The 144,179-nt window shown below is 41.0% G+C and overlaps 5 protein-coding genes across 5 annotated transcripts; all 5 read left to right on the top strand.

Annotated features, from left to right (window-relative positions):
• Positions 1-56,679: 56,679 nt before the first annotated feature.
• LOC138365698 (uncharacterized) lies at positions 56,680-66,286 on the top strand. Its single transcript, XM_069326193.1, has 11 exons — positions 56,680-56,910; positions 58,276-58,506; positions 58,850-59,260; positions 59,694-60,161; positions 60,415-60,555; positions 61,543-61,743; positions 62,811-63,011; positions 63,355-63,585; positions 64,199-64,666; positions 64,920-65,060; positions 66,014-66,286. The coding sequence occupies exons 1-11, from the start codon at positions 56,680-56,682 to the stop codon at positions 66,284-66,286; spliced, it is 2,997 nt and encodes a 998-aa protein (XP_069182294.1).
• A 1,745-nt stretch (positions 66,287-68,031) lies between these two features.
• Positions 68,032-68,388, top strand: LOC138365691 (uncharacterized). The gene has a single exon (XM_069326186.1). The coding sequence runs from the start codon at positions 68,032-68,034 to the stop codon at positions 68,386-68,388; it is 357 nt and encodes a 118-aa protein (XP_069182287.1).
• A 358-nt stretch (positions 68,389-68,746) lies between these two features.
• On the top strand, positions 68,747-96,079 carry LOC138365683 (uncharacterized). Its single transcript, XM_069326177.1, has 21 exons — positions 68,747-68,836; positions 69,778-70,308; positions 70,652-71,092; positions 72,308-72,808; positions 73,152-73,592; positions 75,137-75,425; positions 75,935-76,179; positions 77,375-77,494; positions 78,760-79,020; positions 80,932-81,042; positions 81,622-81,792; positions 81,986-82,216; positions 84,639-85,109; positions 85,389-85,649; positions 87,501-87,611; positions 88,615-89,025; positions 89,187-89,420; positions 89,794-89,861; positions 92,712-92,910; positions 93,220-93,480; positions 95,690-96,079. The coding sequence occupies exons 1-21, from the start codon at positions 68,747-68,749 to the stop codon at positions 96,077-96,079; spliced, it is 5,838 nt and encodes a 1,945-aa protein (XP_069182278.1).
• Positions 96,080-96,489: 410 nt separating this feature from the next.
• Positions 96,490-97,214, top strand: LOC138365672 (uncharacterized). The gene is made up of 3 exons (XM_069326167.1): positions 96,490-96,579; positions 96,742-96,852; positions 96,984-97,214. Exons 1-3 carry the CDS (start codon positions 96,490-96,492, stop codon positions 97,212-97,214), a joined length of 432 nt encoding a protein of 143 aa, XP_069182268.1.
• A 127-nt stretch (positions 97,215-97,341) lies between these two features.
• Positions 97,342-110,012, top strand: LOC138365664 (uncharacterized). The gene is made up of 15 exons (XM_069326157.1): positions 97,342-97,542; positions 97,796-98,206; positions 98,368-98,601; positions 99,035-99,042; positions 101,893-102,192; positions 102,492-102,791; positions 103,091-103,390; positions 104,472-104,760; positions 105,010-105,270; positions 106,156-106,506; positions 107,090-107,560; positions 107,810-107,980; positions 108,174-108,404; positions 109,411-109,478; positions 109,925-110,012. Exons 1-15 carry the CDS (start codon positions 97,342-97,344, stop codon positions 110,010-110,012), a joined length of 3,684 nt encoding a protein of 1,227 aa, XP_069182258.1.
• Positions 110,013-144,179: the final 34,167 nt, after the last annotated feature.

The raw sequence follows: 144,179 nt of genomic DNA, 5'->3' as shown, positions 1-144,179 counted from the left end.
CTTCCGAGCAGGTTTTTATATACATACTATATCGATATCACGTCTGTGACGGGAAAAAACATACTTTTTTGGAAAAACTGTGTTTTTCATGTGTTTTTCATGTGAGGGAAATCTTCGAAAGATCTTTACCGATTGCTTTAAAATTTTGATACAACGTTGCATTGGAGTAGGCGAGCGTTTTTTGTATACCTTCTATATACATGCCTCGCCTGTGACAGGAAAAAATATGTTTTTTTTTCAAACTGCCATCTGTTGGACGTAGGAGCAACACATGCTTTAATCTCCAAAAGTTCTTCACCAATAGGTTTGAAATATTGACACAACGTTCCATTTGAATACATGCGTGTTTTTATATACCTACTATTTAGATGCCACACCTGTGGCAGGTAAAAACATGCTTTAAAAAAAAAAAAAAAAACAGCGCCCTCTGTTGCACGTACAACCAACACAAGCTATACAAAATATGCTACGATTCCATTTCAATGTTTCTGATTGCATTGATAAATTTAATTTTCTAGGATTTTGATTTGTTTTCATTTTGATTTAAATTTTTTGTATGATATTGCGTTGGAATTGAGCTGTGTTGTTTACCATACCTTTCATTTCGTGGGTATAATTATTTGTTTCCTTTTTCATTGTTTTTTTTCGTTTTTTTTACTGTTCTCATTATTTTTTAGTGCAATTGGTGGCGAAATTGAGCTGTGTCAATTGATCTACGTTTGAACTATTGATATATTTCGTTAATATTTTTTTGTTTTTGTTTTGAAAACATGAAGATGGACAACACGTTTATTTCACAGCTGCAAATGTGCAACAAACAGCTATGAATCCACCGGCTACAACGTTAACTGCTTTTTTCACGTTATGTCAAAATGACGTGTTTGTGAAAACAATGCTGTATTCAGAAGTACCTACGTATTACACATGGAATGCCAGTAGAAAATAATTTGAACGACGCAAACGAGGAGAGCGAGTCGACGGACATCTTGACATATTCAAATAAACTACGATAGGCAGACTATACACCTTGCATCCTAATCAGGATGAATGTTTCTTTCTTCGCATGCTGTTGGTAAATGTGCTCGGTCCAACGTCTTTCCAGCCATTGAGATTTGTCAACGGCATAACACATGCCACTTCCCGTAGTGCATGTCAAGCTCGGAATTTATTGGAGAACGATCGGCACTCTGATGTATGCATTAATGACGCATCCAACACGTCACATCCAAATCAAATTCGTGCAATGTTTGCAATCATATTGACCACCGGCTCACCGTTATCTCCAATAGAGTTATGGGATAAGAATTCCGTATTGCGTATTGCATATTCGACGGATAAATCACACATGGCTGAAGATATTATCCGTCGAATACGCAAAGAAGATTCATATATGAACATGGATTTTACAGCAAAAATCTTCAACGATGCGTTGATAATGATTGAAGACTTGCGCTTCGAAATCGCGAACAAAGTTCTCAATCAGTTAGAAATGCCATCATGAAATCCATCTGCTGCTGCTTCGTTCGACGTAGAATTGCGTCGTGAACAAAATTACAACACGGGTGATCTGTTGTCGTATGTTTAATCAAATATTCCTTGGCTAATGCTTGAGCGAAAAGGCCTTAACGATCAAATAATTCAAACTGTCAATAACGGGCTTGGAGAAATCTTCTTAGATGCGCGAGGAGGAACTGGTAAAACCTTTCCTAATTAGATTGATTCTGGCAGCAATTCAGAAGAGGGCAAGCTGTATGGAGGGCCGGGAGCCAGGAACAAGGCCAACTGTGTGGAGTGCCGGGAGCCAGGAACAGGTCCAACTGTGTGGAGTGCCGGGAGCCAGGAACAGGTCCAACTGTGTGGAGTGCCGGGAGCCAGGAACAGGGCCAGCCGTGTGGAGGGCCGGAAGCCAAGAACAGGGCCAGCTGTGTAGAGGGCCGGGAGCCAGGAACAGGGCCAGCTGAGTGGACGGCCGGGAGGCAGGAACAGGGCCAGGTGTGTGTAGGGCCGGGAACCAGGAACAGAGCCAGCTGTGAGGAGTGCCGGGAGCGGTACTAAACACAAACGCTTTGAAAGTTTTCTATGAAAGCGAGAAACATTTAAGTACCACTTTCACTTGAGAAATATCAGGATAAGGAATGTGTAAACCCCACCTTGGTACAGGTTCTCTGCTCAATGGCTGAGAATTACCAACGTCAACTGGGAAACACGAAGCGAGTAGCCTAACAAATGGACAATGATACAGTAACGTTATTTTTTATATCGTCCAAATGTAATATATTTTTTTTTTAATTTTTGGAAAAGTTGAGAATTCCAAGATAGATTCATTGTCGCACCGTATGTTTTCTCTGAATATATAGAAAAGGGAAAGCTTTGGCAATTCTGTTCACTGTCCATCAAACATCTCCACATATTTATTTATTTAACCCAACACACCTAGCCTTGTAATTTGCTCTAATCTCTCTGAATGCAGTATACATTAGTGCATTTAACAAAGATACACTGTATTTTCTGTTAGGTAGGTATAGTTTTACATCTTTATTCTCAAACACCCATTCACTTCTTTTCCTTTTCCAACCGCTTCAAGTCCATTTGCAACATCCACTCTCCACGCGAAACGGTTAATCTCAATACTCTATATATCTATTGGTTATGTCTTAAGTAATAGTTTTACCCAACCTTTCACTTATATTTATCGAAACACTTCCTTAGCCAATGTCACTTAATATTTTTGTTAGAAAGCTACGCATATAAACTTAAGTAAGTAAATTAGATAAAAGTTATTGGAATATGTGTGACTTACTGACTGGTTGTCTGCCTTTGAAGGTGGGTGTCTGAATGTATTAGTTATCTATGATATATTGTTTCTATAGTATGCTGAAATAAATGCTATAAAACAATATTTACTATTAAGGAGTATTTGGAAATATGCAGCCACGATATATGTGTTTTCACGTGAATCTGCTTGGGAATACATTTGAATGGTTGACAATTAGAGATGACTTACGGTAGGAATGGTTGACAATTAGAGATGACTTACGGTAGGAATGGTTGACAGTTAGAGATGACTTACGGTAGGAATGGTTGACAATTAGAGATGACTTACAGTAGGAATGGTTGACAATTAGAGATGACTTACGGTTGGAGTGGTTAACCATTAGAGATGATTTACAGTTGGAATGGTTGACAATTAGAGATGACTTACGGTTGGAGTGGTTAACCATTAGAGGTGATTTACAGTTGGAATGGTTGACAATTAGAGATGACTTACGGTTGGAATGGTTGACAATTAGAGATGACTTACGGTTGGAATGGTTGACAATTAGAGATGACTTACGGTTGGAATGGTTGACAATTAGATATACGGTTGGAAGTAATATATTACGAATTACGATTGGAAGTAAAATATTGCTTGCACGATGGGAAGTTAGGTGGAGTATTAGCCTGTAACTGCAAGTGAGGTGAAGGGAATATCAGCGGTAAGTTAGTACGAATATCAGCGGTGTATAGTAAGGCAAAGTATTAGCTGTTTAACAATACAAGAAACATTGTTCCACGGGTAAGTTAGGATAAACTGTAAAGACTTGTTTGTACATGTAATCAGTAGAATTTGACAAGTTTATGCTTACCTGGCTTGTAGTCTATGGTATGTGACCCCAAGCTCTCCTCCTAGCCCGTCCTACTAAGGTTTCACCAACGTCAATAAACTGTCGTACTAAAGTGCCCTTATCCTAGCCTACCAAAGGATCCAAAACAGAAAACGGGACAGTATGTCAATATCGCAAGTCGCTTGCATTTTCTATTATGACGATTTTTGGCCTTAGGTAGACTATACGTCAAAATGTGACGTACGGTTAGGAGAATGAGTTGCTCCTCCTCCACTTGTGTGGCATATTTCGTTGTACAGAGGTACCTTCTCCATGGCGCTAATCGTAAGAGGACGTATGTCCATTGGATAGCACTGTTGCAGGTGCAATCATTTCCATTTCAATTTACTGTATCAAGCATTGTTTGACAGACCGTTAGTGGGTGACTTTTTTTTCCGAGTCCTTGCCGATGATGGACAGTTTGGCGTGAGTAACATTTCAACTCGCCGCTCGTTTTATGAGGTAGTTAATTCACCATATATGGAGTAAATGCAACTCTGGTATGCCAACAATTAGGGTTTATATTGTGAACTTATTAATTCGTAACTAATAAGAATATTATCAATAGATTCTTAGGGACAATTTTTTTAGACACTGAATTAGAATAACGAATTTGAGCCGGTAAACTCTAGTAATATTTTAAAGTTTAGAATGCGAAAATTTGGAATGTTTTAGTATTTCTCAAAAATATATATTATATTTACGATATGAATCTACGCCCGACAGACCACTGGAACATTATCTAACACAGTGCACAGTTACAAACCCATTAAGATTTCAACTTAGATTCAACAGAGCAGAAGAAGTTGTTAAACACATATGGCAAAATCTTACTGAAGCGACCATACAAGTCATAAATACTCATACTCCGCCCAAGTAAAACAGAAACAAGCAAAACTTAGTGGGCCAGCCAGAGGGTTAGGGCCCACACAGGAATATCCCTGCAAAAAAAAAAAAAATATATGCATCTACGACCCCTTTAAGTTGAACATTATTCGCAAAATATTGAGATGGTTAATCTATATAAATAAAAATGGAAATGTTCGTTTGTTCAAAATCGCTAAACTCCGAAAATTCTCCACCTATTGCTTTGAAGTTTTTGCAATGGTCCATTCGCTTCCGAGCGGGTTTTTATATACATACTATATCGATATCACCTCTGTGACGGGAAAAAACATACTTTTTTTGAAAAACTGTGTTTTTCATGTGAGGGAAATCTTCGAAACCTCTTTACCGATTGCTTTAAAATTTTGACACAACGTTGCATTGGAGTAGGCGAGCGTTTTTATATACCTTCTATATACATGCCTCACCTGTGACAGGAAAAAACATTTTTTTTTTTTAATCAGTGCCATCTGTTGGACGTAGGAGCAACAAATGCTTTAATCTCCAAAAGTTCTTCACCAATTGCTTTGAAATTTTGACACAACGTTTCATTTTAATACATGCGTGTTTTTATATACCTACTATTTAGATGCCACACCTGTGGCAGGTAAAAAACATGTTTAAAAAAAAAAAAAAAAAAAACAGCGCCCTCTGTTGCACGTAAAACCAACACAAGATATACAAAATATATTACGATTCTATTTCAATGTTTCCGATTGCACTGATAAATTTAATTTTCAAGGATTTTGATTTGTTTTCATTTTGATTTATTATTTTCTGTGATATTGCGTTGGAATTGAGCTGTGTTGTTTACCATACCTTTCATTTCGTGGGTATAATTATTTGTTTCCTTTTTCATTGTTTTTTTTCGTTTTTTTACTGTTCTCATTATTTTTCGTTGCAATTGGTGGCGAAATTGAGCTGTGTCAATTGATCTACGTTTGAATTATTGAAATATTTCGTTAGTATTTTTTGTTTTTGTTTTGAAAACATGAAGATGGACAACACGTTTATTTCACAGCTGCAAATGTGCAACAAACAGCTATGAATCCACCGGCTACAACGTTAACTGCTTTTTTCACGTTATGTCAAAATGACGTGTTTGTGAAAACAATGCTGTATTCAGAAGTACCTACGTATTACACATGGAATGCCAGTAGAAAATCATTTGAACGACGCAAACGAGGAGAGCGAGTCGACGGACATCTTGGCATATTCAAATAAACTACGATAGGCAGACTATACACCTTGCATCCTAATCAGGATGAATGTTTCTTTCTTCGCATGCTGTTGGTAAATGTGCTCGGTCCAACGTCTTTCCAGCCATTGAGATTTGTCAACGGCATAACACATGCCACTTCCCGTAGTGCATGTCAAGCTCGGAATTTATTGGAGAACGATCGGCACTCTGATGTATGCATTAATGACGCATCCAACACGTCACATCCAAATCAAATTCGTGCAATGTTTGCAATCATATTGACCACCGGCTCACCGTTATCTCCAATAGAGTTATGGGATAAGGATTCCGTATTGCGTATTGCATATTCGACGGATAAATCACACATGGCTGAAGATATTATCCGTCGAATACGCAAAGAAGATTCATATATGAACATGGATTTTACAGCAAAAATCTTCAACGATGCGTTGATAATGATTGAAGACTTGCGCTTCGAAATCGCGAACAAAGTTCTCAATCAGATGGAAATGCCATCATGAAATCCATCTGCTGCTGCTTCGTTCGACGTAGAATTGCATCGTGAACAAAATTACAACACGGGTGATCTGTTGTCGTATGTTTAATCAAATATGCCTTGGTTAATGCTTGAGCGAAAAGGCCTTAACGATCAAATAATTCAAACTGTCAATAACGGGCTTGGAGAAATCTTCTTAGATGCGCGAGGAGGAACTGGTAAAACCTTCCTAATTAAATTGATTCTGGCTGCATTTCGATCCCAAAATGGCATAACCTTAGCTCTTGCGTCCTACGGAATTGCTGCGACATTGTTACCAGGTGGAAGAACTGCTACTTCGACTTTGAAATCGCCATTGAACATGCAATTCAGTGAAACTCCGACGTGCAACATTTCCAATGTATCCGGCATGGGAAAAGTATTGCAGAAATGCTTATAAGAAACTTATTGTTTGGGATTAATGCAAAATGCCCCACAAAAATCGTTCGAGGCTCTTGATCGATCATTGCAAGATTTGCGTGGAAACATCAGTCCATTTGGGAAAGCATTAATATTGCTTGCAGGAGATTTCAGACAAACATTACCTGTAATTCCTCGATCGACACCAGCGGACGAAATAAATGCTTGCCTGAAATACTCTACTCTGTGGCGCCACGTAAAGACATTTAAATTAAACTACAACTATGCGTGTAGTTATGTAGCTACTGCAAAACGATCCATCAGCTGAGATATTCTCACATCAATTTCTAGAAATTGGGAACGTAAACGGGCCGGTTGATTTGATCTCAGGACGAATTTCATTGCCTCATAACTTCTGCAATTTAGTGACGCAAAATAAGAATTGGTTGAAAAAGTATTTACCAATATTGAAACCAATAACAAGAATCACGTTGGCTGGGTGAACGAGCTATTCTTGTGGCCAAGAACAAAACGTCTACAACTTTAACAATATTATTCAGTCTAACATCCAAAGCGAGGCAGTCACATACAAGTCCGTCCACACATACAGTGAGGGGTGAGACCTCAGATTGGCGTGAAGTCACCAGTGGAGTCCCACAGGGCTCTGTACTCAGTTCTATCCTGTTTCTGATATACGTGAACGAAGTCCCGGAGGGTATAGACTCATTCCTCTCAATGTTTGCTGACGATACCAAAATTATGAGAAGGATTAAGACAGAGGAGGACTGTTTGAGGCTTCAAGAAGATCTAGACAAACTAAAGGAATGGTCGAACAAATGGTTGTTAGAGTTTAACCCAAGAAAATGTAATGTAATGAAGATAGGTGTAGGGAGCAGGAGGCCAGTTACAAGGTATTATTTGGGAGATGAAATTCTACATGAGTCAGAGAGAGAGAGAGAAAGACATGGGGGTTGATATCACGCCAGACCTGTCCCCTGAAGCCCATATCAAGAGGATAACATCAGCAGCATATGCCAGGTTGGCTAACATAAGAACGGCATTTAGACACTTGTGCAAGGAATCATTCAGACTTTGTATACTACCTATGTCAGACCAATCCTGGAGTATTCAGCCCCAGCATGGAGTCCATATCTAGTCAAGCATAAGGCCAAACTGGAAAAAGTTCAAAGGTTGGCCACCAGACTAGTACCCGGGCTGAGAGGTATGAGCTACGAAGAGAGACTACGGGAATTAAACCTCACGTCGCTAGAAGACAGAAGAGTTAGGGGGGATGTGATCACCACGTATAATATTCTCAGAGGCATTGACAGGGCAGATAAAGACGGGCTATTTAACACAAGGGGCACACACTAGGGAACACAGATGGAAACTGAGTGCCCAAATGAGTCACAGTGATATTAGAGAGAATTTTTTTAATGTCAGAGTGGTTGACAAATGGAATGCATTAGGCAGTGATGTGGTGGAGGCTGACTCCATACACAGATCCAAGTGTAGATATGAAAGAGCCCAATAGGCTCAGGAACTTGTACACCAGTTGATTGACAGTTGATAGGCGGAATCAAAAAGCCAGAGCTCAACCCCCGCAAGCACAAATAGGTGAGTACACTGTTGAGGAAGCAGATGAAGCAGTTAATTATCCAACAGAATTTTTTAATTCACTCGATCTGCCAGGGATACCATTACACGTACGGCAATTGGAAATAGGCTTGCCAATTATCATGTTGCGAAATATCAACCAGCCAAAACTTTGCAACGCCACGCGACTTGCAGTAAAAAAATAATCAGCGACGTCGTAGAAGCAACCATCTGACAGGACCTTTCAAAGGGGAAGATGTCCTCATTCCTCGCATTACTATGATTCCAACAGATATGCCATTTCAATTGAAGAGATTGTAATTTCCAATTTGATTGGCGTTTGCAATCACCATCAACAAAGCTGAGGGCCACTCTTTTGAATTGTGCAGTTATATCTAGACACGAATTGCTTCTCACATGGACAATTATATGTTGCGTGTTCTAGAGTCGGCAAACCAGACAATCTCTATATCTCCACAGACAATGGAACAACAAAAAATATTGTATACCCACAAGCATTGTGAAATTAAACATATTAGAAGCGTGCGCTTTCTCTTTTCTTTCTTTCCCATTTAACTAAACTGAGCCACAGCAACGCATGGCGGGTATTGCTAGTCTATGTAAATAAAAATGTAAATGTTCGTTTGTTCAAAATCGCTAATCTCCGAAAGTTCTTCACCGATTTCTTTGATATTTTTAAACACTATTCCATTACAAACTGCGCGTGTTTATATATACTTGCTATATAGATGCCACACCTGTGACAGGTAAAAGTATACTTTTTAGGGGAGGGTTACCCCTTCACGCAAACTGCACCTATTCTCAAGAAGAAGAAGTATACTTTTTTATGAAAAGCGCCATCTGTTGCATGTAAAAGCAACCCACCCTATACTAAATATGTTACGATTACATTTTAATGTTTCCGATTGCATTGATAAATTGAATTTTCATAGATTTTAATTAATTTTCGTTTTGATTAAATTATTTTGTGTGACACTGCATTGGGTTTAATCTGTGTTGTTTACCATACTGGGCATTCGTGAATATAGTTATTTTTTTTTCATTTCGTTTTTTTAAACTGTTCTTCTCATTTTTCAGTGATGGGAACATCAGATGATTTGATGTACCCATTTCTGATAGGAAAATCATATCATTTGAGAACGCATCGTATGAGGGAGTGGAGAATGGTGTGGAGGACTAGGTGAACAGGTAGGGGTTAATGCTGGGGAGGACGAAAGGACGGGGGTAGGCGGTTAATGGTGGGGAGGACGAGGGGATGGGGGAGTGGGAGATAGTGGGGAGGACGAGCGGACTGGGGAGGGGGGAATGGTAGGAAGGACGAAGTGACAGAGGAGGGTTGATGCTGAGGCACAGCAATGCTTGGTCGGGTACAGCTAACACGTAAATATATTTAAATTAATTATGTAAAGAAATATCACGAAAATTATCGCAGAGCAGACAACACCGCCGTATCACAACCACACCACCCCCCTTTACAGAACTACACCTCCCAACACTCCGTGTTCTGATATTGGGATAGAAAAAGATATTGTGAGGAGACATTCACATATGGGACTAATAGAACAAGAACCCGGCAATGTGATGTTATAGTGGCCAGAATACGCCTGGGATATAGACGTATCTGGCAGCTTTCTCAAAACCCAAATGTCGAGTACACAATGTGTCAACTTTGTGAAAGAGAAAAAATGCACTCTCTTGAACATTATATTGTAGAAAGTCCCATATTGACTGACTTTCGCCCTCCTCGGCTGAGGTATGCTGAACTGTGTAGTTACTATATGAGTATTGGAACACTTGATGATATATTGGACTTGTACCCAAGATTAACCATGTAATGTATCATTTATACAATGTATGTATGTGATGTAATTATATAACCTGAGCTTGTAAAAGCACCTTCATCACCTTCAGTGATTAAGTGCTTAATTGCACACTAGTTTCTCTATCAGCTATCTCACCCCGTCAGAGTAAAAGAGACAAATGTATGTGAATGCATGTGTGTGTGTGTATATATGTATGTATACATGTATGTATATATATGTATATGTACGTGTATGTGTGTGTGTATGTATATGTATGTGTATAAAGTATATATGGAAGCTGATCAGAATTACATTTCACCTTTGTAAATGCACATTAATGACACATCGAACACTTTATGTAGGGCATACGTAAATCTGTGTATCTATGTATTTACGTATGTAGGTTAGCTTAGCATTTTAAAAGCACCGAATCACCTTCTGTGGTTGAGTGTTCAATAAACCCTTGAACTATATGTTTAACACATCTCTAACCCTGTCCATGGAGGACAGAAGAAAATGTATATATGCTGATTAGCATTGTAAATGTGTGGCCACGTCTGTGGTAGAAAAAAAAACTCCCCTCTCTCTACACCACAGCTGCATAGCACTGCATAGCCAAATCAGGAGAAAAACAACAGTGAAGGAACAAGTAATGAAACTGAGGATAGGGGCAAACAGATTCACTACAAACGACAAGGAAGTGTGTGAGGAACTAAAATTCCAGGAAGTCTTCACATTAGAGCAAGGAGAAGTTTCAGAGAAAAGAGAAGAGTTAACCAGGCACCACTAGAGGAGTTTGAGATTACCAGTTGGGAAGTAAGGAATCTTTTGCTAGAGTTGAATGTGACACAGACTATATGGATGGCTATAGGCCCGGAAGGAATATCGTCTTGGATACCTGAGGAAGGAGCAGAAGCACTGTGTCTGCCACTCTCCATGGTGTTTAACAAATCACTGGTAGCAGGTAAACTGCCAAAAATTTAAAAAATGGCAAACGTAGTCCCGACATACAGGAAGGAATTAAAAGACATACAGGCAGGAGGCACTGAACTACAGGGCAGTGTCCCTAACTTGCATACCATGCAAGTTAATGGAGAAAATTGCTCGAAAAATCTAGTAAAACATCTGAAGAGAAAAAACTTTGTGACACAAAACAAACATGGCAAATTAAGGATGGCAAATCATGCCTCACGGGATTAATTGAATCCTACGATCAGGCAACAAAAATCAGGCAAAAACAGAGGGGTGGGCAGACAGCATATTTTAGGAGTCTCAGAAAGCCTTTGACACAGTACCACACCAGAGACTAGTGCGAAAGCTGGAGATGCAGGAATACGTGAAAGGGAAGGTTCTCCGTTGGATAAGGGAGTTCCTAATTAAAAGAAGACAGCGAGTCACTGAGTGGGGTGAGGCCTCAGATTGGCGAGGCGTCACCAGTGCAGTCCCGCAGCGGTCAGTACTTGGACCTATACTGTTTCTGATATATGTGAATGATCTGCCAGTGGATATAGAATCATGCTTCTCATTGTTTGCTGAGGATGCAAAAATTATGAGGAGTATAAAGACAGAGGAAGATAGTATGAGGCTACAGGATGACTTAGACAGAATAAATTAATGCTCCAACAAATGGCTACAAAAGTTCAACCCGAGGAAATGTAAGGAAATGAAACTGTGCAGTGAAAACAGGAGGCCAGACACCGGATACCGAATGGGAGATGAAATTCATGAAACTGACAGAAAAAGATCTAGGAGTTGATATCACACAAAACCTGTCTCCTGAAGCTCACATCAAAACCTTGAGGAAAAAAACATATCGATCACTACCTGCAAAATTCTCAGAGGAATTGACAGGGTAGATAAGGATATACTGTTTAACATGGATGGCACGCGAAAAAGGGAAAACATGTGGAAACTGGGCACCCATATGAGCCACAGGGATGTAACAAAGAACATTTTTAATGTCAGAGTAGTTAACTGGTGGAATGCATTAGGCAGTGATGTGGCGGAGGCTGACTTCATACACAGTTTCAAATGTACATATGATAGAGGCCATTAGGCTCAGGAATCTGTACATCAGTTGATTGATAGTTGAGAGGCAGTACCAAAGAGCCAGAGCTCAACCCTCGCCAGCACAATTAGGTGAGTACAACTAGGTGAGTACCACACCTCCCAACACGCCCTCTCACCACCACACTACCCAAAACCCCCTCTCACTTTCATACCACCCAACAAAACCTTTCACCACCACACCACTTAACACCCCTGTCATCACCACACCCCCAACACCTCCCTCTCACCACCACACCACCTAACACCCCCTTTCACCACCAAACAAACCAACACCCCTTCTCACCACAACACCACCCAACACCCCCCTCTCACCACCACACCACTCAACACCCCCCTCTCACCACCTCAACACCCCTTCTCACCACCACACCACACAACACCTCTCACCACCACACCGTCCAAAACCCTTCTCTCAACACCACACCACCCAACACCCCCTCTAACTACCACACCACCCCACACCCGATCTCACCATCACTCCACCCAACACCGTCTCTCACCACCACACCACCTAACACCCCCTTTCACCACCAAACAAACCAACACACCTTCTCACCACAACACCATCCAACACACCCCTCTCACCACAACACCACCTAACATCCTCCCTCACCACAACACCTCCTAACACCCCCTCTCACCACAACACCTCCTAACATCCTCCCTCACCACAACACCTCCTAACACCCCCTCTCACCACAACACCTCCTAACACCCCCTCTCACCACAACACCTCCTAACACCCCCTCTCACCACAACACCTCCTAACACCCCCTCTCACCACAACACCTCCTAACACCCCCTCTCACCACAACACCTCCTAACACCCCCTCTCACCACAACACCTCCTAACACCCCTTCTCACCACAACACCACCTAACACCACCCCTCACAATACCACACCACCCAACACCTCTTCTCAACACCACACCACCCAACACCTCCTCTCACCACCACACCACCCAAGAACCCCTCTCACCACCACACCACCTCCCAACACCCCCTCTCACCACCACACCACCCAACACCCCTTCTCAACACCACTCCATACAACACCCGCTCTCACCACCACACCACCCAACACCCTCTCTCACAACCACACCATCCAACACCCTCTCTCAACACCACACCACCCAACACCCCCTCCCACCACCACACAACCTAACACCCCCTCTCACCACCACACCACGCAACACCCCTCTCAACACCACACCACCCAACACCCCCTCTCACACCACACCACCCAACACCTCCTCTCACCACCACACCACCCAAGAACCCCTCTCACCACCACACCACCTAACACCCCCTCTCACCCCAACACCACCTAACACCCCCTCTCACCACAACACCAACCACCACCCCCTCTAAACACCACACCTCCCGAACACCCCCTCTCACCACCACACCAGCCAAGAACCACTCTCACCACAACACCACCTAACACCCCCTCTCACCACAACACCATCTAACACCCCCTCTCACCACCTCACCTCCCAACACCCCTTCTCAACACCACACCACTTAACACCCCTTCTCAACACCACACCATCCAACATCCACCTCTGAACATTACACCACCCAACACCCCCTCTCACCACAACACCGCCTAACACCCCCCCTCACAATACCACACCACCCAACACCCTCTCTCACCATAACAACACCCAACACCCCCTCTCACCACCACACCACCCAACACCCCTTCTGACCACCACACCACCCAACACCCCCTCTCACCACCACACCACCCAACACCCCCTCTCATCATCACACCAACCATCACCCCCTCTCACCACCACACCACCCAACACCCCCCTCTCCACAGCACTCCACCCATCACCCCCTTTCACCACCAAAACACCACCTAACATCCCCTCTCACCACCACACCACCTCCCAACACCCCCTCTCACCACCACACCACCTCCCAACACCCCCTCTCACCACCACACCACCCAACACCCCCTCTCACCACCACACCACCTCCCAACACACCCTCTCACCAAAACACCACCTAACACCCCCTCTCCCCACCACACCACCCAACACCTCCTCTCACCACAACAACACCCAAGAACCCCTCCCACCACCAAACCACCTAACACCCGTTCCCACCACCCCTTCACGCAACACCCTCTCTCAACACCACATCACCCTACACCCCCTCTCACCACCACACCACCCAACACCCCCTCTCATCATCACACCAACCACCACCCCCCCTCTCACCACCACACCACCCAACACCCCCTCTCACCACCACACCAACCACCACCCCCTCTAAACACCACTCCTCCCAACACCCCCTCTCACCACAACACCACCCAACACCCCCCTCTCAACACCACACAACCCAACACCCCCTCTCACCACCACACCACCCAACACCCCCCTCTCACCACCACACCACCTAACACCCCCTCTCACCACCACACCACCAAACTACCCTCTCAACACCACACCATCCAACACCCCTCTCACCACCACACCTCCCAACACCCCCTCTCACCACCACACCAGCCAAGAACCACTTTCACCACCACACTACCTCCCAACACCCCCTCTCCACAGCACACCACCCATCACCCCCTCTCATCACAACACCTCCCAACACCCCCCTCTCACCACCACACCAGCCAAGAACCACTCTCACCACAACACCGTCCAACACTCCCCTATTAACACCACACTACCCAACACCCCCCTCTCAACACCACACAACCCAACACCCCTTCTCAACACCACACCGCCCAACACTCCCCTCTCATCACCATACCACCCAACACCCCCCTCTCCACCACACTACGCAACACCCTCTCTCAACACCACACCAACCAACACCCTCTCTCACCAGCACACCACACAACACCCCCCTCTCAACACCACACCACCCAACACCCCCTCTCAGCACCACACCACCCAACACCCCCTCTCACACCACACCACCCAACACCCCCTCTTACCACCACACCACCCAACACCACCTCTCACCACCACACCACCCAACACCGCCTATCAACATTACACCACCTGACACCCCCTCTCACCACCATACCAGCCAAGAACCTCTCTCATTACCACACCACCTAACACCCCCTCTCACCACCTCACCCCCTAACACCCCCTCTCACCACAACACCACCTAACACCCCCTCTCACCACAACACCACCTAACACCCCTTCTCACCACCAGACCACCCAACACCCCTTCTCGCCACCACACCACCCAAACCCCCTCTCACCACCACACCACCTCCCAACACCCCCCTCTCACCACAACACCTCCCAACACCCCCTCTCACCACCACACCAACCACCACCCCCTCTAAACACCACACCTCCCAACACCCCCTCTCACCACACAACACCCTATCTCCCTACCACACCACCGAACACTCCCTCTCTCCACCACACCACCCAACACCCCCCCTCTCAACTCCACACCACCCAACACCTCCTCTCAACACCACACCACGCAACACCCCCTCTCAACACCATACCACCCAACACCCTCTCTCACCACCACACCACCCAACACCCCCTCTCACCACCACACCACTCAACACCCCATCTCACCACCACACCACCTAACACCTGCTCTCACCACCACACCAAGCAACACCGCCTCTCACCACCACACCACCCAACACTCCCTCTAACCACCACACACCACCCAACACCCTCTCTCACCACCACACCACCCAACACCCTCTCTCACCACCACACCACCCAACACCCCTCTCAACACCACACCACCCAACACACCCCTCTCAACACCACACCACCCAACACCCCCTCTCACACCACACAACCCAACTCCCCCTCTTACCACCACACCAACCACCACCCCCCCTCTCACCACCACACCACCCAACACCCTCTCTCACCACCACACCAACCATCACCCCCTCTAAACACCACACCTCCCAACACCCCCCTCTCAACAACACACAACCCAACACCCCCACTCACCACCACACGACCTAACACCCACTCTCACCACCACACCACCAAACAACCCTCTCAACACCACACCATTCAACACCCCCTTCCACCACCACACCACCCAACACCCTCTCTCGCCACCACAACAACCACCACCCCCTCTAAACACCACACCTCCCAACACCCCCTCTCACCACCACACCGCCCAACACTCCCCTCTCATCACCATACCACCCAACACCCCCCTCTCCACCACACCACGCAACACCCCGTCTTAACACCACAGCACCCAACACCCCCTCTCACCACCACACCACCTAACACCCGCTCTCACCACCACACCACCCAACACCCCCTCTCACCACCACAACACCCAACACCCCCTCTCACCACCACACCACCTAACACCCCCTCTCACCACCACACCACCCAACACCCCCTCTCACACCATACCACCCAACACCCTCTCTTACCACCACACCACCCAACACCGCCTCTCACCATCACACCACCCAACACCCCCTCTCACCACTACACCACCCAATACCGCTTCTCAACACTACACCACCTAACACCCACTCTCACCACCATACCAACCAAGAACTCCTCTCATTACCACACCACCTAACTCCCCCTCTCACCACAACACCACCCAACACCCCTCTCACCACAACACCACCAAACACCCCTTCTCACCACAACACCTCCCAACACCCTCTCTCGCACCACACCACCTTACACCCCCTCTCACCACCACGCCACCCAACACCCCCTCTTACCACCACACCACCCAACACCCCCTCTCACCACCACACCACCCAACACCCTCTATCACCACCACACCACCCAACACACCTTCTCAACACCACACCACTTAACACCCCCCTCTCAACACCACACCACTTAACACCCCCTCTCACCACAACACCACCTAACATCCCCCCTTCACCACCACACCACCCAACACCCCCTTTCAACACTAAACAACCCAACACCCCCTCTCACCGCCGCACCATCCAACACTCCCCTCTCAACACCACACCACCCAACACCCCCTCTCAACACCACACCACCCAACACCACACCTCCCAACACCCCCCCTCACCACAACACCACCTAACACCCCCTCTCACCACCACACCGTCCAACACTCCCCTCTCAACACCACACCACCCAACACCCCTTCTCAACACCACACCACCCAACACCACCTCTCAACACCACACCACCCAACACCCAATCTCCACCACACCACCCAACACCCCCTCTTGCAACACACCACCCAACACCCCCCCCCATCTCAACTCCACACCACCCAACACCCCCTCTCACCACCACACATCCTAACACTCCCTTTCCTCACCACACCACCCAACACCCCCCCCATCTCAACTCCACACCACCCAACACCCCCTCTCCACCACACCACCCAACACCCCCTCTTACAACACACCACCCAACACCTCTCTCTCCACCACTCAACTCAACACCCCCTCTCAACACCCCACCACCCATCACCCCCTCTCAACCCCACACCACCCAACACCCCCTCTAACCTCCACTCCACCCAACACCCCCTCTCACCATCACACCACACAACAGCCCCTCTCACCTCCACACCACCTAACACCCCCTCTCACCACCCCACCACGCAACACCCCCTCTCAACACCACACCAGCCAACACCCTCTCTCACCACCACACCACCCAACACCCCCCTCTCAACACCACACGACCCAATACCCCCTCTCACCACCACACCACCCAACACCCCCTCTCACCACCACACCACCTAACAACCCCTCTTGCACCACACCACGCAACACCCCCTCTCAACACCACACCACCCAACACCCCCTCTTACCACCACACCACCCAACACCCCCTCTCACCACCACACCACCCAACACCCTCTCTCACCACCACACCACCCAACACCCCCTCTCACCACCACACAACCCAACACCGCCTCTCAACACTACACCACCTAACACCCACTCTCACCACCATACCAGCCAAGAACTCCTCTCATTACCACACCACCTAACACCCCCTCTCACCACCACACCACCCAACACACCCCTCTCACCACCACACCACCCAACACCCCCTCTTAACAACACACCATCCAACACCCCCTCCCACCACCACACCACCCAACACCCCCTCTCACCATCACACCAACCACCACCCCCCTCTCACCACCACACCACCCAACACCCACTCTCACCATCACACCACCCAACACCCCCTCTCAACAACACACCACCCAATACCCCCTCTCACCACCACACCACCCAACACCCCCTCTCACCACCACACCACCTAACAACCCCTTTCACCACCACACCACGCAACACCCCCACTCAACACCACACCACACAACACCCCCACTCAACACCACACCACAAAACAACCCCCTTTCACCACCACACCACACAACACCCCCTCTCACCACCACACTACTCAACACCCCCTCTAACCACCACACCACCCAACAATCCCCTCTAACCACCACACCACCCAACACCCCATCCCAAAACCACGTCTCCCAACACCCCCTCTCACAACCACACCACCCAACACCCCCTCTCAACACCACACCTCCCGACTCCCCCTCTCAACACCACACCACCCAACACCCTCTCTTACCACCACACCACCTAACACTCCCTCTCCTCACCACACCACCCAACACCCCCCCATCTCAACACCACACCACGCAACACCCCCTCTCATCACCACACCACGCAACACCCCCTCTCAACACCCCACCACCCATCACCCCCTCTCACCCCCACACCACCCAAAATCCCCTCTCACCCCCACTCCACCCAACACCCCCTCTCACCATCACACCACACAACACCCCCTCTCACCTCCACACCACCTAACACCCCCTCTCACCACCCCACCACGCAACACCCCCTCTCAACACCACACCAGCCAACACCCTCTCTCACCACCACACTACCCAACACCCCCCCTCTCAACACCACACCACCCAATACCCCCTCTCACCACCACACCACCCAACACCCCCTCTCACCACCACACCACCTAACAACCCCTCTCACCACCACACCACGCAACACCCCCACTCAACACCACACCACACAACACCCCCACTCAACACCACACCACCCAACACCCCCTCTCACACCACACCAACCAACACCCCCTCTTACCACCACACCACCCAACACCCCCTCTCACTACCACACCACCTAACAGCCACTCTCACAACATCAGCCAACACCCCCTCTCAACACCACACCTCCCAACACCCCCTCTCACCACCACACCACCCAACACCCCCCTCTCAACACCACACCACCCAACACCCCCTCTCAACACCACACCACCCAACACCCCCCTCTCAATACCACACCACCCAACACCCCCTTATCACCACTACACCACCCAACACACCCCCCCCCCTCGTCTTACCACCAATCCACCCAACACCAACCTTATCACCACCACACAACCCAACACCTTCTTATCACCACACCACCCAACCCCTCCTCGCACCACCACCACACCACCCAACACCTTCCCCTCTAAACTCCACAGCACCCAACACCCCCTCTCACCACCACACCACCCAACACCTTCCCTCCCAACACAGCACCCAACACCCCCTCTCACCACCTAACCACCAAACACCTCCTCTCACCACCTCACCACCTAACACCCCCCTCTCACCACCACACCACCAAATATCCCCCCTCTCTCAATCGCACCACCCAACACCCCCTCTCTCCACCACACCACCCAACACCCCCTCTCAACACCTGTCACGAACCAAACTCCCTCGCCCGAGCACGAAGCCGTAAAGTCCACGCCATCTGTGAATCCGCTTCCGAAAACCCCACAACATGGACAACGCCATCTAGTGGTGACAGGATATGCCGGCAACAGGCGCTGGATTCCTGTCCTAGTCGGCTCGCGAAGTAGCCGCTGCTGACCTCTGGCGAGGTGGTGCTTAGACAGTGAACGCCATCTATGGAGCGAAGAGGTGGACGTTTGTGTCTAAGCTAGTAAGTGATGTTTCCTAGTGGTCCCAGGTAGTGTCCCAGCACTGATGACGTGTCTGGTTTCAGAGTCAACCTAGGACTGCTGTGTTGGACGATGGATCAGTCTACCCAAGGCAGCCAAGGTCTCTTCACCAGTCTGCTTTGAAGAAGCTGTGAGCCACCCCCGGACGAACTCTGCTGAGAGTGTAATTGCCTGCCTGATGAGTGGCAGTGACGGGAATCGCCGTATCCGGGGCTGGCTGATGGAAGAGACTACCCACTGTGGTGCCGAATGAGGAGTGACCAGTGAGTCACACGAGGCTCCTGCCTAGGGCTTGCAACCCTAGAATTAGTCGTGGAGTGGCCTAACAGCGATGCTGATTGGTACCTGCTAGCTACAGGCTGGACTGTGGTTGTAGGCCATCCCGACGAGGCACCCAGTGGGATTGTGATTTGGCTGGCCTTTGGGCAGGGTAGATTCATCGTGGATTCATCGTGGATTCATCGTGGGCAACGGAAAAGGAAACCAAGAAAGGCTACCCAGAGTGAGCGTCGCCAATTATCCAGCGTCTTCAGAGAGGGAGACATCATTGTACATATAGTGTAGTAATACATCCGTCTAAGCTTTATATTTTATATGGTGGTGGAAATTATATATGGAGGAAAGTGCTAATTTTGTATATTTAATGTACCTTCCTTGTTGCTTTAACTTGCATTATGGGGCTCACCCCTTGAAAGCCTCTACTAACTTAGGGCCGGATACCCAAAGTCTAATACCATCAGAGAAGAACCCGGTTGCGTCCCAGTAGGGCCGTAACAACACCACATCACCCAACACTCCCTCTCACCGCCACACCACCCAACTTCCCCTCTCACCTTCACACCACCCAACTTCCCCTCTCACCTTCACACCACCCAACACCCCCCCCCCCTCTCACCACCCAACACCCTCTCTCAACACCACACCACCCAACACCCCCTCTCACAACCACACCTCATAACACACCCCTCTCATAACCACACCACCCAACACCCCCTCTCACCACCACACCACCCAGTATCCTCCTCTCACCACCACACCACCCAGTATCCCCCTTTCACCACCACACCACCCAACACCCCCTCTCACCGCCACACCCCGCAACTTCCCCTATCTCACCACCCAACGCTATTCATAAAATAGTTAAACCCAGGCCTAATTATGTAATTTTGTAAAGTGACAAGACCAGGCATAACATTATGTCAAAAATTCACTGGAATGCGTCAATTATATATGAGCGTTTATGCAATTAATTAAGCTTCCCAGTAAAATGATCTCTATGAGCTGTCAGTTGGCTACTCTGCTACATTAATCAATTGGTAACTCAAGAGAAATTCATATTTTCACCTTGATAAGTAGAAACAGACTTAGCCTTTTCAGTAATAATTTTTTTCCAAAAGATAATTCCTGACATGTTTATTTTTTATGTTTTTTTATTTTACGTTAATTTTTTTTTTAACTTATATCATTCATTCACCATTGACTGTCAAATAGCCTTTTAGTGTATCCCAAGTAACAGTAAGTAATTCTAAGTAAGCTTATGTGTCATTTAAAGTGGATCCAGGTAAAAAGTTGTAATCTAAAGTAAAAATACCTGTAGTTGCTGGGGATGGTATGTACAAAAGACGACTTGTCCAACTGTTGCACCAAGCTAAATAAGAAAAAGTCAACAAAAAATATAATTCCTGAACACAGGTACACAACTTGTATGTGAGAGGATAAAACTTAAGGATACACGGATATGTACGAGGCCTATTGCGTCATACGAGGCACCTCCTATGTATATCTTCCCACACTATTTATATATATATATTGTGACGGTAATCTCTTTCAAGAGAGATTGAGCCTGCTCTTCCCTACGTAAAGTTACTTATATATATATATACAACACTAAGATGCTACCTTCAAGATACGTCTATCAGTAGCACAAAACGTTTTGATCAGGAGGCAAACGTATCCTAAACTCCCCCCACTCCTCACTCCCTCCATGCTGGCTCGCCACCGTCGTCAACCAGCAAACTACCATTCCAGCCTGCCTGCTTCTGATTGGTGACCCGCCGACTGCACACCTGCACCTCAGCGCCCTCTACCAAGTCGATGTCTGGGCCTGAACCAGTCATTGAAGTTATAATATCCTTGTGCTATCAAGCTGTGAACGACCAACTGATATACGCTCTGTTTATTGGTGGAGGTTCTCAGCTAGCGCTATATTCTCAGCACCTGTTTATTCATTATTTTATCTTTATTTTATTTGTAGAGTAACGTCACCCTTGTTGTTAATTTTTATGTTATATTTTTTGACTTGTTTGTTTGCACTGTACATGGCCAAGGGATTCTCTTTGTTCATAATTTTTAAGGTTAATTAAAGTTTCATTGTTCATACTATGTGTTATGCATGTCTTCCCTTACTTTACCACAGACAACAGCCAAGCAGTCGATCTTTTTTATCTAAAATGTGATTGACACCAGCGATTAGGAGGACTGCTGAACACCTATACTTCTACACTTTCTAGTTACTTTTTTATGGGGGCCTGTCCAGGAGTTTCACTCAGGTACTAGTACTAGAACATCAATTTGTGGTAGGTGTACTTGGCTTTGAAACAGTTGGTTTTCAATATTTCCATTATTTTTAATATTTATATGGTGCTGTGTATTTTGTGCTTTCCGAGGGTAACATATTGTGTCTGTTGGATAACTGTGGATTACGTGGTGACTGGAGGCCTCAGTCATTCTCTTAATTGGTCATCCATCCCACAGTGTTATTACTCGTGTATTCCACCTTTTTTGTCCCAAGGATATTTCTCACATTCCGGCAGATCATCATTTTGGTACCCTGGTACTTTGTTTTGTCTTCGGGTCAAAGCGCCCTATCTTCTGCAATCCGACCACAGGAGGATACAGAGGGCCATAGTTCCTCTAGCACGGACTACGCTGTCGAGTTGGGACCTCAACAGCAGTTCTCGTCACCAGTTGACACTCGCACCCCTACACGTCGGTCAGAGATGATGATATTTACTTAGGTAGGGAATTAGCTTTCTTTTTTCAGAGCACAAAGATCGCTAATTCTGTAAGTATCATATTTCATTTAGTAGGAAAACCCTTGCTTCTGTCCTATAGAGACCCGGCAAGGTATCCCTACATTCTTGGACTACCTTATTCACTTTTGAAACAATTAAATGTTTCATTTGTTTTAGAAACTATCGGTTTCATTTATTTAGTAGGATTTTCTTGCCCTTATTCTCTTACATTGAGCACCGGGTACAAGATTTCCTGCGCTTTTGGTTGACTAATCATTTACCATATTAAATTAATGTTAATTGTTAACGATTAAAATTCCACAGGATAGTTACCAGTTACCAAGTCATCCTGTTACTGACACTTACATTATCACCAGTATATTCGTTGTACATTTATTTGCTATTTTTCAACGTGTTTCGTCTCCAAGCATTTCGTAACGACCCAGCAAGTGAAGTAGGGAACTTAAGTCATGCCAAGAGGACCGAATTACAAACTCTTGCACACGAGTATCACCTAGATTTTCCCCATGGAGCAAACAAAAATGATTTCCATAATCTTATCTTGGATTACCTCTTAGATGAAGGAAAGATAGATTCTGAAGCTCACGAAAACTATTATATTACAGATAAACATGCTCTGGCAGCTATGAAGCAAAAGCTCGAACTTGCAAAGATCGAGTGGGAACAACAAAAAGAAGCCCTCCAACAACAACAAAAAGAAGCTCTCCAAATAAAGAAAGAAGAGGCTGCCCTAAGGAAAGAAGAAAGGGAACAAGAGGCTGCCTTACTCCGTGAGAGGGAGAGGGAGCAGCTTGAAGCAAGAAAACGTGACCTGGAGATACAACGGGAGTACGGTAAATGGCAAGCTGATAGTGCTCTCGAATATCGTCGACAAGAACTCGCGTTGGAAACTACACACCACACTCAGCACCGACAAGCTACAGCTAGTCTTCCCGTAAATTTCAATGTCTCCCATGCAAGTAAGTTAATGCCACCATTCGTTGAGACAGAGATCGATGTATTTTTCACCACTTTTGAGACCCTAGCTAAAAAACTAAGCTGGCCTGCAGATCAATGGTCTACCCTTCTCAGAGTGCTTCTCGCAGATAGAGCTGCGGTTACTCTCAGTACCTTAGCATCTGAGAATGACTACCAGACCCTGAAGCAAGCAGTTTTGGACGCCTACCTTCTCTCCACCGAAAGCTACAGACGAAAATTCTGTGATTATCTAAAGGCAAGTACCACCACCTTTTTAGAATTTGCCAATACTAAGAAAATATATTTCATGAAATGGCTGGAAGCACCACATGTCCCTACATTTTCAGAACTCGTCAACCTCATTCTAGTTGAAGAATTCTTTAAACGTGTTCCCCCTTCCATCCGTTTATATTTAGCAGAAAAAGAAGAAATCGACTACATCAAATGTGCGAAGCCGGCTGACACCTACATCCATCAGCTAACACCAGATCCACCTTTCAGTAAGAAGTCTTGGTATAGTTATGATAAAGCGAGTACCGATCAAGCGAGCTTTCAATTATATTATAAGTATTGCAAACTCTATGGACATACCATGGATAAATGTGGAAAAGCTCAATACAAAGGCAATGAAACTCCTAAACCCAAACGGACTCCTCCTAAGTCCAGTAAGCCTGTGATGAATGTTGGTGTTCCTGTTAATGATCTTTCTCTCTTCAGCAAACACCTGTTTCCTGGAACTGTCTCTGCCAACAGTACAGATTCGGAGGGGCGTTTCAAATTGAAGATCTTGAGGAACACAGCGGCTCTTCAATCAATAATATTGAAATCAGCTGTGCCCAATATCGCCTACACCGGGGAAACCATCCTAATCACTGACCTCACTGCTACCACTCCGTATCCACTTGCCAGAGTCCACCTGGATTGTCCTTTCGTGACCGGAGAAGTCCAAGTCGCCATCAGGGAAAAGCCTTTTCCCATGTCTGGAGTGCAACTTCTCCTGGGCAATGACTTGGCAGAAGATCTGCAACCGTCCAACCTGATCATCATGGACAAACCCCAGGTGTGTAACTTTGTAGTGGACAATCCCATCTTTAAGTATGTTCCAGCAGAGGTCCAAGAAAGTGATGCTTTGCTTTGATGTCCATAGGGAATGGAAAGGATGGGGGAGGTAGAGGGATGGGGAGATGAAATTCAGGAAGAGGATGCGGGTGTAGAGAGAGAGGAGGTTTGAAAGTTCGGTGGCCTGTCCACCATGGGTTGACATTTTTGTATGTGTTGTTTGTTTGCGTATGTGTTATGTTGGGTTGTCAGTACATTGGCTGGGGGGGCTAGTGTTTGTGACCTTGTTGGTGTCCTAAAGCACTAGAGCCGATGGAGTTGGCTGAAGGAGGCTAATCTTAGAAACATCAGGGTAGTTACACTTCTGACGCCACGACAAATGGTTTTTTGGTTTTATATTTTTTTGTAGGTGTTTTATTTATATATATATTTTTTTTTTTTTTTTTTTTTTTTTTTTTTTTTTTTTTTTATTTATTTATTTATTTATTTATTATTTTTTTTTTTTTTTATATTTATTATTTTTTTTTTCTTTCTTTCTTTATTCTTCATATGGTGTAGATTGGGTCCGGGATGGGCCACTCATCTGGATCGTCTGGCAGACCGCTTAGTATCTGAGGGCTTGGGAAGGCCTCATCATGGATATGTCTGATCACTTTTTGTTGGAGAGTGATTCTTCTGGTTCTGTGTGGTGGTTCGTGGATCTCGTAGTCGCTGGTGGTGTTTTCTGCTACGAAGGGATCTTCTGGGTCTGGGACATACATGTTCTTCATACGGTACAGCTGTCTTCTGGCCAGGTAGCTGAGCCTAATGTTCATTGGCTTCATGTTGAGCGTCTCATGGATCAGGTCGGTTCTCACCCTGTCCCTCAGAGTCAGGCCCTCTGCAAAGCGAAGTGCTTTGTTTTGTACTCGTTGTATCTTCAACATGTTGGATTTGTTGGTGAGGTTCAGGGGAACGTATGGGTATTCCAAGCTAGGCCTTATGATCATTCTGTACAGGTGGAGCTTGATGTGGGATGGGGCTTGGTTGAAACGGAAGAGCCTCGCCAGTGAGCCCCGGGCCATCGCTGTCTTCTGGGATACGTACTGGGAGGAGTTGAGTAGCCTGTTGAAGTTGTAACCGAGCACTGTGTTGGAGTTTGAGATGGCTATGGGTTCACCCCTGATTCTTATTCCCCCCTCATTTTCAATTGAGAAGGCCATACAGCCGACAGTGCTTAATTGAATCTTTTCTGGGTTAGTGGTGATCCTCCATTTCCTTTCCCAGTTAGCAGTCCTTGCTAGTTCTACGTTTGCCTTACGGGTTGCAGTTGCGTGTTTGGCCGCTTGGCTGCTAGGGTTAGATGTTATTACGTGTGTTACGTCGTCCGCAAATTGCACGATAATGGTGTCCCTATACTCTGGTTGGGGCAGGTCATTTACAAAGATGTTGAAGAGAACCGGGCTCAAGCATGATCCTTGGGGGACTCCAGCTGTTGGGGTGAAGGCTGCGGCCTCGTTTGCCTTGAAGCTGGGGGTAACTTGCCTATTCTTAAGGAAATTACTGATCAGCCTGAGGAGGGTCCAGTTTTGCGCTGGTAAGTCTGCTAATTTGTACACCAGACCATCGTGCCACAGGCTGTCGAAGGCCTTGTGTACGTCCCTCGTCGCAATCAAGGCTACCTGTTTTTGCTTGCGAATTGAGCTTAAGGCGTCGTAGATGATGTTAATTGCGTGCTGGGTTGATCTATGTGCTCGAAAGCCAAACTGCTTTTCTGTGAAGAGGTTGTTGTACTCCATGTAGTAGTTAAGGCGGTTTGACATGATTTTTTCAAAGCACTTGCCTATTGAGTCTAAGAGTGAGATTGGTCGGTAGTTGCCAGGTTGGTGGGGGTCTTTCTTGGGTTTGGGAATGAATATCATCTTGGCTGACTTGAATGCTACAGGAATGTGACCCGATGCCAGCATAGCGTTGAATAGGTTGAGTATGGATTGCATAAGATTGCCTGGTAGAAGTTTGATCTGCAGCGCTTTGATCCCTGATGGTCCTGGGGCCTTATCTCTGGTGTTTTTGATGACTCCTCTCATCTCTAGCATAGTTATGGGTCTTGTTAAAGGGTGGTCGTCTTCTAGGGTTGTCAGGTCAATCAGAGGGGTGCTGTTAAGGGAGGCGGCATTTTCTGTTGTCCATTGGTTGACACGTTCAAAGTGAGTGTTGTTGAAGGCTCTGCTGTTTGAAGCTGTGAGTGTCTTTTTCCAAACTGCGCCCATGAGGTCAGCCTGATCCTGCGGGTCTTCTATTTTTTCTTGTTGCTCCTCTTCATCTTCGTCAAGGAATGTGTGTACAAGGTGGGTGAGGCTGGGGTTAACCGATCCCAGGAGCTGTCTGATCTTGCGCCAGAAAGTTCCCGGCTCCCTTTTGTATTGGTTGGCCTGTCTCACTAGGGTTCTCCAAATGTGGCTCTTGTGGGTCAGCGTAAGGTCTATGGTTTCCCTTCTGAGTGTTTGTAGGGTCAACGCTGGTGGCTGGCCTGTTTGGTAGTGGCTTTGGCAGGCTCGCTGGTACACATTCATTTTGCCTCTGATTTCTCGGGTCGGCTTATATTGGTGGTAAGTCCTAGTGGTGGATATTTCACAGGTGGCCTCGGTTGCAAGCTGGATCCGGTTGTGGATGGTGTTTACTGCTTGGTCGATTGTTTGGGTTGGGAGGTTGTCGAACTCAAGGATGGGGTCGCCAGCAAGGAAGGTGTCATAGTCACGGGCACGTATGGTTTCCAATCTGGGCCTGGATGGTGCCACATATCTGAAGGGGGTTGCTTGGAGGGATGTGACCACAGGGATGTGATCCGACCCCACGTTCTTGCCTGGGGTTACTCTGCAGTGGAACAGGTCACAATCTCTGTTGGTCAGCACTATGTCAGGGGTGCCCCTATGGTTGCCCGCAAAGAACGTCTTAAAGTGGGGGCCTTGGAAGGAGAGGTCCCGGTTTTGCATTAGATTGAAGAGCTGCCTGCCCTTGAGGTCTGGCCTGTCAGGGGCGTTGAATAAGGCCTGATGGTGGGCATTCAGGTCTCCTGCGATGATAGTGGGGAGGTTCCTGTCGAGCAGCTTGTTCAGAGGGATGGAGGGGAGGTAGGCCAGTCTAGGTGGTAGATATGCGGTGCAGACAATGAGGGGGCCGTGTGAAGTGGTGAGTTCTATTGCAAGAAAGTTGTCGTCTTCTATGAGAATGGGGCGGTAGGAGAGCCCTCTTCTTATTAGTATTGCCACCCCACTGTACCTACCCCTGTTGACTTCCCTGGTGGAATATCCCCAGATGGAGATGTGCTGGTCTTGTCTGGCCGCTGTTTCATTGAGTAAGACAACATCTGGGTTAAGTCTGGCTACCTCCAGAGTGAGTAGGTATCTGTTGTTGAAGTAATGTCTGATGTTCACCTGAAGGATTGTGATCCCCATTATTGGCTATGAGACGGAAGTGTTTGTTTGGCTGTAGTGCCAATGTTATTACATACGGTTTGGTCGCTTCTGTTTGTGGAGGAGGGGGGTAAAGCTGTTGAGCCAGGTATCTTGTTCCTGGTTCCGGTCGGGGATTGGTTGGAGTTGGAGTTTTCCATACGTTGCTGTGCCATTGAGGGGTCTTCGGTGTCACTGCTGTTCATGATGTCGACATCCGTGGTGCTAGAGTCGCTCTCTGGTGGAGAGTTGTGGGGGCTGCTTGCCCTTGCTCCGTCCACAGGGGATGGGGTTCGGCTGTAAGTGTTGGTCCTAGGCCTCTTGGCACCGCGTTGTGTGGAATATATTGTTGTGGGGCTGCGATGTTTGAAGCGAAATTTCCTAGGGCGGGTGGGGTTCCGTATGGCAAGGGAGTTTGTGATAGCTTGGAGGAGGATCTGATGTGGGATTGTTTCAGGAAGGGTGGACATAGGTGTTTCCCAGGATGTCGGGGTGGAGGGGCCGGGGTTGTTCAGGGAGTTTGGAGTCTCCTGGGCGTTGGTTGAAGCCAGGGGGCGAGGAGTACTAGGGTTGGGGTTGTTGGGTTGTGCTTGGGCCTGGCCGGCAGTTTCTCCTCCGGTTTTGGTGACCACCCGTGCACCAGCTGCACGCCCGCAACCAGCTGACTCTACTGCAACCACTGTCCCTCAAGACCATCAGAATCTACCACCGAATCTTACTATGTTGGTGTTCCGTAAGTTACAGAGGGAGGATCCTTCATTAACACCATTATTCTTCCAGGCTGAGAATACCTGACAGTATTCCTAGGTTCTTCCTAGAAAATCAGTTGCTCTACCGAAGGTACAGACCCAGTAAACTGAAGGAGGGTGACGATTGGGCAAATGTCGAGCAACTAGTGGTTCCCACCAGCCTACAGCCCGATATTCTACACCTGGCCCACAGAGCACTTTCTCACTATGGTTTTAACAAAACCTACCACGGAATCAGACAAGACTACTACTGGCCAGGTATGGTTAAAGACGTCAAAAGTTACGTGCAACTGTGTGATACATGTCAGATGGCAGGTAAACCTAACAACTCTATTCCCAAGGCTCCATTGACTCCTATCCAGGTGCCTGCGGAACCTTTCCACAGACTCATCATAGACTGTGTTGGTCCTTTACCCCGGACCAGTTCTGGCAACGCCTATATACTAACTCTCCTGTGTCCTACCACCAGATTCCCCATAGCAGTTCCAGTAAAGATCATTATGGCTGCTACTGTGGTGAAACAACTATTGAAGATCTTCACCCAGTATGGAATTCCAAGAGAGGTTTAAAGTGACTGTGGCACCAACTTCACCAGTGATCTCTTCAAGAAGACACTGGAAGAGTTCAACATCACACAGGTATTGTCCAGCCCCTATCATCCTGCTTCACAGGGTTCTCCTGAACGTAGTCATCAGACTATTAAAGCACTCCTTAAGAAATTTTGCAATGAAACATTGAAGGACTGAGATAAACAACTTGACCTCATCATGTGCATTTTCAGAAGTCTCCATAATGAGTCTCTAGGAGTATCTCCTTATGAGATGCTCTACGGACGTAAGTGCCGTACTCCTCTCAAAGCTGTTAAATAAATAAATAAATAAATATGTTTATTCAGGTAAGGTACATACATACAAGTGATGTTACATTAATGGATTGATATATAGATAGAGCTAGTACATACAATGCCTAAAGCCACTATTACGCAATGCGTTTCGGGCAAGAAAAACATTAATATCTAGAACTTAATACTAATTGAGCATAAAGAATAAAAAGTGTTGAGAACAAATACAAATAAAGATAAAAAAAAAGGGGGAACATGACTGAAAAAGCAGCACAAATACAATAGGTTGACAAACAGTGTTGATTAAAAAAATAACTGACATGGGTTGACAATAGAGGAGTGAGGTAGGTTACAGGGAATTTATTAGGTAGTGTTTAGTTTTTATCTTAAACTGGTTGAGAGAGGTACAGTCTTTAACATGGTTGGGAAGGTCATTCCACATTCTGGGTCCCTTGATTTGTAGAGCATTTCTAGTTTGATTAAGTCGTACTCTAGGAATATCAAAACTGTATTTATTTCTGGTGTGGTGCTCATGGGTTCTGTTACAACCTTCAATGAAGCTTTTGAGGTCAGGATTGGCATTACAGTTCAGCGTTTTATATATGTATAATACACAAGAGAGAATGTGCAGTGACTTAATATCTAACATATTCAGAGATTTGAGTAAGGGTACCGAGTGATGTCTGGGGCCAGAGTTGGATATTGTCCTAATAGCAGCTTTGTGTTGGGTAATTAGAGGACGTAAATGATTTTGGGTAGTAGAACCCCAAGCACAAATACCATAGTTGTGGTATGGATAGATGAGGGAGTAATAGAGAGTAACCAGGGCAGGGCGGGGTACATAATATCTGATCTTAGAAAGAATGCCAACAGTTTTTGAAACTTTTTTTGATATATTAGAATGTGTCCCTGGAAATTCAGCTTGTGGTCGATGAGAACGCCAAGAAATTTGCCATCTAATTTGTTACAAATTTGGGTATTGTTTATTTTGAGATTTATCTGATTAGAGGATTTATTGCCAAACAGAATATAAAACGTTTTGTCAATGTTAAGGGTGAGTTTGTTGGCAGTTAGCCAAAGATGGACTTTCTCTAGCTCAGTATTTACTGTGGCATTTAGAGCAAGGGGGTCAGGACTGAAGTAAATGAAGGTTGTGTCGTCAGCAAATAGAATTGGTTTGAGGTGTTGGGAGGCATTTGGAAGGTCATTAATGTAGATGAGAAAGAGGAGAGGGCCAAGTATGCTGCCCTGAGGAACACCAATGTTGATGGGTAGGGTGGGAGAAATTGTATTATTCACAGAAACATACTGGAGCCTGTCAGTAAGATAAGATTTGAGGTATTGCAGGGAGTGTCCTCTGACTCCATAATGATGTAATTTAAGAAGAAGGTTTTGGTGGTTGACAGTGTCAAAAGCCTTACGCAGGTCCACAAATGACCCAACAGGAAACTCCTTTTTATCAAGAGCTGCGTGAATTAAGTTAATCATACTAATAAGTGCATCGTTAGTGCTTTTTTTGGGTCTGAAGCCATATTGACAAGAGCTAAGTATATTGTGTTTGGCTAGAAAAGAGTAAAGCTGCTTGTAGATTAGTTTTTCGAATATTTTTGACAAGTTAGGCAGGATTGATATAGGTCTGTAGTTGTTAACATCTGTGAGATCACCACATTTGTGGACAGGGGTTACTCTTGCTTTTTTAGAATGTCTGGAAAGGTTTGGAGTTCAAGTGACTTGTTGAAGAGCAAAGCAATAGCAGGGGCTAAAGATCTAGAGGCTTTTTTGTAAATTAAAGTTGGTATCTCCTCGAGGGCACTAGACTTGGTTTTAAGGGAAAGGATTATCTCATTGACATCAGTGGAACTAGTAGGCTTTAGGTACAGAGACTGTGGATAGTTACCTGTAAGATAGTCCTTAACATCAGTACAGGAAGATGGAATATCATTTGCAAGGGATGACCCAATGGAAGAGAAGAACCTATTGAACTCAATAGCAGAATCAGAGGCTGAAAGCTGACCAACGTTATTGGAAAGGAGTGTTGGTTTGTTATTTAAAATCTTCTTTGATCCCAATATTTGTGAAATTGTGCTCCAAGTTTTTTTAATGTTGCTCTTTATTTGGGTAAATTTATCTTCACAGTATTTAGTTTTGGTTCGTCTAATTATTTTAGATAGCAATAACGAGTAATTCTTTGAGAATTCTTTGGAGACTGTTCCTAGCCTATACTTCTTCTCAAGGTCGTGTTTTTTGTTAATGGATTTAAGTATTCCCTTTGTAAGCCAAGGATTGTTAAGCCTTTTGCTTGTGACTTGTTTTGTAAGCATAGGACAGTGGGTGTTATAAAGGCTAAGAGTTGTTTGTAGAAAAGATTGCACTGCTAGGTTGATGTCCCCTATGTTACCTAACTCGGACTCCCAGTTGACATTATCAGCAGCAGTTATAAAATTGTTTATAGCAGTTTCATTGTGCAGCCTAAAGCTTAACTCCCTTGTTTCTAGAGGTGGTTTGCTAATGTTAGTTAAGAGAAATGTGGGGTAATGGTCTGTAGTGCTATCGGTGATTATACTTGAAGTAAGCGGAGAGGTTATGTTGGTCCAGATGTGATCTAGAGTCGTAGCAGTACTATCAGTGATTCTAGTTGGTCTAGTGATTAAGGGTATGAGGAAGCAGGAATTCATACAGTTGAGGATGCTAACAGCAGTAGGGTGTTCAGGCTCGCAGAGGTCAATATTAAAGTCCCCTGCGATAATTAGATGGTTTTTGTTCAGTCTGTTATCTAGTATTAGATTTCTAAGGTTTGAGTTGAATTCAGACACATCAGTGTTAGGAATTCTATAGACTGCACCCACAGACAGGACAGACTCGGCACCCTTGACTCTGAAGCTGGCGAAGATATACTCCCCACAGCAGTCTCTAGTTCTAATTATTTTTAAGCATGTTAGTTCTTGGTGGTAGTAAAGAGCAGTACCACCACCTCTCTGCATTTGACGACAGTTGTGAATTGCCGAGTAGTTAGGCATGTTAAAGAGTTGAGTAGTATCCTCTTTCAACCACGTTTCAGTAAGTATAATAAAAGAGAATTTGTTGTCAATAGTTTCAATCAAGGCACTAACATCATCGAAGTGTTTACCTAGGGATCTAACGTTCAAGTTGATTACAGAGATATTGTGATTATCTGTTAATACATTGTTTACATCATGTGCTGTAAAATATCTGCAATTTTGATCATTGAAGTGATGATTGTCATAGATAGTGGATAAGAGGTTTAGTTCTGGGTCTATACTTGTCTGCATAAAAAGGCTGTTTGCAGGAAAACAAGGCAACAATGGCAAATTACAAAATAGAAAACAAAGAAAAAAGTAGAATGAAAATTCTATAGTAATATAAACTTAATGGTAATTTTAAGTAAAAAGAAAAAACAAACTTAATGGGAACTAGGAATGTAAAAAATTAACTAGAATAATTAATAACAATAGATGACCAAAAAAGTAAAAAAGCAATTATGAAATCTGTAAGATGAAAAGCTTGCATAATATACTATTATAAGTACACTATAGTTGAATACTAAAGTTACACTAAAACAAACTGAGGTAGTTTAATTAGAGATACACTCAGGAACACTGGATAATGAAGTTAATACTAGAGGACACAGGCAAAGCCAGTGTACTATGGAACATGGGAGTAAAAAGAAAAAAAAGACAATAATGACGATGACAATATTATTCTTTTTTTTTTAGCTAAAGTTAAAACCTTTTGAAAGGAAAGGCAGAGCTAAAGTACACAAGGTAGTTAAATGAGAATATAATATGAATTCAGGCTATACAGCAGATATCCCACAGTCATTGAGGAAAGAATTAAGGTGAGCTTCTGTGGTTATTGAATAGGTTTTTCCAGTGTCAGTCCTCCTAGCTATAATTTTACCATCTCGCACAAAACAGTGTTTAATTGTAGGGGAATTTTTGCAGAAGCCACGCAGTTTAAAAAAAGAGATTTTGCCTGAACCTGGTCAGACATTCAATCACATAAACAGTGGATTTAATAGCGACTGCAGATGAGATAAGATCAGACTTGCGGGAGCAGCTATCTAGTTTTAAGCGAATTCGCCTGGTATTAGTACCAGATGATTTGGTACCCACTCTATAAGCTGCTTTGATGTCTTTTTTTTGGATCGAATACCTTAACTTATCCTGTTATACTTTGATCACGATGGCAGCACAGTCTTCACCATCAGTTTCTTGGGGATGATCACATGAAGAGATAATTACAGACTCAAGTAGTTTATATTGGTCAGTCTCGTCTTGGGCAACAGTGTGTTGTTGCTGTAGGTTGTTCAGATGGTTCTCAAACTGTTGCAATATTTCTTCCTGTTTTTTAGTGGTTGCATCTAGATTGAAGTTAGTAACTGTGTTCTTGAGAAGGTTTAATTCTTGTTCGAGGTTGACGACTTTGGTAGATAGATCTTGATTGTTTTTGCGTAAGTCTACAACTTCATTCTGCAAAGATAATAATGAGCCTTGCAGGTTCATTATTAAGGCCGACTGCTCTTTGATTACTGTCATTTGATCTTCATGTACTTGAGTTAATAACTTGAGCCATGGGTTATCAGCAAAGCGCTTGAAGTCAGAACAAGGGGCAGCAGCTCGTTTAAGTTGGTCCATATGGCTACCTAATTGTTGCATGGCCCGTGTCAGAGACTGCGCTGCGCCCAGCTGAGATTGTTTGTTATTGTTGACGGGGTGAGAGTCGGTACCCCCCACGGCGGCCACCGAGGGGGAGATAGCTGAACTAATCATGTTGTTAGCCTGGCTAGTAGGGTTATTCCTGTTAGGTGTGCTATCTTTCTTAAGGGTCTTACCGGTCTTACTTTGCATGATAGCAGGATAAATGTAGGCAGGAACAAATAGGGAAGACTCGTTGATAGGCAGCAGTGAACGTCGGGTACAGCTTCTTAGCTCCAGGGAGCAACACTAGCGAGGTCGAAATGTGAGAATTACGGGTTGGTCTTGTTGGTTTTTTTAATCACATTTAGGTCACTGTGTACTTAGCTGCCTTAAGAGTACTTAGCTGCCTTAGAGTACTTAAAGACTCTGTACGTAATGCCACCTTCAGTGACCCTCAGAATGTGCCCCAGTTTCTTCAAAACTTAAAGCACCTTTTAGAGAGAGTACGTAAATTTTCTAATGACAATCTATTGAAAGCTCAGGAGAGGATGAAGACTCATTTTGACCAACGCAGCAAACTAAGGAAATTTAAACCAGGAGACTTCGTGTCGGCATATTTTCCTATCCCAGGTTCTCCATTGCAAAACAAGTTTTCAGGACCCAACCGCATCAAGGAGTGCAGAAACAACCACAACTACGTTCTTGAGACTCCAGATAGGCGGCGGAAGACCCAATTGTGCCACGTCAACCTCCTGAAGCAGTATGAAGGTACTCCCCCCACTGTGTTGGTATCATTATCCACATTTAAAGGTCCATACCTCCACAGTGAGACCTTCCCTGCTTCTCCTCCCGAAAGCACTAACACTGAGTCAGTGCCTTCCAACTCAGAAATCCTAACTGATCTTCATACCTATTTGCAGGACAGTAATAGTGCTCCTCTCATCAGAATCTTCAAGGAACATCAGAAGTTGTTCAGCGATGATCCACAGGAGTGTAATGTGGTTCAGCACGACATCCAGCTACTCCCTGACACCCTGCCGATTCGTGAACCTTTCTACCGAATCAGCCCAAGCAAAAAGGAAGTTATTCGTGCTGAAGTACAGTACCTCCTGGATCATGGGCTGGCCACCCCTTGTGAGTCCCCTTGGGCCTCACCCTGCATTTTGGTGCCGAAACCACGCGGTAAAGTGAGGCTGTGTACCGACTACAGGAAATTGAATCTTGTGACTGTCAAAGATGCTTACCCATTACCTATTATAGATGACATCCTTGACGCCATTGGTAATGCTCGGTATTTATCCAAACTAGACTTACTCAAGGGATACTACCATGTGTGTTTGACAGAGCGAGCTAAGGAAATATCTTCCTTCACCACTCCTTTTGGCCTTTACAGATATGAACGCCTTCCATTTGGACTATGTAATGCCCCGGCCACCTTCCAGCAAACTGTCAACCTCGTCATCCATGGCTTAGATAACACCTACGCCTACTTGGATGATATCGTTGTGGCAACTAACACCTGGAACGAACATTTGCTCCAGATGCAACGATTGCTCGCCAAGCTCCTGACAGCCGGCCTCACCATCAACTTGGGCAAGTCCACCTTTGCTAAAGGTAAAGTGCGTTATCTTGGTCATGTGATAAGGAGTGGCAGCCTAGCTCCGTTAAACATACACACTCAAGCCATCCAGCATTACCCACAGCATACCACAAGGAAGCAGCTCCTGCGCTTCCTTGGTCTTGCCTCCTACTACCGTTGGTTTGTGAGGAATTTTAGTACGGTAGCGACACCATTGATCACTTTAACCAGCCCCAAGCAACGGTATCATTGGACCATTCAGCAAACCATTGCTTTTGAACAACTTAAATCTCTGCTCTGTTCTAATCCCATTCTCGCCTCGCCAGATATCACGAAGCCTTTCATCCTCCATGTCGACGCCAGTGGTACCGGCGTCGGGGGCGTCCTGATGCAACAACGAAGCGAGGAGGTTCTACCTGTTAGCTACTACAGCTACAAGTGAAAACCTTACCAGAAGAACTACAGCACTGTCGAAAAGGAACTTCTCTCCATTGTCCTGAACTTACAGCACTTTGCATCGTACCTACAAGGTGCTCGGTCTACCACCATCTACTCGGACCACAATCCCCTACGCTTTTTGCAGCAAGCCCAATTCACCAATCAACGACTTCGACGATGGGCTTTGTATCTGCAGAATTTCAACCTGGAGATCTTCTACATCAAGGGTTCTGACAACATCATAGCCGATGCCCTCTCCAGTCTATGAGGTAGAGGCAGCTACACATTATACTCTACCATCAGAAGAAGTAACTTGATCCTGTTAGAGCAGGCTTCGGGGGAGAGTTGTGACGGTAATCTCTTTCAAGAGAGATTGAGCCTGCTCTTCCCTACGAAAAGTTACTTATATATATACAACACTACGATGCTACCTTCAAGATACGTCTACGAGTAGCACAAAACGTTTTGATCAGGAGGCAAACGTACCCTAGACTCCCCCCCACTCTTCACTCCTTCCATGCCGGCTCCCCAACGTCGTCAACCAGCAAACTACCATTCCAGCCTGCCTGCTTCTGATTGGTGACCCGCCGACTGCACACCTGCACCGCAGCGCCCTCTACCAAGTCGATGTCTGGGCCTGAACCAGTCATTGAAGTTAGAATATCTTTGTGCTCTCAAACTGTGAACAGCCAACTGATATACGCTCTGTTTATTGGTGGAGGTTCTCAGCTAGTGCTATATTCTCTGCACCTGTTTATTCATTCTTTTGTCTTTATTTTATTTGTAGAGTAACGTCACCCTTGTTCTTAATTTTTATGTTATATTTTTGTACTTGTTTGTTTGCACTGTACATGGCCAAGGGATTCTCTTTGTTCATAATTTGCACAAATATAGATACCGTGACCTACAGATGCACAAATATAGATACTGTAACCTACAGATGCACAAATATAGATACCGTGACATACAGATGCACAAATATAGACACCGTGACACACAGATGCACAAATATAGCCAAGTGACATACAGATGCACAAATATAGACACCTTTACCTACAGATGCACAAATATAGACACACCGTGACCTACAGATGCCAAAATATAGACACCGTGACCTACAGATGCACACATATATCGACATTGTGACCTACAGATGCACAAATATACACACTGTTACCTACAGATGCACAAATATAGACACTGTGACCTACAGCTGCTCAAATATAGACACTGTGACCTACAGATGCATAAATATAGATACTGTGACCTACAGATGCACAAATATATACATTGTGACCTACAGATGCACAAATATAGACACTGTGCCCTACAGATGCACAAATATAGACACAGTGACCTACAGATGCACAAATATAGACACCACGACCTAGAGATGCACAAATATAGATACTTTGACATACAGATGCACAAATATAGACACTGTGACCTGCAGATGCACAAACATAGACACTGTGACCTACAGATGCACAAATATAGACACCGTGACCTACAGATGCACAAATATAGACACCGTGACCTACAGATGCACAAATATAGACACTGTGACCTACAGTTGCACAAATATAGACACTGTGACCTACAGATGCACAAATATAGACACTGATCTACAGATGCACAAATATAGACACCGTGACACGCAGATGCACAAAAATAGACACCGTGACATACAGATGCACGAATATAGACACTGTGACCTACAATTGCATAAATATAGACACCGTGACCTACAGATACACATATATAGATACCGTGACCTACAGATGCACAAATATAGATACTGTGACCTACAGATGCACAAATATAGATACTATGACCTACAGATGCACATATATAGATACCGTGACCAACTGATGCACAAATATAGACACTGTGACCTACAGATGCACAAATATAGACACTGTGACCAACAGATGCACAAATATAGACACTGTGACCTACAGATGCTCAAATATAGACACCGTGACCTACAGATGCAGAAATATATATACTGTGACCTACAAATGCACAAATTTAGTTACCGTGACCTACAGATGCACAAATATAAACACTGTGACCTACAGATGCACAAATATAGACACTGTGACCTACAGATGCACAAATATAGACACCGTGACACGCAGATGCACAAAAATAGACACCGTGACATACAGATGCACAAATATAGACACCGTTACCTACAGATGCACAAATATACACACCGTGACCTACAGATGTATAAATATAGACACTGTGACCTACAGATGCACACATATATCGACATTGTGACCTACAGATGCACAAATATAAACAGTGTACCCTACAGATGCACAAATATAAACACCGTGACCTACAGATGCACAAATATAGACACTTTGACCTACAACTGTTCAAATATTGACACTGTGACCTACAGATGCACAAATATAGATACTGTGACCTACAGATGCACAAATATAGATATTGTGACCTACAGATGCACAAATATAGACACTCTAACCTACAGATGCACAAATATAGACACTATAACCTACAGATGCACAAATATAGACACCGTGACTTACAAATGCACAAATATAGACAATTTGACCTACAGATGCACAAATATAGATACTGCGAGCTTCAGATGCACAAATATAGACACTGTGACCTAAAGATGCACAAATAAAGACACCGTGACCTACAGATGCACAAATATAGACACCGTGACCTACAGATGCACAAATATAGATACTGTTACCAACAGATGCACAAATATAGATACTGTGACCTACAGATGCACAAATATAGACACCGTGACATACAGATGCACAAATATAGACACCGTGACACACAGATGCACAAATATAGACTCCGTGACATACACATGCACAAATATAGACACGGTGGCCTACAGATGCACAAATATAAATACATCGTGACATATAGATTCCTAAATAGAGACACCGTGATCTACAGACGCACACATATATAGACACTGTGACATACAGATGCACAAATATAGACACTGTAACCTACAGGTGCACAAATATAAACACCGTGACCTACAGATGCACAAATATAGACACATTGACCTACAGCAGTTCAAATATTGACACTGTGACCTACAGATACACAAATATAGATACTGTGACCTACAGATGCACAAATATAGATATTGTGACCTACAGATGCACAAATAAAGACACTGTAACCTACAGATGCACAAATATAGACTCCGTAACCTACAGATGCACAAATATACACACCATGACCTACAGATGCACAAATATAGATACCGTGACCTACAGATGCACAAATATAGACACTATAACCTCCAGATGCACAAATATAGACACCGTGACTTACAAATGCACAAATATAGATAATTTGACCTACAGATGCACAAATATAGACACTTTGACCTACAACTGTTCAAATATTGACACTGTGACCTACAGATGCACAAATATAGATACTGTGACCTACAGATGCACAAATATAGATATTGTGACCTACAGATGCACAAATATAGACACTCTAACCTACAGATGCAAAAGTATAGACTCCGTAACCTATAGATGCACAAGTATACACACCGTGACCTACAGATGCACAAATATAGATACCGTGACCTACATATGCACAAATATAGACACTATAACCTACAGATGCACAAATATAGACACTGTGACTTACAAATGCAGAAATAGAGATAATTTGACCTACAGATGCACAAATATAGATACTGTGAGCTTGAGATGCACAAATATAGACACTGTGACCTAAAGATGCACAAATATAGACACCGTGACATACAGATGCACAAATATAGACACCGTGACCTACAGATGCACAAATATAGATACTGTTACCAACAGATGCACAAATATAGATACTGTGACCTACAGATGCACAAATATAGACACCGTGACATACAGATGCACAAATATAGACACCGTGACATACAGATGCGCAAATATAGACACCGTGACCTACAGATGCAGAAATATAAATACATCGTGACATATAGATTCCTAAATATAGACACCGTGACCTACAGACGCACACATATATAGACACTGTGACCTACAGATGCACAAATATAGACACTGTAACCTACAGATGCACAAATATAAACACCGCGACCTACAGATGCACAAATATAGACACACTGACCTACAGCTGTTCAAATATTGACACTGTGACCAACAGATGCACAAATATAGATACTGTGACGTACAGATGCACAAATATAGATATTGTGACCTACAGATGCACAAATATAGACACACTGACCTACAGCTGTTCAAATATTGACACTGTGACCAACAGATGCACAAATATAGATACTGTGACGTACAGATGCACAAATATAGATATTGTGACCTACAGATGCACAAATACAAACACTGTAACCTACAGATGCATAAATATAGACTCCATAACCTACAGATGCACAAATATACACACCATGACCTACAACTGCACAAATATAGATACCGTGACCTACAGATGCACAAATATAGACACTATAACCTACCGATGCACAAATATAGACACTCTAACCTACAGATGCACAAATATAGACTCCATAACCTACAGATGCACAAATATACACACCGTGACCTACAGATGCACAAATATAGATACCGTGACCTACAGATGCACAAATATAGACACTATAACCTACAGATGCACAAATATAGACACCGTGACTTACAAATGCACAAATATAGATAATTTGACCTACAGATGCACAAATATAGATACTGTGAGCTTCAGATGCACAAATATAGACACTGTGACCTAAAGATGCACAAAAATAGACACCGTGACATACAGATGCACAAATATAGACACCGTGACCTACAGATGCACAAATATAGACACCGTGACATACAGATGCACAAATATAGACACCGTGACCTACAGATGCACAAATATAGATACAGCGTGACATATAGATTCCTAAATATAGACACCGTGACCTACAGACGCACACATATATAGACACTGTGACCTACAGATGCACAAATATAGACACATTGACCTACAGCTGTTCAAATATTGAAACTGTGACCAACAGATGCACAAATATAGATACTGTGGCGTACAGATGCACAAATATAGATACAGTGACCTACAGATGCACAAATATAGACACTATAACCTACCGATGCACAAATATAGACACTCTAACCTACAGATGCACAAATATAGACTCCATAACCTACAGATGCACAAATATACACACCGTGACCTACAGATGCACAAATATAGATACCGTGACCTACAGATGCACAAATATAGACACTATAACCTACCGATGCACAAATATAGACACTCTAACCTACAGATGCACAAATATAGACTCCATAACCTACAGATGCACAAATATACACACCGTGACCTACAGATGCACAAATATAGATACCGTGACCTACAGATGCACAAATATAGACACTATAACCTACAGATGCACAAATATAGACACCGTGACTTACAAATGCACAAATATAGATAATTTGACCTACAGATGCACAAATATAGATACTGTGAGCTTCAGATGCACAAATATAGACACTGTGACCTAAAGATGCACAAAAATAGACACCGTGACATACAGATGCACAAATATAGACACCGTGACCTACAGATGCACAAATATAGACACCGTGACATACAGATGCACAAATATAGACACCGTGACCTACAGATGCACAAATATAGATACAGCGTGACATATAGATTCCTAAATATAGACACCGTGACCTACAGACGCACACATATATAGACACTGTGACCTACAGATGCACAAATATAGACACTGTAACCTACAGATGCAAAAATATAAACACCGTGACCTACAGATGCACAAATATAGACACATTGACCTACAGCTGTTCAAATATTGAAACTGTGACCAACAGATGCACAAATATAGATACTGTGACGTACAGATGCACAAATATAGATACCGTGACCTACAGATGCACAAATATAGACACTATAACCTACCGATGCACAAATATAGACACTCTAACCTACAGATGCACAAATATAGACTCCATAACCTACAGATGCACAAATATACACACTGTGACCTACAGATGCACAAATATAGATACCGTGACCTACAGATGCACAAATATAGACACTATAACTTACAGATGCACAAATATAGACACCGTGACTTACAAATGCACAAATATAGATAATTTGACCTACAGATGCACAAACATAGATACTGTGAGCTTCAGATGCACAAATATAGACACTGTGACCTAAAGATGCACAAAAATAGACACCGTGACATACAGATGCACAAATATAGACACCGTGACCTACAGATGCACAAATATAGACACCGTGACATACAGATGCACAAATATAGACACCGTGACCTACAGATGCACAAATATAGATACAGCGTGACATATAGATTCCTAAATATAGACACTGTGACCTACAGATGCACAAATATAGACACTGTAACCTACAGATGCAAAAATATAAACACCATGACCTACAGATGCACAAATATAGACACATTGACCTACAGCTGTTCAAATATTGAAACTGTGACCAACAGATGCACAAATATAGATACTGTGACGTACAGATGCACAAATATAGATATTGTGACCTACAGATGCACAAATATAGACACTGTAACCTACAGATGCACAAATATAGACTCCGTAACCTACAGATGCACAAATATACACACCGTGACCTACAGATGCACAAATATAGATACTGTGACCTACAGATGCACAAATATAGATACCGTGACCTACAGATGCACAAATATAGACACCGTGACTTACAAATGCACAAATATAGATAATTTGATCTACAGATGCACAAATATAGATACTGTGAGCTTCAGATACACAAATATAGACACTGACCTACAGATGCACAAATATAGACACCGTGACATACAGATGCACAAATATAGATACCGTGACCTACAGATGCACAAATATAGATACTGTTACCTACAGATGCACAAATATAGATACTGTAACCTACAGATGCACAAATATAGATACCGTGACATACAGACGCACAAATATAGACACCGTGACACACAGATGTACAAATATAGACAAAGTGACATACAGATGCACAAATATAGACACCTTTACCTACAGATGCACAAATATAGACACACCGTGACCTACAGATGCCTAAAGATAGACACCGTGACCTACAGATGCACACATATATCGACATTGTGACCTACAGATGCATAAATATAGATACTGTGACCTACAGATGCACAAATATATACTTTGTGACCTACAGATGCACAAATATAGACACTGTGCCCTACAAATGCACAAATATAGACACCGTGACCTACAGATGCACAAATATAGACACCGCGACCTAGAGATGCACAAATATTGATACTTTGACATACAGATGCACAAATATAGACACTGTGACCTAAAGATGCACAAATATAGACACCGTGACCTACAGATGCACAAATATAGACACCGTGACCTACAGATGCACAAATATAGACACTGTGACCTACAGTTGCACAAATATAGACACTGTGACCTACAGATGCACAAATATAGACACTGATCTACAGATGCATATATATATATATATATATACTGTGACTCACAGATGCACGAATATAGACACTGTGACCTATAATTGCATAAATATAGAAACCGTGACCTACAAATACACATAGACACCGTGACCTACAGATGCACAAATATAGATACTGTGACCTACAGATGCACAAATAGAGACACTGTGACCTACAGATGCACATATATAGATACCGTGACCTACTGATGCAGAAATATAGACACTGTGACCTACAGATGCACAAATATAGACACTGTGACCAACAGATGAACAAATATAGACACTGTGACCTACAGATGCTCAAATATAGACACCGTGACCTACAGATGCAGAAATATAGATACTGTGACCTACAAATGCACAAATTTAGTTACCGTGACCTACAGATGCACAAATATAAACACTGTGACCAACAGATGCACAAATATGGACACTGTGACCTACAGCTGCACAAATATAGAAACCGTGACACACAGATGCACAAATATAGACACCGTGACATACAGATGCACAAATAGAGACACCGTTACCTAAAGATGCACAAATATAGACACCGTGACCTACAGATGCCTAAATATAGACACCGTGACCTACAGATGCACACATATATCGACATTGTGACCTACAGATGCACAAATATAAACAGTGTACCCTACAGATGCACAAATATAAACACCGTGACCTACAGATGCACAAATATAGACACTTTGACCTACAACTGTTCAAATATTGACACTGTGACCTACAGATGCACAAATATAGATACTGTGACCTACAGATGCACAAATATATATATTGTGACCTACAGATGCAAAAATATAGACACACTAACCTACTGATGCACAAATATAGACTCCGTAACCTACAGATGCACAAATATAGATACTGTGACCTACAGATGCACAAATATAGACACTATAACCTACAGATGCACAAATATAGACACCGTGACTTACAAATGCACAAATATAGATAATTTGACCAACAGATGCACAAATGTAGATACTGTGAGCTTCAGATGCACAAATATAGACACTGTGACCTAAAGATGGTCAAATATAGACACCGTGACATACAGATGCACAAATATAGACACCGTTACCTACAGATGCACAAATATAGACACACCGTGACCAACAGATGCCTAAATATAGACACCGTGACCTACAGATGCACACATATATCGACATTGTGACCTACATATGCACAAATATAGACACTGTTACCTACAGATGCACAAATATAGACACTGTGACCTACAGCTGCTCAAATATAGACACTGTGACCTACAGATGCATAAATGTAGATACTGTGGCCTACAGATGCAAAAATATATATATTGTGACCTACAGATGCACAAATATAGACACTGTGACCTACAGATGCACAAATATAGACACCGTGACCTACAGATGCACAAATAGAGACACCACGACCTACAGATGCACAAATATAGATACTTTGACATACAGATGCACAAATTTAGACACTGTGACCTGCAGATGCACAAACATAGACACTGTGACCTACAGGTGCACAAATATCGACACCGTGACCTACAGATGCACAAAAATAGACACCGTGACCTGCAGATGCACAAATATAGACACTGTGACCTACAGTTGCACAAATATAGACACTGTGACCTACAGATGCACAAATATAGACACTGATCTACAGATGCACATATATATATATACTGTGACTCACAGATGCACGAATATAGACAATGTGACCTACAATTGCACAAATATTGACACCGTGACCTACTGATGCACAATTATTGACACCGTGATCTACAGATGCACAAATATAGACACCGTGACACACAGATGCACAAATATAGACACCGTGACATACAGATGCACATATATAGACTCCGTTACCTACAGATGCACAAATATAGACACTGTGACCTACAGATGCACAAATATAGACACTGTGACCTACAGTTCCACAAATATAGACACTGTGACCTACAGATGCACACATATATCGACATTGTGACCTACAGATGCACAAATATAGATACCGTGACCTACAGATGCACAAATATAGACACTATAACCTACAGATGCACAAATATAGACACTGTGACTTACAGATGCAGAAATATAGATAATTTGACCTACAGATGCACAAATATAGATACTGTGAGCTTCAGATGCACAAATATAGACACTGTGACCTAAAGATGCACAAATATAGACACCGTGACATACAGATGCACAAATATAGACACCGTGACCTACAGATGCACAAATATAGATACTGTTACCAACAGATGCACAAATATAGATACTGTGACCTACAGATGCACAAATATAGACACCGTGACATACAGATGAACAAATATAGACACCGTGACACACAGATGCACAAATATAGACTCCGTGACATACAGATGCACAAATATAGACACCGTGACCTACAGATGCAGAAATATAAATACACCGTGACATATAGATTCCTAAATATACACACCGTGACCTACAGACGCACACATATATAGACACTGTGAACTACAGATGCACAAATATAGACACTGTAACCTACAGATGCACAAATATAAACACCGTGACCTACAGATGCACAAATATAGACACACTGACCTACAGCTGTTTAAATATTGACACTGTGACCTACAGATGCACAAATATAGATACTGTGACCTACAGATGCACAAATATAGATATTGTGACCTACAGATGCACAACTACAGACACTGTAACCTACAGATGCATAAATATAGACTCAATAACCTACAGATGCACAAATATACACACCATGACCTACAGATTCACAAATATAGATACCATGACCTACAAATGCGCAAATATAGACATTATAACCTACCGATGCACAAATATAGACACTCTAACCTACAGATGCACAAATATAGACTCCGTAACCTACAGATGCACAAATATACACACCGTGACCTACAGATGCACAAATATAGATACCGTGACCTACAGATGCACAAATATAGACACTATAACCTACAGATGCACAAATATAGACACCGTGACTTACAAATGCACAAATATAGATAATTTGACATACAGATGCACAAATATAGATACTGTGAGCTTCAGATGCACAAATAAAGACACTGTGACCTAAAGATGCACAAATATAGACACCGTGACATACAGATGCACAAATATAGACACAGTGACCTACAGATGCACAAATATAGACACCGTGACATACAGATGCACAAATATAGACACCGTGACCTACAGATGCACAAATATAGATACAGCATGACATATAGATTCCTAAATATAGACACCGTGACCTACAGACGCACACATATATAGACACTGTGACCTACAGATGCACAAATACAGACACTGTAACCTACAGATGCAAAAATATAAACACCGTGACCTACAGATGCACAAATATAGACACATTGACCTTCAGCTGTTCAAATATTGAAACTGTGACCTACAGATGCACAAATATAGATACTGTGACCTACAGATGCACAAATATAGATATTGTGACCTACAGATGCAAAAATATAGACACTGTAACCTACAGATGCACAAATATACAAACCGTGACTTTCAGATGCACAAATATAGATACTGTGACCTACAGATGCACAAATATAGACACTATACCCTACAGATGCACAAATATAGACACCATGACTTACAAATGCACAAATATAGATAATTTGACCTACAGATGCACAAATATAGATACTGTGAGCTTCAGATACACAAATATAGACACTGACCTACAGATGCACAAATATAGACACGTGACATACAGATGCACAAATATAGATACCGTGACCTACAGATGCACAAATATAGATACTGTTACCTACAGATGCACAAATATAGATACTGTAACCAACAGATGCACAAATATAGATACCGTGACATACAGATGCACAAATATAGACACCGTGACACACAGATGTACAAATATAGACAAAGTGACATACAGATGCACAAATATAGACACCTTTATCTACAGATGCACAAATATAGACACACCGTGACCTACAGATGCCTATATATAGACACCGTGACATACAGATGCCTAAATATAGACATCGTGACCTACAGATGCACACATATATCGACATTGTGACCTACAGATGCATAAATATAGACACTGTTACCTACAGATGCACAAATATAGACACTGTGACCTACAGATGCATAAATATAGATACTGTGACCTACAGATGCACAAATATATACATTGTGACCTACAGATGCACAAATATAGACACTGTGCCCTGCAGATGCACAAATATAGACACCGTGACCTACAGATGCACAAATATCGACACCGTGACCTAGAGATGCACAAATATAGATACTTTGACATACAGATGCACAAATATAGACACTGTGACCTGCAGATGCACAAACATAGACACTGTGACCTAAAGATGCACAAATATAGACACCGTGACCTACAGATGCACAAATACAGACACTGTGACCTACAGATGCACAAATATAGACACTGATCTACAGATGCATATATATCTATATATATATATATATATATATATATATATATATATATATATATATATATATATATATATATATATATATATATATATATATATATATATATATATATATATTGTGACGATAATCTCCTTCAAGAGATTGAGCCTGCTCTTCCCTCCATAATTACGTCTTCACAATTATATAAAAAGACTATGGAAGAAATGTCCAACAACGACAACAACACCAGCAAGGCTTGCCAGGGTGAGCAGAAACGTATGCAGCCAGCCACCTGTTCGAACTCCAACCACCAAACTACCCGTTGATCGCTCCCGCTCCGCTGATTGGTCGCCGGTCTGGCTGCACCTGCCTCGCCCCCCCCAATACTACCTGATGTCTGGGGTCGCCCCAACATCAGTCCTCAGAATGTTCAGTGCTTTCGTGGCCATCACACCTCCCAGCTAGACGTTAGCGTGTACTGAGAGAGGTGGTGGCTTTAAGCCAATATTCCAGCACCTCCCACTTAACTTTTGTTGCACTTCTTGTTATTTTGCCTTAACGTAACTTTTCATTTTGTCATTTAAGTATTCTTATTATTTTGATTCATTGATTTTATTATAAGAATTTGTTTGTGCATTATTTTCATGTTTTGATTTATTTAACGTAATTAAAATTTCATTGTTAAAGTTTACTTGTGTTTTGTGTGTCTTCTCCTTACCTTACCACAGACGAAGTTCCAGTTTTTTCTATTTTTTTTTATAACTATGTGACGAGGCCATACCCCTAGCCTTAAACAGCCGAACACCAACGCGTTACCGTCACAAGTTATATGGGGGCCTGTCCTAGGAGCTTCACTCAGGTACTGGTGCCAAGTGGTAATTTATGGTAAGCGTATTTAACTTTGTTAACGTAGCTTTACTATTTTTCATTCAATTTCATTTTTATAAGGTGCGGTGTATTGTGCATTACGAGAGTAACATTAGTGAAGGTGAGACAACTTTGGATTACGTGGTGACTGTAGGCCGCAGTCATACTCTTAATTGGTCATCTCTCCCTCCTTGTTATTACTCGTGTTTACCATCTATGTCCCTTGAATATTTCTCATTCTGACAGATCATCATATTGGTACCCTGGTACTGTGGTCTGCCCCGGGTCAAGAGTACCCAATCTTCTGCAATCTGACTGTAGGAGGACAAAGAGGGCCATAGTTCCTCTAGCTCGAACTTTAGTTGCTGAATTGGGACCTCAGCAGCAGTTCTCGTCACCAGTTGACACCTCGCACCCCTACACGTCAGTCAGAGATGATGATACATACAACGGTAGGGAATTAGCTTATTTTTTCAGAGCACAAAAGTTCGCTAATTCTGTAAGTATCATATTAAATTCAGTAGGAAAAACTTGCTTTATGTCCTTTAGAGACTTGGCAAGGTATGCCTACATCCTTGGACTACCAATTTTACTTTTGAAGCATTTAACTGTTTCATTTGTTTTCGAAACTTTGTTTCATTTGTTAGTAGGATTTTCTTGCCCTTATTCTCTTACATGAGTACCGGGTACAAGATTTCCTGCGCCCTTGATTTAATTTAATATCTTTCACTTAACGTTAATTGTTAAAGATCACACAGGATAGGTACCAGTTGCCACGTTGTCCTGTTTCTGACATTTCATTATTGAACATTCGTGTACCTTTATTTGCTAATTTCACCATGTTTCGTCTCCAAACTTTCCGTGCAAATCCAGCAGGTGAAATAGGGACTTTAAGTCGTGCCAAGAGGACTGAATTACAAACTCTTGCACATGAGTATCAACTAGAAGTTCCCTACCAAGCCAACAAAAATGACCTACACAACCTGTTGCTGGATTACTATTTAGAGCAAGGTAAGATAGACTCTGAAACTCATGAAACTTACTATATTGCAGATAAAACTGACTTGGCAACGATGAAACTTAAACTAGAGCTGGCTAAGATTGAACGTGAGCAGCAAAGGGAAGCCCGCGAACAACAAGAACGAGCGGCTGCCATACGGAGGGAAGAACAAGAACGCGAAGCTGCTTTGAGGAGGGAAGAACAAGAACGAGAAATCACCCTCAGAGAACGCGAAGCTGCTTTGAGGAGAGAAGAACACGAACGAGGACTCGCCCTCCAAGAACGTGAGGTTGCACTACTCCAGGAGCGGGAACGAGTACAGCTTGAAACCAAACGACGCGAGTTGGAGATGCAACGCGAACATGACAAGCAACAAGCAACTCTGGCTCTAGAGTGTCGTCAACGCGAAATCGCCTTGGAAACTTCCCACTTCACTCAACGCCAGCAAGCTACTGCCAATCTTCCCGCCAGTTTTAATATATCACATGCAAGTAAGTTAATGCCATCCTTTGTAGAAGCAGAAGTTGATGTGTTTTTTACCACCTTTGAAACCCTTGCTAATCAACTCAGTTGGCCTGTCGACCAATGGGCCACACTTCTCAGAGTCCATCTTACAGGTAGAGCTGCAGTCACACTCAGTACTTTGGCGTCTGAGAATGACTACTACACTCTGAAACAAGCAGTGTTAGACGCCTACCTACTTTCCACCGAAAGTTATAGAAGGAAATTCCGTGACCACCTGAAGGCAAGTACCACTACCTTCCTTGAGTTTGCTAACACGAAACGGAGGTATTTCATGAAATGGCTGGAAGCAGCACATGTCTCTACTTTTGCAGAACTCGTCAACCTGATGCTTGTTGAAGAATTCTTGAGACGTGTGCCGTCTCCTGTCCGCCTCTACTTAGCAGATAAAGAAGAAACCGACTACCTGAAGTGTGCTAAGTCGGCTGACACTTACAGCCTCATCCACCGGCTGACACCTGAACCATCCTCCAGTAAGAAGTCGTGGTACAGTTACGAGAAGGTGAGCCCCGATCAAGCTGGTTCACAACTGTACTGCAAATATTGTAGACTCTATGGACATACCATAGACAAGTGTGGTAAGTCTCAATACAAGGGAACCACTGACCAACAACGACCCAAACCAACTCCTCCTAAGTCCGGTAAGCCTGTGATGAATGTTGGTGTTGATGTTAATGATCTTTCTCTTTTCAGTAACCACCTGTATACTGGAACTGTCTCTGCCAACGGTTCAAATCCGGAGGGACGTTTCAAATTGAAGATCTTGAGGGACACAGCGGCTCTACAATCGATCATCTTGAAGTCGGCTGTGCCCAACATAGTCTACACCGGGGAAACAGTCTTCATCACTGACCTCACTGCTACCACTCCATACCCTCTCGCCAGAGTCCACCTGGATTGTCCCTACGTGAACGGGGAAGTCCAAGTCGCCGTCAGGGAAAAGCCTTTTCCCATGCCTGGAGTGCAACTTCTCCTAGGCAACGACTTGGCAGAAGACCTGCAACCGACCAACCTGATCGTCATGGACAAACCCCAGGTGTGTAACTCTGTGCCAATAAATCCTATTCTCGAGTATGTTCCAGCAGAGGTTCAAGAGAGTGATGAAGTTTCTCCTCCGGTTCTCGTGACCACCCGTGCACAAGCCGCACGTCCACAGCCAGCTGACTCTACTGCTACCGCTGTCCCTCAAGACCCTCAGAAACTACCCCCGCATCTGACCAAGTTGGAGTTCCGTAAGTTGCAGAGGGAAGATCTTACTTTAACACCATTGTTTTTCCAGGCTGAGACTCAACCCGACAGTATTCCTGGGTTCTTCCTAGAGAACGACTTGCTCTACCGCAGATATAGACCCAGTAAACTGAAGGAGGAGGACGATTGGGCCAACATCGAACAACTTGTGATTCCCACCAGCCTGCGGCCCACTATTCTACACCTGGCCCACGGAGCATTCTCCCACTACGGCTTCAACAAGACTTACCATGGGATTCGTCAAGACTACTACTGGCCAGGTATGGTAAACAACGTCAAACAGTACGTAAAACAGTGTCATACATGTCAGATGGCAGGCAAACCGAACGTCTCCATTCCCAGAGCACCACTGATTCCCATACAGGTGCCTGCGGAACCTTTCCACAGACTCATAATAGACTGTGTTGGTCCTTTACCTCGGACCAGTTCAGGTAACGCCTACATCCTAACCATCCTGTGTCCTACCACCAGATTTCCCATAGCAGTTCCAGTGAAGAACATCACGGCTGCTACGGTTATCAAACATCTATTGAAGATCTTCACTCAATACGGATTTCCCAGGGAGATTCAAAGTGACTGTGGCACCAACTTCACCAGTGATCTCTTCAAAAGGACACTGGAGGAGTTCAACATCAAACAGGTATTGTCCAGCCCCTATCATCCTGCTTCACAGGGTTCTCTTGAACGTAGTCATCAGACCATCAAAGCACTCTTGAAAAAGTTTTGTAGTGAAACCTCAAAGGATTGGGATAAGCAGATTGACCTAATAATGTGTATTTTCAGAAGTCTCCCCAATGAGTCCCTAGGAGTATCTCCTTATGAGATGCTCTACGGCCGTAAGTGCCGTACTCCCCTTAAGGCTTTCAAAGACTCTCTCAGAGATGCCACCTTCAGTGAGCATCAGAATGTGCCCCAGTTTCTTCAAAACCTTCAGCACATTCTAGAGAGAGTCCACCGCTTTGCCCATGATAATCTATTGAAAGCCCAGGTGAGAATGAAGACTCATTACGACCAGACCAGCAAAGTAAGAAAATTCAAGCCGGGAGACTTCGTCCTTGCTTATTTCCCTATCCCAGGTTCACCTTTACAGAACAGATTTTCAGGACCCTACTGCGTCAAAGAGTGCAGGAATAATAATAATTATGTGATAGAGACTCCAGATAGGCGGCGGAAGACCCAGCTGTGCCACGTCAACCTCCTGAAGCAATATAATGGTACTCCTCCCACTGTCTTGACTAACTATTCCACATTCACAGAACCCTACATCCACAGTGAGACCTTCCCAGCTTCTCCTCCCGAAAGCACTGACAAGGAGTCAGCGCTTTCTAATTCCGAAATCCTTAATGATCTTCCCAAATACTTTCAGGATAATCATAGTGCACCTCTCGTCAAGATCTTCAGAGAACATCAAGAGTTGTTCAGAGATGATCCCCAAGAGTGTAATGTTACCCAGCACGACATCCAACTGCTCCCCGACACCCGGCCGATTCGTCAACCCTTCTACCGAATCAGCCCGAGCAAGAAGGAAGTCATGCGTGCTGAGGTGCAGTACCTCTTGGACCATGGACTGGCTACACCTTGTGAGTCCCCCTGGGCCTCACCTTGTATCTTGGTGCCCAAACCCCAAGGTAAGGTGCGGTTGTGCACTGACTATCGTAAACTGAACTCTGTCACTGTCAAGGATGCTTACCCCTTGCCAAGGATAGATGACATCCTTGATGCCATTGGTAGTGCCCAGTACTTGTCCCAAGTGGACTTGCTTAAGGGGTACTATCAAGTGTGTCTAACGGAGCGCGCTAAAGAGATATCTGCCTTCATCACTCCTTTTGGACTTTTCAGATATGAACGCCTTCCTTTCGGACTATGTAATGCCCCGGCCACCTTTCAAAGAGCTGTCAACCGTGTCATCCAGGGCTTGGATAACACATACGCCTACCTGGACGATATCGTCGTAGCCTCCAACTCCTGGAGTGAACATCTGCTCCAGCTGCGACGTCTGTTCTCCAAGCTCCTGACAGCCGGCCTCACCATCAACCTGGGCAAGTCCACTTTCGCGAAAGGTAAAGTGCGTTATCTGGGTCATGTTATTGGGAGTGGCAGCATAGCTCCGTTAGACTCACACACTCAAGCCATCCTACAGTATCCACAGCCTACCACCAGGAAGCAGCTCCTGCGCTTCCTTGGTCTTGCCTCTTACTACCGTAGGTTTGTGAGGAATTTCAGTACAGTCGCCACACCTCTAATTCTATTAACCAGTCCCAAGCAACGGTATAATTGGACCATGCAGCAAACCGTTGCTTTTGAACAACTCAAATTCCTCCTCTGTTCTAACCCCATTCTCGCCTCTCCAGATATCACCAAACCTTTCGTCCTTCATGTCGACGCCAGTGGTACCGGCGTTGGTGGTGTCCTGATGCAACAACGAGGCGAGGAAGTTCTACCTGTCAGCTACTACAGCTACAAACTGAAACCACACCAGAGGAACTACAGCACTATTGAAAAGGAGCTACTATCCATCGTCCTGAACCTCCAACACTTCGCTCCGTACCTACAAGGCGCCAGGTCTACCACCATCTTCTCAGACCACAACCCTCTCCGCTTCCTACATCAAGCCCAATTCACCAACCAGCGTCTTCTACGATGGGCTCTGTATTTACAAGACTTCAACCTGGAGATCCGCTATATCAAGGGTTCTGACAACACCATAGCCGATGCCCTCTCCAGAGTTTATGAAGTAGAAGCGACTCCATCCATTACTCCACCACATAACGACGTACTTCTTCCAGAACCGCAGGCTTCGGGGGAGAGTTGTGACGATAATCTCCTTCAAGAGATTGAGCCTGCTCTTCCCTCCATAATTACGTCTTCACAATTATATAAAAAGACTATGGAAGAAATGTCCAACAACGACAACAACACCAGCAAGGCTTGCCAGGGTGAGCAGAAACGTATGCAGCCAGCCACCTGTTCGAACTCCAACCACCAAACTACCCGTTGATCGCTCCCGCTCCGCTGATTGGTCGCCGGTCTGGCTGCACCTGCCTCGCCCCCCCCAATACTACCTGATGTCTGGGGTCGCCCCAACATCAGTCCTCAGAATGTTCAGTGCTTTCGTGGCCATCACACCTCCCAGCTAGACGTTAGCGTGTACTGAGAGAGGTGGTGGCTTTAAGCCAATATTCCAGCACCTCCCACTTAACTTTTGTTGCACTTCTTGTTATTTTGCCTTAACGTAACTTTTCATTGTCATTTAAGTATTCTTATTATTTTGATTCATTGATTTTATTATAAGAATTTGTTTGTGCATTATTTTCATGTTTTGATTTATTTAACGTAATTAAAATTTCATTGTTAAAGTTTACTTGTGTTTTGTGTGTCTTCTCCTTACCTTACCACAGACGAAGTTCCAGTTTTTTCTATTTTTTTTTATAACTATGTGACGAGGCCATACCCCTAGCCTTAAACAGCCGAACACCAACGCGTTACCGTCACAATATATATATATATATATATATATATATATATATATATATATATATATATATATATATATATATATATATACTGTGACTCACAGATGCACGAATATAGACACTGTGACCTACAATTGCATAAATATAGACACCGTGACCTACAAATACACATAGACACCGTGACCTACAGATGCACAAATATAGATACTGTGACCTACAGATGCACAAATAGAGACACTGTGACCTATAGAGGCACATATATAGATACCGTGACCTACTGATGCAGAAATATAGACACTGTGACCTTCAGATGCACAAATATAGACACTGTGACCAACAGATGAACAAATATAGACACTGTGACCTACAGATGCTCAAATATAGACACCGTGACCTACAGATGCAGAAATATAGATACTGTGACCTACAAATGCACAAATTTAGTTACCGTGACCTACAGATGCACAAATATAAACACTGTGACCAACAGATGCACAAATATAGACACTGTGACCTACAGATGCACAAATATAGACACCGTGACACACAGATGCACAAATATAGACACCGTGACATACAGATGCACAAATAGAGACACCGTTACCTAAAGATGCACAAATATAGACACCGTGACCTACAGATGCCTAAATATAGACACCGTGACCTACAGATGCACACATATATTGACATTGTGACCTACAGATGCACAAATATAAACAGTGTACCCTACAGATGCACAAATATAAACACCGTGACCTACAGATGCACAAATATAGACACTTTGACCTACAACTGTTCAAATATTGACACTGTGACCTACAGATTCACAAATATAGATACTGTGACCTACAGATGCACAAACATATATATTGTGACCTACAGATGCAAAAATATAGACACTCTAACCTACTGATGCACAAATATAGACTCCGTAACCTACAGATGCACATATATAGATACCGTGACCTACAGATGCACAAATATAGACACTATAACGTACAGATGCACAAATATAGACACCGTGACTTACAAATGCACAAATATAGATAATTTGACCAACAGATGCACAAATATAGATACTGTGAGCTTCAGATGCACAAATATAGACACTGTGACCTAAAGATGCACAAATATAGACACCGTGACATACAGATGCACTAATATAGACACGGTGACCTACAGATGCACAAATATAGATAATGTTACCAACAGATGCACAAATATAGATACTGTAACCTACAGATGCTCAAATATAGACACCGTGACATACAGATGCACAAATATAGACACCGTGACACACAGATGCACAAATATAGACTCCGTGACATACAGAATCACAAATATAGACACTGTGACCTACAGAAGCACAAATATAAATACAACCTGACATATAGATTCCTAAATATAGACACCGTGATCTACAGACGCACACATATATAGACACTGTGACCTACAGATGCACAAATATAGACACTGTAACCTACAGGTGTACAAATATAAACACCGTGACCTACAGAGGCACATATATAGACACATTGATCTACAGCTGTTCAAATATTGACACTGTGACCTACAGATGCACAAATATAGATACTGTGACCTACAGATGCACAAATATAGATATTGTGACCTACAGATGCACAAATATAGACACTGTGACCTACAGATGCACAAATATAGACACCGTGACATACAGATGCACAAATATAGATACTGTTACCTACAGATGCACAAATAAAGATACTGTAACCTACAGATGCATAAATATAGATACCGTGACATACAGATGCACAAATATAGACACTGAGACCTGCAGATGCACAAACATAGACACTGTGACCTACAGGTGCACAAATATCGACACCGTGACCTACAGATGCACAAAAATAGACACTGTGACCTATAGTTGCACAAATATAGACACTGTGACCTACAGATGCAAAAATATAGACACTGATCTACAGATGCACATATATATATATACTGTGACTCACAGATGCACGAATATAGACAATGTGACCTACAATTGCACAAATATTGACACCGTGACCTACTGATGCACAATTATTGACACCGTGATCTACAGATGCACAAATATAGACACCGTGACACACAGATGCACAAATATAGACACCGTGACATACAGATGCACATATATAGACTCCGTTACCTACAGATGCACATATATAGACACCGTGACCTACAGATGCACAAATATAGACACTGTGACCTACAGTTCCACAAATATAGACACTGTGACCTACAGATGCACACATATATCGACATTGTGACCTACAGATGCACAAATATAGATACCGTGACCTACAGATGCACAAATATAGACACTATAACCTACAGATGCACAAATATAGACACTGTGACTTACAGATGCAGAAATATAGATAATTTGACCTACAGAAGCACAAATATAGATACTGTGAGCTTCAGATGCACAAATATAGACACTGTGACCTAAAGATGCACAAATATAGACACCGTGACATACAGATGCACAAATATAGACACCGTGACCTACAGATGCACAAATATAGATACTGTTACCAACAGATGCACAAATATAGATACTGTGACCTACAGATGCACAAATATAGACACCGTGACATACAGATGAACAAATATAGACACCGTGACACACAGATGCACAAATATAGACTCCGTGACATACAGATGCACAAATATAGACACCGTGACCTACAGATGCAGAAATATAAATACATCGTGACATATAGATTCCTAAATATAGACACCGTGACCTACAGACGCACACATATATAGACACTGTGAACTACAGATGCACAAATATAGACACTGTAACCTACAGATGCACAAATATAAACACCGTGACCTACAGATGCACAAATATAGACACACTGACCTACAGCTGTTCAAATATTGACACTGTGACCTACAGATGCACAAATATAGATACTGTGACCTACAGATGCACAAATATAGATATTGTGACCTACAGATGCACAAATACAGACACTGTAACCTACAGATGCATAAATATAGACTCAATAACCTACAGATGCACAAATATACACACCATGACCTACAGATTCACAAATATAGATACCATGACCTACAGATGCGCAAATATAGACATTATAACCTACCGATGCACAAATATAGACACTCTAACCTACAGATGCACAAATATAGACTCCGTAACCTACAGATGCACAAATATACACACCGTGACCTACAGATGCACAAATATAGATACCGTGACCTACAGATGCACAAATATAGATACCGTGACCTACAGATGCACAAATATAGACACTATAACCTACAGATGCACAAATATAGACACCGTGACTTACAAATGCACAAATATAGATAATTTGACCTACAGATGCACAAATATAGATACTGTGAGCTTCAGATGCACAAATAAAGACACTGTGACCTAAAGATGCACAAATATAGACACCGTGACATACAGATGCACAAATATAGACACAGTGACCTACAGATGCACAAATATAGACACCGTGACATACAGATGCACAAATATAGACACCGTGACCTACAGATGCACAAATATAGATACAGCATGACATATAGATTCCTAAATATAGACACCGTGACCTACAGACGCACACATATATAGACACTGTGACCTACAGATGCACAAATACAGACACTGTAACCTACAGATGCAAAAATATAAACACCGTGACCTACAGATGCACAAATATAGACACATTGACCTTCAGCTGTTCAAATATTGAAACTGTGACCTACAGATGCACAAATATAGATACTGTGACCTACAGATGCACAAATATAGATATTGTGACCTACAGATGCAAAAATATAGACACTGTAACCTACAGATGCACAAATATACAAACCGTGACTTTCAGATGCACAAATATAGATACTGTGACCTACAGATGCACAAATATAGACACTATAACCTACAGATGCACAAATATAGACACCATGACTTACAAATGCACAAATATAGATAATTTGACCTACAGATGCACAAATATAGATACTGTGAGCTTCAGATACACAAATATAGACACTGACCTACAGATGCACAAATATAGACACGTGACATACAGATGCACAAATATAGATACCGTGACCTACAGATGCACAAATATAGATACTGTTACCTACAGATGCACAAATATAGATACTGTAACCTACAGATGCACAAATATAGATATCGTGACATACAGATGCACAAATATAGACACCGTGACACACAGATGTACAAATATAGACAAAGTGACATACAGATGCACAAATATAGACACCTTTATCTACAGATGCACAAATATAGACACACCGTGACCTACAGATGCCTAAATATAGACACCGTGACCTACAGATGCCTAAATATAGACATCGTGACCTACAGATGCACACATATATCGACATTGTGACCTACAGATGCATAAATATAGACACTGTTACCTACAGATGCACAAATATAGACACTGTGACCTACAGATGCATAAATATAGATACTGTGACCTACAGATGCACAAATATATACATTGTGACCTACAGATGCACAAATATAGACACTGTGCCCTGCAGATGCACAAATATAGACACCGTGACCTACAGATGCACAAATATCGACACCGTGACCTAGAGATGCACAAATATAGATACTTTGACATACAGATGCACAAATATAGACACTGTGACCTGCAGATGCACAAACATAGACACTGTGACCTAAAGATGCACAAATATAGACACCGTGACCTACAGATGCACAAATACAGACACTGTGACCTACAGATGCACAAATATAGACACTGATCTACAGATGAATATATATATATATATATATATATATATATATATATATATATATATATATATATATATATATATATATATATATATATATATATATATATATATACTGTGACTCACAGATGCACGAATATAGACACTGTGACCTACAATTGCATAAATATAGACACCGTGACCTACAAATACACATAGACACCGTGACCTACAGATGCACAAATATAGATACTGTGACCTACAGATGCACAAATAGAGACACTGTGACCTATAGAGGCACATATATAGATACCGTGACCTACTGAAGCAGAAATATAGACACTGTGACCTTCAGATGCACAAATATAGACACTGTGACCAACAGATGAACAAATATAGACACTGTGACCTACAGATGCTCAAATATAGACACCGTGACCTACAGATGCAGAAATATAGATACTGTGACCTACAAATGCACAAATTTAGTTACCGTGACCTACAGATGCACAAATATAAACACTGTGACCAACAGATGCACAAATATAGACACTGTGACCTACAGATGCACAAATATAGACACCGTGACACACAGATGCACAAATATAGACACCGTGACATACAGATGCACAAATAGAGACACCGTTACCTAAAGATGCACAAATATAGACACCGTGACCTACAGATGCCTAAATATAGACACCGTGACCTACAGATGCACACATATATTGACATTGTGACCTACAGATGCACAAATATAAACAGTGTACCCTACAGATGCACAAATATAAACACCGTGACCTACAGATGCACAAATATAGACACTTTGACCTACAACTGTTCAAATATTGACACTGTGACCTACAGATTCACAAATATAGATACTGTGACCTACAGATGCACAAACATATATATTGGGACCTACAGATGCAAAAATATAGACACTCTAACCTACTGATGCACAAATAAAGACTCCGTAACCTACAGATGCACATATATAGATACCGTGACCTACAGATGCACAAATATAGACACTATAACGTACAGATGCACAAATATAGACACCGTGACTTACAAATGCACAAATATAGATAATTTGACCAACAGATGCACAAATATAGATACTGTGAGCTTCAGATGCACAAATATAGACACTGTGACCTAAAGATGCACAAATATAGACACCGTGACATACAGATGCACTAATATAGACACGGTGACCTACAGATGCACAAATATAGATAATGTTACCAACAGATGCACAAATATAGATACTGTAACCTACAGATGCTCAAATATAGACACCGTGACATACAGATGCACAAATATAGACACCGTGACACACAGATGCACAAATATAGACTCCGTGACATACAGAATCACAAATATAGACACTGTGACCTACAGAAGCACAAATATAAATACAACCTGACATATAGATTCCTAAATATAGAGACCGTGATCTACAGACGCACACATATATAGACACTGTGACCTACAGATGCACAAATATAGACACTGTAACCTACAGGTGTACAAATATAAACACCGTGACCTACAGAGGCACATATATAGACACATTGACCTACAGCTGTTCAAATATTGACACTGTGACCTACAGATGCACAAATATAGATACTGTGACCTACAGATGCACAAATATAGATATTGTGACCTACAGATGCACAAATATAGACACTGTGACCTACAGATGCACAAATATAGACACCGTGACATACAGATGCACAAATATAGATACTGTTACCTACAGATGCACCAATATAGATACTGTAACCTACAGATGCATAAATATAGATACCGTGACATACAGATGCACAAATATAGACACCGTGACACACAGATGCACAAATATAGACACTGTGACATACAGATGCACAAATATAGACAACGTGACCTACAGATGCACAAATATAGACACACCGTTACCAACAGATGCCTAAATATAGACACTGTGACCTACAGATGCACACATATATCGACTTTGTGACCAACAGATGCACAAATATAGACACTGTTACATACAGATGCACAAATATAGACACTGTGACCTACAGCTGGTCAAATATAGACACTGTGACTTACAGATGCAGAAATATAGATAATTTGACCTACAGATGCACAAATATAGATACTGTGAGCTTCAGATGCACAAATATAGACACTGTGACCTAAAGATGCACAAATATAGACACCGTGACATACAGATGCACAAATATAGACACCGTGACCTACAGATGCACAAATATAGATACTGGTACCAACAGATGCACAAATATAGATACTGTGACCTACAGATGCACAAATATAGACACCGTGACATACAGATGAACAAATATAGACACCGTGACACACAGATGCACAAATATAGACTCCGTGACATACAGATGCACAAATATAGACACCATGACCTACAGATGCAGAAATATAAATACATCGTGACATATAGATTCCTAAATATAGACACCGTGACCTACAGACGCACACATATATAGACACTGTGAACTACAGATGCACAAATATAGACACTGTAACCTACAGATGCACAAATATAAACACCGTGACCTACAGATGCACAAATATAGACACACTGACCTACAGCTGTTCAAATATTGACACTGTGACCTACAGATGCACAAATATAGATACTGTGACCTACAGATGCACAAATATAGATATTGTGACCTACAGATGCACAAATACAGACACTGTAACCTACAGATGCATAAATATAGACTCAATAACCTACAGATGCACAAATATACACACCATGACCTACAGATTCACAAATATAGATACCATGACCTACAGATGCGCAAATATAGACATTATAACCTACCGATGCACAAATATACACACTCTAACCTACAGATGCACAAATATAGACTCCGTAACCTACAGATGCACAAATATACACACCGTGACCTACAGATGCACAAATATAGATACCGTGACCTACAGATGCACAAATATAGATACCGTGACCTACAGATGCACAAATATAGACACTATAACCTACAGATGCACAAATATAGACACCGTGACTTACAAATGCACAAATATAGATAATTTGACCTACAGATGCACAAATATAGATACTGTGAGCTTCAGATGCACAAATAAAGACACTGTGACCTAAAGATGCACAAATATAGACACCGTGACATACAGATGCACAAATATAGACACAGTGACCTACAGATGCACAAATATAGACACCGTGACATACAGATGCACAAATATAGACACCGTGACCTACAGATGCACAAATATAGATACAGCATGACATATAGATTCCTAAATATAGACACCGTGACCTACAGACGCACACATATATAGACACTGTGACCTACAGATGCACAAATACAGACACTGTAACCTACAGATGCAAAAATATAAACACCGTGACCTACAGATGCACAAATATAGACACATTGACCTTCAGCTGTTCAAATATTGAAACTGTGACCTACAGATGCACAAATATAGATACTGTGACCTACAGATGCACAAATATAGATATTGTGACCTACAGATGCAAAAATATAGACACTGTAACCTACAGATGCACAAATATACAAACCGTGACTTTCAGATGCACAAATATAGATACTGTGACCTACAGATGCACAAATATAGACACTATAACCTACAGATGCACAAATATAGACACCATGACTTACAAATGCACAAATATAGATAATTTGACCTACAGATGCACAAATATAGATACTGTGAGCTTCAGATACACAAATATAGACACTGACCTACAGATGCACAAATATAGACACGTGACATACAGATGCACAAATATAGATACCGTGACCTACAGATGCACAAATATAGATACTGTTACGTACAGATGCACAAATATAGATACTGTAACCTACAGATGCACAAATATAGATACCGTGACATACAGATGCACAAATATAGACACCGTGACACACAGATGTACAAATATAGACAAAGTGACATACAGATGCACAAATATAGACACCTTTATCTACAGATGCACAAATATAGACACACCGTGACCTACAGATGCCTAAATATAGACACCGTGACCTACAGATGCCTAAATATAGACATCGTGACCTACAGATGCACACATATATCGACATTGTGACCTACAGATGCATAAATATAGACACTGTTACCTACAGATGCACAAATATAGACACTGTGACCTACAGATGCATAAATATAGATACTGTGACCTACAGATGCACAAATATATACATTGTGACCTACAGATGCACAAATATAGACACTGTGCCCTGCAGATGCACAAATATAGACACCGTGACCTACATATGCACAAATATCGACACCGTGACCTAGAGATGCACAAATATAGATACTTTGACATACAGATGCACAAATATAGACACTGTGACCTGCAGATGCACAAACAAAGACACTGTGACCTAAAGATGCACAAATATAGACACCGTGACCTACAGATGCACAAATACAGACACTGTGACCTACAGATGCACAAATATAGACACTGATCTACAGATGAATATATATATATATATATATATATATATATATATATATATATATATATATATATATATATACTGTGACTCACAGATGCACGAATATAGACACTGTGACCTACAATTGCATAAATATAGACACCGTGACCTACAAATACACATAGACACCGTGACCTACAGATGCACAAATATAGATACTGTGACCTACAGATGCACAAATAGAGACACTGTGACCTATAGAGGCACATATATAGATACCGTGACCTACTGATGCAGAAATATAGACACTGTGACCTTCAGATGCACAAATATAGACACTGTGACCAACAGATGAACAAATAAAGACACTGTGACCTACAGATGCTCAAATATAGACACCGTGACCTACAGATGCAGAAATATAGATACTGTGACCTACAAATGCACAAATTTAGTTACCGTGACCTACAGATGCACAAATATAAACACTGTGACCAACAGATGCACAAATATAGACACTGTGACCTACAGATGCACAAATATAGACACCGTGACACACAGATGCACAAATATAGACACCGTGACATACAGATGCACAAATAGAGACACCGTTACCTAAAGATGCACAAATATAGACACCGTGACCTACAGATGCCTAAATATAGACACCGTGACCTACAGATGCACACATATATTGACATTGTGACCTACAGATGCACAAATATAAACAGTGTACCCTACAGATGCACAAATATAAACACCGTGACCTACAGATGCACAAATATAGACACTTTGACCTACAACTGTTCAAATATTGACACTGTGACCTACAGATTCACAAATATAGATACTGTGACCTACAGATGCACAAACATATATATTGTGACCTACAGATGCAAAAATATAGACACTCTAACCTACTGATGCACAAATATAGACTCCGTAACCTACAGATGCACATATATAGATACCGTGACCTACAGATGCACAAATATAGACACTATAACGTACAGATGCACAAATATAGACACCGTGACTTACAAATGCACAAATATAGATAATTTGACCAACAGATGCACAAATATAGATACTGTGAGCTTCAGATGCACAAATATAGACACTGTGACCTAAAGATGCACAAATATAGACACCGTGACATACAGATGCACTAATATAGACACGGTGACCTACAGATGCACAAATATAGATAATGTTACCAACAGATGCACAAATATAGATACTGTAACCTACAGATGCTCAAATATAGACACCGTGACATACAGATGCACAAATATAGACACCGTGACACACAGATGCACAAATATAGACTCCGTGACATACAGAATCACAAATATAGACACTGTGACCTACAGAAGCACAAATATAAATACAACCTGACATATAGATTCCTAAATATAGACACCGTGATCTACAGACGCACACATATATAGACACTGTGACCTACAGATGCACAAATATAGACACTGTAACCTACAGGTGTACAAATATAAACACCGTGACCTACAGAGGCACATATATAGACACATTGACCTACAGCTGTTCAAATATTGACACTGTGACCTACAGATGCACAAATATAGATACTGTGACCTACAGATGCACAAATATAGATATTGTGACCTACAGATGCACAAATATAGACAATGTGACCTACAGATGCACAAATATAGACACCGTGACATACAGATGCACAAATATAGATACTGTTACCTACAGATGCACAAATATAGATACTGTAACCTACAGATGCATAAATATAGATACCGTGACATACAGATGCACAAATATAGACACCGTGACACACAGATGCACAAATATAGACACTGTGACATACAGATGCACAAATATAGACACCGTGACCTACAGATGCACAAATATAGACACACCGTTACCAACAGATGCCTAAATGTAGACACTGTGACCTACAGATGCACACATATATCGACTTTGTGACCAACAGATGCACAAATATAGACACTGTTACATACAGATGCACAAATATAGACACTGTGACTTACAGCTGGTCAAATATAGACACTGTGACCTACAGATGCATAAATATAGATACTGTGGCCTACAGATGCACAAATATATATATTGTGACCTACAGATGCACAAATATAGACACTATGACCTACAGATGCACAAATATAAACACCGTGACCTACAGATGCTCAAATAGAGACACCGCGACCTACAGATGCACAAATATAGATACTTTGACATACAGATGCACAAATATAGACACTGTGACCTGCAGATGCACAAACATAGACATTGTGACCTACAGATGCACAAATATGGACACCGTGACCAACAGATGCACAAATGTAGACACCGTGACCTACAGATGCACAAATATAGACACTGTGACCTACAGTTGCACAAATATAGACACTGTGACCTACAGATGCACAAATACAGACACTGATCTACAGATGCAAATATATATATACTGTGACTCACAGATGCACGAATATAGAGAATGTGACCTACAATTGCACAAATATTGACACCGTGACCTACTGATGCACAATTATTGACACCGTGACCTACAGATGCACAAATATAGACACCGTGACACACTGATGCACAAATATAGACACCGGGACATACAAATGCACAAATATAGACACCGTTGCCTACAGATGCACAAATATAGACACCGTGACCTACAGATACCTAAATATAGACACCGTGACCTACAGATGCACACATATATCGACATTGTGACCTACAGATGCACAAATATAAACAGTGTAACCTACAGATGCACAAATATAAACACCGTGACCTACAGATGCACAAATATAGACACTTTGACCTACAACTGTTCAAATATTGACACTGTGACCTACAGATGCACAAATATAGATACTGTGACCTACAGATGCACAAACATAGATATTGTGACCTACAGATGCACAAATATAGACTCCGTGACATACAGATGCACAAATATAGACACCGTGACCTACAGATGCAGAAATATAAATACATCGTGACATATAGATTCCTAAATATAGACACCGTGACCTACAGACGCACACATATATAGACACTGTGACCTACAGATGCACAAATATAGACACTGTAACCTACAGATGCACAAATATAAACACCGTGACCTACAGATGCACAAATATAGACACATTGACCTACAGCTGCTCAAATATTGACACTGTGACCTACAGATGCACAAATATAGATACTGTGACCTACAGATGCACATATATAGATATTGTGACCTACAGATGCACAAATACAGACACTGTAACCTACAGATGCACAAATATAGATACCGTGACCTACAGATGCACAAATATAGACACTATAACTTACAGATGAACAAATATAGACACCATGACTTACAAATGCACAAATATAGATAATTTGACCTTCAGATGCACAAATATAGACAATGTGACCTACAGATGCACAAATATAGACACCGTGACATACAGATGCACAAATATAGACACCGTGACCTACAGATGCACAAATATAGATACTGTTACCTACAGATGCACAAATATAGATACTGTAACCTACAGATGCATAAATATAGATACCGTGACATACAGATGCACAAATATAGACACCGTGACACACAGATGCACAAATATAGACACCGTGACATACAGATGCACAAATATAGACACCGTTACCTACAGATGCACAAATATAGACACACAGTGACCTACAGATGCACAAATATTGACACCGCGACCTAGAAATGCACAAATATAGATACTTTGACATACAGATGGACAAATATAGACACTGTGACCTGCAGATGCACAAACATAGACACTGTGACCTACAGATGCACAAATATAGACACCGTGACCTACAGATGCACAAATATAGACACCGTCACCTACAGATGCACAAATATAGACACTGTGACCTACAGTTGCACAAATATAGACACTGTGACCTACAGATGCACAAATATAGACACTGATCTACAGATGCACATATATATATACTGTGACTCACAGATGCACGAATATTGACACTGTGACCTACAATTGCATAAATATAGACACCGTGACCTACAGATACACATATATAGACACTGTGACCTACAGGTGCACAAATATAGATACTGTGACCTACAGATGCACAAATATAGATACTGTGACCTACAGATGCACAAATATAGATACCGTGACCTACTGATGCACAAATATAGACACTGTGACCTACAGATGCACAAATATTGACACTGTGACCAACAGATGCACAAATATAGACACTGTGACCTACAGATGCTCAAATATAGACACCGTGACCTACAGATGCAGAAATATATATACTGTGACCTACAAATGCACAAATTTAGTTACTGTGACCTACAGATGCACAAATATAAACACTGTGACCTACAGATGCACAAATATAGACACTGTGACCTACAGATGCACAAATATAGACACCATGACACGCAGATGCACAAAAATAGACACCGTGACATACAGATGCACAAATATAGACACCGTTACCTACAGATGCACATATATAGACACCGTGACCTACAGATGCCTAAATATAGACACTGTGACCTACAGATGCACACATATATCGACATTGTGACCTACAGATGCACAAATATAAACAGTGTACCCTACAGATGCACAAATATAAACACCGTGACCTACAGATGCACAAATATAGACACTTTGACCTACAACTGTTCAAATATTGACACTGTGACCTACAGATGCACAAATATAGATACTGTGACCTACAGATGCACAAATATAGATATTGTGACCTACAGATGCACAAACATAGACACTCTAACCTACAGATGCTCAAATATAGACACTATAACCTACAGATGCACAAATATAGACACCGTGACTTACAAATGCTCAAATATAGACAATTTTACCTACAGATGCACAAATATAGATACTGTGAGCTTCAGATGCACAAATATAGACACTGTGACCTAAAGATGCACAAATAAAGACACCGTGACATACAGATGCACAAATATAGACACCGTGACCTACAGATGCACAAATATAGATACTGTTACCAACAGATGCACAAATATAGATACTGTGACCTACAGATGCATAAATATAGACACCGTGACATACAGATGCACAAATATAGGCACCGTGACACACAGATGCACAAATATAGACTCCGTGACATACAGATGCACAAATATAGACACGGTGACCTACAGATGCACAAATATAAATACATCGTGACATATGAATTCCTAAATATAGACACCGTGATCTACAGACGCACACATATAAAGACACTGTGACCTACAGATGCACAAATATAGACACATTGACCTACAGCAGTTCAAATATTGACACTGTGACCTACAGATGCACAAATATAGACACTTTGAACTACAACTGTTCAAATATTGACACTGTGAACTACAGATGCACAAATATAGGTACTGTGACCTACAGATGCACAAATATAGATATTGTGACCTTCAGATGCACAAATATAGACACTCTAACCTACAGATGCAAAAGTATAGACTCCGTAACCTACAGATGCACAAGTATACACACCGTGACCTACAGATGCACAAATATAGATACCGTGACCTACAGATGCACAAATATAGACACTATAACTTACAGATGCACAAATATAGACACTGTGACTTACAAATGCAGAAATATAGATAATTTGACCTACAGATGCACAAATATAGATACTGTGAGCTTCAGATGCACAAATATAGACACTGTGACCTAAAGATGCACAAATATGGACACCGTGACATACAGATGCACAAATATAGACACCGTGACCTACAGATGCACAAATATAGATACTGTTACCAACAGATGCACAAATATAGATACTGTGACCTACAGATGCACAAATATAGACACCGTGACATACAGATGCACAAATATAGACACTGTGACACACAGATGCACAAATATAGACTCCGTGACATACAGATGCACAAATATAGACACCGTGACCTACAGATGCAAAAATATAGATACTGTGACCTACAGATGCACAAATATAGATATTGTGACCTACAGATGCACTAATACAGACACTGTAACCTACAGATGCATAAATATAGACTCCGTAACCTACAAATGCACAAATATACACACCATGACCTACAGATGCACAAATATAGATACCGTGACCTACAGATGCGCAAATATAGACACTATAACCTACCGATGCACAAATATAGACACTCTAACCTACAGATGGACAAATATAGACTCCGTAACCTACAGATGCACAAATATACACACCGTGACCTACAGATGCACAAATATAGATACCGTGACCTACAGATGCACAAATATAGACACTATAACCTACAGATGCACAAATATAGACACCGTGACTTACAAATGCACAAATATAGATAATTTGACCTACAGATGCACAAATATAGATACTGTGAGCTTCAGATGCATAAATATAGACACTGTGACCTAAAAATGCACAAATATAGACACCGTGACATACAGATGCACAAATATAGACACCGTGACCTACAGATGCACAAATATAGACACCGTGACATACAGATGCACAAATATAGACACCGTGACCTACAGATGCACAAATATAAATACAGCGTGACATATAGATTCCTAAATATAGACACCGTGACCTACAGACGCACACATATATAGACACTGTGACCTACAGATGCACAAATATAGACACTGTAACCTACAGATGCAAAAAAATAAACACCGTGACCTACAGATGCACAAATATAGTCACATTGACCTACAGCTGTTCAAATATTGATACTGTGACCTACAGATGCACAAATATAGATACTGTGACCTACAGATGCACAAATATAGATATTGTGACCTACAGATGCACAAATATAGACACCGTAACCTACAGATGCACAAATATAGACACTGTGACCTACAGATGCACAAATATAGACACCATGACACGCAGATGCACAAAAATAGACACCGTGACATACAGATGCACAAATATAGACACCGTCACCTACAGATGCACAAATATAGACACCGTGACCTACAGATGCCTAAATATAGACACTGTGACCTACAGATGCACACATATATCGACATTGTGACCTACAGATGCACAAATATAAACAGTGTACCCTACAGATGCACAAATATAAACACCGTGACCTACAGATGCACAAATATAGACACTTTGACCTACAACTGTTCAAATATTGACACTGTGACCTACAGATGCACAAATATAGATACTGTGACCTACAGATGCACAAATATAGATATTGTGACCTACAGATGCACAAACATAGACACTCTAACCTACAGATGCTCAAATATAGACACTATAACCTACAGATGCACAAATATAGACACCGTGACTTACAAATGCTCAAATATAGACAATTTTACCTACAGATGCACAAATATAGATACTGTGAGCTTCAGATGCACAAATATAGACACTGTGACCTAAAGATGCACAAATAAAGACACCGTGACATACAGATGCACAAATATAAACACCGTGACCTACAGATGCACAAATATAGATACTGTTACCAACAGATGCACAAATATAGATACTGTGACCTACAGATGCACAAATATAGACACCGTGACATACAGATGCACAAATATAGACACCGTGACACACAGATGCACAAATATAGACTCCGTGACATACAGATGCACAAATATAGACACGGTGACCTACAGATGCACAAATATAAATACATCGTGACATATGAATTCCTAAATATAGACACCGTGATCTACAGACGCACACATATAAAGACACTGTGACCTACAGATGCACAAATATAGACACATTGACCTACAGCAGTTCAAATATTGACACTGTGACCTACAGATGCACAAATATAGACACTTTGAACTACAACTGTTCAAATATTGACACTGTGAACTACAGATGCACAAATATAGATACTGTGACCTACAGATGCACAAATATAGATATTGTGACCTACAGATGCACAAATATAGACACTCTAACCTACAGATGCAAAAGTATAGACTCCGTAACCTACAGATGCACAAGTATACACACCGTGACCTACAGATGCACAAATATAGATACCGTGACCTACAGATACACAAATATAGACACTATAACTTACAGATGCACAAATATAGACACTGTGACTTACAAATGCAGAAATATAGATAATTTGACCTACAGATGCACAAATATAGATACTGTGAGCTTCAGATGCACAAATATAGACACTGTGACCTAAAGATGCACAAATATGGACACCGTGACATACAGATGCACAAATATAGACACCGTGACCTACAGATGCACAAATATAGATACTGTTACCAACAGATGCACAAATATAGATACTGTGACCTACAGATGCACAAATATAGACACCGTGACATACAGATGCACAAATATAGACACTGTGACACACAGATGCACAAATATAGACTCCGTGACATACAGATGCACAAATATAGACACCGTGACCTACAGATGCAAAAATATAGATACTGTGACCTGCAGATGCACAAATATAGATATTGTGACCTACAGATGCACTAATACAGACACTGTAACCTACAGATGCATAAATATAGACTCCGTAACCTACAAATGCACAAATATACACACCATGACCTACAGATGCACAAATATAGATACCGTGACCTACAGATGCGCAAATATAGACACTATAACCTACCGATGCACAAATATAGACACTCTAACCTACAGATGGACAAATATAGACTCCGTAACCTACAGATGCACAAATATACACACCGTGACCTACAGATGCACAAATATAGATACCGTGACCTACAGATGCACAAATATAGACACTATAACCTACAGATGCACAAATATAGACACCGTGACTTACAAATGCACAAATATAGATAATTTGACCTACAGATGCACAAATATAGATACTGTGAGCTTCAGATGCATAAATATAGACACTGTGACCTAAAAATGCACAAATATAGACACCGTGACATACAGATGCACAAATATAGACACCGTGACCTACAGATGCACAAATATAGACACCTGACATACAGATGCACAAATATAGACACCGTGACCTACAGATGCACAAATATAGATACAGCGTGACATATAGATTCCTAAATATAGACACCGTGACCTACAGACGCACACATATATAGACACTGTGACCTACAGATGCACAAATATAGACACTGTAACCTACAGATGCAAAAATATAAACACCGTGACCTACAGATGCACAAATATAGTCACATTGACCTACAGCTGTTCAAATATTGATACTGTGACCTACAGATGCACAAATATAGATACTGTGACCTACAGATGCACAAATATAGATATTGTGACCTACAGATGCACAAATATAGACACTGTAACCTTCAGATGCACAAATATAGACTCCGTAACCTACAGATGCACAAATATACACACTGTGACCTACAGTTGCACAAATATAGACACTGTGACCTACAGATGCACAAACATAGACACTGATCTACAGATGCATATATATATATATATATACTGTGACTCCCAAATGCACGAATATAGACACTGTGACCTACAATTGCTTAAATATAGACACCGTGACCTACAGATACACATAGACATTGTGACCTACAGATGCACAAATATAGATACTGTGACCTACAGATGCACAAATAGAGACACTGTGACCTACAGATTCACATATATAGATACCGTGACCTACTGATGCACAAATATAGACACTGTGACCTACAGATGCACAAATATAGACACTGTGACCAACAGATGAACAAATATAGACACTGTGACCTACAGATGCTCAAATATAGACACCGTGACCTACAGATGCAGAAATATAGATACTGTGACCTACAAATGCACAAATTTAGTTACCGTGACCTACAGATGCACAAATATAAACACTGTGACCAACAGATGCACAAATATAGACACTGTGACCTACAGATGCACAAATATAAACACCGTGACCTGCAGATGCACAAACATAGACACTGTGACCTAAAGATGCACAAATATAGACTCCGTAAGCTACAGATGCACAAATATATACATTGTGACCTACAGATGCACAAATATAGACACTGTGCCCTACAGATGCACAAATATAGACACCGTGACCTACAGATGCACAAATATAGACACCGCGACCTAGAGATGCACAAATATAGATACTTTGACATACAGATGCACAAATATAGACACTGTGACCTGCAGATGCACAAACATAGACACTGTGACCTAAAGATGCACAAATATAGACACCGTGACCTACAGATGCACAAATATATACACCGTGACCTACAGATGAACAAATATAGATACTGTGACCTACAGATGCACAAATATAGACACCGTGACATACAGATGCACAAATATAGACACCGTGACACACAGATGCACAAATATAGACTCCGTGACATACAGATGCACAAATATAGACACCGTGACCTACAGATGCAGAAATATAAATACTTCGTGACATATAGATTCCTAAATATAGACACCGTGACCTACAGACGCACACATTTATAGACACTGTGACCTACAGATGCACAAATATAGACACTGTAACCTACAGATGCACAAATATTAACACCGTGACCTACAGATGCACAAATATAGACACACTTACCTACAGCTGTTCAAATATTGACACTGTGACCTACAGATGCACAAATATAGATACTGTGACCTACAGATGCACAAATATAGATATTGTGACCTACAGATGCACAAATACAGACACTGTAACCTACAGATGCATAAATATAGACTCCGTAACCTACAGATGCACAAATGTACACACAATGACCTACAGATGCACAAATATAGATACCGTGACCTACAGATGCACAAATATAGACACTATAACCTACCGATGCACAAATATAGACACTCTAACCTACAGATGCACAAATATAGACTCCGTAACCTACAGATGCACAAATATACACACCGTGACCTACAGATGCACAAATATAGATACAGTGACCTACAGATGCACAAATATAGACACTATAACCTACAGATGCACAAATATAGACACCGTGACTTACAAATGCATAAATATAGATAATTTGACCTACAGATGCACAAATATAGATACTATGAGCTTCAGATGCATAAATATAGACACTGTGACCTAAAGATGCACAAATATAGACACCGTGACATACAGATGCACAAATATTGACACCGTGACCTACAGAGGCACAAATATAGACACCGTGACATACAGATGCACAAATATTGACACCGTGACCTACAGATGCATAAATATAGATACAGCGTGACACATTGACCTACAGCTGTTCAAATATTGAAACTGTGACCTACAGATGCTCAAATATAGATACTGTGACCTACAGATGCACAAATATAGATATTGTGACCTACAGATGCACAAATATAGACACTGTAACCTACAGATGCACAAATATAGACTCCATAACCTACAGATGCACAAATATACACACCGTGACCTACAGATGCACAAATATAGATACTGTGACCTACAGATTCACAAATATAGACACTGTGACCTACAGATGCACAAATATAGACACCGTGACATACAGATGCACAAATATAGATACCGTGACCTACAGATGCACAAATATAGATACTGTTACCTACAGATGCACAAATATAGATACTGTAACCTACAGATGCACAAATATAGATACCGTGACATACAGATGCACAAATATAGACACCGTGACACACAGATGTACAAATATAGACAAAGTGACATACAGATGCACAAATATAGACACCTTTACCTACAGATGCACAAATATAGACACACTGTGACCTACAGATGCCTAAATATAGACACTGTGACCTACAAATGCACACATATATCGACATTGTGACCTACAGATGCATAAATATTGACACTGTGACCTACAGATGCACAAATATAGACACTGTGACCTACAGATGCATAAATATAGATACTGTGACCTACAGATGCACAAATATATACATTGTGACCTACAGATGCACAAATATAGACACTGTGACCTAAAGATGCAGAAATATAGACACCGTGACCTACAGATGCACAAATATAGACACCGTGACCTACAGGTGCACAAATATAGACACTGTGACCTACAGTTGCACAAATATAGACACTGTGTCCTACAGATGCACAAATATAGACACTGTAACCTACAGGTGCACAAATATAAACACCGTGACCTACAGAGGCACAAATATAGACACATTGACCTACAGCTGTTCAAATATTGACACTGTGACATACAGATGCACAAATATAGATACTGTAACCTACAGATGCACAAATATAGATATTGTGACCAACAGATGCACAAATATAGACACTGTAACCTACAGATTCACAAATATAGACTCCGTAACCTACAGATGCACAAATATACACACCATGACCCACAGATGCACAAATATAGATACCGTTACCTACAGATGCACAAATATAGACACTGTGACCTACAGATGCACAAATATAGACACCGTGACATACAGATGCCACAAATATAGACACCGTGACCTACAGATGCACAAATATAGATACTGTTACCTACAGATGCACAAATATAGATACTGTAACCTACAGATGCACAAATATAGATACCGTGACATACAGATGCACAAATATAGACACCGTGACACACAGATCCACAAATATAGACACCGTGACATAGAGATGCACAAATATAGACACCGTGACCTACAGATGCACAAATATAGACACACTGTTACGAACAGATGCCTAAATATAGACACTGTGACCTACAGATGCACACATATATCGACTTTGTGACCTACAGATGATCAAATATAGACACTGTTACCTACAGATGCAAAAATATAGACACTGTGACCTACAGCTGCTCAAATATAGACACTGTGACCAACAGATGCATAAATATAGATACTGTGGCCTACAGATGCACAAATATATATATTGTGACCTACAGATGCACAAATATAGACACTGTGACCTACAGATGCACAAATATAGACACCGTGACCTACAGATGCTCAAATAGAGACACCGCAACCTACAGATGCACAAATATAGATACTTTGACATACAGATGCACAAATATAGACACTGTGACCTGCAGATGCACAAACATAGACATTGTGACCTACAGATGCACAAATATAGACACCGTGACCTACAGATGCACAAATGTAGACACCGTGACCTACAGATGCACAAATATAGACACTGTGACCTACAGTTGCACAAATATAGACACTGTGACCTACAGATGCACAAATATAGACACCGTGACACACAGATGCACAAATATAGACACCGTGACATACAGATGCACAAATATAGACACCGTTACCTACAGATGCCCAAATATAGACACCGTGACCTACAGATGCCTAAATATAGACACCGTGACCTACAGATGCACACATATATCGACATTGTGACCTACAGATGCACAAATATAAACAGTGTAACCTACAGATGCACAAATATAAACACCGTGACCTACAGATGCACAAATATAGACACTTTGACCTACAACTGTTCAAATATTGACACTGTGACCTACAGATGCACAAATATAGATACTGTGACCTACAGATGCACAAATATAGATATTGTGACCTACAGATGCACAAATATAGACACTCTAACCTTCAGATGCACAAATATAGACTCCGTAACCTACAGATGCACAGGTATCCACACCGTGACCTACAGATGCACAAATATAGATACCGTGACCTACAGATGCACAAATATAGACACTATAACCTACAGATGCACAAATATAGATACCGTGACTTACAAATGCAGAAATATAGATAATTTGACCTACAGATGCACAAATATAGATACTGTGAACTTCAGATGAACAAATAAAGACACTGTGACCTAAAGATGCACAAATATAGACACCGTGACATACAGATGCACAAATATAGACACCGTGACCTACAGATGCACAAATATAGATACTGTTACCAACAGATGCACAAATATAGATACTGTGACCTACAGATGCACAAATATAGACTCCGTGACATACAGATGCACAAATATAGACACCGTGACCTACAGATGCAGAAATATAAATACATCGTGACATATAGATTCCTAAATATAGACACCGTGACCTACAGACGCACACATATATAGACACTGTGACCTACAGATGCACAAATATAGACACTGTAACCTACAGATGCACAAATATAAACACCGTGACCTACAGATGCACAAATATAGACACATTGACCTACAGCTGTTCAAATATTGACACTGTGACCTACAGATGCACAAATATAGATACTGTGACCTACAGATGCACAAATATAGATATTGTGACCTACAGATGCACAAATACAGACACTTTAACCTACAGATGCACAAATATAGATACCGTGACCTACAGATGCACAAATATAGACACTATAACCTACAGATGCACAAATATAGACACCGTGACTTACAAATGCACAAATATAGATAATTTGACCAACAGATGCACAAATATAGATACTGTGAGCTTCAGATGCACAAATATAGACACTGTGAACTAAAGATGCACAAATATAGACACCGTGACATACAGATGCACAAATTTAGACACCGTGACCTACAGATGCACAAATATAGATACTGTTACCAACAGATGCAGAAATATAGATACTGTAACCTACAGATGCACAAATATAGACACCATGACATACAGATGCACAAATATAGACACCGTGACACACAGATGCACAAATATAGACTCCGTGACATACAGAATCACAAATATAGACACTGTGACCTACAGAAGCACAAATATAAATACAACCTGACATATAGATTCCTAAATATAGACACCGTGATCTACAGACGCACACATATATAGACACTGTGACCTACAGATGCACAAATATAGACACTGTAACCTACAGGTGCATAAATATAAACACCGTGACCTACAGAGGCACAAATATAGACACATTGACCTACAGCTGTTCAAATATTGACACTGTGACCTACAGATGCACAAATATAGATACTGTGACCTACAGATGCACAAATATAGATATTGTGACCTACAGATTCACAAATATAGACACTGTAACCTACAGATGCACAAATATAGAATCCGTAACCTACAGATGCACAAATATACACACCATGACCCAAAGATGCACAAATATAGATACCGTGACCTACAGATGCACAAATATAGACACTGTGATCTACAGATGCACAAATATAGACACCATGACATACAGATGCACAAATATAGACACCGTGACCTACAGATGCACAAATATAGATACTGTTACCTACAGATGCACAAATATAGATACTGTTACCTACAGATGCACAAATATAGACACTGTAACCTACAGATGCACAAATATAAACACCGTGACCTACAGATGCACAAATATAGACACCGTGACACACAGATGCACAAATATAGACACCGTGACATACAGATGCACAAATATAGACACCGTGACCTACAGATGCACAAATATAGACACACTGTTACCCACAGATGCCTAAATATAGACACTGTGACCTACAGATGCACACATATATCGACTTTGTGACCTACAGATGCACAAATATAGACACTGTTACCTACAGATGCACAAATATAGACACTGTGACCTACAGCTGCTCAAATATAGACACTGTGACCTACAGATGCATAAATATAGATACTGTGGCCTACAGATGCACAAATATATATATTGTGACTTACAGACGCACGAATATAGACACTGTGACCTACAGATGCACAAATATAGACACCGCGACCTACAGATGCACAAATATAGATACTTTGACATACAGATGCACAAATATAGACACTGTGACCTGCAGATGCACAAACATAGACATTGTGACCTACAGATGCACAAATATAGACACCGTGACCTACAGATGCACAAATGTAGACACCGTGACCTACAGTTGCACAAATATAGACACTGTGACCTACAGATGCTCAAATATAGACTCTGATCTACAGATGCAAATATATATATACTGTGACTCACAGATGCACGAATATAGACAATGTGACCTACAATTGCACAAATATTGACAGCGTGACCTACTGATGCACAATTATTGACACCGTGACCTACAGATGCACAAATATAGACACCGTGACACACAGATGCACAAATATAGACACCGTGACATACAGATGCACAAATATAGACACCGTTACCTACAGATGCACAAATATAGACACCGTGACCTACAGATGCCTAAATATAGACACCGTGACCTACAGATGCACACATATATCGACATTGTGACCTACAGATGCACAAATTTAAACAGTGTAACCTACAGATGCACAAATATAGACACCGTGACCTACAGATGCACAAATATAGATACTGTGACCTACAGATGCACAAATATAGACACCGTGACATACAGATGCACAAATATAGACACCGTGACACACAGATGCACAAATATAGACTCCGTGACATACAGATGCACAAATATAGACACCGTGACCTACAGATGCAGAAATATAAATACATCGTGACATATAGATTCCTAAATATAGACACCGTGACCTACAGACGCACACATATATAAACACTGTGACCTACAGATGCACAAATATAGACACTGTAACCTACAGATGCACAAATATAAACACCGTGACCTACAGATGCACAAATATAGACACACGGACCTACAGCTGTTCAAATATTGACACTGTGACCTACAGATGCACAAATATAGATACTGTGACCTACAGATGCACAAATATAGATATTGTGACCTACAGATGCACAAATACAGACACTGTAACCTACAGATGCATAAATATAGACTCCGTAACCTACAGATGCACAAATGTACACACAATAACCTACAGATGCACAAATATAGATACCGTGACCTACAGATGCACAAATATAGACACTATAACCTGCCGATGCACAAATATAGACACTCTAACCTACAGATGCACAAATATCGACTCCGTAACCTACAGATGCACAAATATACACACCGTGACCTACAGATGCACAAATATAGATACAGTGACCTACAGATGCACAAATATAGACACTATAACCTACAGATGCACAAATATAGTCACCGTGACTTACAAATGCACAAATATAGATAATTTGACCTACAGATGCACAAATATAGATACTGTGAGCTTCAGATGCATAAATATAGACACTGTGACCTAAAGATGCACAAATATAGACACCGTGACATACAGATGCACAAATATAGACACCGTGACCTACAGAGGCACAAATATAGACACCGTGACATACAGATGCACAAATATAGACACCGTGACCTACAGATGCACAAATATAGATACAGCGTGACATATAGATTCCTAAATATAGACACCGTGACCTACAGACGCAACACATATATAGACACTGTGACCTACAGATGCACAAATATAGACACTGTAACCTAAAGATGCAAAAATATAAACACCGTGACCTACAGATGCACCAATATAGACACATTGACCTACAGCTGTTCAAATATTGAAACTGTGACCTACAGATGCACAAATATAGATACTGTGACCTACAGATGCAAAAATATAGATATTGTGACCTACAGATGCACAAATATAGACACTGTTACCTACAGATGCACAAATATAGTCTACGTAACCTACAGATGCACAAATATACACACCGTGACCTACAGATGCACAAATATAGATACTGTGACCTACAGATGCACAAATATAGACACTATAACCTACAGATGCACAATTATAGACACCGTGACTTACAAATGCACAAATATAGATAATTTGACCTACAGATGCACTAATATAGATACTGTGAGCTTCAGATTCACAAATATAGACACTGTGATCTACAGATGCACAAGTATAGACACCGTGACATACAGATGCACAAATATAGATACCGTGACCTACAGATGCACAAATATAGATACTGTTACCTACAGATGCACAAATATAGATACTGTAACCTACAGATGCACAAATATAGATACCGTGACATATAGATGCACAAATATAGACACCGTGACACACAGATGTACAAATATAGACAAAGTGACATACAGATGCAAAAATATAGACACCTTTACCTACAGATGCACAAATATAGACACACCGTGACCTACAGATGCCTAAATATAGACACCGTGACCTACAGATGCACACATATATCGACATTGTGACCTACAGATGCATAAATATAGACACTGTTACCTACAGATGCACAAATATAGACACTGTGACCTACAGATGCATAAATATAGATACTGTGACCTACAGATGCACAAATATATACATTGTGACCTACAGATGCACAAATATAGACAGTGTGCCCTACAGATGCACAAATATAGACACCGTGACCTACAGATGCACAAATATTGACACCGCGACCTAGAGATGCACAAATATAGATACTTTTACATACAGATACACAAATATAGACACTGTGACCTGCAGATGCACAAACATAGACACTGTGACCTAAAGATGCACAAATATAGACACCGTGACCTACAGATGCACAAATATAGACACCGTGACCTACAGATGCACAAATATAGACACTGTGACCTACAGTTGCACAAATATAGACACTGTGACCTACAGATGCACAAATATAGACACTGTAACCTACAGGTGCACAAATATAAACACCGTGACCTACAGAGGCACAAATATAGACACATTGACCTACAGCTGTTCAAATATTGACACTGTGACCTACAGATGCACAAATATAGATACTGTGACCTACAGATGCACAAATATAGATATTGTGACCTACAGATGCACAAATATAGACACTGTAACCTACAGATGCACAAATATAGACTCCGTAACCTACAGATGCACAAATATACACACCATGACCCACAGATGCACAAATATAGATACCGTGACCTACAGATGCACAAATATAGACACTGTGACCTACAGATGCACATATATAGACACCGTGACATACAGATGCACAAATATAGACACCGTGACCTACAGATGCACAAATATAGATACTGTTACCTACAGATGCACAAATATAGATACTGTAACCTACAGATGCACAAATATAGATACCGTGACATACAGATGCACAAATATAGACACCGTGACACACAGATGCACAAATATAGACACCGTGACATACAGATGCACAAATATAGACACCGTGACCTACAGATGCACAAATATAGACACACTGTTACGAACAGATGCCTAAATATAGACACTGTGACCTACAGATGCACACATATATCGACTTTGTGACCTACAGATGCACAAATATAGACACTGTTACCTACAGATGCACAAATATAGACACTGTGACCTACAGCTGCTCAAATATAGACACTGTGACCAACAGATGCATAAATATAGATACTGTGGCCTACAGATGCTCAAATATATATATTGTGACCTACAGATGCACAAATATAGACACTGTGACCTACAGATGCACAAATATAGACAACGTGACCTACAGATGCTCATATAGAGACACCGCGACCTACAGATGCACAAATATAGATACTTTGACATACAGATGCACAAATATAGACACTGTGACCTGCAGATGCACAAACATAGACATTGTGACCTGCAGATGCACAAATATAGACACCGTGACCTACAGATGCTCAAATGTAGACACCGTGACCTACAGATGCACAAATATAGACACTGTGACCTACAGTTGCACAAATACAGACACTGTGACCTACAGATGCACAAATATAGACACTGATCTACAGATGCAAATATATATATACTGAGACTCACAGATGCACGAATATAGACAATGTGACCTACAATTGCACAAATATTGACACCGTGACCTACTGATGCACAATTATTGACACCGTGACCTACAGATGCACAAATATAGACACCGTGACACACAGATGCACAAATATAGACACTGTGACATACAGATGCACAAATATAGACACCGTTACCTACAGATGCACAAATATAGACACCGTGACCTACAGATGCCTAAATATAGACACCGTGACCTACAGATGCACACATATATCGACATTGTGACCTACAGATGCACAAATATAAACAGTGTAACCTACAGATGCACAAATATAAACACCGTGACCTACAGATGCACAAATATAGACACTTTGACCTACAACTGTTCAAATATTGACACTGTGACCTACAGATGCACAAATATAGATACTGTGACCTACAGATGCACAAATATAGATATTGTGACCAACAGATGCACAAATATAGACACTCTAACCTACAGATGCACAAATATAGACTCCGTAACCTACAGATGCACAAGTATACACACCGTGACCTACAGATGCACAAATATAGATACCGTGACCTACAGATGCACAAATATAGACACTATAACCTACAGATGCACAAATATAGACACCGTGACTTACAAATGCAGAAATATAGATAATTTGACCTACAGATGCACAAATATAGATACTGTGAGCTTCAGATGAACAAATAAAGACACTGTGACCTAAAGATGCACAAATATAGACACCGTGACATACAGATGCACAAATATAGACACCGTGACCTACAGATGCACAAATATAGATACTGTTACCAACAGATGCACAAATATAGATACTGTGACCTACAGATGCACAAATATAGACTCCGTGACATACAGATGCACAAATATAGACAACGTGACCTACAGATGCAGAAATATAAATACATCGTGACATATAGATTCCTAAATATAGACACCGTGACCTACAGACGCACACATATATAGACACTGTGACCTACAGATGCACAAATATAGACACTGTAACCTACAGATGCACAAATATAAACACCGTGACCTACAGATGCACAAATATAGACACATTGACCTACAGCTGTTCAAATATTGACACTGTGACCTACAGATGCACAAATATAGATACTGTGACCTACAGATGCACAAATATAGATATTGTGACCTACAGATGCACAAATACAGACACTGTAACCTACAGATGCACAAATATAGATACCGTGACCTACAGATGCACAAATATAAACACTATAACCTACAGATGCACAAATATAGACACCGTGACTTACAAATGCACAAATATAGACACCGTGACTTACAAATGCACAAATATAGATAATTTGACCAACAGATGCACAAATATAGATACTGTGAGCTTCAGATGCACAAATATAGACACTGTGACCTAAAGATGCACAAATATAGACACCGTGACATACAGATGCACAAATATAGACACCGTGACCTACAGATGCACAAATATAGATACTGTTACCAACAGGTGCAGAAATATAGATACTGTAACCTACAGATGCTCAAATATAGACACCATGACATACAGATGCACAAATATTGACACCGTGACACACAGATGCACAAATATAGACTCCGTGACATACAGAATCACAAATATAGACACTATGACCTACAGAAGCACAAATATAAATACAACCTGACATATAGATTCCTAAATATAGACACCGTGATCTACAGACGCACACATATATAGACACTGTGACCTACAGATGCACAAATATAGACACTTTAACCTACAGGTGCACAAATATAAACACCGTGACCTACAGAGGCACAAATATAGACACATTGACCTACAGCTGTTCAAATATTGACACTGTGACCTACAGATGCACAAATATAGACACTGTAACCTACAGATGCACAAATATAGACTCCGTAACCTACAGATGCACAAATATACACACCATGACCCAAAGATGCACAAATATAGATACCGTGAACCTACAGATGCACAAATACAAACACTGTGATCTACAGATGCACAAATATAGACACCATGACATACAGATGCACAAATATAGACACTGTGACCTACAGATGCACAAATATAGATACTGTTACCTACAGATGCACAAATATAGATACTGTAACCTACAGATGCAAAATGTAGATACCGTGACATACTGATACACAAATATAGACACCGTGACACACAGATGCACAAATATAGACACCGTGACATACAGATGCACAAATATAGACACCGTGACCTACAGATGCACAAATATAGACACACTGTTACCCACAGATGCCTAAATATAGACACTGTGACCTACAGATGCACACATATATCGACTTTGTGACCTACAGATGCACAAATATAGACACTGTTACCTACAGATGCACAAATATAGACACTGTGACCTACAGCTGCTCAAATATAGACACTGTGACCTACAGATGCATAAATATAGATACTGTGGCCTACAGATGCACAAATATATATATTGTGACCTACAGACGCACGAATATAGACACTGTGACCTACAGATGCACAAATATAGACACCGCGACCTACAGATGCACAAATATAGATACTTTGACATACAGATGCACAAATATAGACACTGTGACCTGCAGATGCACAAACATAGACATTGTGACCTACAGATGCACAAATATAGACACCGTGACCTACAGATGCACAAGTGTAGACACCGTGACCTACAGTTGCACAAATATAGACACTGTGACCTACAGATGCTCAAATATAGACTCTGATCTACAGATGCAAATATATATATACTGTGACTCACAGATGCACGAATATAGACAATGTGACCTACAATTGCACAAATATTGACACCGTGACCTACTGATGCACAATTATTGACACCGTGACCTACAGATGCACAAATATAGACACCGTGACACACAGATGCACAAATATAGACACCGTGACATACAGATGCACAAATATAGACACCGTTACCTACAGATGCACAAATAAAGACACCGTGACCTACAGATGCCTAAATATAGACACCGTTACCTACAGATGCACAAATAAAGACACCGTGACCTACAGATGCCTAAATATAGACACCGTGACCTACAGATGCACACATATATCGACATTGTGACCTACAGATGCACAAATTTAAACAGTGTAACCTACAGATGCACAAATATAGACACCGTGACCTACAGATGAGCAAATATAGATACTGTGACCTACAGATGCACAAATATAGTCACCGTGACATACAGATGCACAAATATAGACACCGTGACACACAGATGCACAAATATAGACTCCGTGACATACAGATGCACAAATATAGACACCGTGACCTACAGATGCAGAAATATAAATACATCGTGACATATAGAATCCTAAATATAGACACCGTGACCTACAGACGCACACATATATAGACACTGTGACCTACAGATGCATAAATATAGACACTGTAACCTACAGATGCACAAATATAAACACCGTGACCTACAGATGCACAAATATAGACACACTGACCTACAGCTGTTCAAATATTGACACTGTGACCTACAGATGCACAAATATAGATACTGTGACCTACAGATGCACAAATATAGATATTGTGACCTACAGATGCACAAATACAGACACTGTAACCTACAGATGCATAAATATAGACTCCGTAACCTACAGATGCACAAATGTACACACAATGACCTACAGATGCACAAATATAGATACCGTGACCTACAGATGCACAAATATAGACACTATAACCTGCCGATGCACAAATATAGACACTCTAACCTACAGATGCACAAATATCGACTCCGTAACCTACAGATGCACAAATATACACACCGTGACCTACAGATGCACAAATATAGATACAGTGACCTACAGATGCACAAATATAGACACTATAACCTACAGATGCACAAATATAGACACTGTGACTTACAAATGCACAAATATAGATAATTTGACCTACAGATGCACAAATATAGATACTGTGAGCTTCAGATGCATAAATATAGACACTGTGACCTAAAGATGCACAAATATAGACACCGTGACATACAGATGCACAAAAATAGACACCGTGACCTACAGATGCACAAATATAGATACAGCGTGACATATAGATTCCTAAATATAGACACCGTGACCTACAGACGCAACACATATATAGACACTGTGACCTACAGATGCACAAATATAGACACTGTAACCTAAAGATGCAAAAATATAAACACCGTGACCTACAGATGCACCAATATAGACACATTGACCTACAGCTGTTCAAATATTGAAACTGTGACCTACAGATGCACAAATATAGATACTGTGACCTACAGATGCAAAAATATATAGATATTGTGACCTAAAGATGCACAAATATAGACACTGTTACCTACAGATGCACAAATATAGTCTCCGTAACCTACAGATGCACAAATATACACACCGTGACCTACAGATGCACAAATATAGATACTGTGACTTTCAGATGCACAAATATAGACACTATAACCTACAGATGCACAATTATAGACACCGTGACTTACAAATGCACAAATATAGATAATTTGACCTACAGATGCACAAATATAGATACTGTGAGCTTCAGATTCACAAATATAGACACTGTGACCTACAGATGCACAAGTATAGACACCGTGACATACAGATGCACAAATATAGATACCGTGACCTACAGATGCACAAATATAGATACTGTTACCTACAGATGCACAAATATAGATACTGTAACCTACAGATGCACAAATATAGATACCATGACATACAGATGCACAAATATAGACACCGTGACACACAGATGTACAAATATAGACAAAGTGACATACAGATGCAAAAATATAGACACCTTTACCTACAGATGCACAAATATAGACACACCGTGACCTACAGATGCCTAAATATAGACACCGTGACCTACAGATGCACACATATATCGACATTGTGACCTACAGATGCACAAATATAGACACTGTTACCTACAGATGCACAAATATAGACACTGTGACCTACAGATGCATAAATATAGATACTGTGACCTACAGATGCACAAATATATACATTGTGACCTACAGATGCACAAATATAGACAGTGTGCCCTACAGATGCACAAATATAGACACCGTGACCTACAGATGCACAAATATTGACACCGCGACCTAGAGATGCACAAATATAGATACTTTGACATACAGATACACAAATATAGACACTGTGACCTGCAGATGCACAAACATAGACACTGTGACCTAAAGATGCACAAATATAGACACAGTGACCTACAGATGCACAAATATAGACACCGTGACCTACAGATGCACAAATATAGACACTGTGACCTACAGTTGCACAAATATAGACACTGTGACCTACAGATGCACAAATATAGACACTGTAACCTACAGGTGCACAAATATAAACACCGTGACCTACAGAGGCACAAATATAGACACATTGACCTACAGCTGTTCAAATATTGACACTGTGACCTACAGATGCACAAATATAGATATTGTGACCTACAGATGCACAAATATAGACACTGTAACCTACAGATGCACAAATATAGACTCCGTAACCTACAGATGCACAAATATACACACCATGACCCACAGATGCACAAATATAGATACCGTGACCTACAGATGCACAAATATAGACACTGTGACCTACAGATGCACATATATAGACACCGTGACCTACAGATGCACAAATATAGATACTGTTACCTACAGATGCACAAATATAGATACTGTAACCTACAGATGCACAAATATAGATACTGTGACATACAGATGCACAAATATAGACACCGTGACACACAGATGCACAAATATAGACACCGTGACATACAGATGCACAAATATAGACACCGTGACCTACAGATGCACAAATATAGACACACTGTTACGAACAGATGCCTAAATATAGACACTGTGACCTACAGAGCACACATATATCGACTTTGTGACCTACAGATGCACAAATATAGACACTGTGGCCTACAGATGCTCAAATATATATATTGTGACCTACAGATGCACAAATATAGACACTGTGACCTACAGATGCACAAATATAGACACTGTGACCTACAGATGCTCAAATAGAGACACCGCGACCTACAGATGCACAAATATAGATACTTTGACATACAGATGCACAAATATAGACACTGTGACCTGCAGATGCACAAACATAGACATTGTGACCTACAGATGCACAAATATAGACACCGTGACCTACAGATGCACAAATGTAGACACTGTGACCTACAGATGCACAAATATAGACACTGTGACCTACAGTTGCACAAATATAGACACTGTGACCTACAGATGCACAAATATATACACTGATCTACAGATGCAAATATATATATACTGTGACTCACAGATGCACGAATATAGACAATTTGACCTACAATTGCACAAATATTGACACCGTGACCTACTGATGCACAATTATTGACACCGTGACCTACAGATGCACAAATATAGACACCGTGACCTACAGATGCACAAATATTGACACTGCGACCTAGAGATGCACAAATATAGATACTTTGACATACAGATACACAAATATAGACACTGTGACCTGCAGATGCACAAACATAGACACTGTGACCTAAAGATGCACAAATATAGACACCGTGACCTACAGATGCACAAATATAGACACTCTGACCTACAGTTGCACAAATATAGACACTGTGACCTACAGATGCACAAATATAGACACTGTAACCTACAGGTGCACAAATATAAACACCGTGACCTACAGAGGCACAAATATAGACACATTGACCTACAGCTGTTCAAATATTGACACTGTGACCTACAGATACACAAATATAGATACTGTGACCTACAGATGCACAAATATAGATATTGTGACCTACAGATGCACAAATATAGACACTGTAACCTACAGATGCACAAATATAGACTCCGTAATCTACAGATGCACAAATATACACACCATGACCCACAGATGCACAAATATAGATACCGTGACCTACAGATGCACAAATATAGACACTGTGACCTACAGATGCACATATATAGACACCGTGACATACAGATGCACAAATATAGACACCGTGACCTACAGATGCACAAATATAGATACTGTTACCTACAGATGCACAAATATAGATACTGTAACCTACAGATGCACAAATATAGATACCGTGACATACAGATGCACAAATATAGACACCGTGACACACAGATGCACAAATATAGACACCGTGACATACAGATGCACAAATATAGACACCGTGACCTACAGATGCACAAATATAGACACACTGTTACGAACAGATGCCTAAATATAGACACTGTGACCTACAGAGCACACATATATCGACTTTGTGACCTACAGATGCACAAATATAGACACTGTGGCCTACAGATGTTCAAATATATATATTGTGACCTACAGATGCACAAATATAGACACTGTGACCTACAGATGCACAAATATAGACACCGTGACCTACAGATGCTCAAATAGAGACACCGCGACCTACAGATGCACAAATATAGATAATTTGACATACAGATGCACAAATATAGACACTGTGACCTGCAGATGCACAAACATAGACATTGTGACCTACAGATGCACAAATATAGACACCGTGACCTACAGATGCACAAATGTAGACACCGTGACCTGCAGATGCACAAATATAGACACTGTGACCTACAGTTGCACAAATATAGACACTGTGACCTACAGATGCACAAATATAGACACTGATCTACAGATGCAAATATATATATACTGTGACTCACAGATGCACGAATATAGACAATGTGACCTTCAATTGCACAAATATTGACACCGTGACCTACTGATGCACAATTATTGACACCGTGACCTACAGATGCACAAATATAGACACCGTGACACACAGATGCACAAATATAGACACCGTGACGTACAGATGCACAAATATAGACACCGTTACCTACAGATGCACAAATATAGACACCGTGACCTACAGATGCCTAAATATAGACACCGTGACCTAAAGATGCACACATATATCGACATTGTGACCTACAGATGCACAAATATAAACAGTGTAACCTACAGATGCACAAATATAAACACCGTGACCTACAGATGCACAAATATAGACACTTTGACCTACAACTGTTCAAATATTGACACTGTGACCTACAGATGCACAAATATAGATACTGTGACCTACAGATGCACAAATATAGATATTGTGACCTACAGATGCACAAATATAGACACTCTAACCTACAGATGCACAAATATAGACTCCGTAACCTACAGATGCACAAGTATACACACCGTGACCTACAGATGCACAAATATAGATACCGTGACCTACAGATGCACAAATATAGACACTATAACCTACAGATGCACAAATATAGACACCGTGACTTACAAATGCAGAAATATAGATAATTTGACCTACAGATGCACAAATATAGATACTGTGAGCTTCAGATGAACAAATAAAGACACTGTGACCTAAAGATGCACAAATATAGACACCGTGACATACAGATGCACAAATATAGACACCGTGACCTACAGATGCACAAATATAGATATTGTGACCTACAGATGCACAAATATAGACACTCTAACCTACAGATGCACAAATATAGACTCCGTAACCTACAGATGCACAAGTATACACACCGTGACCTACAGATGCACAAATATAGATACCGTGACCTACAGATGCACAAATATAGACACTATAACCTACAGATGCACAAATATAGACACCGTGACTTACAAATGCAGAAATATAGATAATTTGACCTACAGATGCACAAATATAGATACTGTGAGCTTCAGATGAACAAATAAAGACACTGTGACCTAAAGATGCACAAATATAGACACCGTGACATACAGATGCACAAATATAGACACCGTGACCTACAGATGCACAAATATAGATACTGTTACCAACAGATGCACAAATATAGATACTGTGACCTACAGATGCACAAATATAGACTCCGTGACATACAGATGCACAAATATAGACACCGTGACCTACAGATGCAGAAATATAAATACATCGTGACATATTGATTCCTAAATATAGACACCGTGACCTACAGACGCACACATATATAGACACTGTGACCTACAGATGCACAAATATAGACACTGTAACCTACAGATGCACAAATATAAACACCGTAACCTACAGATGCACAAATATAGACACATTGACCTACAGCTGTTCAAATATTGACACTGTGACCTACAGATGCACAAATATAGATATTGTGACCTACAGATGCACAAATACAGACACTGTAACCTACAGATGCACAAATATAGATACCGTGACCTACAGATGCACAAATATAAACACTATAACCTACAGATGCACAAATATAGACACCGTGACTTACAAATGCACAAATATAGATAATTTGACCAACAGATGCACAAATATAGATACTGTGAGCTTCAGATGCACAAATATAGACACTGTAACCTAAAGATGCACAAATATAGACACCGTGACATACAGATGCACAAATATAGACACCGTGACCTACAGATGCACAAATATAGATACTGTTACGAACAGATGCAGAAATATTGATACTGTAACCTACAGATGCTCAAATATAGACACCATGACATACAGATGCACAAATATAGACACCGTGACACACAGATGCACAAATATAGACTCCGTGACATACAGAATCACAAATATAGACACTGTGACCTACAGAAGCACAAATATAAATACAACCTGACATATAGATTCCTAAATATAGACACCGTGATCTACAGACGCACACATATATAGACACTGTGACCTACAGATGCACAAATATAGACACTGTAACCTACAGGTGCACAAATATAAACACCGTGACCTACAGAGGCACAAATATAGACACATTGACCTACAGCTGTTCAAATATTGACACTGTGACCTACAGATGCACAAATATAGATACTGTGACCTACAGATGCACAAATATAGATATTGTGACCTACAGATTCACAAATATAGACACTGTAACCTACAGATGCACAAATATAGACTCCGTAACCTACAGATGCACAAATATACACACCATGACCCAAAGATGCACAAATATAGATACCGTGACCTACAGATGCACAAATATAGACACTGTGATCTACAGATGCACAAATATAAACACCATGACATACAGATGCACAAATATAGACACCGTGACCTACAGATGCACAAATATAGATACTGTTACCTACAGATGCACAAATATAGATACTGTAACCTACAGATGAAAATATAGATACCGTGACATACTGATACACAAATATAGACACCGTGACACACAGATGCAAAAATATAGACACCGTGACATACAGATGCACAAATATAGACACCGTGACCTACAGATGCACAAATATAGACACACTGTTACCAACAGATGCCTAAATATAGACACTGTGACCTACAGATGCACACATATATCGACTTTGTGACCTACAGATGCACAAATATAGAGACTGTTACCTACAGATGCACAAATATAGACACTGTGACCTACAGCTGCTCAAATATAGACACTGTGACCTATAGATGCATAAATATAGATACTGTGGCCTACAGATGCACAAATATATATATTGTGACCTACAGACGCACGAATATAGACACTGTGACCTACAGATGCACAAATATAGACACCGCGACCTACAGATGGACAAATATAGATACTTTGACATACAGATGCACAAATATAGACACTGTGACCTGCAGATGCACAAACATAGACATTGTGACCTGCAGATGCACAAATATAGACACCGTGACCTAAAGATGCACAAATGTAGACACCGTGACCTACAGATGCACAAATATAGACACTCTGACCTACAGTTGCACAAATATAGACACTGTGACCTACAGATGCACAAATATAGACTCTGATCTACAGATGCAAATATATATATACTGTGACTCACAGATGCACGAATATAGACAATGTGACCTACAATTGCACAAATATTGACACCGTGACCTACTGATGCACAATTATTGACACCGTGACCTACAGATGCACAAATATAGACACTGTAACCTACAGATGCACAAATATAGACTCCGTAACCTACAGATGCACAAATATACACACCATGACCCAAAGATGCACAAATATAGATACCGTGAACCTACAGATGCACAAATACAGACACTGTGATCTACAGATGCACAAATATAGACACCATGACATACAGATGCACAAATATAGACACTGTGACCTACAGATGCACAAATATAGATACTGTTACCTACAGATGCACAAATATAGATACTGTAACCTACAGATGCAAAATGTAGATACCGTGACATACTGATACACAAATATAGACACCGTGACACACAGATGCACAAATATAGACACCGTGACATACAGATGCACAAATATAGACACCGTGACCTACAGATGCACAAATATAGACACACTGTTACCCACAGATGCCTAAATATAGACACTGTGACCTACAGATGCACACATATATCGACTTTGTGACCTACAGATGCACAAATATAGACACTGTTACCTACAGATGCACAAATATAGACACTGTGACCTACAGCTGCTCAAATATAGACACTGTGACCTACAGATGCATAAATATAGATACTGTGGCCTACAGATGCACAAATATATATATTGTGACCTACAGACGCACGAATATAGACACTGTGACCTACAGATGCACAAATATAGACACCGCGACCTACAGATGCACAAATATAGATACTTTGACATACAGATGCACAAATATAGACACTGTGACCTGCAGATGCACAAACATAGACATTGTGACCTACAGATGCACAAATATAGACACCGTGACCTACAGATGCACAAGTGTAGACACCGTGACCTACAGTTGCACAAATATAGACACTGTGACCTACAGATGCTCAAATATAGACTCTGATCAACAGATGCAAATATATATATACTGTGACTCACAGATGCACGAATATAGACAATGTGACCTACAATTGCACAAATATTGACACCGTGACCTACTGATGCACAATTATTGACACCGTGACCTACAGATGCACAAATATAGACACCGTGACACACAGATGCACAAATATAGACACCGTGACATACAGATGCACAAATATAGACACCGTTACCTACAGTTGCACAAATATAGACACCGTGACCTACAGATGCCTAAATATAGACACCGTGACCTACAGATGCACACATATATCGACATTGTGACCTACAGATGCACAAATTTAAACAGTGTAACATACAGATGCACAAATATAGACACCGTGACCTACAGATGAGCAAATATAGATACTGTGACCTACAGATGCACAAATATAGTCACCGTGACATACAGATGCACAAATATAGACACCGTGACAAACAGATGCACAAATATAGACTCCGTGACATACAGATGCACAAATATAGACACCGTGACCTACAGATGCAGAAATATAAATACATCGTGACATATAGATTCCTAAATATAGACACCGTGACCTACAGACGCACACATATATAGACACTGTGACCGACAGATGCATAAATATAGACACTGTAACCTACAGATGCACAAATATAAACACCGTGACCTACAGATGCACAAATATAGACACACTGACCTACAGCTGTTCAAATATTGACACTGTGACCTACAGATGCACAAATATAGATACTGTGACCTACAGATGCACAAATATAGATATTGTGACCTACAGATGCACAAATACAGACACTGTAACCTACAGATGCATAAATATAGACTCCGTAACCTACAGATGCACAAATGTACACACAATGACCTACAGATGCACAAATATAGATACCGTGACCTACAGATGCACAAATATAGACACTATAACCTGCCGATGCACAAATATAGACACTCTAACCTACAGATGCACAAATATCGACTCCGTAACCTACAGATGCACAAATATACACACCGTGACCTACAGATGCACAAATATAGATACAGTGACCTACAGATGCACAAATATAGACACTATAACCTACAGATGCACAAATATAGACACCGTGACTTACAAATGCACAAATATAGATAATTTGACCTACAGATGCACAAATATAGATACTGTGAGCTTCAGATGCATAAATATAGACACTGTGACCTAAAGATGCACAAATATAGACACCGTGACATACAGATGCACAAAAATAGACACCGTGACCTACAGATGCACAAATATAGATACAGCGTGACATATAGATTCCTAAATATAGACACCGTGACCTACAGACGCAACACATATATAGACACTGTGACCTACAGATGCACAAATATAGACACTGTAAAATAAAGATGCAAAAATATAAACACCGTGACCTACAGATGCACCAATATAGACACATTGACCTACAGCTGTTCAAATATTGAAACTGTGACCTACAGATGCACAAATATAGATACTGTGACCTACAGATGCAAAAATATATAGATATTGTGACCTACAGATGCACAAATATAGACACTGTTACCTACAGATGCACAAATATAGTCTCCGTAACCTACAGATGCACAAATATACACACCGTGACCTACAGATGCACAAATATAGATACTGTGACTTTCAGATGCACAAATATAGACACTATAACCTACAGATGCACAATTATAGACACCGTGACTTACAAATGCACAAATATAGATAATTTGACCTACAAATGCACAAATATAGATACTGTGAGCTTCAGATTCACAAATATAGACACTGTGACCTACAGATGCACAAGTATAGACACCGTGACATACAGATGCACAAATATAGATACCGTGACCTACAGATGCACAAATATAGATACTGTTACCTACAGATGCACAAATATAGATACTGTAACCTACAGATGCACAAATATAGATACCATGACATACAGATGCACAAATATAGACACCGTGACACACAGATGTACAAATATAGACAAAGTGACATACAGATGCAAAAATATAGACACCTTTACCTACAGATGCACAAATATAGACACACCGTGACCTACAGATGCCTAAATATAGACACCGTGACCTACAGATGCACACATATATCGACATTGTGACCTACAGATGCACAAATATAGACACTGTTACCTACAGATGCACAAATATAGACACTGTGACCTACAGATGCATAAATATAGATACTGTGACCTACAGATGCACAAATATATACATTGTGACCTACAGATGCACAAATATAGACAGTGTGCCCTACAGATGCACAAATATAGACACCGTGACCTACAGATGCACAAATATTGACACCGCGACCTAGAGATGCACAAATATAGATACTTTGACATACAGATACACAAATATAGACACTGTGACCTGCAGATGCACAAACATAGACACTGTGACCTAAAGATGCACAAATATAGACACCGTGACCTACAGATGCACAAATATAGACACCGTGACCTACAGATGCACAAATATAGACACTGTGACCTACAGTTGCACAAATATAGACACTGTGACCTACAGATGCACAAATATAGACACTGTAACCTACAGGTGCACAAATATAAACACCGTGACCTACAGAGGCACAAATATAGACACATTGACCTACAGCTGTTCAAATATTGACACTGTGACCTACAGATGCACAAATATAGATACTGTGACCTACAGATGCACAAATATAGATATTGTGACCTACAGATGCACAAATATAGACACTGTAACCTACAGATGCACAAATATAGACTCCGTAACCTACAGATGCACAAATATACACACCATGACCCACAGATGCACAAATATAGATACCGTGACCTACAGATGCACAAATATAGACACTGTGACCTACAGATGCACATATATAGATACTGTTACCTACAGATGCACAAATATAGATACTGTAACCTACAGATGCACAAATATAGATACCGTGACATACAGATGCACAAATATAGACACCGTGACACACAGATGCACAAATATAGACACCGTGACATACAGATGCACAAATATAGACACCGTGACCTACAGATGCACAAATATAGACACACTGTTACGAACAGATGCCTAAATATAGACACTGTGACTTACAGAGCACACATATATCGACTTTGTGACCAACAGATGCACAAATATAGACACTGTGGCCTACAGATGCTCAAATATATATATTGTGACCTACAGATGCACAAATATAGACACTGTGACCTACAGATGCACAAATATAGACACCGTGACCTACAGATGCTCAAATAGAGACACCGCGACCTACAGATGCACAAATATAGATACTTTGACATACAGATGCACAAATATAGACACTGTGACCTGCAGATGCACAAACATAGACATTGTGACCTACAGATGCACAAATATAGACACCGTGACCTACAGATGCACAAATGTAGACACTGTGACCTACAGATGCACAAATATAGACACTGTGACCTACAGTTGCACAAATATAGACACTGTGACCTACAGATGCACAAATATATACACTGATCTACAGATGCAAATATATATATACTGTGACTCACAGATGCACGAATATAGACAATTTGACCTACAATTGCACAAATATTGACACCGTGACCTACTGATGCACAATTATTGACACCGTGACCTACAGATGCACAAATATAGACACCGTGACCTACAGATGCACAAATATTGACACTGCGACCTAGAGATGCACAAATATAGATACTTTGACATACAGATACACAAATATAGACACTGTGACCTGCAGATGCACAAACATAGACACTGTGACCTAAAGATGCACAAATATAGACACCGTGACCTACAGATGCACAAATATAGACACTGTGACCTACAGTTGCACAAATATAGACACTGTGACCTACAGATGCACAAATATAGACACTGTAACCTACAGGTGCACAAATATAAACACCGTGACCTACAGAGGCACAAATATAGACACATTGACCTACAGCTGTTCAAATATTGACACTGTGACCTACAGATACACAAATATAGATACTGTGACCTACAGATGCACAAATATAGATATTGTGACCTACAGATGCACAAATATAGACACTGTAACCTACAGATGCACAAATATAGACTCCGTAACCTACAGATGCACAAATATACACACCATGACCCACAGATGCACAAATATAGATACCGTGACCTACAGATGCACAAATATAGACACTGTGACCTACAGATGCACATATATAGACACCGTGACATACAGATGCACAAATATAGACACCGTGACCTACAGATGCACAAATATAGATACTGTTACCTACAGATGCACAAATATAGATACTGTAACCTACAGATGCACAAATATAGATACCGTGACATACAGATGCACAAATATAGACACCGTGACACACAGATGCACAAATATAGACACCTTGACATACAGATGCACAAATATAGACACCGTGACCTACAGATGCACAAATATAGACACACTGTTACGAACAGATGCCTAAATATAGACACTGTGACCTACAGAGCACACATATATCGACTTTGTGACCTACAGATGCACAAATATAGACACTGTGGCCTACAGATGTTCAAATATATATATTGTGACCTACAGATGCACAAATATAGACACTGTGACCTACAGATGCACAAATATAGACACCGTGACCTACAGATGCTCAAATAGAGACACCGCGACCTACAGATGCACAAATATAGATACTTTGACATACAGATGCACAAATATAGACACTGTGACCTGCAGATGCACAAACATAGACATTGTGACCTACAGATGCACAAATATAGACACCGTGACCTACAGATGCACAAATGTAGACACCGTGACCTGCAGATGCACAAATATAGACACTGTGACCTACAGTTGCACAAATATAGACACTGTGACCTACAGATGCACAAATATAGACACTGATCTACAGATGCAAATATATATATACTGTGACTCACAGATGCACGAATATAGACAATGTGACCTACAATTGCACAAATATTGACACCGTGACCTACTGATGCACAATTATTGACACCGTGACCTACAGATGCACAAATATAGACACCGTGACACACAGATGCACAAATATAGACACCGTGACCTACAGAGCACACATATATCGACTTTGTGACCTACAGATGCACAAATATAGACACTGTGGCCTACAGATGTTCAAATATATATATTGTGACCTACAGATGCACAAATATAGACACTGTGACCTACAGATGCACAAATATAGACACCGTGACCTACAGATGCTCAAATAGAGACACCGCGACCTACAGATGCACAAATATAGATACTTTGACATACAGATGCACAAATATAGACACTGTGACCTGCAGATGCACACACATAGACATTGTGACCTACAGATGCACAAATATAGACACCGTGACCTACAGATGCACAAATGTAGACACCTTGACCTGCAGATGCACAAATATAGACACTGTGACCTACAGTTGCACAAATATAGACACTGTGACCTACAGATGCACAAATATAGACACTGATCTACAGATGCAAATATATATATACTGTGACTCACAGATGCACGAATATAGACAATGTGACCTACAATTGCACAAATATTGACACCGTGACCTACTGATGCACAATTATTGACACCGTGACCTACAGATGCACAAATATAGACACCGTGACACACAGATGCACAAATATAGACACCGTGACCTACAGAGCACACATATATCGACTTTGTGACCTACAGATGCACAAATATAGACACTGTGGCCTACAGATGTTCAAATATATATATTGTGACCTACAGATGCACAAATATAGACACTGTGACCTACAGATGCACAAATATAGACACCGTGACCTACAGATGCTCAAATAGAGACACCGCGACCTACAGATGCACAAATATAGATACTTTGACATACAGATGCACAAATATAGACACTGTGACCTGCAGATGCACACACATAGACATTGTGACCTACAGATGCACAAATATAGACACCGTGACCTACAGATGCACAAATGTAGACACCTTGACCTGCAGATGCACAAATATAGACACTGTGACCTACAGTTGCACAAATATAGACACTGTGACCTACAGATGCACAAATATAGACACTGATCTACAGATGCAAATATATATATACTGTGACTCACAGATGCACGAATATAGACAATTTGACCTACAATTGCACAAATATTGACACCGTGACCTACTGATGCACAATTATTGACACCGTGACCTACAGATGCACAAATATAGACACCGTGACCTACAGATGCACAAATATTGACACTGCGACCTAGAGATGCACAAATATAGATACTTTGACATACAGATACACAAATATAGACACTGTGACCTGCAGATGCACAAACATAGACACTGTGACCTAAAGATGCACAAATATAGACACCGTGACCTACAGATGCACAAATATAGACACTGTGACCTACAGTTGCACAAATATAGACACTGTGACATACAGATGCACAAATATAGACACTGTAACCTACAGGTGCACAAATATAAACACCGTGACCTACAGAGGCACAAATATAGACACATTGACCTACAGCTGTTCAAATATTGACACTGTGACCTACAGATACACAAATATAGATACTGTGACCTACAGATGCACAAATATAGATATTGTGACCTACAGATGCACAAATATAGACACTGTAACCTACAGATGCACAAATATAGACTCCGTAACCTACAGATGCACAAATATACACACCATGACCCACAGATGCACAAATATAGATACCGTGACCTACAGATGCACAAATATAGACACTGTGACCTACAGATGCACATATATAGACACCGTGACATACAGATGCACAAATATAGACACCGTGACCTACAGATGCACAAATATAGATACTGTTACCTACAGATGCACAAATATAGATACTGTAACCTACAGATGCACAAATATAGATACCGTGACATACAGATGCACAAATATAGACACCGTGACACACAGATGCACAAATATAGACACCGTGACATACAGATGCACAAATATAGACACCGTGACCTACAGATGCACAAATATAGACACACTGTTACGAACAGATGCCTAAATATAGACACTGTGACCTACAGAGCACACATATATCGACTTTGTGACCTACAGATGCACAAATATAGACACTGTGGCCTACAGATGTTCAAATATATATATTGTGACCTACAGATGCACAAATAGAGACACTGTGACCTACAGATGCAAAAATATAGACACCGTGACCTACAGATGCTCAAATAGAGACACCGCGACCTACAGATGCACAAATATAGATAATTTGACATACAGATGCACAAATATAGACACTGTGACCTGCAGATGCACAAACATAGACATTGTGACCTACAGATGCACAAATATAGACACCGTGACCTACAGATGCACAAATCTAGACACCGTGACCTGCAGATGCACAAATATAGACACTGTGACCTACAGTTGCACAAATATAGACACTGTGACCTACAGATGCACAAATATAGACACTGATCTACAGATGCAAATATATATATACTGTGACTCACAGATGCACGAATATAGACAATGTGACCTACAATTGCACAAATATTGACACCGTGACCTACTGATGAACAATTATTGACACCGTGACCTACAGATGCACAAATATAGACACCGTGACACACAGATGCACAAATATAGACACCGTGACGTACAGATGCACAAATATAGACACCGTTACCTACAGATGCACAAATATAGACACCGTGACCTACAGATGCCTAAATATAGACACCGTGACCTAAAGATGCACACATATATCGACATTGTGACCTACAGATGCACAAATATAAACAGTGTAACCTACAGATGCACAAATATAAACACCGTGACCTACAGATGCACAAATATAGACACTTTGACCTACAACTGTTCAAATATTGACACTGTGACCTACAGATGCACAAATATAGATACTGTGACCTACAGATGCACAAATATAGATATTGTGACCTACAGATGCACAAATATAGACACTCTAACCTACAGATGCACAAATATAGACTCCGTAACCTACAGATGCACAAGTATACACACCGTGACCTACAGATGCACAAATATAGATACCGTGACCTACAGATGCACAAATATAGACACTATAACCTACAGATGCACAAATATAGACACCGTGACTTACAAATGCAGAAATGTAGATAATTTGACCTACAGATGCACAAATATAGATACTGTGAGCTTCAGATGAACAAATAAAGACACTGTGACCTAAAGATGCACAAATATAGACACCGTGACATACAGATGCACAAATATAGACACCGTGACCTACAGATGCACAAATATAGATACTGTTACCAACAGATGCACACATATAGATACTGTGACCTACAGATGCACAAATATAGACTCCGTGACATACAGATGCACAAATATAGACACCGTGACCTACAGATGCAGAAATATAAATACATCGTGACATATTGATTCCTAAATATAGACACCGTGACCTACAGACGCACACATATATAGACACTGTGACCTACAGATGCACAAATATAGACACTGTAACCTACAGATGCACAAATATAAACACCGTAACCTACAGATGCACAAATATAGACACATTGACCTACAGCTGTTCAAATATTGACACTGTGACCTACAGATGCACAAATATAGATACTGTGACCTACAGATGCACAAATATAGATATTGTGACCTACAGATGCACAAATACAGACACTGTAACCTACAGATGCACAAATATAGATACCGTGACCTACAGATGCACAAATATAAACACTATAACCTACAGATGCACAAATATAGACACCGTGACTTACAAATGCACAAATATAGATAATTTGACCAACAGATGCACAAATATAGATACTGTGAGCTTCAGATGCACAAAGATAGACACTGTAACCTAAAGATGCACAAATATAGACACCGTGACATACAGATGCACAAATATAGACACCGTGACCTACAGATGCACAAATATAGATACTGTTACGAACAGATGCAGAAATATAGATACTGTAACCTACAGATGCTCAAATATAGACACCATGACATACAGATGCACAAATATAGACACCGTGACACACAGATGCACAAATATAGACTCCGTGACATACAGAATCACAAATATAGACACTGTGACCTACAGAAGCACAAATATAAATACAACCTGACATATAGATTCCTAAATATAGACACCGTGATCTACAGACGCACACATATATAGACACTGTGACCTACAGATGCACAAATATAGACACTGTAACCTACAGGTGCACAAATATAAACACCGTGACCTACAGAGGCACAAATATAGACACATTGACCTACAGCTGTTCAAATATTGACACTGTGACCTACAGATGCACAAATATAGATACTGTGACCTACAGATGCACAAATATAGATATTGTGACCTACAGATTCACAAATATACACACCATGACCCAAAGATGCACAAATATAGATACCGTGACCTACAGATGCACAAATATAGACACTGTGATCTACAGATGCACAAATATAGACACCATGACATACAGATGCACAAATATAGACACCGTGACCTACAGATGCACAAATATAGATACTGTTACCTACAGATGCACAAATATAGATACTGTAACCTACAGATGAAAATATAGATACCGTGACATACTGATACACAAATATAGACACCGTGACACACAGATGCAAAAATATAGACACCGTGACATACAGATGCACAAATATAGACACCGTGACCTACAGATGCACAAATATAGACACACTGTTACCAACAGATGCCTAAATATAGACACTGTGACCTACAGATGCACACATATATCGACTTTGTGACCTACAGATGCACAAATATAGACACTGTTACCTACAGATGCACAAATATAGACACTGTGACCTACAGCTGCTCAAATATAGACACTGTGACCTATAGATGCATAAATATAGATACTGTGGCCTACAGATGCACAAATATATATATTGTGACCTACAGACGCACGAATATAGACACTGTGACCTACAGATGCACAAATATAGACACCACGACCTACAGATGGACAAATATAGATACTTTGACATACAGATGCACAAATATAGACACTGTGACCTGCAGATGCACAAACATAGACATTGTGACCTGCAGATGCACAAATATAGACACCGTGACCTACAGATGCACAAATGCAGACACCGTGACCTACAGATGCACAAATATAGACACTCTGACCTACAGTTGCACAAATATAGACACTGTGACCTACAGATGCACAAATATAGACTCTGATCTACAGATGCAAATATATATATACTGTGACTCACAGATGCACGAATATAGACAATGTGACCTACAATTGCACAAATATTGACACCGTGACCTACTGATGCACAATTATTGACACCGTGACCTACAGATGCACAAATATAGACACCGTGACACACAGATGCACAAATATAGACACCGTGACATACAGATGCACAAATATAGACACCGTTACCTACAGATGCACAAATATAGACACCGTGACCTACAGATGCCTAAATATAGACACCGTGACCTACAGATGCACACATATATCGACATTGTGACCTACAGATGCACAAATTTAAACAGTGTAACCTACAGAAGCACAAATATAGACACCCTGACCTACAGATGCACAAATATAGATACTGTGACCTACAGATGCACAAATATAGACACCGTGACATACAGATGCACAAATATAGACACCGTGACACACAGATGCACAAATATAGACTCCGTGACATACAGATGCACAAATATAGACACCGTGACCTACAGATGCAGAAATATAAATACATCGTGACATATAGATTCCTAAATATAGACACCGTGACCTACAGACGCACACATATATAGACACTGTTACCTACAGATGCACAAATATAGACACTGTAACCTACAGATGCACAAATATAAACACCGTGACCTACAGATGCACAAATATAGACACACTGACCTACAGCTGTTCAAATATTGACACTGTGACCTACAGATGCACAAATATAGATACTGTGACCTACAGATGCACAAATACAGATATTGTGACCTACAGATGCACAAATACAGACACTGTAACCTACAGATGCATAAATATAGACTCCGTAACCTACAGATGCACAAATGTACACACAATGACCTACAGATGCACAAATATAGATACCGTGACCTACAGATGCACAAATATAGACACTATAACCTACCGATGCACAAATATAGACACTCTAACCTACAGATGCACAAATATCGACTCCGTAACCTACAGATGCACAAATATACACACCGTGACCTACAGATGCACAAATATAGATACAGTGACCTACAGATGCACAAATATAGACACTATAACCTACAGATGCACAAATATAGACACCGTGACTTACAAATGCACAAATGTAGATAATTTGACCTACAGATGCACAAATATAGATACTGTGAGCTTCAGATGCATAAATATAGACACTGTGACCTAAAGATGCACAAATATAGACACCGTGACATACAGATGCACAAATATAGACACCGTGACCTACAGAGGCACAAATATAGACACCGTGACATACAGATGCACAAATATAGACACCGTGACCTACAGATGCACAAATATAGATACAGCGTGACATATAGATTCCTAAATATAGACACCGTGACCTACAGACGCAACACATATATAGACACTGTGACCTACAGATGCACAAATATAGACACTGTAACCTAAAGATGCAAAAATATAAACACCGTGACCTACAGATGCACCAATATAGACACATTGACCTACAGCTGTTCAAATATTGAAACTGTGACCTACAGATGCACAAATATAGATACTGTGACCTACAGATGCAAAAATATAGATATTGTGACCTACAGATGCACAAATATAGACACTGTTACCTACAGATGCACAAATATAGACTCCGTAACCTACAGATGCACAAATATACACACCGTGACCTACAGATGCACAAATATAGATACTGTGACCTACAGATGCACAAATATAGACACTATAACTTACAGATGCACAATTATAGACACCGTGACTTACAAATGCACAAATATAGATAATTTGACCTACAGATGCACAAATATAGATACTGTGAGCTTCAGATTCACAAATATAGACACTGTGACCTACAGATGCACAAGTATAGACACCGTGACATACAGATGCACAAATATAGATACCGTGACCTACAGATGCACAAATATAGATACTGTTACCTACAGATGCACAAATATAGATACTGTAACCTACAGATGCACAAATATAGATACCGTGACATACAGATGCACAAATATAGACACCGTGACACACAGATGTACAAATATAGACAAAGTGACATACAGATGCACAAATATAGACACCTTTACCTACAGATGCACAAATATAGACACACCGTGACCTACAGATGCCTAAATATAGACACCGTGACCTACAGATGCACATATATATCGACATTGTGACCTACAGATGCATAAATATAGACACTGTTACCTACAGATGCACAAATATAGACACTGTGACCTACAGATGTATAAATATAGATACTGTGACCTACAGATGCACAAATATATACATTGTGACCTACAGATGCACAAATATAGACAGTGTGCCCTACAGATGCACAAATATAGACACCGTGACCTACAGATGCACAAATATTGACACCGCGACCTAGAGATGCACAAATATAGATACTTTGACATACAGATACACAAATATAGACACTGTGACCTGCAGATGCACAAACATAGACACTGTGACCTAAAGATGCACAAATATAGACACCGTGACCTACAGATGCACAAATATAGACACCGTGACCAACAGATGCACAAATATAGACACTGTGACCTACAGTTGCACAAATATAGACACTGTGACCTACAGATGCACAAATATAGACACTGTAACCTACAGGTGCACAAATATAAACACCGTGACCTACAGAGGCACAAATATAGACACATTGACCTACAGCTGTTCAAATATTGACACTGTGACCTACAGATGCACAAATATAGATACTGTGACCTACAGATGCACAAATATAGATATTGTGACCTACAGATGCACAAATATAGACACTGTAACCTACAGATGCACAAATATAGACTCCGTAACCTACAGATGCACAAATATACACACCATGACCCACAGATGCACAAATATAGATACCGTGACCTACAGATGCACAAATATAGACACTGTGACCTACAGATGCACATATATAGACACCGTGACATACAGATGCACAAATATAGACACCGTGACCTACAGATGCACAAATATAGATACTGTTTCCTACAGATGCACAAATATAGATACTGTAACCTACAGATGCACAAATATAGATACCGTGACATACAGATGCACAAATATAGACACCGTGACACACAGATGCATAAATATAGACACCGTGACATACAGATGCACAAATATAGACACCGTGACCTACAGATGCACAAATATAGACACACTGTTACGAACAGATGCCTAAATATAGACACTGTGACCTACAGATGCACACATATATCGACTTTGTGACCTACAGATGTACAAATATAGACACTGTTACCTACAGATGCACAAATATAGACACTGTGACCTACAGCTGCTCAAATATAGACACTGTGACCAACAGATGCATAAATATAGATACTGTGGCCTACAGATGCTCAAATATATATATTGTGACCTACAGATGCACAAATATAGACACTGTGACCTACAGATGCACAAATATAGACACCGTGACCTACAGATGCTCAAATAGAGACACCGCGACCTACAGATGCACAAATATAGATACTTTGACATACAGATGCACAAATATAGACACTGTGACCTGCAGATGCACAAACATAGACATTGTGACCTACAGTTGCACAAATATTGACACCGTGACCTACTGATGCACAATTATTGACACCGTGACCTACAGATGCACAAATATAGACACCGTGACACACAGATGCACAAATATAGACACCGTGACATACAGATGCACAAATATAGACACCGTTACCTACAGATGCACAAATATAGACACCGTGACCTACAGATGCCTAAATATAGACACCGTGACCTACAGATGCACACATATCGACATTGTGACCTACAGATGCACAAATATAAACAGTGTAACCTACAGATGCACAAATATAAACACCGTGACCTACAGATGCACAAATATAGACACTTTGACCTACAACTGTTCAAATATTGACACTGTGACCTACAGATGCACAAATATAGATACTGTGACCTACAGATGCACAAATATAGATATTGTGACCTACAGATGCACAAATACAGACACTGTAACCTACAGATGCACAAATATAGATACCGTGACCTACAGATGCACAAATATAGACACTATAACCTACAGATGCACAAATATAGACACCGTGACTTACAAATGCACAAATATAGATAATTTGACTTACAGATGCACAAATATAGATACTGTGAGCTTCAGATGAACAAATAAAGACACTGTGACCTAAAGATGCACAAATATAGACACCGTGACATACAGATGCACAAATATGGACACCGTGACCTACAGTTGCACAAATATAGATACTGTTACCAACAGATGCACAAATATAGATACTGTGACCTACAGATGCACAAATATAGACTCCGTGACATACAGATGCACAAATATAGACACCGTGACCTACAGATGCAGAAATATAAATACATCGTGACACATAGATTCCTTAATATAGACACCGTGACCTACAGACGCACACATATATAGACACTGTGACCTACAGATGCACAAATATAGACACTGTAACCTACAGATGCACAAATATAAACACCGTGACCTACAGATGCACAAATATAGACACATTGACCTACAGCTGTTCAAATATTGACACTGTGACCTACAGATGCACAAATATAGATACTGTGACCTACAGATGCACAAATATAGATATTGTGACCTACAGATGCACAAATACAGACACTGTAACCTACAGATGCACAAATATAGATACCGTGACCTACAGATGCACAAATATAGACACTATAACCTACAGATGCACAAATATAGACACCGTGACTTACAAATGCACAAATATAGATAATTTGACCAACAGATGCACAAATATAGATACTGTGAGCTTCAGATGCACAAATATAGACACTGTGACCTAAAGATGCACAAATATAGACACCGTGACATACAGATGCACAAATATAGACACCGTGACCTACAGATGCACAAATATAGATACTGTTACCAACAGATGCACAAATATAGATACTGTAACCTACAGATGCTCAAATATAGACACCGTGACATACAGATGCACAAATATAGACACCGTGACACACAGATGCACAAATATAGACTCCGTGACATACAGAATCACAAATATAGACACTGTGACCTACAGACGCACAAATATAAATACAACCTGACATATAGATTCCTAAATATAGACACCGTGATCTACAGACGCACACATATATAGACACTGTGACCTACAGATGCACAAATATAGACACTGTAACCTACAGGTGCACAAATATAAACACCGTGACCTACAGAAGCACAAATATAGACACATTGACCTACAGCTGTTCAAATATTGACACTGTGACCTACAGATGCACAAATATACACACCAAAACCCAAAGATGCACAAATATAGATACCGTGACCTACAGATGCACAAATATAGACACTGTGATCTACAGATGCACAAATATAGACACCGTGACATATAGATGCACAAATATAGATACTGTAACCTACAGATGCAAAATATAGATACCGTGACATACTGATACACAAATATAGACACCGTGACACACAGATGCACAAATATAGACACCGTGACATACAGATGCACAAATATTGACACCGCGACCTAGAGATGCACAAATATAGATACTTTGACATACAGATACACAAATATAGACACTGTGACCTGCAGATGCACAAACATAGACACTGTGACCTAAAGATGCACAAATATAGACACCGTGACCTACAGATGCACAAATATAGACACTGTGACCTACAGTTGCACAAATATAGACACTGTGACCTACAGATGCACAAATATAGACACTGTAACCTACAGGTGCACAAATATAAACACCGTGACCTACAGAGGCACAAATATAGACACATTGACCTACAGCTGTTCAAATATTGACACTGTGACCTACAGATACACAAATATAGATACTGTGACCTACAGATGCACAAATATAGATATTGTGACCTACAGATGCACAAATATAGACACTGTAACCTACAGATGCACAAATATAGACTCCGTAACCTACAGATGCACAAATATACACACCATGACCCACAGATGCACAAATATAGATACCGTGACCTACAGATGCACAAATATAGACACTGTGACCTACAGATGCACATATATAGACACCGTGACATACAGATGCACAAATATAGACACCGTGACCTACAGATGCACAAATATAGATACTGTTACCTACAGATGCACAAATATAGATACTGTAACCTACAGATGCACAAATATAGATACCGTGACATACAGATGCACAAATATAGACACCGTGACACACAGATGCACAAATATAGACACCGTGACATACAGATGCACAAATATAGACACCGTGACCTACAGATGCACAAATATAGACACACTGTTACGAACAGATGCCTAAATATAGACACTGTGACCTACAGAGCACACATATATCGACTTTGTGACCTACAGATGCACAAATATAGACACTGTGGCCTACAGATGCTCAAATATATATATTGTGACCTACAGATGCACAAATATAGACACTGTGACCTACAGATGCACAAATATAGACACCGTAACCTACAGATGCTCAAATAGAGACACCGCGACCTACAGATGCACAAATATAGATACTTTGACATACAGATGCACAAATATAGACACTGTGACCTGCAGATGCACAAACATAGACATTGTGACCTACAGATGCACAAATATAGACACCGTGACCTACAGATGCACAAATGTAGACACCGTGACCTACAGATGCACAAATATAGACACTGTGACCTACAGTTGCACAAATATAGACACTGTGACCTACAGATGCACAAATATAGACACTGATCTACAGATGCAAATATATATATACTGTGACTCACAGATGCACGAATATAGACAATGTGACCTACAATTGCACAAATATTGACACCGTGACCTACTGATGCACAATTATTGACACCGTGACCTACAGATGCACAAATATAGACACCGTGACACACAGATGCACAAATATAGACACCGTGACGTACAGATGCACAAATATAGACACCGTTACCTACAGATGCACAAATATAGACACCGTGACCTACAGATGCCTAAATATAGACACCGTGACCTAAAGATGCACACATATATCGACATTGTGACCTACAGATGCACAAATATAAACAGTGTAACCTACAGATGCACAAATATAAACACCGTGACCTACAGATGCACAAATATAGACACTTTGACCTACAACTGTTCAAATATTGACACTGTGACCTACAGATGCACAAATATAGATACTGTGACCTACAGATGCACAAATATAGATATTGTGACCTACAGATGCACAAATATAGACACTCTAACCTACAGATGCACAAATATAGACTCCGTAACCTACAGATGCACAAGTATACACACCGTGACCTACAGATGCACAAATATAGATACCGTGACCTACAGATGCACAAATATAGACACTATAACCTACAGATGCACAAATATAGACACCGTGACTTACAAATGCAGAAATATAGATAATTTGACCTACAGATGCACAAATATAGATACTGTGAGCTTCAGATGAACAAATAAAGACACTGTGACCTAAAGATGCACAAATATAGACACCGTGACATACAGATGCACAAATATAGACACCGTGACCTACAGATGCACAAATATAGATACTGTTACCAACAGATGCACAAATATAGATACTGTGACCTACAGATGCACAAATATAGACTCCGTGACATACAGATGCACAAATATAGACACCGTGACCTACAGATGCAGAAATATAAATACATCGTGACATATTGATTCCTAAATATAGACACCGTGACCTACAGACGCACACATATATAGACACTGTGACCTACAGATGCACAAATATAGACACTGTAACCTACAGAAGCACAAATATAAACACCGTGACCTACAGATGCACAAATATAGACACATTGACCTACAGCTGTTCAAATATTGACACTGTGACCTACAGATGCACAAATATAGATACTGTGACCTACAGATGCACAAATATAGATATTGTGACCTACAGATGCACAAATACAGACACTGTAACCTACAGATGCACAAATATAGATACCGTGACCTACAGATGCACAAATATAAACACTATAACCTACAGATGCACAAATATAGACACCGTGACTTACAAATGCACAAATATAGATAATTTGACCAACAGATGCACAAATATAGATACTGTGAGCTTCAGATGCACAAATATAGACACTGTAACCTAAAGATGCACAAATATAGACACCGTGACATACAGATGCACAAATATAGACACCGTGACCTACAGATGCACAAATATAGATACTGTTACGAACAGATGCAGAAATATAGATACTGTAACCTACAGATGCTCAAATATAGACACCATGACATACAGATGCACAAATATAGACACCGTGACACACAGATGCACAAATATAGACTCCGTGACATACAGAATCACAAATATAGACACTGTGACCTACAGAAGCACAAATATAAATACAACCTGACATATAGATTCCTAAATATAGACACCGTGATCTACAGACGCACACATATATAGACACTGTGACCGACAGATGCACAAATATAGACACTGTAACCTACAGGTGCACAAATATAAACACCGTGACCTACAGAGGCACAAATATAGACACATTGACCTACAGCTGTTCAAATATTGACACTGTGACCTACAGATGCACAAATATAGATACTGTGACCTACAGATGCACAAATATAGATATTGTGACCTACAGATTCACAAATATAGACACTGTAACCTACAGATGCACAAATATAGACTCCGTAACCTACAGATGCACAAATATACACACCATGACCCAAAGATGCACAAATATAGATACCGTGACCTACAGATGCACAAATATAGACACTGTGATCTACAGATGCACAAATATAGACACCATGACATACAGATGCACAAATATAGACACCGTGACCTACAGATGCACAAATATAGATACTGTTACCTACAGATGCACAAATATAGATACTGTAACCTACAGATGAAAATATAGATACCGTGACATACTGATACACAAATATAGACACCGTGACACACAGATGCAAAAATATAGACACCGTGACATACAGATGCACAAATATAGACACCGTGACCTACAGATGCACAAATATAGACACACTGTTACCAACAGATGCCTAAATATAGACACTGTGACCTACAGATGCACACATATATCGACTTTGTGACCTACAGATGCTCAAATATAGACACTGTTACCTACAGATGCACAAATATAGACACTGTGACCTACAGCTGCTCAAATATAGACACTGTGACCTATAGATGCATAAATATAGATACTGTGGCCTACAGATGCACAAATATATATATTGTGACCTACAGACGCACGAATATAGACACTGTGACCTACAGATGCACAAATATAGACACCGCGTCCTACAGATGGACAAATATAGATTCTTTGACATACAGATGCACAAATATAGACACTGTGACCTGCAGATGCACAAACATAGACATTGTGACCTGCAGATGCACAAATATAGACACCGTGACCTACAGATGCACAAATGTAGACACCGTGACCTACAGATGCACAAATATAGACACTCTGACCTACAGTTGCACAAATATAGACACTGTGACCTACAGATGCACAAATATAGACTCTGATCTACAGATGCAAATATATATATACTGTGACTCACAGATGCACGAATATAGACAATGTGACCTACAATTGCACAAATATTGACACCGTGACCTACTGATGCACAATTATTGACACCGTGACCTACAGATGCACAAATATAGACACCGTGACACACAGATGCACAAATATAGACACCGTGACATACAGATGCACAAATATAGACACCGTTACCTACAGATGCACAAATATAGACACCGTGACCTACAGATGCCTAAATATAGACACCGTGACCTACAGATGCACACATATATCGACATTGTGACCTACAGATGCACAAATTTAAACAGTGTAACCAACAGAAGCACAAATATAGACACCCTGACCTACAGATGCACAAATATAGATACTGTGACCTACAGATGCACAAATATAGACACCGTGACATACAGATGCACAAATATAGACACCGTGACACACAGATGCACAAATATAGACTCTGTGACATACAGATGCACAAATATAGACACCGTGACCTACAGATGCAGAAATATAAATACATCGTGACATATAGATTCCTAAATATAGACACCGTGACCTACAGACGCACACATATATAGACACTGTTACCTACAGATGCACAAATATAGACACTGTAACCTACAGATGCACAAATATAAACACCGTGACCTACAGATGCACAAATATAGACACACTGACCTACAGCTGTTCAAATATTGACACTGTGACCTACAGATGCACAAATATAGATACTGTGACCTACAGATGCACAAATACAGATATTGTGACCTACAGATGCACAAATACAGACACTGTAACCTACAGATGCATAAATATAGACTCCGTAACCTACAGATGCACAAATGTACACACAATGACCTACAGATGCACAAATATAGATACCGTGACCTACAGATGCAAAAATATAGACACTATAACCTACCGATGCACAAATATAGACACTCTAACCTACAGATGCACAAATATCGACTCCGTAACCTACAGATGCACAAATATACACACCGTGACCTACAGATGCACAAATATAGATACAGTGACCTACAGATGCACAAATATAGACACTATAACCTACAGATGCACAAATATAGACACCGGGACTTACAAATGCACAAATATAGATAATTTGACCTACAGATGCACAAATATAGATACTGTGAGCTTCAGATGCATAAATATAGACACTGTGACCTAAAGATGCACAAATATAGACACCGTGACATACAGATGCACAAATATAGACACCGTGACCTACAGAGGCACAAATATAGACACCGTGACATACAGATGCACAAATATAGACACCGTGACCTACAGATGCACTAATATAGATACAGCGTGACATATAGATTCCTAAATATAGACACCGTGACCTACAGACGCAACACATATATAGACACTGTGAAAGACAGATGCACAAATATAGACACTGTAACCTAAAGATGCAAAAATATAAACACCGTGACCTACAGATGCACCAATATAGACACATTGACCTACAGCTGTTCAAATATTGAAACTGTGACCTACAGATGCACAAATATAGATACTGTGACCTACAGATGCAAAAATATAGATATTGTGACCTACAGATGCACAAATATAGACACTGTTACCTACAGATGCACAAATATAGACTCCGTAACCTACAGATGCACAAATATACACACCGTGACCTACAGATGCACAAATATAGATACTGTGACCTACAGATGCACAAATATAGACACTATAACTTACAGATGCACAATTATAGACACCGTGACTTACAAATGCACAAATATAGATAATTTGACCTACAGATGCACAAATATAGATACTGTGAGCTTCAGATTCACAAATATAGACACTGTGACCTACAGATGCACAAGTATAGACACCGTGACATACAGATGCACATATATAGATACCGTGACCTACAGATGCACAAATATAGATACTGTTACCTACAGATGCGCAAATATAGATACTGTAACCTACAGATGCACAAATATAGATACCGTGACATACAGATGCACAAATATAGACACCGTGACACACAGATGTACAAATATAGACAAAGTGACATACAGATGCACAAATATAGACACCTTTACCTACAGATGCACAAATATAGACACACCGTGACCTACAGATGCCTAAATATAGACACCGTGACCTACAGATGCACATATATATCGACATTGTGACCTACAGATGCTTAAATATAGACACTGTTACCTACAGATGCACAAATATAGACACTGTGACCTACAGATGTATAAATATAGATACTGTGACCTACAGATGCACAAATATATACATTGTGACCTACAGATGCACAAATATAGACAGTGTGCCCTACAGATGCACAAATATAGACACCGTGATCTACAGATGCACAAATATTGACACCGCGACCTAGAGATGCACAAATATAGATACTTTGACATACAGATGCACAAATATAGACACTGTGACCTGCAGATGCACAAACATAGACACTGTGACCTAAAGATGCACAAATATAGACACCGTGACCTACAGATGCACAAATATAGACACCGTGACCAACAGATGCACAAATATAGACACTGTGACCTACAGTTGCACAAATATAGACACTGTGACCTACAGATGCACAAATATAGACACTGTAACCTACAGGTGCACAAATATAAACACCGTGACCTACAGAGGCACAAATATAGACACATTGACCTACAGCTGTTCAAATATTGACACTGTGACCTACAGATGCACAAATATAGATACTGTGACCTACAGATGCACAAATATAGATATTGTGACCTACAGATGCACAAATATAGACACTGTAACTTACAGATGCACAAATATAGACTCCGTAACCTACAGATGCACAAATATACACACCATGACCCACAGATGCACAAATATAGATACCGTGACCTACAGATGCACAAATATAGACACTGTGACCTACAGATGCACATATATAGACACCGTGACATACAGATGCACAAATATAGACACCGTGACCTACAGATGCACAAATATAGATACTGTTACCTACAGATGCACAAATATAGATACTGTAACCTACAGATGCACAAATATAGATACCGTGACATACAGATGCACAAATATAGACACCGTGACACACAGATGCACAAATATAGACACCGTGACATACAGATGCACAAATATAGACACCGTGACCTACAGATGCACAAATATAGACACACTGTTACGAACAGATGCCTAAATATAGACACTGTTGTCTACAGATGCACACATATATCGACTTTGTGACCTACAGATGTACAAATATAGACACTGTTACCTACAGATGCACAAATATAGACACTGTGACCTACAGCTGCTCAAATATAGACACTGTGACCAACAGATGCATAAATATAGATACTGTGGCCTACAGATGCTCAAATATATATATTGTGACCTACAGATGCACAAATATAGACACTGTGACCTACAGATGCACAAATATAGACACCGTGATCTACAGATGCTCAAATAGAGACACCGCGACCTACAGATGCACAAATATAGATACTTTGACATACAGATGCACAAATATAGACACTGTGACCTACAGTTGCACAAATATTGACACCGTGACCTACAGATGCACAAATATAGACACCGTGACCTACAGATGCACAAATGTAGACACCGTGACCTAGAGATGCACAAATATAGACACTGTGACCTACAGTTGCACAAATATAGACACTGTGACCTACAGATGCACAAATATAGACACCGTGACCTACAGATGCCTAAATATAGACACCGTGACCTACAGATGCACACATATATCGACATTGTGACCTACAGATGCACAAATATAAACAGTGTAACCTACAGATGCACAAATATAAACACCGTGACCTACAGATGCACAAATATAGACACTTTGACCTACAACTGTTCAAATATTGACACTGTGACCTACAGATGCACAAATATAGATACTGTTACCTACAGATGCACAAATATAGATATTGTGACCTAAAGATGCACAAAAATAGACACTCTAACCTACAGATGCACAAATATAGACTCCGTAACCTACAGATGCACAAGTATACACACCGTGACCTACAGATGCACAAATATTGATACCGTGACCTTCAGATGCACAAATATAGACACTATAACCTACAGATGCACAAATATAGACACCGTGACTTACAAATGCAGAAATATAGATAATTTGACTTACAGATGCACAAATATAGATACTGTGAGCTTCAGATGAACAAATAAAGACACTGTGACCTAAAGATGCACAAATATAGACACCGTGACATACAGATGCACAAATATGGACACCGTGACCTACAGATGCACAAATATAGATACTGTTACCAACAGATGCACAAATATAGATACTGTGACCTACAGATGCACAAATATAGACTCCGTGACATACAGATGCACAAATATAGACACCGTGACCTACAGATGCAGAAATATAAATACATCGTGACACATAGATTCCTTAATATAGACACCGTGACCTACAGACGCACACATATATAGACACTGTGACCTACAGATGCACAAATATAGACACTGTAACCTACAGATGCACAAATATAAACACCGTGACCTACAGATGCACAAATATAGACACATTGACCTACAGCTGTTCAAATATTGACACTGTGACCTACAGATGCACAAATATAGATACTGTGACCTACAGATGCACAAATATAGATATTGTGACCTACAGATGCACAAATACAGACACTGTAACCTACAGATGCACAAATAAAGATACCGTGACCTACAGATGCACAAATATAGACACTATGACCTACAGATGCACAAATATAGACACCGTGACTTACAAATGCACAAATATAGATAATTTGACCAACAGATGCACAAATATAGATACTGTGAGCTTCAGATGCACAAATATAGACACTGTGACCTAAAGATGCACAAATATAGACACCGTGACACACAGATGCACAAATATAGACACCGTGACCTACAGATGCACAAATATAGATACTGTTACCAACAGATGCACAAATATAGATACTGTAACCTACAGATGCTCAAATATAGACACCGTGACATACAGATGCACAAATATAGACACCGTGACACACAGATGCACAAATATAGACTCCGTGACATACAGAATCACAAATATAAACACTGTGACCTACAGACGCACAAATATAAATACAACCTGACATATAGATTCCTAAATATAGACACCGTGATCTACAGACGCACACATATATAGACACTGTGACCTACAGATGCACAAATATAGACACTGTAACCTACAGGTGCACAAATATTAACACCGTGACCTACAGAGGCACAAATATAGACACATTGACCTACAGCTGTTCAAATATTGACACTGTGACCTACAGATGCACAAATATACACACCATGACCCAAAGATGCACAAATATAGATACCGTGACCTACAGATGCACAAATATAGACACTGTGATCTACAGATGCACAAATATAGACACCGTGACATATAGATGCACAAATATAGATACTGTAACCTACAGATGCAAAATATAGATACCGTGACATACTGATACACAAATATAGACACCGTGACACACAGATGCACAAATATAGACACCGTGACATACAGATGCACAAATATAGACACCGTGACCTACAGATGCACAAATATAGACACACTGTTACCAACAGATGCCTAAATATAGACACTGTGACCTACAGATGCACACATATATCGACTCTGTGACCTACAGATGTACAAATATAGACACTGTTACCTACAGATGCACAAATATAGACACTGTGACCTACAGCTGCTCAAATATAGACACTGTGACCTACAGATGCATAAATATAGATACTGTGGCCTTCAGATGCACAAATATATATATTGTGACCTACAGACGCACGAATATAGACACTGTGACCTACAGATGCACAAATAAAGACACCGCGACCTACAGATGCACAAATATAGATACTTTGACATACAGATGCACAAATATAGACACTGTGACCTGCAGATGCACAAACATAGACATTGTGACCTACAGATGCACAAATATAGACACCGTGACCTACAGATGCACAAATGTAGACACCGTGACCTACAGATGCACAAATATAGACACTGTGACCTACAGTTGCACAAATATAGACACTGTGACCTACAGATGCACAAATATAGACTCTGATCTACAGATGCAAATATATATATACTGTGACTCACAGATGCACGAATATAGACAATATGACCTACAATTGCACAAATATTGACACCGTGACCTACTGATGCACAATTATTGACACCGTGACCTACAGATGCACAAATATAGACACCGTGACACACAGATGCACAAATATAGACACCGTGACATACAGATGCACAAATATAGACACCGTTACCTACAGATGCACAAATATAGACACCGTGACCTACAGATGCCTAAATATAGACACCGTGACCTACAGATGCACACATATATCGACATTGTGACCTACAGATGCACACATATATCGACATTGTGACCTACAGATGCACAAATTTAAACAGTGTAACCTTCAGATGCACAAATATAAACACCGTGACCTACAGATGCACAAATATAGACACTTTGACCTACAACTGTTCAAATATTGACACTGTGACAAACAGATGCACAAATATAGATACTGTTACCTACAGATGCACAAATATAGATATTGTGACCTACAGATGCACAAATATAGACACTCTAACCTACAGATGCACAAATATAGACTCCGTAACCTACAGATGCACAAGTATACACACTGTTACCTACAGATGCACAAATATAGATACCGTGACCTACAGATGCACAAATATAGACACTATAACCTACAGATGCACAAATATAGACACCGTGACTTACAAATGCAGAAATATATATAATTTGACCTACAGATGCACAAATATAGATACTGTGAGCTTCAGATGAACAAATATAGACACTGTGACCTAAAGATGCACAAATATTGACACCGTGACATACAGATGCACAAATATAGACACCGTGACCTACAGATGCACAAATATAGATACTGTTAAAAACAGATGCACAAATATAGATACTGTGACCTACAGATGCACAAATATAGACACCGTGACATACAGATGCACAAATATAGACACCGTGACACACAGATGCACAAATATAGACTCCGTGACATACAGATGCACAAATATAGACACCGTGACCTACAGATGCAGAAATATAAATACATCGTGACACATAGATTCCTTAATATAGACACCGTGACCTACAGACGCACACATATATAGACACTGTGACCTACAGATGCACAAATATAGACACTGTAACCTACAGATGCACAAATATAAACACCGTGACCTACAGATGCACAAATATAGACACATTGACCTACAGCTGTTCAAATATTGACACTGTGACCTAAAGATGCACAAATATAGATACTGTGACCTACAGATGCACAAATATAGATATTGTGACCTACAGATGCACAAATACAGACACTGTAACCTACAGATGCACAAATATAGATACCGTGACCTACAGATGCACAAATATAGACACTATAACCTACAGATGCACAAATATAGACACCGTGACTTACAAATGCACAAATATAGATAATTTGACCAACAGATGCACAAATATAGATACTGTGAGCTTCAGATGCACAAATATAGGCACTGTGACCTAAAGATGCACAAATATAGACACCGTGACATACAGATGCACAAATATAGACACCGTGACCTACAGATGCACAAATATAGATACTGTTACCAACAGATGCACAAATATAGATACTGTAACCTACAGATGCTCAAATATAGACACTGTGACATACAGATGCACAAATATAGACACCGTGACACACAGATGCACAAATATTGACTCCGTGACATACAGAATCACAAATATAGACACTGTGACCTACAGACGCACAAATATAAATACAACCTGACATATAGATTCCTAAATATAGACACCGTGATCTACAGACGCACACATATATAGACACTGTGACCTACAGATGCACAAATATAGACACTGTAACCTACAGGTGCACAAATATAAACACCGTGACCTACAGAGGCACAAATATAGACACATTGACCTACAGCTGTTCAAATATTGACACTGTGACCTACAGATGCACAAATATACACACCATGACCCAAAGATGCACAAATATAGATACCGTGACCTACAGATGCACAAATATAGACACTGTGATCTACAGATGCACAAATATAGACACCGTGACATACAGATGCACAAATATAGACACCGTGACCTACAGATGCACAAATATAGATACTGTTACCTACAGATGCACAAATATAGATACTGTAACCTACAGATGCAAAATATAGATACCGTGACATACTGATACACAAATATAGACACCGTGACATACAGATGCACAAATATAGACACCGTGACCTACAGATGCAGAAATATAAATACATCGTGACACATAGATTCCTTAATATAGACACCGTGACCTACAGACGCACACATATATAGACACTGTGACCTACAGATGCACAAATATAGACACTGTAACCTACAGATGCACAAATATAAACACCGTGACCTACAGATGCACAAATATAGACACATTGACCTACAGCTGTTCAAATATTGACACTGTGACCTAAAGATGCACAAATATAGATACTGTGACCTACAGATGCACAAATATAGATATTGTGACCTACAGATGCACAAATACAGACACTGTAACCTACAGATGCACAAATATAGATACCGTGACCTACAGATGCACAAATATAGACACTATAACCTACAGATGCACAAATATAGACACCGTGACTTACAAATGCACAAATATAGATAATTTGACCAACAGATGCACAAATATAGATACTGTGAGCTTCAGATGAACAAATATAGACACTGTGACCTAAAGATGCACAAATATAGACACCGTGACATACAGATGCACAAATATAGACACCGTGACCTACAGATGCACAAATATAGGTACTGTTACCAACAGATGCACAAATATAGATACTGTAACCTACAGATGCTCAAATATAGACACTGTGACATACAGATGCACAAATATAGACACCGTGACACACAGATGCACAAATATTGACTCCGTGACATACAGAATCACAAATATAGACACTGTGACCTACAGACGCACAAATATAAATACAACCTGACATATAGATTCCTAAATATAGACACCGTGATCTACAGACGCACACATATATAGACACTGTGACCTACAGATGCACAAATATAGACACTGTAACCTACAGGTGCACAAATATAAACACCGTGACCTACAGAGGCACAAATATAGACACATTGACCTACAGCTGTTCAAATATTGACACTGTGACCTACAGATGCACAAATATACACACCATGACCCAAAGATGCACAAATATAGATACCGTGACCTACAGATGCACAAATATAGACACTGTGATCTACAGATGCACAAATATAGACACCGTGACATACAGATGCACAAATATAGACACCGTGACCTACAGATGCACAAATATAGATACTGTTACCTACAGATGCACAAATATAGATACTGTAACCTACAGATGCAAAATATAGATACCGTGACATACTGATACACAAATATAGACACCGTGACACACAGATGCACAAATATAGACACCGTGACATACAGATGCACAAATATAGACACCGTGACCTTCAGATGCACAAATATAGACACACTGTTACCAACAGATGCCTAAATATAGACACTGTGACCTACAGATGCACACATATATCGACTTTGTGACCCACAGATGCACAAATATAGACACTGTTACCTACAGATGCACAAATATAGACACTGTGACCTACAGCTGCTCAAATATAGACACTGTGACCTACAGATGCATAAATATAGATACTGTGGCCTACAGATGCACAAATATATATATTGTGACCTACAGACGCACGAATATAGACACTGTGACCTACAGATGCACAAATATAGACACCGCGACCTACAGATGCACAAATATAGATACTTTGACATACAGATGCACAAATATAGACACTGTGACCTGCAGATGCACAAACATAGACATTGTGACCTACAGATGCACAAATATAGACACCGTGACCTACAGATGCACAAATGTAGACACCGTGACCTACAGATGCACAAATATAGACACTGTGACCTACAGTTGCACAAATATAGACACTGTGACCTACAGATGCACAAATATAGACTCTGATCTACAGATGCAAATATATATATACTGTGACTCACAGATGCACGAATATAGACAATGTGACCTACAATTGCACAAATATTGACACCGTGACCTACTGATGCACAATTATTGACACCGTGACCTACAGATGCACAAATATAGACATCGTGACACACAGATGCACAAATATAGACACCGTGACATACAGATGCACAAATATAGACACCGTTACCTACAGATGCACAAATATAGACACCGTGACCTACAGATGCCTAAATATAGACACCGTGACCTACAGATGCACACATATATCGACATTGTGACCTACAGATGCACAAATTTAAACAGTGTAACCTACAGATGCACAAATACAAACACCGTGACCTACAGATGCACAAATATAGATACTGTGACCTACAGATGCACAAATATAGATATTGTGACCTGAAGATGCACAAATATAGACACTCTAACCTACAGATGCACAAATATAGACACCGTGACTTACAAATGCAGAAATATAGATAATTTGACCTAAAGATGCACAAATATAGACACCGTGACATACAGATGCACAAATATAGACACCGTGACCTACAGATGCACAAATATAGATACTGTTAAAAACAGATGCACAAATATTGATACTGTGACCTACAGATGCACAAATATAGACACCGTGACATACAGATGCACAAATATAGACACCGTGACACACAGATGCACAAATATAGACTCCGTGACATACAGATGCATAAATATAGACACTGTTACCTACAGATGCACAAATATAGACACTGTGACCTACAGCTGCTCAAATATAGACACTGTGACCTACAGATGCATAAATGTAGATACTGTGGCCTACAGATGCACAAATATATATATTGTGACCTACAGACGAACGAATATAGACACTGTGACCTACAGATGCACAAATATAGACACTGCGACCTACAGATGCACAAATATAGATACTTTGACATACAGATGCACAAATATAGACACTGTGACCTGCAGATGCACAAACATAGACATTGTGACCTACAGATGCACAAATATAGACACCGTGACCTACAGATGCACAAATGTAGACACCGTGACCTACAGATGCACAAATATAGACACTGTGACCTACAGTTGCACAAATATAGACACTGTGACCTACAGATGCACAAATATAGACTCTGATCTACAGATGCAAATATATATATATACTGTGACTCACAGATGCACGAATATAGGCAATGTGACCTACAATTGCACAAATATTGACACCGTGACCTACTGATGCACAATTATTGACACCATGACCTACAGATGCACAAATATAGACACCGTGACACACAGATGCACAAATATAGACACCGTGACATACAGATGCACAAATATAGACACCGTTACCTACAGATGCACAAATATAGACACCGTGACCTACAGATGCCTAAATATAGACACTGTGACCTACAGATGCACACATATATCGGCATTGTGACCTACAGATGCACACATATATCGACATTGTGACCTACAGATGCACAAATTTAAACAGTGTAACCTACAGATGCACAAATATAAACACCGTGACCTACAGATGCACAAATATAGACACTTTGACCTACAACTGTTCAAATATTGACACTGTGACAAACAGATGCACAAATATAGATACTGTGACCTACAGATGCACAAATATAGATATTGTGACCTAGAGTTGCACAAATATAGACACTCTAACCTACAGATGCACAAATATAGACTCCGTAACCTACAGATGCACAAGTATACACACTGTGACCCACAGATGCACAAATATAGATACCGTGACCTACAGATGCACAAATATAGACACTATAACCTACAGATGCACAAATATAGACACCGTGACTTACAAATGCAGAAATATAGATAATTTGACCTACAGATGCACAAATATAGATACTGTGAGCTTCAGATGAACAAATATAGACACTGTGACCTAAAGATGCACAAATATTGACACCGTGACATACAGATGCACAAATATAGACACCGTGACCTACAGATGCACAAATATAGATACTGTTAAAAACAGATGCACAAATATAGATACTGTGACCTACAGATGCACAAATATAGACACCGTGACATACAGATGCACAAATATAGACACCGTGACACACAGATGCACAAATATAGACTCCGTGACATACAGATGCACAAATATAGACACCGTGACCTACAGATGCAGAAATATAAATACATCGTGACATATAGATTCCTAAATATAGAAACCGTGACCTACAGACGCACACATATATAGACACTGTGACCTACAACAGCACAAATATAGACACTGTAACCTACAGATGCACAAATATAAACACCGTGACCTACAGATGCACAAATATAGACACATTGACCTACAGCTGTTCAAATATTGACACTGTGACCTACAGATGCACAAATATAGATACTGTGACCTACAGATGCACGAATATAGATATTGTGACCTACAGATGCACAAATACAGACACTGTAACCTACAGATGCACAAATATAGATACCGTGACCTACAGATGCACAAATATAGACACTATAACCTACAGATGCACAAATATAGACACCATGACTTACAAATGCACAAATATAGATAATTTGACCTTCAGATGCACAAATATAGATACTGTGAGCTTCAGATGCACAAATATAGACAATGTGACCTACAGATGCACAAATATAGACACCGTGACATACAGATGCACAAATATAGACACCGTGACCTACAGATGCACAAATATAGATACTGTTACCTACAGATGCACAAATATAGATACTGTAACCTACAGATGCACAAATATAGATACCATGACATACAGATGCACAAATATAGACACCGTGACACACAGATGCACAAATATAGGCACCGTGACATACAGATGTACAAATATAGACACCGTTACCTACAGATGCACAAATATAGACACACCGTGACCTACAGATGCCTAAATATAGACACCGTGACCTACAGATGCACACATATATCGACATTGTGACCTACAGATGCACAAATATAGACACTGTTACCTACAAATGCACAAATATAGACACTGTGACCTACAGCTGCTCAAATATAGACATGTGACCTACAGATGCATAAATATAGATTATGTGACCTACAGATGCACAAATATATATATTGTGACCTACAGATGCACAAATATAGACACTGTGACCTACAGATGCACAAATATAGGCACTGTGACCTACAGATGCACAAATATAGACACCGCAACCTACAGATGCACAAATATAGATACTTTTACATACAGATGCACAAATATAGACACTGTGACCTGCAGATGCACAAACATAGACACTGTGACCTACAGATTCACAAATATAGACTCCGTGACCTACAGATGCACAAATATAGACACTGTGACCTACAGCTGCACAAATATAGACCTGTGACCTACAGATGCATAAATATAGATACTGTGACCTACAGATGCACAAATATATATATTGTGACCTACAGATTCACAAATATAGACTTTGTGACCTACAGATGCACAAATATAGACACCGTGACCTACAGATGCACAAATATAGGCACCGCAACCTACAGATGCACAAATATAGGTACTTTGACTTACAGATGCAGAAATATAGACACTGTGACCTGCAAATGCACAAACATAGACACTGTGTCCTACAGATGCACAAACATAGACACTGTGACCTACAGATGCACAAATATAGACACTGTGACCTACAGTTGCACAAATATAGACACTGTGACCTACAGATGCACAAATATAGACACTGATCTACAGATGCACATATATATATATACTGTGACTCACTGATGCACGAATATAGACACTGTGACCTACAATTGCATAAATATAGACACCGTGACCTACAGATACACATATATAGACACCGTGACCTACAGATGCACATATATAGATACCGTGACCTACTGATGCGCAAATATAGACACTGTGACCTACAGATGCACAAATATAGACACCGTGACCTACAGATGCACAAATATAGACACCGCAACCTACAGATGCACAAATATAGGTACTTTGACTTACAGATGCACAAATATAGACACTGTGACCTGCAGATGCACAAACATAGACACTGTGTCCTACAGATGCACAAACATAGACACTGTGACCTACAGATGCACAAATATAGACACCGTGACCTACAGATGCACAAATATAGACACCGTGACCTACAGACGCACAAATATAGACACCGTGACCTACAGACGCATAAATATAGACACCGTGACCTACAGATACACATATATAGGCACCGTGACCTACAGATGCACAAATATAGATACTGCGACCTACACATGCTCAAATATAGATACTGTGACCTACAGATGCACATATATAGATACCGTGACCTACTGATGCACAAATATAGACACTGTGACCTACAGATGCACAAATATAGACACTGTGACCAACAGATGCACAAATATAGACACTGTGACCTACAGATGCTCAAATATAGACACCGTGACCTACAGATGCAGAAATATAGATACTGTGACCTACAAATGCACAAATTGAGTTACCGTGACATACAGATGCACAAATATAAACACTGTGACCAACTGATGCACAAATATAGACACTGTGACCTACAGATGCTCAAATATAGACACCGTGACCTACAGATGCAGAAATATAGATACTGTGACCTACAAATGCACAAATTGAGTTACCGTGACGTACAGATGCACAAATATAAACACTGTGACCTACAGATGCACAAATATAGACACTGTGACCTTCAGATGCCCAAATATTGACACCTTGACCTACTAATGCACAATTATAGACACCGTGACCTACAGATGCACAAATATAGACACCGTGACCTATATATGCACAAATATAGACACCGTGACCTACAGATGCACAAATATTGACATTGTAACCTAGAGATGCACAAATATAGACACCGTGACCTACAGATGCTCAAATATAGACACAGTAATCTATATATGCACAAATATCGACACCGTGACCTACTGATGCACAAATATAGACACCGTGACCTACAGATGCACAAACAACCTTACAGAATCTTTAGATTTCTTTTCTGCATGACGCGTAACAATTATTTTTCTAAAAATGTGTCAATAAACTAACTTGACAAACAGGAGATTCGGTTTAATACACTTTTGTTTGCTAATGGTCAAACACTTTATTAACATAAATTATTTGGTGGTGGAATCCAGCACAATACCTTCACAAAATTAAGAAGTAAATATATAGTTGCCAATTTTATAAAGACAATACGCAAAAAACGTCAAACAACATATTTATCTTCTGATAAATAAAGGAGAATAACTTTATATTTTCTTGGTCTATATGAATAGGGAGAGAATAAGCGAGAGTGACAATAAGGGGAAGGTGTGATAAAGTGGAGAGGAAGAGGAAATTAAATGACTGATGAGAGGAAGGGAACGATATATTGAACAGAGGGAAGTAATGTTTTTATTTTTGTTGTTTCATTTTACACTCTATCTTTCTACCGTGAGCGGTATAGTGATTTTTTTTACAATTGCACACAATGGGCTCAGGAAAAGAACTCCATATTTAACTCATGAGTGAGCAGGAAATGCAAAAAATATCACCAAAAAAACTTTGAATATGTAAGGAACGCAACTTGCAAGTAAGATTTGCACCTCCACCTTTGTTAGGTGGAGGTGCAACAAAAGTGAGGAGGAAGTGAAATAGAAAAAAATAATAAGTGGAACTTTAAAAAATAAAGTATGAACTTTAAGGAGATGGTATAGTTGGAAGCGTGATGCTTGGTAAGGTGTGATGGTTGGTGCAGTGAGGTATGGTTGGAGGTGTGATGGTTGGTGGGGTGATGGTATGTTGGTGGAGTGATGGTATGGTTGGAGGTGTGATGGTTGGTGCGGTGAGGTATGGTTGGAGATGTGATGGTTGGTGGGGTGATGGTATGGTTGGACGTGTGATGGTTGGTGGTGTGATGGATGGTGGGGTGATGGTATGGTTGGTGGTGTGATGGTTGGTGGAGTGATGGTATGGTTGGACGTGTGATGGTTGGTGGGGTGATGGTATAGTTGGAGTTGAGATTGATGGTGGGGGTGAAGGTTGGAGGGGTGATGGAATGGTTGGAGGTGTGATGGTTGGTGGAGTGGATGGTATGGTTTGTGGGGTGATGGTATGGTTGAAGGTGTGATGATTGGTGAGGTGATGGTATGGTTGGAGGGGTGATGGTATGGTTGGAGGTGTGATTTTGATGGGTTGATGGCATAGTTGGTGGTGTGATGGTTGGTGGCGTAATGGTTGGTGGGGTGATGGTATGGTTGGCAGTGTGATGGTTGGTGGGGTGATGGTATGATTGGAAGTGTGATGGTTGGTGGGGTGATGGTATGATTGGAAGTGTGATGGTTGGTGGGGTGATGGTATGATTGGAAGTGTGATGGTTGGTGGGGTGATGGTATTGTTGGAAGTGTGATGGTTGGTGGGGTGATGGTATTGTTGGAAGTGTGATGGTTGGTGGGGTGATGGTATTGTTGGAGTAATGGTATGATTGGAAGTGTGATGGTTGGTGGGTGATGGTACAGTTGGAGGTGTGATAGTTGGTGGGGTGATGGTTGTATGGTTGGAAGTGTAATAGTTGGTGGAGTGATTTTTTTTTTTTTATTATTTTTACATGCGAACATGCGAATAAATACAATACAATAAATATAATAAAATAAGAAACCAATAACAAGCAATCAGACAACAACAAAAAAATACAAAAGCACAAAGCAAATTAACACAAAGTAACACAAATACACTAAATACCGGCCTGAAGGGCCGACAACAAAATCACACCAATGAACATAAACACAGGAAAAAGAAACAACAATACTGGTCAGAAGGGTAACGGAAATACAATAAATACAACAAAACAACAGTCATGAAAAACACAACACCGGCCTGAAGGGCGCACAATAGGTACAATACATTGCAAACAAACCACAGGTCACAGCAAGCACACAGACTACTCAAATTGTTCATACTTATCCGGCCACTCCGCTGCCGGGAACCGAACACAATACGCCTCCCACAGTAACATGACGTCATCCGGAACAGGCACAGTATTAACAGTACGAGGATCAGGCATCAACTCGGGCACACCCACAAAAAAACACCGAGCCCGCTGTACCCAGATGGAAGAAGGGCACCACGGAACAGGATGCACGCGGTTGATAATGTCAAACTGCAGAGGATGCTGCGCACCATGCGCCACTCCGGAGGCCAAGATGAGAGGGAGGGGCTCCTTCCCACGAGGCCGGGCAATGGGCACCGCACTGGGAGCCTCCTCGGCCGCCTCACAGCGCTCCGCGTCAACCACCGGACGTTGTTCTTGCCGGGACCCCCCACGCTTGGCATCCTTCTTCAGTACCAGCTTGATGCCTCGGCCCGCACCAGAACTCTCACCATCCACGTCAGTAGGAGCGACCACCCCCCACTGCGGAGAACCTTCTGCAGGAGAAAGAACAGGAGGTAAATCATAGGTACAAACACCGTCAACAGCAGACACATGGACGTCAGCCACCACCAGCGTCGTAGAGCGCGAAGCACCCGGAGGCGCCACATCATCTCCCGAAGCTCCACCTGCGTCGTAGTCCTCCGCATCAGCCCAAGCAGTAGAAGAACGCCTGGACCGCTTGGGCACTGGCCGCACATCCTCACAGCCGGAGGCGGACCCACAACCACTGGCCTCACGAACCGGGCGAACCGACGCCCGTCGCAGAACGGCAGCAGCCTCTGCCACAGGGGGAACCGGACCACACACAGCAGGAGGCTCCGCAGCCACCCCAGCACCCAGCACAGGAGGAACCCGAGGGGAGGACGCAGGGCCAGGGTCCACAGCCGAAGACGAGGAAGCCGACGGCGACGCTCCACAGGGATCACCAGGAAAGTCCACGGGAACGGCAGGGCCAGAGACATAGTCAGGAGGAACATCCGACGGCACCGCAACACCCGGAGGAGGGTCTGCAACAACCGGGGGAACGTCGGGTGACACTGGGGAAGCCGCAGCAGCGAACGGGACGCTCACCTCCTCACCCCCGGAGTCCTCCTCCAGAGGGAGCGGCTGGAAATCCTCCTCACGGAACAAGTTCACAGGAGCGACCGGATCAGCAGTGCACCCGGCAGCCTGATGCCCCAACAAGCCACACCGGAAGCAAGTGCGGGGTTGCCGGGCATAAAACACACGCACGTAGTACCCCAACAGCCGGACAGAGCACGGTATGTCCGACCTCAGGCGCATCCCGAGGGTCCGAATGCTGGTCTTCACACCCGAATACGTGCCAGACGACAGTGAGTTCATCCGCACACTGACGACGGAGCCGTACCTCTGGAAGAATCGCCGGAGGAGAGTTTCAGGAAACTCCATGGGGGAGCCATGAACACTGACATACGTCACTACGGTCTGAAATGGTCACAGACCCGGTGCCGTCCTGTAGCTGCAAAGTACGTCCCTCGTACCTCCGTAAGAAAGCACGGTACACCGCCTCACCCACAAACTTGACAACAACACGGTGAGCAGTTACCAGCTCAATGCCATACACGTCCCCAACCGGGACACGAAGCATGGCACTCAATACCACGTCCACCAGCGGGTATCCAGCACGGCCAGTAAACTCCAATCCGATGGAGTTTACCCTGACGACAGGGGGAAGATGGCCGCCCATGGTAAAAGCGCCACGTCCACACCACCAGGAACAGCAGGAAAGGGTAGAGACACCCACACCCCCTGTCGGCGAAAACGGCAAACACTTCAAACTACCGGAGCGAGCAGGCGACACGTCCTCACTGCACGGTAGCTCAGGAGCAACTCTCTTGGTGGAGTGATGGAATAGTAGGTGTGATGGTTGGTGGGGTGATGGTTGGTGGGGGTGATGGTATGGTTAAGGTGAGATGGTTAGTTGTTTGATAGTATGTTTGGAGGTGTGATGGTTGGTGGAGAGATGGTATGGTTGGTTGGGTGATGGTTGGTGGGATGATGTATGGTTGGATGTTATGGTTAGTGGGGTGATGGTATGGTTGGTGGTGTGATATTTGGTGGGGGTGATGGTATTGTTGGAGGTGTGATGATTAGTGGGAAGATGGTATGGTTGGAGGTGTGATGGTTGGTGGGGTGATGGTATGGTTGGTGGAGTGATGGTATGGTTGGAGGTGTGATGGTTGGTGGGGTGATGGTATGGTTGGTGGAGTGATGGTATGGTTGGAGGTGTGATGGTTGGTGGGGTGATGGTATGGTTGGTGGAGTGATGGTATGGGTGGAGGTGTGATGGTTTTTCTGGTTTTATAGTAAATCGTCAACGATTTGACGATTTACTATAAAACCAGAAAAACGGCCAGCCTACTCATGAGAAACTCTCCAGACACAAAACAGAACGCTTTAAAAGAGACTAACGTCGTCTATGCCTTCAAATGCCCTCTTGGGGACTGTAAGCTCCAAAAAAACCCAGTATATAGGCAAGACAACAACATCTCTTTCTAGGCGTTTAACGATGCATAAGCAACAGGGCTCCATTAAGGAACATATAATCTCTTCCCACACCAAACCATCGCCAGAGAAATCCTAGTAAACAACACAGAAATCATCGATAGATACAGCGATAGCAGGCGGCTTGACGTTTGCGAGGCACTACACATCAAGAAGTCAAAACCAGCAATCAACAGCCAATTATTGCACAACTATATTCTACCCACCTCAAGACTCCGCTCCAATATAGAAGCATCAAGAAATATGGACCAATAGGCTTTCTACAAACACTTCTATTCAATATCTATTGTTTCGTGTTCTGTCTTGTGTTGATGAAATTAATACCCTATTAATACTCTTGTTCTGTCTTGTGTTGATGAAATTAATACCCTATTAATACCATATCTTGTTCTGTCTTGTGTTAATGCCACATCACCCCTTCCACCTCACTCAAATGTAGATATAAAATCGGAGATGCATAAGTTCTATTCAGTTGTGTATTTGTGAACTAAAGTCTTTGAAAATGTAATAAGTTTTACGAAACGCGCTCGTGTCGCGTCAGACTAGAAATAAAAATGAATTTTGGAGAATTGATTTTTGATTTACCTCCAACAGTGAAACGAAATGTACGAAAGATTGAGAAAATTCGTGTTAGAATTATTAATCTTACTTTTTCGGTCATATTTAATAATATATGTCTACAGGAAAGACTGCTACCAAAATATACTAATATATATATATATATATATATATATATATATATATATATATATATATATATATATATATATATATATATATATATATATATATATATATGTCGTACCTAGTAGCCAGAACTCACTTTTTGGCCTACTATTCAAGGCCCGATTTGCCTAATAAGCCAAGTTTTCCTAAATTAATATATTATTTCTAATTTTTTTCTTATGAAATGATAAAGCTACCCATTTCATTATGTATGAGGTCAATTTTTTTTTATTGGAGTTAAAATTAAAGTAGATATATGACCGAACTTAACCAACCCTACCTAACCTAACCTAACCTATCTTTATAGGTTAGGTTTGGTTAGGTAGCCGAAGAAGTTAGGTTAGGTTAGGTTAGGTAGGTTAGGTAGTCAAAAAACAATTTATTCATGAAAACTTGGCTTATTAGGCAAATCGGGCCTTGCATAGTAGGGTGAGAAATACGTTCTGGCTACTAGGTACGACATATATATATATATATATATATATATATATGTCGTACCTAGTAGCCAGAACGCACTTCTCAGCCTACTATGCAAGGCCCGATTTGCCTAATAAACCAAGTTTTCATGAATTAATGTTTTTTTGACTACCTAACCTAACCTAACCTAACTTTTTCGGCTACCTAACCTAACCTAACCTATAAAGATAGGTTAGGTTAGGTTAGGTAGGGTTGGTTAGGTTCGGTCATATATCTACGTTAATTTTAACTGCAATAAAAAAAAATTGACCTCATACATAATGAAATGGGTAGCTTTCTCATTTCATAAGAAAAAACTTATAGAAAATATATTAATTCAGGAAAACTTTGCTTATTAGGCAAATCGGGCCTTACATAGTAGGCTGAGAAGTGCGTTCTGGCTACTAGGTACGACATATATACCTATACATAGTTATATATATATATATATATATATATATATATATATATATATATATATATATATATATATATATATATATATATATATATATATATATATATATATATATATATATATATATATATATATATATATATATATATATATATATGTGAGGAGATGGTTCACCAGCTCACTTACAATAGTGCTCTTATGCCTGTTAAGTGGGCGGACTTAAGTTTGGTAACCAGCAACCGAAACATCTAGTGTTTGGGCTCATGTGAGAGCCCCAGTCATCAACATTCCATAAATGTTACCCTGGCCGGGGTGGCATGTCTGTGGACAGTGCTAGAGCTGATAGCATCATCTCATTGTATGGCATGGAGCCAGACAACTTTGCGCGCGAACGGCTAGGCTGCAGGCGTGGGTGAAGCATGTGGGCTCCCGCGCTCGCTAGCCACTTGAGTCGTTGTCATAGAAACCAGCCGCCATCTTAGTAAACATCTTGAGCCGCCATGTTGGTCGGCCATCTTGGAGCTGCCCTAGGGGCTATGCAACACCGTCGCTGATTGGATGAGAGGGGTAGGCCGCTGTATGCCTTCCTCTCATTGGTTATTTCAAGAAGGACGCGGCGAGTAGCCGGTGTAGCAGCATTCTGAACTCAGCCGCCACCTTGTCAAGACGCTCTCTGTACTCAATTCGGCCAAATTGTAGTATAGGGCGTCGTGGTGGCTGGACTACTCAACTGCTGATGCTTCCTGCTTCACCTACGACATCGGTCGTCACAGAATCCGGCCGAAGTCGTCGCTTGGAGGGGTTTAAGACATTATTGTATGCAGGGGGTAGAGGTACAGTGATCTGGGATCGTAGGGGAATGTGCATACGAGCAGGAACAGACTCGTAGATCCCATACTAGTGATGATTAGACTTGCTAGTGCTCTGTAGCAGTCGATGGGAACGGGGAAATTCGTGTCAGTGTTAAGGCAAATTTCCCCGTGTTTGTGTGACACCCTCTCGTTGTGCGCGTCGCCTGGGTATGAACGCTTCACTTCACCGGGGAGTCGAGGGTGCGAACTCAGCCGTGTTGAGTGGGAGGGGTTCGAGTGTGCGCCAATCTTTTCGAATAAATACCGCCGCCTACGCCACTTGGAACGAGCCAGCCACCTATAGCGGGGTGCCTGATGTATGGGAAGGTGTGTAGCCGGCAGTGTGAATAAGTAAGTACCTATGTGTGCATTTCTGGTGATTAGTAGTCTCTAAAGCTTGAATTCGAGGTCAAGTGTTCCGTCACATTGTCACGCAGCACCTGTTCAGGTGGAGTGAATTGTGGGCAGGAGATTAATCACCTGTGTTGTCATCTTGTCAGTCCAGAGGGACTTAAGTCTGGTGTACACAGACGTACAGTGTGTGTGTGTGTGTGGGTACACACGGGAACAGGATACATAGATTAGCCAAGGACTGAGAGGATGTCCATGTAATAAGTCTATTATTTCATTGTGGTAATCATTTTTGATCGTCCGTGGGACGGAGTGATATCATTTCCATGTGTGGTCTTGCCGGTGTGGAATTCCAACACTGAGCGCTCAGGTATGTGTAACGCCAGTGATTCCTTGCAATGATTATTGTGGAGTGTGCCACAGTGTGGCTTTAATTTCTTGTATTGTTCCCAGGGCCGTGACAAGTGTGATTTATATAAATATATATTGTGGTTGCAGTATTAATTAACGTAATTTTTGGTGAGTTTTGGTGAGTGACGAGGCCGTCTAGAGAGACCGCCCCCGCTCTGTCGAGTAACGTAACTCTCGAGTGTTTATCGACATGCGTGATCGATAAATCACTCACCCATGTGATTTAAGGAGTGTGAGATTCTCCTTAGTGTTCCCAATAACGTTTGATAGCTGTAGGCTACATGTGTCAGCAGTAATTATATATATATATATATATATATATATATATATATATATATATATATATATATATATATATATATATATATATATATATATATATATATATATATATATATATATATATATATATATATATATATATATATATATATATATATATATATATATATTATTAAATATGACCGAAAAAGTAAGATTAATAATTCTAACACGAATTTTCTCAATCTTTCGTACATTACGTTTCACTGTTGGAGGTAAATCAAAAATCACTTCTCCAAAATTCATTTTTATTTCTAGTCTGACGCGACACGGGCGCGTTTCGTAAAACTTATTACAATAAGTTTGTCTCGTCCACAGGTACGTTGGTAAACAGCGATTCTACGTCCAACGAGGCTCTTATCCCTGTGGCCCGTGTGCCCCGCAGTAAGTCCACAAATTCCTTTGGAGACTTCAGGCTGAAGGCGCAAGGAACATAAGGAGTCAGCAGGCCGTTGAGTCGCTTCGCCAGTCTGTACGTGGGTGTGGGTATCTGGCTAATGATTGGCCGAAGTGGGTTTCCAGGCTTGTGCGTCTTGACATTTCCATACGCATATCCAGGTTTATATTCCCCAATGATCTTTGGCAGGTGGAGTCCGGATTTCTTGGCGTTCACAGTTTCGATCAGTTTGTTGACCTTTGCTTTTAATTCGGGATAAGATAGGGATAAGAGCCTCGTTGGACGTAGAATCGCTGTTTACCAACGTACCTGTGGACGAGACAATCGGAATGATAGCCGACAGAGTGTATCGTGATCCAGCCTGTACTCCTCTTGACATGCCAGAAAGTATTCTGAGGAAACTACTCCAAGCTTGTACTAAAGAGGCACCCTTCTTGAGCCCGGATGGGCACATGTATAAGCAAGTAGATGGGGTCGCCATGGGTTCTCCCCTAGGTGTCCTGTTTGCAAACTTCTACATGGGTACCATCGAGCAAAAAGTCTTAGTCGACATGAACTTGAAACCGGCCATATACTGCAGGTATGTTGACGACATTTTTACACAGGTACCTGATGTCAGACATCTGCAGGAGCTGAAGGAGGCATTTGAGCAGAGTTCCGTGCTGCGTTTCACTTACGAGACGGAAAAGGATGGGAAGCTGCCTTTTCTAGATGTAACAGTCATGGAAAAGGGCGGAGGTTTCCACACTGCAGTCTACACTAAGGAAACAAACATAGGAATGTGCCTAAATGCCAACAGCGACTGCCCCGACAGGTACAAGAGGAGTGTTGTTAACGCATACGTCGACCGTGCTCTCAGCCACAGCTCAGAATGGAAGCAAGTCGACGAAGAACTCTGTAGGGTAAGGCAGGTCCTAGTCAATAACGGCTTCTCCAATGGTTTCATCGAAGACATCATAAGAAGGAAAGTGAAAAGCCATGCAGCCTCTGAAGAGACAACTAACACAACACCTATACCCCCTATTAGACTATTTTACAGGAACTTCTTTTCCACAGCTCATAAAACGGAGGAAAGGGTCCTGAAAGATATTGTTAATAGAAACGTTATCCCTACAGACAAAAATCAGAGGATACAACTGACGATTTACTATAAAACCAGAAAAACGGCCAGCCTACTCATGAGAAACTCTCCAGACACAAAACAGAACGCTTTAAAAGAGACTAACGTCGTCTATGCCTTCAAATGCCCACTTGGGGACTGTAAGCTCCAAAAAACCCAGTATATAGGCAAGACAACAACATCTCTTTCTAGGCGTTTAACGATGCATAAGCAACAGAGCTCCATTAAGGAACATATAATCTCCTCCCATAACCAAACCATCGCCAGAGAAATCCTAGTAAACAACACAGAAATCATCGATAGATACAGCGATAGCAGGCGGCTTGACGTTTGCGAGGCACTACACATCAAGAAGTCAACACCAGCAATCAACAGCCAATTATTGCACAACTATATTCTACCCACCTCAAGACTCCGCCCCAATATAGAAGCATCAAGAAATATGGACCAATAGGCTTTCTACAAACACTTCTATTCAATACCCATTGTTTCTGTTCTGTCTTGTGTTGATACTTTTAATACCCTATTAATATCCCCTCCTGTTCTGTCTTGTGTTGATAATGCCACATCATCCTTCCCACCTCACTCAAATGTAGATATAATATCAGAGAGACGTAAGTTCTAATCAGTTGTGTATTTGTGAAGTCTTTGAAAATGTAATAAGTTTTACGAAACGCGCCCGTGTCGCGTCAGACTAGAAATAAAAAATGAATTTTGGAGAAGTGATTTTTGATTTACCTCCAACAGTGAAGCGTAATGTACGAAAGATTGAGAAAATTCGTGTTAGAATTATTAATCTTACTTTTTCGGTCATATTTAATAATATATGTCTACAGGAAAGACTGCTACCAAAATATACTAATATATATATATATATATATATATATATATATATATATATATATATATATATATATATATATATATATATATATATATATATATATATATATATATAATCGTAGTGTCACGGTGCCAAGTGTTATTGTGTTATTTACTGTGTGGTGATTGCAATATATTGACCTATGTTCTAGGGGTTATAGAGAGCACTGGGGTCATTTGCAACAGTAAGTAAGTAAGTGTGTGCAGTATTCTAATATTTGGAAATTAGAGTACTTGCCGTGTGTGTTATTGCAAAAGGGGTTGTTATTTGATAGTGATTGTTGCTAGTGTTGAGCAATCACCGTATGTGATTGCAGTTCAGTAAAACCATTGTGGGGCAGTGTTCTAGAGGGTTCATGTCCTGTAGGTTATTTTACTAGGTACTGCAGTATTGTCATTGCAACCGGATTGTAACGTAAATCACTGTGATTTGTTAGTGTGATTTGTCATTGTCGTGGGGGAACTCGGCTGTAGACGAGTACTTGGGTACCAATATATTCTCCTGGTTATCTGGTAGGACATCGAAGTCCAGTATTCAGTGAGGTGATTGCGAGGCAATTAATATCACGTAACCAAGGGAACGCCCATTGCTTTAAGAGAATTTGTTCTTTGACAATTTGAGTAACGTAGAATGCGTTTGGGTTAATTTACTTTCCTGTAAGCAGCTACGGTAGTCTCGAGGAGCCTAGCCATCAGCCAGATAAGAATTAGAGTATTGTCTGTCGTAATTAACGGTCAGTGGGGCCGGGTAATTGACGTGTTTCAGGAAGTCAAAGTAATTAACCTCGATCCTAGTTTGATCGACTCACACGAAGGCTACATTGTTCCATTAACGTAACGTCGTTATCTGCCCGGAAGTACCGGCACTTGATTGACTCGTGGGAGGAGTAGCGTCATTTTAGAATAACGTAAACGTGGGGCTAATTACTGTTATTAGTCACCTGAATTGGTCTGAGTATGGAAGGCTTAGACGGAATTCATACCTTAATGTAAATTGCTGAGCCAGTGTGAAAGGTTGCGTATTTTAATTGTTTAATTATTGATCTTGAGGATAGTAATTAATTACTCTAAAGGTAATCACGAGTGATTACCGTTCTCTTAGTACTTTGG

Source organism: Procambarus clarkii, chromosome 2 (assembly GCF_040958095.1).
Source record: "Procambarus clarkii isolate CNS0578487 chromosome 2, FALCON_Pclarkii_2.0, whole genome shotgun sequence".
NCBI lineage: Eukaryota > Metazoa > Arthropoda > Malacostraca > Decapoda > Cambaridae > Procambarus > Procambarus clarkii.
This window is presented reverse-complemented; position numbering and strand designations above follow the sequence as displayed.

Coding starts and splice junctions, on each gene's coding strand:
- LOC138365698 (XM_069326193.1), top strand. CDS start 56,680: ATGCACAAATATAGACACCGTGACCTACAGATGCCTAAATATAGACAC. Junction 61,744..62,810: donor GATTCACAAATATAGATACT/GTGACCTACAGA, acceptor CGTTACCAACAG/ATGCCTAAATATAGACACTG. Junction 65,061..66,013: donor GATGCACAAATATAGACACT/GTGACCTACAGA, acceptor CGTGACCTACAG/ATGCCTAAATATAGACACCG.
- LOC138365683 (XM_069326177.1), top strand. CDS start 68,747: ATGACTTACAAATGCACAAATATAGATAATTTGACCTTCAGATGCACA. Junction 77,495..78,759: donor ATAGACACCGTGACCTACAG/GTGCACAAATAT, acceptor CGTTACCTACAG/ATGCCCAAATATAGACACCG. Junction 82,217..84,638: donor GATGCACAAATACAGACACT/GTAACCTACAGA, acceptor TGTTACGAACAG/ATGCCTAAATATAGACACTG.
- LOC138365691 (XM_069326186.1), top strand. CDS start 68,032: ATGCACAAATATAGACACCGTGACCTACAGATACCTAAATATAGACAC.
- LOC138365664 (XM_069326157.1), top strand. CDS start 97,342: ATGCACAAATATAGACACCGTGACACACAGATGCACAAATATAGACAC. Junction 98,207..98,367: donor GATGCACAAATATCGACTCC/GTAACCTACAGA, acceptor TTTGACCTACAG/ATGCACAAATATAGATACTG. Junction 106,507..107,089: donor GATTCCTAAATATAGACACC/GTGATCTACAGA, acceptor TGTTACCAACAG/ATGCCTAAATATAGACACTG.
- LOC138365672 (XM_069326167.1), top strand. CDS start 96,490: ATGACATACAGATGCACAAATATAGACACTGTGACCTACAGATGCACA. Junction 96,580..96,741: donor GATGCACAAATATAGATACT/GTAACCTACAGA, acceptor TGTTACCCACAG/ATGCCTAAATATAGACACTG. Junction 96,853..96,983: donor GATGCACAAATATAGACACT/GTGACCTACAGC, acceptor TGTGACCTACAG/ATGCACAAATATAGACACCG.